This window comes from Cryptomeria japonica, chromosome 11 (assembly GCF_030272615.1).
Source record: "Cryptomeria japonica chromosome 11, Sugi_1.0, whole genome shotgun sequence".
Lineage (NCBI taxonomy): Eukaryota > Viridiplantae > Streptophyta > Pinopsida > Cupressales > Cupressaceae > Cryptomeria > Cryptomeria japonica.
The window spans coordinates 103,168,171-103,312,349 of NC_081415.1; the positions used below are offsets into that span (position 1 = coordinate 103,168,171).

The following is a 144,179-nucleotide window of genomic DNA, read 5'->3' on the forward strand; positions in this document are numbered from 1 at the left end:
CACTGGAAGACGTGGTAATCGAACCCATACAGGGACCATGTTTGGGAGCTCCTCCGAAGGGTTAAACCCCACATGCCAAGGTTTGATGAACAACCCCACCTGATTGTGAAAATATGGGCCTCCTTCAAAAACCCTATTTTAGTCCTCCATACAATTGAAAGTAACCATGAAATAATTGTTCGCGAGCAGCATAATCTCCATTTCCCCATCTGGTGCCCAAGACCTCTGCACCCAGTTTTCCAGGAACTATAGAGAGACCCTCATTCCCAGAAATTTGTAGTAGAGTGAGTGTTTTGAAAAGTACTCCACATCTTCTGCTATCATCTCTAGAGGAATGACCAGCTTCGGCCTTTCACTGCATCTCTCCAGGCACCCATTAATCTTCGTAAGGCGATAATTACCATTGCTTCCAGTCCTCAATTCTGAGGAAAAAAGGGTATTGGAAAATGTCTTCATATTCTGAGGTGGGGGTTTAAAGCCCACCGCTGCACAGAAGTCCATGGCTGGAGCCCCCTGAGAGGCCTCACCACCAAAACCCAACATCGTAACTCAAAAAGTTTTAAAGGGCCACGAAGGCCAACCAAAAACCCCAGCCTAGAGAAAACCTAGAGAAAGCACCGCCCCAAAAGATCCTCCCAAAAGAACCCCCAAACTAACCCCCCAAACCCCACAAGAGTCCCACCGGGAGCCCACTACCCATAGCCTACCGGAGCCCTTCCTCCCGCTCGGCCACCCCTTACTCCCGCACAGCCAATCTTCCCCCAACGGCCGACGCAGTAGCTCTTTCCCTCCAACCGCCCCCAGCCCGCTGCTCTCCCCCGACAACCTTCACTCCCCTCCCCTTCTGCACCTACAACTGAGTCCTCCCACGAGCTAGGGCTTCAAAACCCTAGCTTGGCCACTCGACACCGCTTGCACGCGTGCCATCTCCCGGTCCATCAATGAATTTTAGCAATCTATCTATTTTATCATATTAATAACACTTTATAATTATAATTTTTTCTTTTTTTATGGAGAGTAACCTTAGGCTACACCTCTTCAACTAAGAGCAAAGGACTGAGGGGCATCTGTTCTACTAAATTCTTTATAACTATTTTTCAATATAATTATAAATAAAATAATTTTCATATTATAATTCTACTCTTTTGGACAAAGCCTCCAACCTATTGCAAGGTCCATATCATTTTGTTCATGTCGTGGATTGCATTTCATTGATTTGAGGTGTAATTTCAGAGGCTCTCATTCATTGGGCCATTTTTTGTACATAGGTATATGCATTTGGTGGATTGATATAGTGATTTGGTTTGCTTTATAGGTGGTGTTATTTATTTCTACTACTCGAAGCCTATGTGTATATTCATAGGTACGAACATTATTAGTGGTGACCAATATCATATTCTTTGTTCCGATTTTATGTATATAAAGAGGTGACTTTATTGGTTACAACCGGTTTTAATTGATGGTGGAATTGTATTTATCGAATGCTAGTGACTTTCAATGCTGGGCTTATCATGCTCCTACCACCACCTCATGCTCCTAGCACCACCAAATGCTGGTGACTTTCATTGTTCAATCGTGACCTAAATTTTTGTTCAGGTAATGGTTTTGTTTTTTCTTAAGGAGAGATAAGTGGTTTGTAAGTATTGGATTATATTTTGTCTTTAAGGAATTATCATTCGTGTATGTGATTATTCATTATGGGAGATTACATATTCTCTCGCTTTCTATCTTATGGGGGGTCTTCATTTGAATATTGTGATGGATGTAGTTCTTTTGGGGTGTTGGTGTGAGACCTTCATACATCACTTTGTCTTTCACTTGTATATGATTTGCACAATTTCTTTTTGGAGAGGAGTTTTGTCCCATGAGGTTTTCTCATTTTCTCAGTTTGTAGATTATTTGCATGATTAATTGTACATGTGGATACCTAAAATGGTCTAGTTGTTGCGACCCATATATATTGCATCTTCACATCGGTCTTGTATCATTTGCATAATAATTTTTTCTTCCTAAATTACACTTTAAGGGGGAGTGTTGGTATGAATATGGACATATCCTAACTAGTTCTTGTAGATTATTTGCATGATTAATTGTACATGTGGATACCTAAAATGGTCTAGTTGTTGGGACCCATATATATTGCATCTTCACATCGGTCTTGTATCATTTGCATAATAATTTTTTCTTCCTAAATTACACTTTAAGGGGGAGTGTTGGTGTGAATATGGACATATCCTAACTAGTTCTTGTAGATTATTTGCATGATTAATTGTACATGTGGATACCTAAAATGGTCTAGTTTTTGGGACCCATATATATTGCATCTTCACATCGGTCTTGTATCATTTGCATAATAATTTTTTCTTCCTAAATTACACTTTAAGGGGGAGTGTTGGTGTGAATATGGACACACTAAGCTTGCACTTCTAGGCATGAAAGTGTTAAACACTCAGAGTTGACTCATATTTTCTAGACTTAATATGTTGCTTAAGGTGTGTGGTCACACTAAGAATATATTTCTAGACTTAAAAGTGTTAAACACTCAAACTTGACTAACATTCTCTAGGCTTATTATGTTGCTTAGTGTGTGTGCTTTAAGGCTGACCCTTGGTTAGCACCTATTCACACATGTTAAGTTTACTTAGGATAGCTTAGTTGTCACATGAAACAATCATTTAATATTGTTCATGTTATTTATCTTAGGTGTCATTATAGGTAGAGATGAGTTAGCATCATGTATTTCATTTTATCACGAGGTAGTTGTAACTACTTCCTCCTCACTTGCCTATATAAGTGAGTTCATTATAACATATATCAATTCATCTCAAAACATTTAATCTTCCAAGTGAATTTTTTATCTCTCTTTTTATGGAAGCTATTGCAATCATGATCCTGGGATGGGAGGTTGCAAACTCTAACATTAATTAATAGAACCTAATGATTTTAATATTAAAGAATATAATTCATTTTTTTAAATTTTTAATTAAATTACATGAGGTGCTTTAATAAATGCAGTGTACAAAAAGTTTATGGACATTTGTAAATACATAAATTTATGCTACATTCACAACTCACTAGTTTGTATGCTACATAAATTTATGGAAGCTATTGCAATCAAGATCCTGGGATGGGAGGTTGCAAACTCCAACATTAATTAATAGAACCTAATGATTTTAATATTAAAGAATATAATTCATTTTTTTAAATTTTTAATTAAATTACATGAGGTGCTTTAATAAATACAGTGTACAAAAAGTTTATGGACATTTGTAAGTACATAAATTTATGCTACATTCACAACTCACTAGTTTGTATGTGTATGATACTTATAATCTCTTCTACAATAAACTCGCATGGACAATCTTGAGCTCCAAACAACATTGTTAAATATTTTATTTTATTATTGCTAATTATATGCACACTAATGCAACATTAGGTATTCTTAATGTCTTTTCTTATTAGCACTTGTTGTTAGGCTAGTCTTATTGCAATCGGTTGCAATCTATTTTTGTTAACTCATTATTATTCAATTTCTTTTCCACCAATTAAAACTATGAATTTTCTCTTTTGATATATTTTTTTAATTTTAAAAAAAGTTAAGATGCATGAATTTTAAGTTTCCAAATTACAGAAATTATATTTCTCTAATCCAATTGGCTCAAAAAATTACATCTTATTACTGGATTTCACAGATCCACTGTCTAAATGAATTTTTTTAGGCAAATTTTTAAGTACATTAAAATAATATTTAATATATTTAAATTTTCTTTTCAAAATTATTTTGCAATGTATCCAATAAATAGATATTTAACAAATTATTTAGAATCTATAACTAAATCTTTTAAATTTTTATATAAATAAATAAACATATATAATATAAAAAAATACAAATTAATAGTATTGTTTTAGTTATCCATGGGCCTTGTCGGATCAATCTGGTTGTGCAACAGAGTTTTGATGTGAAATGGGTTGCCCCCCCATAGGGTTGGTATAAAGTGAATTTCGATGGAGCTTCTAAAGGTAACCTAGGAATATCGGGGACAGGGTTTGTAATCAAAGATTGGTTGGGTAATATTTTGGTGATGGGAGCAAAAAAATTATTGGTAGGAACCAGCAACGTGGCTGAGGGTACTGGTAGCCATGTTGGCGATTTAATGGGGAGTAAAATTAGGTATTCAAAATTTGCATTTAAAAGGAGACACTTTAATAATAATTAATGCAATTATTAAAGGGGAGGCTCATGCTTAGCACCTCAACAAATACATTTTCACCATTTTAAATGATTTTAAAATATTTAATAATTATTGCATCACCCATGTACGAAGAGAGAGGAATGAGCTGGCAGATGTCCTTTCAAAGTGGGCATTATCCTTTGATGATGAGGATGAAGTACTTGTTGAAGATTACAAAGATGCCAAGAATGATGATGTGGAAGGTGGAGAGTACATATCATTGGTAATGACAATTATACAGGGCCAAATGTAGAAAAGGGTGTATTTTGCATTATTTAAAGGTGGTAGGGTAGGATTTGGGATTGTTTCAAGGTTGTTGGTGGCAAGGTGTTTGTATGGATGAAGGCCACCTTCACACTCTACACTTCCAAGCAGCAACTAGCGTTTGTGGGGGATGTCTTTGCGAAAAGGTTGAAATGTATTTTCAAACATGGGGATGAGGCTTTTTTTGTAGAAAATAGAAACCCTTTTGGGTGACCATCTCTTGAGGACAATGCACAAATACAAAACCAATGTAGACATTGTCACAATGGTTTTGGCCTAGGGGCTCAAATTGGGAGAGAATAAAGATGTCATTTGTGTGGGTTCTGAGCCCGTGTGTGTAGAGGATTATTGGTTGTGTGTTCTAAATGAGACCTAGAAATGGTCATGTTAGGTGTGAGGTTTGATGTGGGTGAGGGCCTTGACATTAATGGGGTGCATGAGCTCCAAGAGTTGGTTCCCTTCATTTGGTGGTTGTTTGGTGTAAACGGATATGAAAGGCATTCAAAGGTTGTGATTGGGTGGGATTCTTTAAAAATGTACTTGAGGGAAAAGGAGATTTAGTCTTGAGGATTCAAAGAGAGGGGGTTTCCAACACAGGAAGAGAAGGAAAAAGGTAAAAGGAATGGTGTGGTTATGAGGAAGGCTCGAGGGTAGAGATTACTTTAGTGACAAATTTTTCACATCAGCGACTTGGCAAATGGCAAATATTTTGTACCGACTGGGGGTGGCCATGTCGCCAGAACATTATCGATTTCCATCAAATTCACAACCTGATTGCAATATATTTTATGTAATTAAATGTTTCTATGTGAGGATTTTGCCAATACAATATACAGTGGGCATGCGGTAAATTTAATTTTTTCGCCTACACTCTTTAAGGTTGCCTTAATAGACGACCATAATTCGCCTATAGGCATATGAAGATTTGTTGGCCAGGAAAACCCAATTCGTCCGATATTTTGTTGATGTATGTCTCCATTCACCCCAATTTTCGCCAGCTATATTATATTTGCCAATTATTTGGACGACCCATAATCGCCTCGAAAATTACATAAGTTGTGTTATAGTTAAGAGGGATTCGCCAAATATTTGTATACCATATAAAATTCCCATGGAATTCGCTATATAAGGATTGGTATAAATGCATTCAAAGATCAGATATATCCCTACACAATCTGGTGCGTTCTAGGCTCTGAATTTGGATCAATAGCGAAGTTTCAGACCAAGGAAAATCATTTTTTTTTACTGCATTGGCGACTGCTAGTGACCTAAAGGTGAGCGATCATATTTTTGAAGTGTTATAATATTATTCTGAATTTATCTATATCTGTTTGCATTGTTGAGTTCATTCTTATTCAGTGGGGACTCGTTAGTGCCAAGTTGTCAGTCGGGAGATTCAGACCTCAGACATCTAGATTGTAGGTCGTAGGGCTAATGAAACATATATTATACTTTATAGTCTATTATTACTTCTTCAAAAAATTGATATTTTTTTTGTGGCCTTAATTTCGTTGGAGATGTCGAACAAGAAGAAGAGTAGGAAACCTGAATGTGAGGAAGGCCATGAGAGGCCAACAAAAAGAAAAACCTTGTCTTCGTACTTTGTCTTTGGAAAAGATTGTGGTGAAAATGAGGAAGGTACATCATCACAAGTACAAGTACAAAATTCACAACCTACACTACATGGTGAAGACGATGGCAAACCTGATATCTCAGATTAGTATGATCTTGAAGAAGATTATCTAGTAGATACCCAAGTTAGCCAGAATGATACAATCGACTTGGGTGATAATGCCATAGATGATAATGTGCATAAGGGGAAAAGAAAAGCCAAATCAAAAAAAGTTCAGCCAAAATAAAAAAATTGGGAGTGGGATATGTCAGTGAGGAATTTTCAAATTAATTGGGCATCAAAGTATTTATCCATTGAACCAGTGGAGAATCCAATTGAAGGCGAGCCTCCAATAGAATGCAGGTGTAAGATTTCAATTGGAAACATAACAAGGAAATTAGGTTGCAGGTAAAATTTGACACCATAGAAAAGCATATGGGTAAAGTTTATGAAAAATAAATGATAGATGGAGTTGAAAAATACGTGATAAGATGGAAAACAAAGGAGGAATGTAAGCATGTGAGGAATGCCAGAGAATTTTATTTTCATGACAAAGTATGGATGAAGCCTGTTGAAGTTAAAGGTTCTATTGAAGCTAGTTTTGGAAAAGAAATGCAAATAGAACAATTGGGAAAAGTTGTTCGGTTAAGTGTTATTTTTATATTTTGAGCAGAGGGCATGCTATGATAGATTTCCCATCAATTAGTACTTTATTACACTTTTTGAAACTTCCTAACTATCCTAATAGTCACTGGTCAATAAACAGTGGATGAGAATGGGGCAATTTGTCTTGCTGAGGTTGTAAAAGAAGATGTAAAGGAAAAAATAAGAGAGTCAAACTTTATTGTATTTTCTTTAGAAGAAGTTACGGTAGTAGATAATACTTTGTGGGTATGCATGCATGTTTATATTGTACAGAATCATGCCCGCCAACCTCATCTACTATATACTGCTAAAATGAAGGATAGTGTGACAACGAATAATTTATTTCAACTAGTAAAGAGATATTTAATTGAACACAGAGGTATGGATGACATGACGATTACCCAAAAATTGGTGTGTGTTGGAGCAGATGGAGCTTCAGTAATGCAAGGTCACAGGAATGGTCTTTGTACAAAGATTGAAAATCATACATTACTACAATTCACTACATGGCTCAAAGAATGAGTCTAGCTTTTGGAATTGTGAGCAAGTATGCTTGAGTAAAATAAATAAAATTTTAATCAAAGAGCTCTACTCACACTTCTATCGAAGTCCCAAGCAATTTATGGAATTTCAACACTTTGCTAATGGAATAACTGATGGGAACAAGCTTCTCAAGGATAATGATACCGGATGGATCTCTTTGGATGGTTCAGCGCATCGAGTTTTTTCAGAATATTCATCCTTGATTGGACTATTTCACACAACTTGTGACGAATTAGAGCAACCAAAATTTCCTGACCTTCTTTGGAGGTTAAGTAATCTAGAGACACTCTTAACTTTAGCATCTCTTCTACCCATGCTAAAGGAAATGAGGAATATTATGAAGGCTACCCAAAAAAGAGCTATGTATATTGCAAAATATGATACACTATATAAGTTGACATGCATGGCCCTCGATAATCTTTATCGAAATCAACCAACACTATTTGATGAAAAAAAAATTAAATGGCAGACACTCATAGATTTGAACAATCCTAATAACTTTTTACAAATCAGTGCAAACAGGGAGGTATGTCCCAATGTACAAGGAGTTGAGATACCAATGCACTTCTATGCCATGGTCAACCCCGAGGAACCAGAAAAGTGCCCCAGGAAGCAACTAGCAAGAGTTACAAGGGAAGATTTTGACAAGATTGTTGAGTCTGTAACTACTTCTATGAATAAAATTGCCTATGATCTTTCCTCACAGATTAGAAGTATATTCCCTCATGACAACCTTCTCGAAGCCATGTCTATTGTGTTTCCTCAATATTGGAGCCTCAATAGTACAACTGATTTTCGAAGTAAGATACTGACTTTGATAAAACAATTTTGCATATCTAGAGAATTGAATGGAGTAAATATAAATGGGATATTAGACCAAACTCATCTTAGAGAGAAATCATCTCATTTTGCATACACTATGAGGGAGCAATATGGTAGAATGGAGAACCCCCACGAAAAGGGATCAGTAACAAGGCTTTGGGAAAATCTAGGTGAGAACTTAGTGTTGTGTGATTCAATACCAGAATATTTCAAGCTTGTTGATTTATGTCTTACCATGATATTGGGTTTGGTGGAAGATGAGAGAGTTTTTTAGTGCTTTGGGGTTCATAAAATCAAAACTAAGAAACAAACTAGACAAAAATTTGGAAAATTGCTTGAGGCTCTATACATCTAGGTATTATGTCCACACTTTTCCTTATGATAGGGCATTGAAAAATCTAGAGGTCCAAATGTGAAAGAAGAGGTTTGGGCAACACTTCAAAGCAAAGTTCCAGTGGGACTATTGACTCATGTACTGGACCTACTGGTAGCATTGAGATGCAGTTCAATGAAGGTATGCAGATTCAGAGTGAAGAAAACACAGACAAGAATCAAGAAAGCTCTGAATTTGTTGAGGGGGAATGGCAACTGTAAGAGATAAAGGTATTTATTAATCTTATTATTGTATCTCATCATTCATATTACAAAAACATATTATTATGGTTGATAACTTGAAGATATTTTATGAGTTTGTCAACTTTTTGCAATTAGAATTTAATATTGATTTGTAATTGTATTTTTCAACTTTCTGTTTCCATATTTAAAATAGCATAATAAAATACCATAATCTTTTTTATTGATACAGATATGTTTATTTAGACATGTTGAGAACTTAGATTTTCATTAATCCTTTCAAAATATAGCCATATGATACAATTCATTCAATACACCACTATATGTGATTCTCCATGCAAAAGTCAATGCAAAGTTTAAAAACCCTTTGCAAATGACCCCGAATTCCCTTTTATAGAAACAAGGGAGCAACAACAACTTCAGGTCGATTTGCAACATGTGAAGACTCAATATCAAAATCAATTACTAAGGCACTAAACAGTGAATATATCATTTCGACTACCATCAGTATCACAAACTCGACATAAATTTAAATGGCCATCACAGGACGGATTAGCAATTTAGCAATTTAACAACTGCTACATGTCTTATGTTCAAAATTAAATGTTAATTCAAGCCATGACAAATTATATATAGATAATAGCAGTGCCCAAAACCTAGAAATCAGAAATAGAGAAATGCAGAAATGTTAAAACTAGGGAGAATTTGAGAACACAAATTTACAAGCTAAAGGTTTGCACTATGAAAAATAGGTTGGATTAGCAATAGCAAGTGCTGGTTTTTTCCTATTCATAAAATAGAGTTATTTCAAGCGATGCCAAATTCCAAATAGAAAAAACATAAAACCTTTAAATTAAGAGTAAAAGAAGAAAACTATGGAATACATACTATGATTCTTGAGATTTATGTGTCATTTTTTGTAGGGTGCTCCACTCTAAGTCTAATGGAAGGTCAATATTATTTAAGCTATGGAAATTCAACTACAACTTCATCAACAATCCATATTTAGAAGAGTGACTTAACATCACTGTTTCACCCAATACTGCATTCAAAGTTGTAAATGGTTTGATGAATTACAGAAAGCTTTGGGGAGTTGTGTTCTTAGGAAGCAAGTCTAAATCAGACTTTATTTTTTCCTCCATGGTTTTTTTGTAAGCTTCTTTTCCAATGAATTTATCTTATGGGTCAACGGACTTTGGCAAACCAAGTTTAATTAAAGTAGTTGTCTTTTCTTGTAGCTTCAATATATTTTTGCCACCTTTATCCATAACTTCTGATGTTTCCCTTAGTTTCTGGCATTTTTCAAGGATAGATGATGTCTTAAATGTGGCATCAATGTTGTTGTTCATTCCCTTGGATGCCAAATAGCGGTCATTGGTATTGTAGACTACTTGCAAAATATGTTTTGCCATATCCTTTTTTGAATAAACATGTATGCTCTTCTCAATGTGCCCTTTGATTTTGCAATAAATTAATCTCGGACTTCCATTCAGTTCAACCATTCACACAACTTGTCACTCCTCTGCATTATTTGCCCCCAAATGTTTTCTTGTATATACTTCATTGTATTTTTCATATTATCTTTCAATCTATCCTCTAAAGTTTTAATTTTATCATTTGCATTGTGTAGGTCTTCTTTCATTTGTGCATATTTTTTTCTTTCTTCATCTACTTCCTCTTTCGAATGTTTTTCTTTTTCCTTCTCATGATCCAATAGGTCTTGTATTTTTTTTATTTCGACAACAATAGACTCGTAACTTTTGTATAGTTTTTGTAAACTTGCTCTTTCATCATCAAATTTTTTACTTCTTTTAGCCAGTTTTTCCCTCAGTTCCTTCAATTTTGCCTCCATCTTTTCCTTCTCTGCAATTTCTATTGCAAAGCTCGAATTTTTTTATCCTTTTCTACAAATCATTGCACTTGTTATCTGCTACTTTCCTCTTTAATTTTTTTTTGCCAAGTCCGCTTATAATTTTTCTATTTGTTTCTCCAGCTTATTGTTTCTCTCTCCACCTTTAGCAGTGAAGTGTATACCAATTCGTTAGTCCTTTTTCACACACTAATTTTCTCCACATTTTGTACTTTGGAAAAATCCATTTAGAGGGTGCTGACTTGAAATTTAGAGGGATCTATCTAACTGTGTGGTGGATTTTTATCTTTATTTGGTGGCATAACAACCATGAACTCCATCATCTCTTTGTGTGGGTCATATGTTGGAAATACTATGTTCCTTGTAGGTTGTTCCTCTAAAACTTCAGCCAGAGCAACCCTCTACAATGCTCTCTTTTTTTCTTTATTTGCATTTGTTGTGTGTTCAAATTTTTCACAATAATCACGAAATTGAAAATTTGGGCTTAATGAAGCAATTGAATGTTTGAAAGGTGAAATAGAAGAGGCTCCAATTCCACCTATGCCTATGGTTTTAACTAATGGATTATGAGTAGTGCCAATAACCATTCCTGATCTTGTCCCACTGTCACTTGTATGTGTAGTTTTTATAGTCTTTTGAGGGGTCTGTTATGAAGCTGCAAATAATAGTTTTGTAGCAGCAATGACACTTGATATAGGATTCTGAATATTATGAGTGTCTACCACTAGTGGCCTCTTGCGAGAGATATTTTGTTGTTGCACTTGTCCAACACCAAGACAACTAGTATCAGTAATAGTACCCATGCCAACCCCACCAATCGCAGTGGCACTTGATTCACCACCAATGGTAATACCATGATGTGGTGGTGGTTGTGGATTTTAACCTCTAACAAATGTACGTGGACTTGGAGGGTAATGAGTAGTACCTTTTCATGATGAATCTGACGAATCAAGTCCAATGACTAGTTTAACAAGAGCTTTTGATTTTGAATTTGATGGAAGTTGTACCTTAAGTGGAAACCAAATGCCTTCTCCTCTGAAACCTAGACAACCACCTTCAAAACCCATTTTTTCCACAAAGTTTGCCCCTTTTCTATATTTTTCTTTCATGGACTCATTGACTCCACCAAATATTGTAGGGACTGTAGTAGTTGTTGGAGTGGCCTCAACCTCATACTAATTTTCATCATCACTCCTGTCATATGTTATTGTGGGATGCTCCATATTCCACAATTTGCTAAACTCTTCATCCTCGTCGATGGACTCAAATTCTGCACTGGTCTTTGGCTCACCGAGATTCTTACTCATAGTCTAAAAATCATTTATTTTGGTTTGAGTCCAAAATCTGCCTTTACATTTTTGCAGAATTGTTTTGGGAATAGATTTGTTAGATGGATTAGCATATTTTTAATAGAAATTGTAGGACGTCCTATTTTGGATGCCCTGCTCTATTGTCCTATGTGTGTGAAATGCCATAATTTGTGATAACAATTCTTTTGTTGAAATGTTATTGTCAGCGGCAATTTTCTCCATCTCTTTTTTTACAAGTCATCCCAAAAGTCCATGTTTCTAAGCTTTTTATAGAAATGGTTTACTTTCATGTTGACATAATGTTGAAGAGTTCCCATTTTTCTTAAGTCTTGCTTGAACTAAACTGATTGGATCATACTACCAGAGACCCTCATCCCCAAAGCTAAAAACTGTCAAAAAAACATGTGCCACATTGAATGCTTTTCTCTCAAATGTGAACCCTCCACATGAGAAAGGCAAGGAAGGAAATATGCTCTTCTTTTGTTGACCATGAAAGTGCCTATTTGTGCTCTCCAATTGTTTTACTGTTGATCCATAGAACCTCAACATAGTGTATTCTTCCATGAAGAACCAATCAGCCAATTGTATTTGACTTCCGAGTTGAATGCAATCTCTACAAGACATAGGCAATCTAGGCATTGGAGTGCTTGTAATTTCATTATACATTGGTGCCAAAAAGAAGTCTACAAAATGGTTGTAGTTTTTCTATTATCATGCATCCTTATCTTAGGTGTCTATTCATATATTGGACACTTTGTTCTATTTTGAGTCTTCTCATCAATCTTATAGTTCACAATGTGAAGATTGTTGGTATTGAATATTGCACGATACTTGGATAGAAGAAGATAGCACAAGTAGGATGAGAACCTAAATTTCTTACATGAACCTTTTTTTATCATTAGTAATTATTTTTGCATGGATTGAACAACGTGCTCAACAAAATTATATCTTACTGGTTGACTTACACAATGGATATTAAACATCATTTCAAGAAGGATAGCACCCACTTCCTTATCATTTTCCAATCCCATGCAAAATGTCAGCAAGGAAATAGTATCTTGAACCCATGGAACAAATAATTTATAATCATAAGGAGGCTTATGATTTTGATCCAATGGAGTACCACACATTATTAGAGCTTTGATAAATGAATCTCTGTGACTTGGATCGAGACTCTCATAATTGTCTACCAACTTTCCTAGGTCAATGTGGACATTTGAGTTTTGTGCTTCAAACCCTAGGTTCAACAAACAAGAAAATTCTCCCTCGATTATGGATAGAATTTCCTCTTTTGTATTTTTATTAACAATTATTTTTTTATCTTCATCATAATTTTCGGCACAGACCATGACAAATTCAAGGCAAGGGAATACTTCAGGTAACACCATGCTTCCCAATCTAGCATCCCACAATGCAATTTTATTTATTCTTTGTTTTAGCATTGTGTTGAAAACAGTAAATTTTGCCCTGTTTGGATCTACCGCCTTATTAGACAATGCATATCTAATTTATATGATATGCTTTTTACTATGGATAGAAGGGTCATAAATATCATGGTATTCATCAGTGAAGCCTGGTGTTTTAACCAGTTCGGTTACCTGTATATTTTTTATTCACTTGGCTTTTTGTTGAACTACCGCTTTCCAGTTTCCCCATCATTGTTACTATTAATAATTTAAAATAATGCTAGATACAAGCTTGAAAATGCTAACCCTCAAATTGAACCATGAGATTAAAAAAAATAAAAATGCGAGATGCAAGTGTTCTAGATTTTACCCAAAATTTCTATTTCACTAGATTGGTGTAGACAAACTCTGTTGCATTCCTCAATCTAGTAGACATTTATGAACTCCCTGGATTTACTAGTTTGTCCATGAAATGAAATATGATTATGAGTCACTTATTTTGAAAACACTGAAAAGTTCAAAAGTAATACCTAAAGGGCAAAATTTCTAGAATCCTGTTGTACTTTTATAAACTATTATTAATATTTATTCGTCACCAAAGGATAAAACATTCATTGTTTTATTCTAAATTCTAAGGACAGTGGACACGTCACCAGAATCGAGTCACTTTTTCAGACTATTTTTGAAGTCTTTTTAATCATTTTCAACTTCTGCTAATAGAGCTTAATTATAGTTAATTAAATGTAAAATATTTAATTTTGAGTCAAGCTCTCAAAAATGTGATTACTTCCCACATTCAGGCCGAAATCCACCCTAAGTCATTGATCTGTGCTCATCCAACAGACGATGGTATCTGTTGTCACTTGTTGTGGGTCTTAGGAGTTTTGCCATTTTTTGACCACGTCACCAGACTCGAGTCACTTTCTCGGATTGTTTTTGAAGTATTTTTAATCCTTTTCAACTTCTGCCCAAAATAGAGCTTTTTTAGACTTAATTATACTTAATTAAATGTAAAACATTTAATTATGGGTGAAGTTCTCACAAATGTGAACACTACTTCCCACATTTGGGCCGAAATCCACCCTAAGTCGTTGATTTGTGCTCTCCAACAGACGACAGTATCTGTTGTCAGTTGTCATGGGTGCTAGGACTTTTGCCATTTTTTGGCCACGTCAACAGACACGAGTCACTTTTCGGGAATGGTTTTGAAGACTTTTTAATCATTTACAACTTGTGCCTGAAATAGAGCTTATTACAGATAATTAAGTATACAATTACAAATTTAGAATGTAACTATACTTAATTAAATTTTTATCATTTATGGAAGTCTTTTGTTAGAAGTTTGCAAAAAATGTTTATCGTTCTCACATTTGGCCGGAAATACACCTCATGTCGTTGATCTGTGCTCATCTAACGAATGATAGTATCCTTTGACAGTTGTCATGGGTCCCAATATACATAGGATTTCTATCACCCAAACGCCATGTCACTTGACACTTCATTGTCCCATAGGCCATAACCTTTCTTTCTAGTTGGTGTTCAATGACACGTGTTTTTGGTGAAAGTTTGCAAAAAAATTTAGAGATCCCACATTCGGCCCGAAATACACCTTAAGTCATTAATTCGTGCTCATCCAACGGATGATAGTATCCGTTGTTAGCTGTCGTCCATCCCATTATCAATAGGATTTGAATATGAATTAAATATATAATTTAAATATGTAAACTCAAAACTCACATGATATTTCATTTTTTTATCGATAATTTTTGTATTGTATTACTTGGAAATAAAATATTATAAATATGCATGTATAAGTGGTATAGTAAAACCACCAGAGTTCTGCCACTGCAAAAAACCCACCCAAGGGCCAAAACCACCATTCCCCCCAAAAAAGAAAACCCTACTACATGCAAAAACCCCAGAAGTTCCAATTCGACGTACCAAAATTTTTAACAGACATCCCCTCATACATACAAAGTTGGGGAGAAAATGGACATGGAACAAAAAGATACAAACAGACAATACCAAACACCACCTGCCATAGCAGGATTAACCTAGAAGCAACCTGTACTCTGGGTCATCATAAAATTCTGAGAGTCACTTCATTGCTTGGGTAGTCTTGGGTCTTGACCACAACTCTCGACCTACCTCTGCACATGCCACTTCATGAAGGAGTGTTAAAACCTCATCACACTGCATCAACCTTGTGAACATTTTGAAGGCCTTCCACCCACGCCAAGCAAGAGATCTACATCTTGCCTTTGAATCATCATCAACCCATCGAATGAGTGGTAGCCGCACCACCAGACCAGCCACCCCTACCTCAGGAACAATGCCCACCTTTGGGACCACACAAGAACACACACTATCCAGATTTAACAAGTAGTTTGAATCAATTACAACTCTCAGGGCATTTTTTACCTTGTCCACCTCATCCTCAAATTGGAAACCCTAAGCGACAATCAATGAATATGCCTCCATGTTTATCTTGTAGTGATGACCTACATGGACAACTTCCTCTCCCAACAACATTTTCACACTCTTGTACAACCGTTCATCCTTAAACAAGAACAAACCTTTCAACCTCATGTCTGTAAATCGTCCGAGAAATGGGACTAATTTCATATTAGTATGGAAGGAGAAATTAGCTTCCATGCTGCTTAAGAAACCCAAGACAATTCTGCAAGTGCAGATAGTATGATACCAAGACTTCCAATCCACCCAAGATTTAAACACCTCTCACTCAAATCTAATTTCTTACATCCAATGACGACGATTGTCAACATTAATCACAAACTCTGCCATCATTCCTCCGCATGTACTAGTTCAACCACATAATTCATCCACACAAGCTGGCGTTAAAGTCGCCTAAAGACTAAATGTTAACCATTCACTTTCAGTGATGTGCATACCATAAGGCAATATCATTGCATATCCATTGTCAATTCCCGTGGGTCCCATTATACATAGGATTTCTGCCACCCAAATGCCACGTCACCTAACACTTCATCGTCCCATGGGCCATAGCCTTTATTTTGTGTTAGTGTTCAATGACATGTATTTTCGATGTTCAATGTGTATGTACCTAGTTAGTTGGACTTTTTTTTATATTGAAATTATGCAGAAAAAATTACAACAAGTAGGTTGGACTTTTAATTCACTTGTTTTTTCGTGAGATAAACAGCTTTTTTTTATATATTTATAATCAATGATAATCAATGTACAAATAATTAATGAAACAAACTCGATTTTTTTATATATTAAATATAGAGGAAGAAACATTACATAAAAAAGATCATAGTATTATATTTATTTCCATTGTTTAACAAAATATTGAAACAATGTAGCTCATAGACAAAAAAAACGTATGAGCTAAGACATTGCGATCCTTATTGGATGCTATCACTTGTAGCCAATCCTTGACATTATGTTTTTCCAAATAATTCTTTGTCAAGCACTTCAAATATCTTTTAGAAAAGGTCATCTCAGAAGTGACATTGAGTTTGTTCTTTAACTTTAGAGAAGAAATTAGAATAGACCTACTATTTTTTATGGTGAAAATTAAATCTTATATCCACACAAATTAATAACTATTTAAGCTATTTCAAAACATAATGATTATGCTAAATATCCTTCCATGGCATGATGGCAACAACAAATAATAAAATGAAATAAAAACCATTTTTATATCCATAAGAGATAAATTGAAACAAACTGGAATTTGCAAAATTATCATTAATATATATGTTTCGCAAATTTACAATTTTTACATGTCGGAGTCCCTTAAAAACTTAAAGCCAAAATGAGTGAGGTTATGAGGAAATAGCCAAAACAACAAAACTACTAGGGGGTCGGGGCTAGGGCACAGGCAATGGACATATTCATGGTTTACCCTAAGAATCTTACCCTCCCCCTATGTAGAATTCTTCAGACATTATAAGTCGTGAGAATTCTCTGAGCCAACTCTAGTCTGGAAAGTCATCCAGGAGAAACCATTTCCGGAGAATGTCCCTACCAATCTGCACCCATTTCCTATGACGCTCCAATTGCTCCACATTCAGGTTCAAAAGAAATGGTTGCTTGGCCATTGTTTGTTCAGAGAGGAGAAGCTTGGTTAATTCATTCACCCAAGGGATCCCCACCCCTAATTCTACAAAGATGACAATAGTAACGTCATCTCCAAGGAAGTCTTCTTTAAACACCTTCCTTAACAACAACAACATATCCACCTTGTCTCCTTTGAGGTCCAGAAGAGATGCCAAGGACCAGGATGTAACGTCTGTGTTAACACGATATTTATTTTCATTACGTAGAAACTCTCTGCCCTACACCATCCTCACAACCTCATTAGAAATGCTTCTCAAGTGGATATGAGTGCCCATCTTGAGAAATCAGGATACTAAATTATACAGCCTGAGTCTATAGACCTAAACCAGAGGCAGAATTTAACTACCGTGAGCTCCAATGATTAATCTACCAAAGGCTAATTGAAGATGAAAGAAGCAAAGATCATCTATAAATAGCTGAAGCTCTTGATTGTAATAATTCCTTCTCTAACCATATTAATTCCTTTAAATTTTTTTAAATCTTTCGTATATCTTTGCAAATCTTTCCCATACTTGCACTAGTGTGCAAAATTGGAAACATGTATAAACCAGTACCAAATACCATATTGGAAGCCATGGGGGCAGAGTGGATTGTAGTTAGTGACAAGACATATATTAAATGACCAACATTATCAATCGTGACATTTGATACGTGTCTATTGAATCCAATTTCATTCCGAGCACTTTCTGGAGAACTACATTCTCTTTAGGAATTTGGGTCAAAATAAAACTTCAACCATTGATCTACGACCATCGAACGGTTTAAAACCATTGATGGATTTTAGGTACGAGTGACGTGTCAATGAGGTCGTGCTTATCAATACATCGTGTAGAGTCCGAACTCAATGTGATGTGCCTTGTCTATTAATGGCAGCGAATTCATGAAATCGCCAATAAAATATATTTTTCCATAAATAACGAAATATTAGCCAAACAAATTAAATAATTTTCAAATGGTGGATAAAAATCGCCAATACACTTAAATAATTTTTCCTTTCGAGAAAAAATTTCTACGCATACACTTATATATTTGTTCCTTTAAATGAAAAACATTCGCCTCCTACAATATATATTTCCCCCACAGAACAAGGTTATTCGCCAGAATTTTGTGGAATTTTTGTGTACCTTAGAAAAAATCGCGAATACAAATTAATTTTTTTCCAACTTTGAAAAAAACATTCGCCATCAATATGAAAATTCCCCCACCAACCCCCCCCCCCAAAATAAAAAATAAAAAATAAAAAATAACGCCTGATTCGCCAAGGTTTTACACTTTTGCCCAAGGGGTGCTTTCTTAAAGTTCTTCCTGCTCGATGGGGAAAAAAGAAGAAGCTGCAGGGAGGAGTAGAGGTGTCAGTGGCCGAGGAGTGTGGAGCAAGTGGTGGTGTGAGCCGCCTTGTGAGAGAAGGGTTGAAGCCCTTTTTCTAGTGTTTTATGTTTGTTGTCAATCTTTTTGGTAATGCAATATTTTGGACCAATTTTTTTGGTGTAGCTAGAAATTATACATATGGGTGTTTGTAAATGACATGCAAGCCCCGTGGAAGATATTGATGTAAATTCATCATAAGGGTAGTTTTTTAGAGTGTTTGTAGGTTTGGGCGGGTTTTGTTTTGGCATTGATGGGTTTTTTTTGTCCTCTCCTATCGCAATTTGGTTGGCATTCTTTTTTTTTTATACCAACTTTTAAAAATGGTTTAATTTCTATATGGGGGTTCATGTGATAAGCATAGTCGGATGCAAAAAGTAGTAAAGTATGGTCCGAGAGAGTGGATTTTTTTTAAGTCTTTTAAAAACTTCGGTTACAACTATGTATATTTCCTTTTATATATTAGTAAAACTAATATTTTTTACCAACCAAAAACAACTATTAGATTAGTTATCCTCATGCAATTTAATAATATAAAAGTTTGATAATAAGATAATGTTATTAATAATATAGTACTAATATTTATAATAAATTAATAAATAATAACATAATATATATATATATATATATATATATTATATTATAGTATAATTTTTTATTTAAATGTCATAGCTTTTAATATTTTATTTTCTCATTCCTTTTCTTTTTTTAAAGATTTTTAAATGTTCATATATGCCATGAAAATATATTAGGGTTTCTTGTGTTTTAGTTTCTCATATTTTCTTTTTGTTTGCATCAGTGTTCAATGCTTCTTGATGTATGTGATCCGGTTCCCTCTATGATTGGTTATTTATATTAGGGTTCATGTGTATGTATGAGAGAAAAAAAGGCTCACTTTTTTTTTTCATGTATTTGCAAAGCAAATGTCTAAGATACAAGCCCAACCTTTTAGATGGAATTAGAGGAAAAAATGTACATAGTATAAATTTTCATTTAATTTTATGTGCATTTTGAACAAAGAATTACTACACTAAGATATTAGCAAATGATGCAATCTTGTGTCAAGTATGTCTTATTCTATTAGCCTTCATCTCTCTTTGATTATACACGTTCCCAAATTCAAATCATAATTACCAATTTTTACACTTCCATGCATTCAACCTTTATTGCACCTCAAATGTGCGTGTTGTGAGTGTGTGTATATATAACAATATTTTAGTTATTATAATATTAAAATTATTAAGCCGAGAGGCTTCTACAATGGCAGCAAATTTATGCGTTAACATTTGGGGGTTTTCAGTAATTTTGATGGTCACTCGGGAGTTTTCAATTAATTTACATTGTTACTTATTAATATAAGATTATTATATTATATAATATATGATTAATATATTATATAATATAAGATTAATATACTATATAATGAAATGGTTATTGAGACGGTTTCACAGGATTGAGTGATTAAAAATTCCAGAAACCTATTGTTCCACTCTTCAAATTGAAATCTTGTGAATTTCAAAGAAGGGATCAATTACACAGCAAAAACAGGTATGTAACTTTGTTTTAATAAAATTTAGTTTTTGACTCTCAGTTTTCTCAGAAACTAACTCTGTTTTTTTATTGTTACTGGACTCTATTCGAATAACAGAGAGGGTCTCCTGGGTGGCTTAAACAACTTCAACATCCTTTTCAGATACAGGTATTTGATTTTTCCTCATGCTATACCTATCATTTTTTATCCTTTCTAAATTCTTCATTTTTTATCCTTTCTAAATTCTTTATATTTGATGTTTCTCCATTGCAATACTTCATAAATTATTTCATGTGGATGAATTGTTTGATTGTGTTACACATGATGAAGAGAAGAATACTAAATATTTGTAAACATCAAAACCACGAGAAACACATTCTATCTATTATAGAAACAATTAAAGTTGGTGACAATTCTAACATTTCAAAACTGGAAACATGAAGATAACTTTAACAAAATCTGCATATAAAGTGAATCTAACTAACTTGGCTGTAAATTTTTGTGGGGAAATTTAAGGCATGGGAATTAAATAAAAAAGCAATCAGACAATTTGCCCTTGCTGCTTCAAGTCACTATATTAGAAGTCAAGTTGCTCTTTAAGTTGAGCAGGTTTTGTTATTTTGTAATTTTACATTACTCATCCTCTAGCTGATTTTGGAATGGCACCCCTGACACCCTGGCACTCTGTCAGAAACACATATCAGTTATCACACAGAACTGAATCAAGACGATTCTACCATTGGAGATAGGTATTGAACATTTCTATTCAATATTAGAGTTAGCATTCAATTAGGTTTATAAATAAATCTATATTTTAATTGATGATTTATTTATAAAAAAATTAAAAAAAGAAAAAAGAGTCTGATTTTGGAATTTAAATTGATTTACAAGGGAAAGGGAAAATGGAATATAAATGTTACTTATATATTTTATGATCATAAACCTAATTGAACGCTAACTCTAATATTGAATAGAAATGTTACTTATATATTTTATGATAGTAGACCTAATTGAATCCTAACTCTAATATATTTTATTTAATGGAATACAAATGTTACTTATATATTTTATGATAATAAAATATATTCCATTTCTTTTAACCTTAACTATAACCCTAAAATTATGCCCTAACTATAGCTTGAATTGTCATATAACCATAATTTAACACTTATAGAAAGGAAATAAAAATGTTAATTAATCTATTCTATTGAATTTTTCATCTCACTTTTCTTCTGTCCACCATTTTATAAATGGAATATAAATGTTACTTATATATTTTATGATCATAAACCTAATTGAACGCTAACTCTAATATTGAATAGAAATGTTACTTATATATTTTATGATAGTAGACCTAATTGAACCCTAACTCTAATATATTTTATTTAATGGAATACAAATGTTACGTATATATTTTATGATAATAAAATATATTCCATTTCTTTTAACCTTAACTATAACCCTAAAATTATGCCCTAACTATATCTTGAATTGTCATATAACCATAATTTAACACTAATTATAGAAAGGAAATAAAAATGTTAATTAATCTATTCTATTGAATTTTTCATCTCACTTTTCTTCTGTCCACCATTTTATTTCCCTCTCAATTGTCACTGGTCTCTATCACTATAATAGTTAATTTTGAATGAGCATCTGCCATCCAATCTTTTGAAGGTTTATCTTGTGCTCAACCATTTGTTGATCAACACGAAATTGATGTATTGTCTGAGCAAGAGTGATTGGGCGTCTTGCAATTACCAGGGGGATTCTTTTGTATAGAAATGACATGGAAGAACGCTATTTAGCTATATTTCGATCTATTGGAGTTGAACTATATTTGATCAAGGGACTGGCACATATTCCTGAAAACTTATACAGGATATTTGTTGGAAGTTAAATTAATCCTCCTTCAACTTGCAAACTCTAAGATGCTTTACAAATGCTAATGAAACTCTCCTTTCTTTCTTTAGTTGTGTTTCCTCAAGATGAAGAAATAAATCTTTAAAATCGGCTTAAACTGTGGATTGGCAAAATTTAATTCTCAATCAAGCATGACTTTAATTGATCATATTAATTTTTGGATAACACGTGATGAAATTATTATTGCAATATAGTTTGACTAAAGTGTCTATGTATGACTGGGTAGCAAGGACTATGTGCTGCACTTTTCGCAATCTTATGTATTTCATCTTTAATCATTCTCTAGGATTTAAAACAAATCTTCTTCTGACTGGGTAGCAAGGTCTACTTGCTACAATTTTCCTAATCTTATGTATTTCACCTTTAATCATTCTCTAGGATTTAAAGCTTCTTTTTTCTAAATTTCATTTGGCATATGTGAAGGCGAAAACCAGATTGTTCACTAAATAGATAAAAATAATATAAATATAAAATTGTTTATTGTGTTTTATTTTTTCCCATCTTTTAAATTAGATTTCTAAAAGAAAAAAGTTACAGATCTTTTGCTAATAAATGTATGAGTCAATTTTATCTCTACCATGCCTTTCGAAAATGTTCTTGAATCTCTACAAGTGAGTCAATTTTATCTCTACCATTGCTTTGATTTAACTCTTCACAAACGACACCATGTAATCATAAAAAGGTTGAAAACAATTTATGAGAAATCAGCGAATCATAAACGGGTTGAAAGCAATTGAGTCTGTCTGTAACCGTAACTGGCACGACATATGGGACACTGCTGCTTTCTTTTTGTTGAGTGTATAATGATACACATGCTTGCATGCCAATGCTTTTACTTCCACACCTCTTTCAATTGAATCAAGGCAAATTGCACCCCTGACACCCTGGCACTCTGTCAGAAACACATATCAGTTATCACACAGAACTGAATCAAGATGATTCTACCATTGGAGATAGGTATTTATAAAAAACTTAAAAAAAGAAAAAAGAGTTTGATTTTGGAATTTAAATTGATTTACGAGGGAAAGGGAAAATGGAATATAAATGTTACTTATATATTTTATGATCATAAACCGCTAACTCTAATATTGAATAGAAATGTTACTTATATATTTTATGATAGTAGACCTAATTGAACCCTAACTCTAATATATTTTATTTAATGGAATACAAATGTTACTTATATATTTTATGATCATAAAATATATTCCATTTCTTTTAACCTTAACTATAACCCTAAAATTATGCCCTAACTATAGCTTGAATTGTCATATAACCATAATTTAACACTAATTATAGAAAGGAAATAAAAATGTTACTTATATATCTATAAACAATTTAGAAAGTTTATATTTAAACTTGATTTATGTATAAATTTTTTTGGTATTATTTTCTATTCCATTATATTCTAACTCTAATATTAAGGTTATAGTTGGTTATAGTTAGGTTTCAATTATGGTTATAGTTAGGTTTCAATTATGATCATATTCCATTTCTTTTAACCTTAACTATAACCCTAAAATTATGCCCTAACTATAACTTGAATCGTCATATAACTATAATTAAGAACTAACATGAAGTTAATTTTTTGTTTTGGATTTGAATAATGATGTATGCATAATATAATTAAGATTTTAACTTTAACAAAAATAATGCATGAACATATTGAGATTTTGGCAACCAAAAATAAATGTATTTAATGTAATCAACTCCAAGAATATATTGTTTCAAATCTTGCATTGTACAAACATTTTGTATTTTTTGACTGCAATAATTTTAGATGCAAATTCTCTAAACGGGCCAACAAGTCCCTCCAGTCCATTATTTTTGTATAGTTGTAGTCTGTTTCAATTAGGTTCGGTTTTACTTGACTTATGCTCTCTATGGTTGTCACCTCTTAGAATATTCTAAAGTGCCAACAAAAACAAATGTAATTAGGGTGTTTATCCATATACCGTGGATGTGATGAGATTCAAAATATAGATTTTAGCTTAAGAAATAGAACCATTTGAGCACGGAGATAGGAATCCTTTAACATCAATAGGGTTTCAATAGGGTTAGTGTTAGATATATAGAGCTATATATACACTTAGATGAGGTTATAATAATTTTTAAAACAATAATTTTTTTAGACAATGATATAGAGAACATGATTTATAAAATAATTGTTTTTGTAGCTATGAATCCAACAAATGTAAACTTTGATAGGGAAGAGGAAAGAAGGCAATATCGAAGAGCATATCAAAGGAAATATCAAAGACGACAGCGAGAACAAATGACAGATGCTCAAAGAGAGGATGAGAGAAGAAGACACAATGAAACTCAAAGACAAAGATATGCAAGATGAAGGTTAGAAACGATAGTACGAGAATTAGAATCTGTAGAAGGAGAACAAGGCAATATGAACAGAAATATTCATCGAAGAACATCTGAGGAAGTCTCTCATTCTGAAATGGGAGGAAGGAATCAATTTGATTTTGAATCAAGTGGGAGGTATAATCAACCGATAACAACATATATGGAATTGAATCTTCTAAATGAAAATTCAAGGACAGTGGAACATGTGCCTGAAACAGTTTATCATGCAAGTCAAATTAATGAACATTTAACCACACAAGCCAATGTAGAAAATATACAAAACATGAATTGTGTTCTTCACAATGATTTCAGAAGATTCCAGTTGCAGTTTCGAAATCAATTAGATAGCTTTAGAGTGTCGAACATGTGCTACATTTGTCAAGAATGTTATCTAGGAATGAAAGTATCACATAGCTTGGAAGGTCCAGTATGTAACAGATGTCGACAAGAAAGAGGGAATCATAGATTCTCGGCGTCAAATAATATGGACCCTGGACCACAACCAGAAGAACTTACAAATTTGACTCAAGTAGAAGAAATGTTGATTGCACGTGTCAGCCCCATACTACAAGTTACACATGCAACAAGCGGTCAATATAAATATAAAGGGCACATGATAAGTTTCCCCCAAAATGTAGAGCATGTGTCGAAAAAATTGCCACATTTGATAGAAAACTTACCAATCATCATTGTTCGAAGGAGGGATCAACATGGAACAAACTATAACTTTACAGTTAATAGGGATCGTGTGTAGAGGGCACTCAAATACAAAATAGAGCATGATAGATTTTACTTTGATGTTACAATTGATGAAAATGCTCTCAATCATCTATCAACAGATTTTGATGAGAATATTTTTAATAAATTGAAGACCGTGCATATGGAATTTGATTCAGATGCAAATGAGATCATATTTGTGGGTCCAATCATGGAGATAGATGATGGTAATATAATAGAGCATACAACATCAATGGCTTCAAGACCACCTAATACCCAGAGAGAAATGGAATTAATCCATGCATGGATTAATAACCCTAATTCAAATCCTACTGCACTGATAGATTGGTCGAGCATTGGTGCATCTCCAATAAATGAATACTGTGTAGGAGAAAAAGTGACACTTAAGCAAACATGCCCTAATCTCACTTTCAACCACACACTTGTGGAATACGAAAGAGCCTAGAGGTATCACACAATTGGCTACTTCTTTTTGTGAAAGAGAGAGCCACGGGCTACCTATTAGGATTTCTATTCCTTTGTTGTAATTGAAAGATAAAATGATGCAAGTTCAATCCCTAACCCCAAAGTGCAAGTATGAACTAATAACAAGATTGCAGAATTGAACTTAAATGATGGAAAGCTATAAACACAAGGACAAGAAAAGAATGCAAATGCATACCCGGAGTTAAAATCTGAGTGAAAATGTTTGGGACGGGGGTGCGGGCGCCACTGTCCTGATTCTGCCCCTGAAACTGCTCCGAAAACTGTTGTTTTGCACTCTGGAAAAGCTGTCAAAAATGCTGAAAATGTTGTCTATCAGGAGGACCAGGGCGCCCAACACCCCTGTCCCAGGGACCAGGGCGCCCAGCGCCCCTGTCCTGGCAGGACCAGGGCGCCCCACGCCCCTGTCCTGGTCTTTTGCTCTGAAATTTGGTGGGAAGGTCGGTCTCAGTCTGCTTTTCTCGGATTTGCAACCTGCGGCGTCGTCCGAGTCCCAAAACCTGCACTTATATCTGAAAAGGTGTTTGGGTGGCTATATAGGGTTTTGCCTTAGTCAAACCCCTGCTTCGGTGATTTCCACCCAACCCTCAAGGGAGGGGTACAAGCCAATCTTCAGTCGGTAATCTCCTATTGTTCTTCAATGTCTTCCAAGCCCTAAATGAATGAATGAAATTGATGAATGCTTGATAGATGGATGTTGAATGTTGTTGAAGTCTTCAAAGATCTGCTCTTTCGCTGCATATGAGGTCCTGGAAATCAAAAATCGGGTCCCTTCAAATGAAGAAAGAGAGCTCTTATGTAGGAAACCCTAGGTCGTAATTTCGACTTTTGGCCGACCTAGAGATTGAATATCCTGCCAATTTCTTGGGGTTAAGCTTTATTTTATGATTGGATCACGCTCCTAAAATTTCGAGAAAAATATCCAGGACCATGTGCACTCCGGGCGCCATGGTCCCGACAACTTTTCACCAAATTTTCAGGGCCGTCGGATATGATGATTTTAGAGAGAATCCCGAAGTTACAGGTGATTTCGAGATGTTTTGACCCCCGAAACCAAGCCCCCAAGTTCGAAATAGGACTTAATTAGGGTTTTTGATTAAATGATGTATTGGAGGAATAAAATGAAAAGGGCACACTTTAATGAAAGGGCCCAACTTTATGATGTGTAAGATGATGAAATAGAACCTTAGACCTAATTAATTTGATTAATTAAGTGCTAAAGGGGAAATGCAATGCAAAATACAAAATGCGCCAAGGCGGGTGCTAAACTAGGTGTGAAATTGTACCACCCTAGCAAGTGCGTACAATTTACGACGCTACATTTAGCCCCCACTTTAGCGGTCATATGAACACTACGTGCATATGCAAGCTAAAGTACAGAAAAGTAAACATTATTTGAAAAAGGATATATCCATAAGTCTGTCGAATGAAGCCCCCAGTGGTATCTGCAGTACACAGTTAGGAACCGCACCCTACAAAACACACGTTAGATCACAAAATCACCTAATGCTTACTAAGGAAGGTGATGAAAATTCGAGGGTAGCTATATGCCCCCCCCTGTTTCGGCTTGCTAATTTTAGTGAGTTGAAACAGGGTATCATGTTTACCACTTCGAATTGTTAAAGAATATTGATGACAAATGCTCACAAGAAGATTTGATATGAGATCAAAAAACTAATGGAGAATCATTTGGTAAGAAAGAGGACTAAATCTCAATTCCAACACAACAAAGGGTATGAGGATTTGAGAGTTCTCTAACACAAGATGAAGGATGTAAATGGAAACAAAATGCAAAGAGAAGAAAAGAAAGGAGAAAAGCATGAATACACACATTGGTGATCCATGAGAAGAATAGTGAGAGAGAAAACATGGACTTCTCGCCCCTAGATCTTGTCTAGGTGATCCATGGGAAAAGAACATGGAAAACTAGCCCCTAGAGTCTGTCTAGGTGATCCATGTAAGGGAGGAGAGTGAGAAAGTCTAGCCTTATGCCGCTAGTTCCACTCAACCTCATGCATATGTGTGTAAGTGAGGTTAGAAGCACCTCATAGGAGTCTATGCCCGAGTATGCTACAACCTGTATATGTATAGTACAAAAATGTGACATCTCGCTCTAAGAGTCTGTGCTCTGGTTCCGAGAATGACCCATTGCTCAAAAAGTGTAATGTTTATGTCATAAGCAAAGTAGAACAAGGATACCTACCTTCATCACAAAAGAAGATACCCCAAAAATGCAACAATGTCATAGATCCAAGCAAGAGAGTTTTACACTCTTTAAGCAAGGATAAGATAGTTGAAAAAGGGATATCTTGTAGTATGTGTAAAGGAGATCCTTAGAGGAGAAGAGATCTTTGTACAAAAGACACCTATCCCCGAGAGGAATTGTCTTAGACAAATATAACATCTTCTTAGAGTAAGACAAAGAAGAGAATAAGAATGCAATACTTCCTTCTTTTGCGAGGTGAAAGTGATTCTTAATGAAGGATGACGCTCCTTTTAACCCAATTGGGAGAGTGAATTCATTATAGATGTATCTTACCAAGTGCAAAAGAGGTTGTAGTCAAGGACTTACACCTCTTGTAAGAGAGAATCCTTTAACAAACAACAACAAATGCATACAAGGAATAACATCAAGTAATAAAGTTCACACCATCCACAAAATAGGAAAAAGTGGATCCTTAGATAAAAATAAGGAAAGATCATTGCCTCCCAAGGATAAGGACAATGAGAAGGACTTACACAATCTTCTAGGGAGAGATTTAGACATAAGAAAAATGTACTACATACTCACATGAGTTCGTGCAAGCAAGACATTAGTGTATGTAAAATGCTCCTCACAAGAAGTGGGTAGGATAAGAAAGAGGATACACATCTTCTCCCATATCTAGGAAAAGAGGATTCTAAAGAAAAGATGATCAATATTTCCACACTATTACCCCAGAGGGAAATTTTAACCATAAAAAGAAGAGATGTATGAAATCACTCTTGTCCCCATAGGAACAAGAGATAACATAGAAAATTAGGCTATTATGTTGCTTCAAAAATATGATTGCACTTGAAATTGTACCATCATGAATGACAATGAGCCCCCAGTAAATGAGCTACCAATGTCACATAATGATGAGTAACATAATAGCCATTAATGTTATTTAAAGATATGATAGAGAATATGACATGCTAAATGCTCAACTATAAGTGAGATCAAAAACATGTATAAAATGATAAAAATTGAAGACGAAAAGTCACAAGAAATCTTAGAAGAGGGATGAGTGTAATTTATTGGAGCCTTATCCCTGGAGGAAAGGACTTTATGATGAACAGGAGAAAAAGATTCATAAGCGGATTTAGAAATTTGAGGGGAGTCATAAAGAGATTTGTTCATCGCCAAGATTTCCTTATGAGGGGGATGAGAGTTGATAGAAGTAGAAGATGATTTAGTTGAAGTGAGATCATCATCACTACTAAATATAGCATTCACATAAAGAGATGGTCTTTTAGATGCTTTAGTGCGTTTGCAGGGATTATAGCCAAGTCCAAAGGCATAATTGTGAAAATTAGTCTCTAGAGGAACTTTTGTCCCTTGTTCATGAGCGCCACAACCATTTCCATGATACCCATGCTTAGCAAAAATGCGAAAACCACGACCATAATGATCAGCCATTTCAGGAAGAGAAGGTGGTTTTTCATAGGACAAAGAATCAAACTCTTCAGAATTAGAGATGTGAGGAGAAGAAGTTTGAGAAGAGGCCACAAAATTATTGTTCATAAGCTCAGGTAAGACTGATTGATCTCTAGTTTCTTCCTTCTTTTTAACTTTAAGCTCTCTAGGAGGAACCCTATATTCACCTACAAAGGTGGGATTAAAATCAAGAGATCCCCAATCGTCTTCCGCGAGAACCTTCTCAGGATCAAAAGCCTTTTCATGTGTAGACTCAAGTCGAGAAGGATCTTCTTCAGGAGCTTCAGACTCATCCAAAGAATTTTGATTATTAGAGGGTGATGATTCATCCATAGGTATCTTGTTTAAAGAGTCATCATTAGAAGAGGAAGATTTAGAAGAACTCCCTTTGGAAGTAGATGTTTGCAAACAAGCTTGAAGATTAGTATCACCTATCAAGGTATATGTCTTATTGTTATAAATAAATTTAACTTGTCTATGCAATGTAGAGGGGACAACTTGCATACTGTGAATCCAAGGTCTCCCTAATAACAAGTTGTATGATAGATTTCCCGACATAACATGGATAGGAGTAGGCAAAGTAACAGGTCCCACTGTGATGGGTAAGGTGATAATACCTAATGAAGACTTAGCCACATTATCAAAGCCTCGAATGGGACGAGAGTCTGGCTCAATAAGGGATGTATCCACATTCATCTTATGCAATAGATTAATGCTACACACATTAAGGCCAGAACCATTATCTACCAGTGTTCGTCTTATAGCAGTGTCTTTTATGATAACCACAATCATCAAGGGATCATATTGATGTTGAATTTCACTAGTAGGCAACTCATCTTGAGTAAACACAATTTGAGCTTTAGGATTCATCACAGAGTTAACCAAAGACACTATATTACTAGATGTATTAGCTGGAGGAACATTCAAATCCTTCAAGGCATCTTGTAACATTCCATGATGAGCGGAAGAAGTTTGGATCAAGTCCCAAAGGGATATCTTAGCAGGGGTAGTTTTAAGTTGTTCTATGAGATCATATTCCTTATTAAGCATTTGTGAAATACGCGGAGCTTGCGGAAGAATTGGTTGAGAAGGAGGAAGTGAAGTTGGGCTAACTGGAGGAGGATTAGGTTGCCTATTGTTTCTTGTGTTATAGGTATGAGCAACCGCATGATAACTCTCTCTAGTTAGTTGCTTAGCATACTCATAAGGGCTCTTAGAAGAATAACCTCCTTGCACAGTAATAATAGGTTTCTTAGGCCTGCAAAAAGAATCATTAGCATAACCACCTTGAACCACTAAGATAGGCTTATTTAAAGGTTGAGAATTTTGAGAAGGACAAGCACCTTGGACAGTGAAGAGAGGTTTGTTAGGTGTCTCATTCACATGTATCAAATTGATTGAGGATGGTTTAGAGGAATGAACAAAAGTGTTGGAAGAATTATTGATAGTCTTCTCTTGCACTAAAATCTTATCACGGATCGAATCAATTTTAGGAGAGAGACAAGGGGTACACATTGATGTTCTAGTAGGAAGAGTAATACTAGGAAAGGTCATATCATCCTCTATCATCAAAGGATCTACATCATTACTCTCTAAAGTCTCACTTTTGAGAGGGAGATCTTTGAAAGAGATGTTAACCATCTTGCTTTGAACTAGGGTTTCCTTATGAGTAGAACCAAGTTGAGGAGAGGGAGATGCTTTATTTTTAGAGGGAGAATAATTAAGATTCAAGGAAGGTGAGAAACAATCAAGGGAGTTTTCAATCTTGATTTCATCCCCTTTGGCTAGGGTTCTCTCATGGGATAGAGAATAATCTACACCTTCTTCTAATGGTTCATCCCAAATGGTGAAGTGGTTGAAAGGAATGTTTGAAGTATTGTCAATTTCGGGAGAGGAGATAACATTGTTTATTAATTCCTCATCCTTAGGAGGGAGAGCATCAATAGATGTGTTAAACTCATCCTCTTTCCTCAAAATATGTTCAATAAGATCTTTAGGGGAGAGAGAATTAAGGAAATTATTTATTATTTCATCTTCTTTCTCTAAGGGATGCTTATGGATAAGACAAACTTTAGGAGAAGGGTAAGCATTTATCATTAATTCATCATCTCTAGTAGAAATTTTGTTGGAAAAGGAAATGCCATCACTAGGAAATGTAGGGATAATGTCATCTTCTTGCACAAAAGGATCCTCATGAAGGGAGTGTTTTTTAGGAGGAACATGAACATATTTCTCCAAAGATTCATGCTTAGGAAGGAGATCTTTGAAAGAAGTGTTCATAACCTCTTGTTGCACTAACATGCCCCCATTGGAAGGACCAACTTTAGGAGAAAATGAGTCAATGTCCATCAATACCTTTTCACTTAGAGAGGCATCATGTAGGGAAGGTGAAGTAACATTAAGAAAGGTGTTTATGATATCATTCTCTTCCTCTAGGATAGCTAAATAGGAAGGGCACATTTTAGGAGAGTTGTCAAGATCACTCTTAAAGTCTTCATCCTTAGAGCATGGGAGAGTCTCAAAGGGATTGGTGAAAACTCTTTTAGGCACTAAAACGTTGTTATAGATGGGGGAAGATTCTTTAGGAGAAGGAAAAATTGAAACAAGGGAAGCTAACCCATTATCACATCTATGAAATGAATGCATCATGATAACAATCCTCCTCTTTCAAATGATAACACATGCAAAATAGAAGGAAATGTTTAATTTTAACCAATGAAAGAACTTAGAATGTAGATTTAGAAAATGAAATTTATGATTCAAATGAGTTCCTTAAGCAAAAGTGACACCAAAATGTGTAGGAGAAAAAGTGACACTTAAACAAACATGCCCTAATCTCACTTTCAACCACACACTTGTGGAATACGAAAGAGCATAGAGGTATCACACAATTGGCTACTTCTTTTTGTGAAAGAGAGAGCCATGGGCTACCTATTAGGATTTCTATTCCTTTGTTGTAATTGAAAGATAAAATGATGCAAGTTCAATCCCTAACCCCAAAGTGCAAGTATGAACTAATAACAAGATTGCAGAATTGAACTTAAATGATGGAAAGTTGTAAACACAAGGACAAGAAAAGAATGCAAATGCGTACCCGGAGTTAAAATCTGAGTGAAAATGTTCGGGATGGGGGCGCGGGCGCCACTGTCCTGATTCTGCCCCTGAAACTGCTCCGAAAACTGCTGTTTTGCACTCTGGAAAAGCTGTCAAAAATGCTGAAAATGTTGTCTATCAGGAGGACCAGGGCGCCCAGCACCCCTGTCCTGGCAGGACCAGGGCGCCCCATGCCCCTGTCCTGGTCTTTTGCTCTGAAATTTGGTGGGAAGGTCGGTCTCAATCTGCTTTTCCCGGATCTGCAACCTGCGGCGTCGTCCGAGTCCCGAAACCTGCACTTATATCTGAAAAGGTGTTTGGGCAGCTATATAGGGTTTTGCCTTAGTCAAACCCCCGCTTCGGTGATTTCCACCCAACCCTCAAGGGAGGGGTACAAGCCAATCTTCAGTCGGTAATCTCCTATTGTTCTTCAATGTCTTCCAAGCCCTAAATGAATGAATGAAATTGATGAATGCTTGATAGATGGATGTTGAATGTTGTTGAAGTCTTCAAAGATCTACTCTTTCGCTGCATATGAGGTCCTGGAAATCAAAAATCGGGTCCCTTCAAATGAAGAAAGAGAGCTCTTATGTAGGAAACCCTAGGTCGTAATTTCGACTTTTGGCCGACCTAGAGATTGAATATCCCGCCAATTTCTTGGGGTTAAGCTTTATTTTATGATTGGATCGCGCTCCTAAAATTTCGGGAAAAATGTCCGGGACCATGTGCACTCTGGGCGCCATGGTCCCGACAACTTTTCACCAAATTTTCAGGGCCGTCGGATATGATGATTTTAGAGAGAATCCCGAAGTTACAGGTGATTTCGAGATGTTTTGACCCCCGAAACCAAGCCCCCAAGTTCGAAATAGGACTTAATTAGGGTTTTTGATTAAATGATGTATTGGAGGAATAAAATGAAAAGGGCACACTTTAATGAAAGGGCCCAACTTTATGACGTGTAAGATGATGAAATAGAACCTTAGACCTAATTAATTTGATTAATTAAGTGCTAAAGGGGAAATGCAATGCAAAATACAAAATGCGCCAAGGCGGGTGCTAAACTAGGTGTGAAATTGTACCACCCTAGCAAGTGCGTACAATTTACGATGCTACAAATACATCACGTCAGGATTAATTGATATGGCATTTCCCACATTGTTTCCAGATGGCCGATGCGATTGGTTAGAACCAAGAATGAGGCGTGTCCACCTCCATGAGTTTGTGAAGCATTTGTTACGCTATAGAGATCATTGTTTTGGTCAGCATCCAAGATTCAGATATTTTATGATGAACATGATAATGAGACATCGTGCACAACATTCGTCTTCAGTATTTGTAAAAAGAAGCTTTAGAGACATGCCAATAACCATCAACGAGTTGCGTCAACATATGGAAAACATGCCTCGCTCAAATTTAGCTGATAAATTAATGTGATTTGGAACATCGTTAAGGGGTACAAGGTCATATTGGGCTAAATGTCACGCAGAATTGACAGATATGCTTCATCAGATTGGTTCTCCTACAATATTTTTCACATTGAGTGCAACAGATATGTATTGGCCTGATTTGCATGCACTAATGCCAGGAACGATGCCAACTACTCCACGAGAAGCACAAAATTGGCGAAGACAAAATGTTATTAACTACCCTCATATAGTGGCACATTACATGCATTTAAGGAATTCTATATTCAGAAAAGAAATTCTAGAAAAAGGGGTGAATGTCAAAGACTACTGGTCTAGATATGAGTGGCAACATAGGGGGTCCCCACATGTGCATGGGTTCGTATGGATAAATGGAGCGCCCAATATGGACACCATCGACTGGTCAAATGAAGAGGAACGAAAGAGTGCTGAACGCTTTTTTCATTCAATTGTTCATGCATGGAATCCTAGACAAGATCCACATCAACGAAATATACAGGCATGTTTATAATGTGTTGTACATATGTATCTAAATATTATATGTTCGAAACTACTCAATTTTCCTGTTTTTCAATTGTAGCCATTCATAAATTTTCAACAACATCCATGTCTCAAAAACACGAGACAACTTGCGGAGGTGGATATTGACCAAGACTATGAGGAAATATTGAATTGTGTAGAACGACACACTGTTTGCAAGGAAGGTGCTTGTCTACGAAAGAAAGGAGGAACGATGGTTTGCAAGTGATCATTTTAATGTGAAATGTTTTTAACACTAAAATCATTTTTTTGTATAAAAATATGTAAACTAATTATATATCTTATTCATGTTAAATATAGGTATAATGCTCCCTGGCCATTAAATCTAAGAGGATCCAAATTATATGAAGACATAGAAACGGGTGAAAGAAAATTTGAACTAGCTAGGAATGATGACAGGGTGAATACACATAATCGTCACATATTGCAGTTATGGAGAGAAAACATAGATTGGCAACATGTTCTTTCAAAACATGCAGTGATCAAATATATTGCAAAGTATGCTGCAAAAGCAGAGAAAAGCTCATAAACATACCGTCAAATGTTGATGCGTCTCTCTAACATGGAAGATCCTGATGATTTAGCTGCCCGAGCATATAGAAGGCTTCTAACTGAGACGGTGATAGAAAGGGACATCGGAGCACAAGAAACATGTCACATGCTATTAGAACTTCCATTGGTAGAAAGTAGTAGAAAGTTTGTTAACCTAAATGTCTCACATGAAGTGTTCAAGCTGGTGACTATAACCGATGAAGAAAGCAATGAAGAACAGACAAAGTCTTTCATAGCTGGATATAGAACAAGGCCATTGTGTATGGAAGGTGTATCCTTGATTGATGCAGCTAGATCATGGATATACAATCCTAAAAGAAGAAGAGAGAACAAATGGGAGCCAAGACAAAGAGCAGCAATTGTCAGAGTCTTTCCTAGGTTTGTTTACATTCCTGAACGTGGATCGAGCAAATGGATTGACTTTTGTTTATCAGAGTTGATGCTATACAAACCATTCCGTGATATAGAAAGAGATATCGGTAATGATGATGGGGCTATAATTGCAAAGTGGGAGTCATTCACTTATAATCCCTGGCATGTGGAACGAATAACAACTGAAGAAAATATTGAAAGTACAATTGATTCTGAAATTGATAATGATGAAACTATCCATGGAAATACCACAGAGCATGAATGGGAAATTATATCTAGATTGCATCGAGGACAGAATATACAATTTTCAGAAATAGATATGTTGGGTAGAAGAGACATTGATAGGCATACAGATTGGTCTGTCGATTACCAAGGTGAAGAGTACACGATGGGGGCAACCAATTTCATAATTAGCGATGCCTAATATATGATGATATACCCCAATGTATCAATTACACAACCCTTAGTAATAAACAACAAAAAGCACTTGACATAATTATGGCACACTACCAAAGGAATGAAATTGGAGTGTCGTTATTCATGATAATTCAAGGGACAACAAGGACAGGAAAGTCGTATCTGATTGGTGCCATTAGTCAGGCTTTTGAGAATGCAGCAATGTCGTCCCCTTCTCCCCTTCTATTACTTGCACCAACAGGGGTGGCCGCATTCAATAGAGGAACCTCTACGGTACATTCAAAGTTGAGAATTCCGATATGAGATTTTTCTCAACTAGAAGGAACAAGACTCTCAAGCTTTCAGGAGGAGATGGCACATGCCAAATACATTTTGATTGATGAAATGAGTTTCATTGGACAAAACATGCTGGAAAATATAGATTCACGACTCCGACAAGAATTCCCACAAAATGCACAAATAAGTTTTGGAGGTATTCTTTTTAATTGTTAGAATCCATGACAAAAAAATGGTTTCAACTATATGAATCATTTATAATAAATTATAAGATTATTACTGTAAGTTTATTAAATTAATTGTTGCTAATTGTTTTTCAGGTATATCTATTATTTTGGTAGGAGATTTGGGTCAATTGCCTCCAGTCAATGATAGACCAGCATATGATAGCAACAGACGAGCAAAGTTACTATGGGGGGAATTCAAGACTGTAGTAACTTTAGATAAGATATTTAGACAAGATGGTGAAAATTTCGAACAACAGAGATTTCATCAGCTACTGACGAATGTACGAGATGCAAACCCACAAATAGAAGATTGGAAGTTGTTGATGACAAGGATCCCTCCAAACATGGATGCTGCAAACAATCTTGACTTCAATAATAGGGTCCATTTGTTCTCTACAAATGACAACGTTCATAACCATAATAAGAAAATGTTACATTTGTTGAAGCAGCCTGTTGCACGTAGTGTTGCTACGAAAGTGGGGAGTGTTAATATAGTAGAAGATTGTTCAAGTGATGAACTTGAACTAGAATTATTGATCAGTAAGAATTCAAGGGTCATGCTCACTTCAAATCTTTGGATTCAAGCTGGTCTTGTAAATGGAGCACTAGGATATATTCGAAAGATTGTCTACAAACCTGGAAGTGCTCCACCTGAACCACCGTCTTATGTGATGGTTGAGTTTGATAACTATTCTGGATTACCTTTTGAAGATCATCATTTGAGTACAATTCCAGTAACACCTATTTAGAAAGGCAGAACGCTTCAACTACCATTGAGATTGGCATGGGCATTAACCATACATAAATCTCAAGGATTGACTCTTCCAAAGGCAACAATTGATATAGGACCTAGAGAAAGAACAGGGTTGACATTTGTGGCAATTTCTCATGTGAAATCTCTAGAATGTCTAAGAATAATGCCCCCATTCACATATGACCGTTATGAGAAAATGAAAAATGGTAGACAACTTGCTAAGCACAAAGCTGAAGAATATAGGCTCAAAGTTTTAGAAGAAACTTGATGTAACCCTTTCAAATTTATATCATTTGCCAAACATGCCTATGTATCCTTGTATCATTTTTTAGTTTCTTTGAACATAATCGAATTCCTAGATAATTGTTGTTATGCTTCATTTTGAGTTACTCTGTTAACTTACACTTTTCAAAATGTTTACTATCATTTATGGCATATTATATTTGATGTAGAAAATAAATAATACTTCATGATTAATGGTATTGTGAAAACTAATAAAGTTTATGTAACTAAGAATTATAATGATTTTTTATACTAAAGATAAAATGAATGTCTGAAAATATGTTGAAATGCTCCATTTTGAGTTACTTTGATAACGTCCATTTGTTGAATGTTCACTATCATTTGCATGTATTTTTCTAATTATTTTTACAAGAAAGTTTAAACCTTCCCATTTTAACATACTTTGAAACTAACAAAAATGTTTATGTGCGTTAGGAATATGTTTGATTATGCGTGTGCATCATGGGTGTCCAAATGGTTATCAAAGTATCATCCACACCTTCTAGTCAATGTCCTTCTTCGTATAGAAGAATTAAGCGCGCGCTATTGAATTAGAGATAAAATGGTCAAAAAAGTTACTCAGTGTGGAATGAGGATCAAAGGAATAAATTTTGACAATTATGCACAATTTTGTAACTTTCAATATGGATCTTATGTCAAAATAGGTTTAGATGTAGAGTTTCATAATCTAAAGATTGATATTATAGACTTCCGTGGTTGGTCGATAGATTTATACCATGAGGCACGAGATTTGTACTTAGCAGGGTGTATATGGAAGATCACCATTACACAGACTACAAAAATTGATAAACACACATTGATTGATCAACTCAGTATGAGATTCATGAGATTTTTGAAAGGTTCATCACGGATTAGTTATCACACGGGCCCACCTGAAGAATGGTTTCTTACTACTCTTAGGCTAGGATACTCCATAAGATTCATTGTGCATCAGGTTACACCATCATTCAGATTGTTACATGCAAGTTATGGAGTACCTACCTTGTACACTATGAAGTCTAATATAACCATTAGAGTTCGTACCATTCTTGATGATACTGAGGGTACAAATTTGATACCAGTGCATCCATGGTTGAGAGCTAGCTGAAAATACTATGTAAAAAATAATTGACAAAGTTGTCAAGCTATTGAGCAATGTAAATGCGATTATGTTTAATTTTTATAATATTTCATAAATCTTGTTTGACATTTACTACCATCGTAAATGTTTATATGGAATAATTTATTAGCATTGTGTTTGTTTCTAATGTTCAGTGTATTTTAAATATTTTTTTGTATTTACTTTGTATCCTGATCAAATATAAAATATAAAAAATATCTTTATCAAAAAAATTTGCAAACCTTGTCTCTAATTTTTTTCGTAATTATAATAATTTGGTGACATTTGAAAATATTGACCCAACTAAGTGTTATTCTAATAATTAAATTTGTTTCAAAGGACTTTCATCTGTTATCATTAATGTAATATTTTTAACTTTCAACAAATATTGCAAAATATGGATGCTTCACAAAGTGAGACAGAGATCATTGTGGAGAGTCCAAACGCCTCGGTGAACTCAAGTAACATTTTTGAATCTCCTCTAGACAAATATGCAAGAATTGTCTTAGAGAGTTGCACTAGAATCGTGAATGAGATTGAGAACACGAGCTTGACTATTGACCAAGTCGATGAATTAGATATAATGAAAGTGGAAGATGTTGCGAGGAGAGCGCGAGAGGCATCAGGAGTAGTAGCTGGACTCCTAGATATGCTCAAAGAAGTATATCAAGATCATTATACAAATAAAGGTCGCAATACTCTGCTCATAATTGAAGAATTTGTTACATCTTTACATCGTATCAACAACTTGTATACACCATAGTTACAAGTTATTTTGACTTTCAGTACTTCTTCATTTTACAAAATTATAACATATATTATGAAATGTTTATCAACTATGTTGAACATATATAAAAGAAATTACAAATTTTCAAGTTAGATGCTAGATATTAATGTTCTTTGACATAGAATTATGTTATCATGAATAGAAATCTATTTTTGATGATAATTATGGTTAGATGTTATATTAATGTATTTTGACTAAGAATTATGCTATCATGAATAAAAACTTTTTATACCTATCTTTTACTCATTAGTGACATTAAATATTAAAAAATAAATATTTCTTAAATGTCAATTGATGAATTTATGTCTTTATGAAACCATTCAATTTAAAACTTATATTAAAAAATATCATGTATATTGTTGTGACTCTATTGATTACATGTATATGATTCTCAATTATTTCTAGATGTACTATCAACTATTATTTCAAGGTAAATGTGGTTTGGTATTCGATTATGTTAAGGTTTATGATTAAAATTATTTTGGTGTTAATGTCTCAGATATGAATATTGCTTTGAACAAAACTATATGAGTGTTTGCATATCTATTCATAGCCACACTTTTTCAAAAAATTTACATGAGAAAATCATAAAGTATTTAATATCCAAATCTTCTTTAATCATTTGTATTGATGTCGTGACCACAGAATTGGACGAAAAACAATATGTTGAAACATAGGACAATTACAGTTGATCACAAGTTCGAACATACTGATCTTCTGAGAATACATAATGAAGAAAGAACCACCTATTTATCATCCAAAAGATCACTACAGGAGATAGGGTTAATCACTTGTCGACCACCAGCTCTCAGAAATTTTAATCATTTCTACAGAGACCCTTATGTCACAGAATTGGTAAATTGTGAACAATGCAATCAAATAGAAGTACAGTTTGTTCCAGGAGAAATTTGGTTTCATTCACCGCCAATGAGGCCTGAAATTGATTACCGAACTATAACGGAGCAAAATGGTCAACTCTGGTTAACAAAATTGCTTAGAGGACCGCAGACAAGTACTATTGGCATTCCAGATCTCCACTACCATGGACAGTTCTTTCGTCTACAATTTTCATCTCAATCAAGCAATATATGGAACCAGAAAATAATAGATAGATGGGGGCCACAAGGAGTTTACTTGACCATTCCATTTTATGAACGCATTCCTAAAATTGTTAGGGAACAGATTCCAACATGGACACAAACTATCTATGAATTCTATCTGAAAAAAAATGAAGATATGGGTACCTGGTATCTGCATCGACGTACCTTCGAGCACCTTTATTGGTTTGATATCATCAATCCTATAGGGCAAGATTTGATTCCAAGAACTACCATTCAACCTCTAAATGATTGTGACTTAAACTAGAATAAATTGACATAATTTACGCTAAAGAAGTTTCCTTAATTTATGTAAATAAATTTTGAGTTCTTATTCCCTTTTTTGAAATATTAAAAATTACTACCTGACTTAAATTATACTGATTGTTTTAAAATTGACGTAATTTGTGACATATAAGTTTCCTAATTTATGTAAATTTAAAAGGACAACAATATTGATTGTGAAAATATCATTTTCAATAATGTGTCGGTTTAAATATATAAAGTAATTCACAACTAAATTTCAAACATTTTTTTCCAGATTCTCATGAATATTTCATTCATATTCTAAGTAGAAATAATACAAAGGATATCCCTAACAAAAAAATAAAAATATAACACATGGCATAATGAGATAATGGTGTTAACAGTAATGGTTATAATTTATTAACACTAAAGACTTGGTAGACACATCTCAAAACAATATACCAAAATACAGATCAAATCCTATAATAAATCACAATGGACCTGCAATTTAAACAAAAATATTTATTATTGATTGGGATTGATTTAAAAACAATATGCATTTAAACCAAAAATAATTATTATTGAGTGGAATTGATTTGGTAAACACATCTCAAAACAATAAACAAAAATACAAATCAAATCCTACAATAAATCACATTGGACCCTCGTTTTAAACAAAAAAAATTATTATTGAGTGGAATTCATGTTATTGTCTTAAGAACAATATGCATTTGATACCATTAATAATCATTACTATTTGGATATATTTCTTAATGTCAATATGTGTTCGACAAGATCATTAGTATAGTTTATGCATAAACAAGTTAACAATTGCTTTAAAAATACTCAAAATCAAACTACCCCAGTATCAATCTCACAAACTAAAAAAATGCACATTCTATGTAATTTAAGAAAAAAATATCACATACCATCATATAATACCCTAGCTTCAAGCAAAATTCTAAAATAAACTACAAATTGACTCCAATATCATAAACCAATTTATTTTTATGATCAATAGAAAACCAAATTGAACCCTATTTGTTGTTGAAGTAGGCCTCCTATTCTAGACCAAATCTTACCCTAATCCTAATCTCAATATATGTACAATGAGATCATTACAACTTATTATCTTAAGAACAATATGTATTTGAAAATATTAATATTAATTAGAATTCAGATTATTATCTTATTCTCAATTTGCGTACGATGAGATCTTTAATGTAGCTAATGTATCAAAAATATAAGAAATAATGTAAGAGTTAATCCTTGATAAACATGTATGGTTAATGCCCATGCCAATCTCAATGGTAGTTGAAGCGTTTTGCCTTATTGGATAGGTATTACTAGAATTGTACTCGGATGATGATCTTAAAAAGGTAATACAGAACCAAGTGAAATCCAAAATATAGCACTGTACAAAAATACAACACAATAACTATACAACTATATAATTTAAAATTAAATTATGGCATGTCTTCCTAGTCACCTATAAAATTACCACAATATATAATATGAAATGATATATTTTAATCATCTAACTCAAAATCAAATCAAACCCTGCCACTAAACCAAACGAAAAAAATATAATTGACGCCATGATCAACCCTAACTTGAAACTAATTTAAATACTAAACTACAAATCAAATCCAAACTCGTAAGCGAATTATATATTGAATTGAACCCTAACCTTAAACCATTATAATTAAATGTTATAGTTAAATAATTAAATAATTAAATATTAATATGAATCAAATATAAATATTAATATTTGATATTTAGATACCTTTTAAAAATAACAAATTTTAAACAAAATTGTACTTGAAACCTAAATCTAATTAAATAATAAACCATAACCCTAAATCCTAAGCCTAACCACAATTTTAACATTAATTGTAACACTAAACATGATGTAATCCAAATCCTAACCATTAACCCAACCATTAAAATGATGTAAACCCTAACTATAATCCTAAACCTAATCCTTAACCCTAACCCTAACCACAATCATAACCCTAACCTTATGATATAAACTCTAATCATAGAGATAATCCTAACCATATACCTAATAAATTAAGCCTAACTAGAACCTTAACCCTTACAATGATGTAAATCTAAACCCTGACCATTAATCTAACCCTAACAATGATGTAAACCCTAACTATAATCCTAACTCTAACTTTAACCCTAGACATAATCCTCACCATAATGATAAATCCAAAGCCTAACCACAATCTTAACCCTATCCCTAATCCTAATCATGAAGTAAATCCAAACCCTAATCATTAACCTTACCCTAACAATGATGTAAACCTTAACTATAATCCTAACCCTAATCATAGCCCTATGATATAAACCATAACCCTACACATAATCTAACCATAACCCTAAATCCTAGCCTAATCACAATCTTAACCTAACTGTAACACTAAACATGATGTAAATCCAAACCCTAACCATTAACCTAACCTAAACAATGATGTAAACCCTAACTACAGCCATAAACATAACCCTAATAGCAAGACAAAATGAACCCTCTTACTTATTGAATTAGGCTTACTATTTTAAACTAAATCAAATCCTAACCTTAATAGTAAACCATAATGAACCCTGATCCTTATTTCCTTATTGAATTAGGCCTACTATTTTGATTCCACTCCTAATTATAATTATAAATCTAGAATTAAACCAAATGAAATCCTTATTGAATTATACAACAATATATATATATATATATATATATATATATATATATATATATATATATATATATATATATATATATATATATATATATATATATATATATATATATATATATATATATATATTAAAATTAATTTATGTCATGTCTTTCAATTCATGCTGCGACTGCTACTAGCTTATATATATTTAATAATATATATAGAATAAGCCGATAGGTATCCTTCTCGAGGCGCCTATTGCACTTTAATTTTGATAAATCAATAAAAAAATAGGCGCCTCTAGAAGGATACCTCTCGGCTTATTCTATATATATTATTAAATATATATAAGCTAGTTTATTTTAGTCATAATATTGCAATTGCAATGTATCTCATCATTTCTAATACAACCTCATTTCTTAAAATCAAATTACAATACATATAATTTTAACCTATAATGCATCTAATTCAAAGTTACAATTACGTTGACAATTTACAAATACATTGACAATTTTTATTTCTATTTCATATATACTTGTCTTATTACATTTATTACAATATTAAAATCAAGTCTACAACTTGGCACTTGTTTAATTCGACACCATAAATATGTGGGCTCAAGAAATGAAAAAATTAAATAATAAAGTTGATATTATAATTATCATATTAACTTTTTACCAAACAATCTTTTATTTAAAGTATACTCACAATAGTTTGAATATAAACAATACAAACCGACAAAAATATATTTATTAATTAAATATTATCTAATAGAATTATATACTTAAAGTATTTTTAAAATTTAAGAATAAATTTGATAGAAATTATTACAAAATCACAAATTTGATAGAAATAATATATTACAAAATTTAGTTAGTTTATTTTAATTTTCTTAAAGTTTTATTTATTACCAAATTAAACAAAATAAAATCATTTCAATTGACTCTACTATTAATATTTTAAAATCAATATAAATATTTAAAAAAATCTATTATTATAAATTTAACTATTTCAAATTATTACTTTTAATTATTATCTAATAAAATAAAATTGATTGATAAAATAATTTTCATATTTTAAAATATATATACCTATTTTAAATCTAGTGTTTTGTTAATTCATTTGTTACAGATAACAAATATTTATTTTAAAAAACTACTCAACTTAGGAATCAAGAGTCAAATTACAATTTTCATCAATTAAATAAAATTGATAAATTTTTTCAAATATTACATAAATATTTTGATCCATTTTCTATTTTTAAATTAATATAATTAATCAAAAATATTATACATCTATTCCATAATATTTTATTTAAATTGCACGCTTTAATGTACAATTGAATCAAATTTTAATTTTTTTTGGATCCATTGATTGTTTCTATATCTCAAGTTAACCCTGAAATCAATGAGAAATCAATGAAAAACAAAGCCAGAATCCAAACCAACTTTGCTACTTGTCCTGATCAAATTTCAATATAAAAGTCTTTAAAATTAATTTGTATCCACCTCACTCAATTTATTCCACACAACAAAAGTCAATGCACCCATTACAAAGTCCACAAATAGATGGCAAGAGCAAAGAGAAATCTGGCATCATTACTGAATTTTGAAGCACAAAACCCTTGTTATTATTATTATAAAAATGTGTCTCGTGCTTTCCCAGTGAAAAGTAGAGGGAGCCGTATATCAATTTATACTGATTAAATGCTACAATAAATAACAACTGGTGTCTAGAATTGCTGCCCGATTTGTTTTCGATTCAAATTCAATCAATTTTTGTAATTTCCTCAATTTCATTTAAATTTAATTTGGATAGCAAGCCATTTCTTGAAAATTCAGTTCACCACCTCCTTTCATGTTCATCGTCCCTCTGCAGCAGCATTCGCATCACAGATCTGAAACCGAGCTTCACTAGAGCATGCATTCGTTGTAGGTTACAGCTTACAGAACCTAATGCATTGATTTTCAAATTCCATTGAGAGATCATTTCACAGCAAGCGATTAGAATTCTGTCTACTAGCCGCCTTCTGATTCACGCGCTAATTCATAGCAATTCCCACATCACCGATTTACAACTAAGCCTAATACTAGAACACCCAAAATAGTCACATTAAACTCAGATCTGCAGCAATGGGGGCATTGCCCGAGTCATTTGACACCTCAAACTACATCAATGCCAATGAAAACAACAGTATTGCAAAGAAAAACAGCATTTATGCCAGTGGAAACAGCAAGGATACCAATGGAAATGGAAACCACATTGCTTTTGGTATACCCCACATGCAGCAGCTATTTGAGGAGCAAAGAAAGTACCTTAATTATTTCTTCTCTCATGTTGAGTATGCTGAAGTACAGGCCTTTGCACAAGTTCTCATGGATGCCAAGGGAGTCATATTTTTCACAGGGGTGGGCAAAAGCGGGTTTGTGGCACAGAAGATAACTCAGACATTTGTTTCGACAGGTACAAAAGCTGTGTTCCTGTCACCTACAGATGCACTCCATGGTGATATTGGAATTGTGGGTTCCAATGATGTGCTTGTTCTGTTTAGCAAGAGTGGTACTACAGAGGAGCTTCTGAGGCTTGTTCCATGTGCTAGAGCTAAAGGTGCATACTTAGTGGGAATTACAAACCTAAAAAATTCTCAGTTGGGTAATGCGTGTGATATGCATGTGCATCTACCATTGGAGAGGGAGCTCTGCCCATTTGATCTGGCGCCTGTTACTTCAACAGCCATACAGATGCTTTTTGGTGACACCGTCGCGATTTTCTTGATGCAAGCTAAGAATATGACAAGAGACCAGTATGCTCTCAATCATCCTGCCGGTCGGATCGGGAAGAGGCTAATCTTTAGGGTAAGATTTTTTGATCCATTTTCCTTTGTTTTTTATTTCTTTCTTTCTGTCTGTCTGTCTTTATCTAAAGCTTACTGGTCTAGTGGAGAGGAGGATGGAAACAAAAGATACGTACAATTCTGAAACTAATTAGAGTGATCACATAACTCATACCCCGATCTCTCTCAATTTGATATATTCATTCGAGCGTCGAAATATAAATATGAACAAGATTGATCTAAGCAGTACTGAAAATAACAATAAGAGCTACGAGCAGAGATACGAGTGTCTGTAATTCCATGCCCACATCTGGTGATTCTGTAAATTTCCACGATAATTTCCATGAATAAGTGTTTCTTTCTTTTCTGTCTTCACTGTTATGTCTGTGATACTTTCTTGTTCAGGAGCTTTTTGTTAATTTATTTTGAAAATACAGTGTCGAGAGTCTACTTCAGCACTTTTTATTTTGTTTGCCTTCCGGGTCCATTGCGCTGTTTTAATTTTCTTTTCTCCCTCTTGAATAAGCTGACTTCCTTGCCAAATAAACTCTGCTTGCTGCTGCCTATTATCCATACTCCAATTTTGTTTGTAATCATTACTTTTATCCTGCCTACTCTCACATCTCATGTTGGTTGCATTTTATTCTCTAGAGATCTTGATATATGACCCCCCCACCCCCCTCAAAAAAAGGAACATTGCTTCTAACTCCATCAGTCCTGATTCCTAACTAACAACAATAGTTAACTAGATGCCTGATTGAATACAACAAAGGAATGGAAACATTGCAGGATTGATAGGACAGCTCAGATGCTCCCGCATTAGATACTCCAGGTGTAAAAGAGTGAGCATCCTGCTCACAGAGGTTTTCTGAATTCTGACAATTGTCTCCCTTATTAACCAATCTTGAATCCAAGCTTTCCAATATAGAGCTGATTTTTCCTTTTCCAGATCATTCTCAACTTCATGCCCTTCATAGAATCACAGAGATCAGAGACATTGAAGATTGGGCTAATTCCTAATTCCCCTTGTATTTCTAATTCTTAGGCATTGCTGGAAACTTCCTTAGGAACCTACATGGTCCTTTGTTTTTACTTTTTTGCTTGTTATAAGTTCCCTGTGGAAATTTCTCTCCTTTCATTAGTCTTATCTTTGTATTTGAGATTATTTTGTTGCAGCTGTTGTTTTACTTGTTTGTTCCAACCAAGCATGTAATCAGCGAGGTCTTCTGCTTCAGCTCTTTCTTATTCAACTCAGGCTGTTCTTTCAACTTGGTTACACCCCGTGGGGTGTATGCATAGGCAATATGAAATGGTGCCTTTGCTATGGATCGACACATTGAATTATTGTATGCAAGCTCAGAGTGTGCCGGGACCAAGTCCCATTGACCTTGTTTGTTTCTATCCGAACATCTTAGTGTATTCCCAATGCTTTTGTTGACAGCATTTGTTTAGTGATCAGTTTGTGGATGATATACTGAGCCGAACTGCATTGTTATTCCTAATTTTTCCTCAATGCATGCCAAAAATGGCCTACAATCTTGGAATCTCTACCTGTTAAAGGGCTTCTTGGTAATCCAGGTAACTTATCTCCCTCTTTGAAGAACAAAAGTAGCTATATTGGTGTATGATTAGCCTTCTTGCATGCCGTAAACTGTACCTTTTTAAAAATGGGTGGTCCATGTAGTCTATCTGTTTCGTTGAAGAACAAATTAGCTATATTGGTGCATCATCAGCTTTCTTGCATGTTATAAACCGTACCATTTTAGAAAATATATCAACAACAGAAAAGATGGAATCGCCTCTATTGATTCTTGACAAATCCAATACAAAATCTATACTCATGTCCTCCCATGGCATCTCTGGGATAGGCAGTGGCTAACCTAAACTTGTATTGTAACTTCTTCCTTGGCTTGCTGGAAAATTTAACAATTTTGCACATACCTCTTCACTCTGCTCACCTTTGGCCAATAGTATTTCTCTCCAATTTGAGCTAATGGTTATCCATAGTTTGGAAACTTGAACTTGGAAGTTTTTTTTTTTGGTAGCTCAACATTTTGAAGTGGACTTGAAACTTGGTTGATAAAATTAAATTATCCATGATAAATAGAAAAGAATGAATTTAGAGAACGTACAAGTCATTTTGTTACCAATTCTTCATAATCCAATGATTATTGTTGTCACAAAAGTTTGCTCCCTTGTTGAGCTATCAACTCAACAACCTTGTGAAACATGGAAACAACCCCGAAGTGTGGGACCTTGCCCAAGGGGATTGAATCTCTGAAGAAGGCCAACTTCTTTCCTTATCCAGTTGCAGGTGTTGAACCAACCCAACACTTCAAATTCTACTCCTAAACCTACTCTAATAGATTGTAGGAGAAAAGAGGCAAGAAAATGCAGAAATTAAAGAGGTGATGCACCAAGATAAGTGATGTCTCTCTCCCTGCCCTTTATGACACCAAGAATCAATCAAAATACCCTAGAGACGCACAAACTTCAATTGCATGAATGACACCAAACACATGTATGGAGGTTAGGTTTTGTTGAATGTCAAAAGGGAAGAAGGTTTCCCATAAGTCGTACTCATAAACAAGTTAACACAACATATATGTGAGAGAAAGCCACAAAACACACACTTATCATGAAGGTAAGATAAACATACACAACATGCATAAGATGAAGAGAGGCAAGAATGACGATTTCAATTCATTCTTAGGCTAATGGCCAAACCTACAGTTGCAAAAATGCAAGAAAATATACAAATCTTCAAGAGACGTGAAGGAGCAGAAAGTAGCTCAAGCCAGCAGGGAGAGAACCCTTTACAATGAGGCTTAACAGCCTATTTATAGCAAACTGGCCGTAGTGAAGAAACCAACGGTCAAAGAGGGGAAACCTTGACTCTAGCATGTATAGGAGAATGTCAGTTTGAGAAGATGGGAAGTGGCGAGGTCTGATAGGAGTATGCGTCAAGAAACCAGGCCATACCCTGACAAGGCAATCCCAATAATAAAAGTACTTTTAGAAGGTAGATTGTCTGACAATCCAAGGTTGGACTATGCAGACTTGACATGAAACCCATCAAACAACGATAAATAGGCATGGCCTTGAGCTCCATTTGATGGTAACCTGCAAAATACAATAAATGAGCTCTCGTAGCTCCATGAATAAAATTAGACAAGTTGTAGGGGTTGGTGGAGCATTAAGATCCTTGAGTGTTGATCACACCATTTGGAAGTGTTGTTGGTCATTTGAGATCTGAAAATGTTGCTAAGGATGAGGAGTCGGGAACCTTGGAGTACGAAAGATTGAAGGAATTAAAGGGAGGCAAGAGAAGGATATTAGGTTTCGAGGTTTGGGGAGACGGGTTAACTCTTACCAAAAGGGTAAGGGATAGAGTGGTTCCCGAAATCCGACAAGGAAGGGAAATCTGGTTTTTGGGGTTAGCAGAAACGGTCCGACTCTTACCAAAAGGGTAAGGGTTAGATTGATTCCCCAAAGTCTGGAGTTCGACAAGGAAGGGAATTTTAGATTTCGAGGTTTGGTGAAACGGTTTGATTCATACCGAAAGGGTAATGGTTAGACTGGTTCACCAAATCTCGAAATCCGACAAGGGAATTTCAGATTTTGGGGTTTAGGGAAACGGTTAGACTCTTACCAAAAGGGTAAGGGTTAGACTGGTTCCCTGAATCTTGAAATTCGACAAGGGAATTCTGGATTTTGAGGTTTGGGAAAATGGTCCGACTCTTACCAAAAGGGTAAGGGTTAGATTGGTTCCCCGAATCTTGAAATCCGACGTCCTTTTAGGGAAGGAGAGTCCGATTGAGGTATTGCATCGAAGTCCACCTCATGACGAAAGAACCCTGACTGATCAATTGGGGCAGAATTGGTCCATAGAACATATCTCATCTCTAATTGATTCTCACTAATGGACTAAGGGTGTCATAAAATGACAACATGAATTCCAAATTTTGGGGTTCGGGGAAACGGTTTGATTCTTACCAAAAGGGTAAGTGTTAGATTGGTTCGCCAAATCTCAAAATCCGACAATGAAGGGAATTTCAAATTTCGGGGTTCATGAAAACAATCTGACTCTTACCAAAGAGTAAGGGTTAGATTACCAAAGAGTAAGGGTTAGATTGGTTCCCTCAATCCCAAAATTTGACAAGGGAATTCTGGATTTTGAGGTTTGGGGAAAAGGTGCGACTCTTGTAAAAAACGTAAAAGTTAGATTGGTTCCCAGAATCTCGAAATTTGACAAGGAAGGTGTTGTGACCATTTCACAACATCACCCCATCAAAATGGGGACCCCCTCTTTGCTTCAAGTACTAGAGTCCAAGCATGTCATCTCTTGCAAATTTGAGTGAATCGGGTAAATGTCATCATCAATCTGATTGATCAAAGCTTATGGTGGCAAAGCATTGAATTGAAGAGGTCAAGTTGAATAAGATTAAAATGAAGTTGATGGATGAATCCCTTGGATAAAATTTCACTAATTATACAAAGTTTCCATGTCATCTAGGAGGTCTAATCGCACTTCTTTAAGAGGCAGGTTGCGAGGGTGAAATTTGGTTAAGTACATGAAAATTTCCATTGCTCCCTCATTGGAGCGATGTGACTTCGATCGCTTCCTTATAGGAGCGATATCACTTCCTTTGCTCCTTCTTAGGAGCGATTTCCCTCCCCTTGCCTTCTAGGAAGTCTAAGGCACCCTTTGATCATGATATGCTGACTTTTGTCAAGCAATGAATTCAATTTTCGATTAGCAATCTCAAAATTTGGCTAAGTATGTGCAACTTCGCCCACTTCCTTTGCCAATGGAAGGGAGCGGCATGACTTCTCTTGCATACTTAAAAGTGATTTAGTGAACTCGAACGAATGGAGAACAAAGTCTTAAGCATTTATAATGTTTCACCTTGCATGGAACCTCACCTTTGCTCATTAAAAGGATCAAATTGATGGAATGATACTGTAGGTTTGAACCTTTGCTCACTTCCTTTGCCAATGGAAGGGAGCAAAGTGACTTCCTTTGCCATTGGAAGGGAGTGATACCACTTCCTTTGCCAATGGAAAGGAGCGAAATTGCTTCAAAGGTGCTCATTGAAGATAATTTGATGAAGTTTACTGTAGTTACCCTTGCTGGTTCTGACTTAAGTTTCCAGCTTTAGACAATTAGGAATTTTGTCAAACAGTTGTCGCGCAACCTCTATGTACGCTGATCTGAGTTTTCAGTCTGATTTGTTTGCTTAAAAGGGCATCGAATATGATCTGAAGGCTTGCAAAATAACTCTACAAAGACTAAGCAAAGAACAAGTGGCAAATGCAACTTCTTTTTGATCTTTCCAATGCATATATATGGTTTTCAAATGAGAAAGTGCACCTACAGCCAAGAGGCATTTTCACAAACACTTGGCATGCAAACTTAGAATGAAAAATAATTATTTCTAACTAGGGAGCATTTTGACAAACACTTGGCTTGCAAATTAAACTGTGACTACATAGCAAATTGCAGAACTGATTATACATATCATACCCAATTGCACATCATAACGACTAATTTGACTAGTTTGCAAATCTGCTGTAGCTGAAAGTGTACGGCCTGCCCTGGGAAGTGTGCCAGCACTGAATTTGGTTATCAAATGCCCTCTACCTGCTGCCTTTTTAACTCCTAGTATCCCTGCAATGCTTCTCTAATATTCTCAAAATTTATTGCAGCCTTTAGACCAAATTGCAGCTCCTGTAAGTTGTACGGCCTGCATTAATGGCTGGGAAATTATGGACCTGCTGTTGGCAATGATATGGCACTAGTAATGGCAGCTGCGAATGGTGATAAAACCCCTCTCAATTCAGACAAATTGATCTGCAGATGTAAACAATCATTTAGCACCAAAAATTCCTTCAATTCTTATCCAATTCGCTCAATTAGTGACTTCAAAATTAAGTCACTCCCAAAGGCAAATATCAGTGATTATTGCAGCACCTCAGATGCCGTAACTTTGAAGAATTTTCGCTCCTCAAAGTCTGAAGATGAAACCCTGGTTTCCTCTTCTCACAAACTTCAATTTTCAAAAAGCAATCACCAATAATAAAATAAGCTCTTCCTTCAATTAAACCTTTTATATCCTCTCATAGAGCTCAATTTCTCTCTTATTAGGCATTTATGATTATTAAATGTGCACAAAGTCATTTAATAATCACTTCGATATAAGAGCCTAATAAAATAATATAAATGGCCCCTTCATTAATGAAATCATGGCCCATAATAATAAAGTCACTTATAACTTTATTATTAACTTTTAATTATTAAAATATAACATAAAGTCATTTAATCATTAATAACTTCATTAATATTTAATACCTCGCCAAGCCGTCAGAAATGGAGGTCACCACTGTAATTCACCAAATGACTAACTACCCGGCTATAAATAGTAAGAGGGTCCATCCAGTAGATCTCTGACTTACTAATAATAGTATGTGTAGCAAAAAGAGTCCAAATGAAGCCGAACGAAAGCCAAACCTACAAAACTTTGACCACTGGAGAAGCTGCATCCCTCAAAGGACCCCCCTCTATTCAATCTTATTAGCCTATGAGGGTCAGTGATAGGCTAATCTACCAAGCTGACAGATGTCAACTAGAAGGGGACATCACAGTCTGCCCCTCCTGAAATTGCTTGTCCTCAAGCAATCTCAACTCCGAATGCTGTAAAATCTCCTCGCTCTCCCAAGTAGCATCCTCTACTGGCAAATCCTTCCATTTCACCAAGTACTTTGTGATAGTACGTCTCCTGAAATTCCTCTCCTTGAACTCAATGATAGCCTCAAGTACATGTATCAACTTCCCCTCATCATCCAAGGGTGGTGAAACTGTAGAAGGAACAAGATGGTGTCCTAACGCCTTTTTGAGACGTGACACGTGAAACACATTGTGTACTCTGCTATCTGCCAGTAAATCCAACTCATAAGACACCTCACCTACACGCCTGGTCACTCTGAAAGGACCATTATATCGTGGCTTGAGCTTCTCTGCTCCACTCTTCCTGAGAGTAGACTGCTGATATGGCTGCAACATCAAATACACCATGTCTCCTACCTCAAATGACCTCTCTGTCCTCTTCTGATTAGCATATTGCTTTTGCTGATTCTATGCCTTGGCTATATTCTCCTTAAGAGCCTTTACAATGTCTTGGCTCTCCTGTAGCATGTCTCCCGTACTAGGCACCCTATTGTCACTCAGCAATAAGTCAATGAAACAAGGAGGCTCATACCCGTACAATGCTGTAAATGGTGTCATTTGAATGGACATGTGGTGACTGATATTGTAACAATACTCACAGAGGTAAATCCACTTCACCCACGCCTTCTACTGCCTTGAAATGTAGTTCCTGAGGTATCCCTCCACCCATTTGTTAACTATCTCAGTCTGACCATCAGTCTGAGGGTGGTAACTAGTGCTCGGTGTAAGCTTGGTCCCACAAAGTCTGAAAAGATCCTGCCAAAAATGGCTCATGAATCAAGTATCCTTGACAATGGTCCGAGGCAAGCCATGTAATTTGAATACCTCCCTAAAGAACAACTCTGCTACTTGTATAGCTGAATAAGTGGTGGTGATCGGATAGAAGTGTGCATACTTCGTCAAACGATCTACAACCACAAATATGCAATCACGTCCCTGTGCCCTCGGCAATCCTGTGATGAAATCCATAGATAAACATTCCCACTTCTTGTCAGGTATTGGAAGTGGCTGAAGTAAACCGACAGGGTATGTATGCTCCTTTTTATTCTACTGACAAACAGGGCACTCTCTTACATATTGTAGAACATCCGCCTTGAGCCCTTTCCAAGTAAAGCGCTCACAAACCTGTCTGTAGGTTTTGAAAAACTTGGGATGTCCTGCCATCGGTTCATCATGAAAGAACCGCAGTACTCTACTCATCTCTGATCCTTGGATCAAGTACACTCTGCCCTTGTAAATGATCAAGTCATTTACAACAATATATCTGCTGTCCACTACTGATCCCTTTATCAAACTTGTGACCTAACTATCTTTGGCATACTCTGCCAATATAATATGCTGCCAATCCTCTGCTATCTGGACCATAGAACTCAGGTGAGGATGTCGTGACAAGGCATCTGCAACAGCATTCTGTGTGCCTTTGATATAAGTAATATCAAAGTTATAGGCCTGAAGTTTGCTGACCCACTTTTGTTGCCTGTCATTCAAGTCACGCTGCCCAAGGAAGTGCCTCAAACTATTGTGGTCAGTCTTGATGCAAAACTTGCTGCCCACTAGGTACTATCTAAACTTGGCCAATGCATGCATTATGGCCAACATTTCCTTATCATAAATGATGTAACTCCTTTCAGGTCCACGGAGTTTCCTGCTCTCATATGCAATAGGGTGCTTGTCCTGCATAAGCACCGCACCAATGCCCTCACCAGAGGCATCACACTGTAACTCAAATGACTTCGAAAATTCGGGTGTAGTAAGTACTGGACATGAAGTCATGAGCTCCTTGAACATATCAAAACACTCTTGGGCCTCAGGAGTCCACAAGAAGGCACCCTTCTTCATCAAATCTATCAAAGGTGCTGCATGGCGTGAATAACCGTTAACAAAACGGTGGTAAAGACCACATAGGCCCAAGAAACCACGCAACTGAGTAAGGTTCACAAGAGTAGGCCAATCTACAATAGCACGGATCTTCTCTGGATCCATCTGCACTCCCTTTGCATTGATAATATGGCCTAAGTACAATAACTCAGTCATCCCAAGGTCACATTTGGATTCCTTGGCATACAAGGACTCCCTATCCAGAATGCTCAAAACTGTATCTAAGTGATTGAGATGCTCCTCCCAAGTGCGACTGTAAACCAGTATATCATCAAAGAACACCAATATTGATTTCCTCAACTGATGTCAGAAGACTTTATTCATTGTGGACTGGAAAATAGCAGGTGCATTGGCTATCCCAAATGGCATAACCACAAACTCAAAATGTCCATAATGATAACGAAAAGCAGTCTTCTCAATATCCTGCTCATGGACACTAATCTGGTGATAGCCTGATCTCAAATCAATCTTTGAGAAATAACAGGCGCCATGTAACTCATCTATAAGCTCATCAATATGCGGAATGGGATATCTATTTTTTATCGTCCTCTTATTAAGGACATGTTGATGTGTTTTTCATGCACATGCGAACACAGAATAAAATACCAAGGTATCTTATCCTCTCTTGAACAAAGTTTCCCTGAATGCGGAAGATTTCGCCGAAGGATCAATCGAGGCAACTCCAAGGTTCTTGTATGTAAGTTCTCTACTTGTGGATAAGCTCTTGTGGTATGATGTGATTTGTTGGAATCACTAGGGGACTTACGTTTGATGACCTGAGCGTTTGATTTGCTGTAATCACAATTCCTATCTACTAACTGGGAGATAAAGAAATATCAAAAGATGAAAGGCTTAGAAAGTCTAATCTAGAATGTAAGAAGATGGATGAATGACTAGGTGGAGTCCTACTGGACTGGGTCTCACCATCAGATTGAACAACCCGATACCAACTCAGTGCGATCTTAAGGGATGCTTCAAATAGATTCAAATCATACTCCATCAAACACTGATCACCATTCAAGATAATGCATGAACAATAGATGTGTAATGACTTGAAATTAAGTTCATTCTATGCTAGTTGACCACGCAAGGCGCACTCACAGTCAGCAAGAGGCTAGTGGTTTGGACTAGGCGGATTCCACACAAGTGCATTCAACAATTTTCTCCATTTAATCTAATTATTTACCATCTAATACGAAAATTCAACAAGAGACCATGCATATTGCAAAGAAACGACACATTTCACCTTGATTTCAATGAAAATGGGGTTTATTTACAATCAAGGGCAACAATTTCTTGCCTTGTCCTCCTAATCTATTCTAATTGCTATTCTATTTGCTGTCTATTCACTAAATCTCTTTTGCTAACTCCTAACTATTAATCCCCTATTAACCTTTACAAATGAAGAGCCAGAGCTTTATATAGAGCGCTCTTTACAATTCAATGGCTCTGATTGATTTACAATCAATGGCTAGGATTACAAGATGGAAACCCTAATAAGGGTTTGTTACAACAAACTCCTTTAGCCAATGAGAAAATTACATTCACTGAGTGTGGACCAATAGGAAGCAGGGGTAGGTACATCGAAGTCTGTGCCGTCACCGATGAGTCAGGTACATTGAATCTGGACATGCTGAGGTGGAGCTATCCGACTGGAGGAAACAGTGATTGGGATGCCACCTTGTCTGCCGTTTGTGCCTTGGTTGATCTCTTTTCAGTCTCAATTTGATGATGTGATGAATGATGTACCTCTTTGACTCCCAAGTGCTTGATGAGGCCTCCTTACTGTCAAGTTTTCTTTCTTTGTCATCATGTGGTTCTTTTGTGTGGTGGAATGGAGTCTTTGAGTATAGCTTGGAAATCCTTGAACGCTTGAAATCTCTCAATGCTTTTCCCAAACACTTGAAGTCCTCCTCGATACATTTGAAGTGCCCTTGATGATAATGGGACTGGAATAGGTTGTCCTTGTCTTGGCCTAATCCTCTCCATCTGCAAAACCAACCAAAAGATGATTAAGTACACATGATATATTTATCCCAATATAGGATTTCTTACCTTAAACCATTAACAAGAAGGCATCAAGACTTAATTTGCTCAAGATCCTCCCCAAGGACAGGCCCTATAAGAATTTTCACTCTAGACCCTTTGGAAGGGTCAGGAGCGATTTTTGCTATTTTGCTCAATTGGACCACTTCCTTCAACATTTCACAATCCTAGACTTAACCTTCAAAGCTCCTCCCATCATGATCACACAATTAGCCCTTTGCCCAGCTCAAACAAGGTGAAAATAGGGGTTTCAAAGGATTTTGTCCTGGACCCTTTGGAAGGGTGAGTAGCGATTTTTATGATTGGGTCCAAATTCCATCATTTCCTTACTCCAAATTGCTTCCCAAGACAAGTATATACTAGTCTTCTCTCCACCAAGGCCTAGGAATCCATATCTTAGCCTCCATCATGAGCAAATGAGGTGATTTTGAGAATTTCGCTCTAGACCATTTGGAAGGGTCAGGAGCGAAATTCCTTTTTAGGCTTGTTTTCCCTCACTTAGCTCTATCCTTCCTACCTTTTTTTCCTTTGACTCTCACCTTTGGATTCCTCTCTCACAAATACAACACTTGTTTGACCCCAAAAAATGCTTGAAAGGAGAAATTCGCTCAAAATCATGGCCAGGGACATAACCTATTTAGAATTTCACTCTGGACCCTTTGGAAGTGTCAGGAGCAAAATTCATGCTCTAGCTTGGAATCTTCACTTCTATTAATCGCAATTCACTCAAATGCATGCTTAGGGACATCTTCAAGCTCAAATCACCTTGGTCAATGTTTTGTCTTAACACAAAATTGGAAGAAAGAGGAGATTTTGAGAATTTCGCTCTGGACCCTTTGGAAGGGTCAGTAGCGAAAATCAAGATTTAGGCTTGCTTCTTCATTTCTTCAACTCCAATCTACCTCAAAAGGCAAGAATACATCACTCTACCCTCAACCATGCCATAAGAGCCAAGGTTTTGACCTCACACAAAGGAAAAAAAGGTGCTTTTGAGGAATTTCGCTCTAGACCCTTTGGAAGGGTCAAGAGCGAAATTCATGTTTTGGACAAAATCCTTCATCTCCTTCACTTTCAATCATTTCCTAAGGCAAGAACATATCAATCTACCCCCGCTATGTCCAAGGAACAAGGATGTTTGCCTAAACAAGGAAGAAAATAGTGTCTATGGAGAATTTCGCTCTGGACCCTTTCGAATGGTCAGGAGCGAAATTCATGTTTTGGACAAAATCCTTCATCTCCTTCACTTTCAATCACTTCTTAAGGCAAGAACATATCAATCTACCCCCACTATGTCCAAGGAACAAGGATGTTTGCCTAAACAAGGAAGAAAATAGTGTCTATGGAGAATTTCGCTCAGGACCCTTTGGAAGGGCCAGGAGCAAAATTCTTGTTCTAGGTTGATTTTCATCACCTCATCGCTTCAAACTACTTTTCAAAGGCAAATATGCATCAAAGCCTTCCCAACATGCCTTAGAAGTCAACAAATTTGGTCATGTCAAGGAGCAAAATAGAGGTTATGGGAATTTCGCTCTGGACCCTTTGGAAGGGTTAGGAGCAAAATTCTTCCTTGAGCTCGTTTCACACCTCCTTTCTCCTTTCCTAGCCTTGGATATAACTTCTCAGGCCTCCTATCATCATCAAGTTCAAATTGGCATTTACTTCAAGATTTTGTGAAGAAATAGGGTCCTACAAGAATTTCGCTCTGGACCCTTTGGAAGGGTCAGGAGCGAAATTCACCTTTAGGCTCAAATCATGACTTCATTTCCCATATTTCCTTATCCAAACAAGTGTTTTGCTTTCACTAATGCCTGGGAATGAGTTAGTTCCTAGTTTGGGTCAAGGTGGAGTGTCTTATAGAGAAATTCGCTCTGGACCCTTTGGAAGGGTTAGGAGCGAAATTGGTGAATTAGGCTAAATTTTCTCATTTTGCTCATTCCAACTTGTTCACAAGGCAAAAATATAGGTCATTGCTCACTCAGTCAAGATGTAAAAGCAAGCTTTGAGGTCTAAATTAGGAGCAAAAGATGCTTCAAAGGAAATTCACCCAAATTCCTCATTACTTCCTTGATTCAGGCTAGTCATCACCTAGGAATCAGAGCAAAACTTGACCTAAGGAAGGTTTTCAAAGAGACCCTGACTTGGACCACCTACTAACTCTCTCTAGCCCAAGCAGAGCCTGCTATCTAAATAATCTCTCTGACAATCCTCAAAATGCAAAGGCTAATAGACAAGAACTCGAAAGACCTAGAAAACAAACCCTAGAAAGCAAAAAGCAGGGGGTCCCCATCTGCAATGGGGCGATGTGTGAATACGTCACAACAGGACCCTGTAATCAATACACATCCGCAATGTGCCATCCTTCTTCTTCTTCACCAAAACAACTGAAGAAGCAAAGGGGGACTTACTAGGCCGAATATGTCCCATAGCCAGAAGCTCCTGAATAGTCTTCTCTATTTCATCTTTCAGGCGCGTCGGATGTCTGTATGGAGTAATCATTACTGGCTTCGCACCCTACTCTAGCTCAATGATGTGCACAAAACCCCTATCTGGTGGCCTCCCTGGTGGTATGTCACTGAAAACCTTATTATGTTTGGTTCTCAGTATCTGAATGTCAGGGTGATATTCAACTTTCTGAGCATCCTGCTGCATAGGCATAATCATACACTCTGGTGCCCACTCATTCTAATTGTGGCGTGCAAGCCTCTCCATCCGCCTGAGTGTAATCATCCTAAAGTTGTTGTCCTTAATAGCTTTCAGCACATGTGTCTTTCCATCAACAGTGAAAGACATCTCCATCTCTTGCAAGTCAAGTGTAAACTTGCCTAGCTCATGCAACCACCTCATACCAAGGACCGAATCTGTATCTCCCATCTGAGCCACGTAGAAATCAGTTTTGAACTCGTAATTATTTACATGCAATGGGAGTTGTGTAATCTTCCTGTTACACTTTAAAGTGTAACCATCTGCCACCCTCACTCGGATGCCCTCCAACTCCTTTGTTTGGATTCCTCTCTTCTGAACTAATCTGGCATCAATGAAATTATGCGTGGCTCCAGTATCTAGCAGGGTAATAACTTTCTGACCAGCAAGTACTCCTCTCAATCTGAATGACCCCTCCTGTTGAATACTAGTGAGAAGTGCCTCCTTAAGGTGTTCATCACCTTCTGCATCCATCTTATCAAGTCTCTGTAGACCCTTTGTGTCATTTTCAGCCTCTAAATCATCATAAACAGCAGGCTGATCTTCTTGATCAGATTCTGAATCCTCATAATATGCCCACATTACTCGGTTTGCCTTGCCCTTAGGCCTCAAAGGATGGTCATGGTTTGCATCATATGGACCTTTTCAATAAAAACATAATTTCTTCTTCCTTAAATCGTCGTGTCTCACGATCTAAGGGGGCAGCTACTGACTTCCCTTTGAAATCATTTCTAAAGTTTGATTTTTTCTTTCCCCTTGCTGTAATTTTTATTATCTTAGAAGGATGTTGATCCTTTAGACCCAAATTTATTTTGTGTGGCTGTCATATCCATACTTTGTGCCTTTTTTATAGCAAGTAGAAGTGTTGGAGGATCAAATGCTTTGACCCAACCTCTCAAAGGCTCCATGAGTCCCTCTATAAACAAGACTACTAATCGTTGATTTGACATGTTATTCACCATGCATGATAACTTCAAGAACTCTAAAACATACACTTCCAAGTTCCCTGTTTGTTTCAGTTGTGCCAACTCACGGAAATAAGACTCTGGGTCTCTCTTATCAAACCTCTCCACCAACAAATCAGCAAACTCCTGATAAGTGGTAATCTCATCATGTTGGAGTGTGATGAGTCCATTATGCCACCATTCATGTGCAGTACTGTCCAAATGTAAGGTTGCAAACTTAATCGCATCCCTTTCAGTCATGGGTCTCAGTGTGAAGTATGTATCTAGTTTTTGGATCCAGGACCTAGTTGTAATTGCACCGCTGCCATCATAATAAGGTAGAGTGAGCTTGCTTGTGGCAAACTCAAGATCTCTATGTTGGAAATGAGGCCTCCTCTCCTTCCTGTTTCTCTTTACCTCCCGTTTTTGCCTCATGAACTGATCAAAACTCAGATTCCGCCTAACATTAGGTGGAAGAAGACTCCACTCATCATGTACAGTCATGACATTATCAATAAAGACAGGCTCTGCCTCAGCTCTAGCAACATCCTCAGGTTCCTCTGCCAAGAAAATAGGCCTTGAAGGCATGTCAACTGTGCGTGTAGCTGCCCTGTGAGGTCTAGGAATACTAGCTACACTCCTATTACCCTCTTGTTCTTGATTGGGTCTGTTTGGAGGATTCATGCGCTCCATCATGGTGGTGAGTGCCTGTAAAGCCTGAACAACCTGCTGCTGCCCCGTAGCCATAGTCCTAAAAAACTCTCTTGTCTCCTCCTCCTCAGCTCTCTGCCCTCTGGGTGGGCTGCCTGAATGCCTATCACCCATAGTGTCTGACTTCCTGTTAAAACTTTGTTCTCCTTCAAGGAGGGCTCTGCTGCGTGTGTAATATCTGTGTGAACCCACTTCCTGTGATTGCATGAAATTTCTAAACCCTTAGGATGGCAGGATTTAGCTCTGATACCAATGTAGTTACCCTTGCTAGTTTTGACTTAAGTTTCCAGCTTTAGACTCTTAGGAATTTTGTCAAACAGTTGTCGCGCAACCTCTATGTACGCTGATCTAAGTTTTCAGTCTGATTTGTTTGCTTAAAAGGGCATCGAATATGATTTGAAGGCTTGCAAAATAACTCTACAAAGACTAAGCAAAGAACAAGTGGCAAATGCAACTTCTTTTTGATCTTTCCAATGCACATATATGGTTTTCAAATGAGAAATGTGCACTTACAGCCAAGAGGCATTTTTACAAACACTTGGCGTGCAAACTTAGAATGAAAAATAATCATTTCTAACTAGGGAGCATTTTGACAAACACTTGGCTTGCAAATTAAACTGTGACTACATAGCAAATTGCAGAACTGATTATACATATCATACCCGATTGCACATCATAAAGACTAATTTGACTAGTTTGCAAATCTGCTGTAGATGAAAGTGTACGGCCTGCCTTTGGAAGTGTGCCAGCACTGAATTTGGTTATCAAATGCTCTCTAACTGCTGCGTTTTAACCCCTAGTATCCCTGCATTGCTTCTCTAATATTCTCAAAATTTATTGCAGCCTTTAGACCAAATCGCAGCTCCTGTAGGTTGTACGGCCTGCGTTAATGGCTGGGAAATTACGGACCTGCTGTTGGCAATGATACGGCACTAGCAATGGCAGTTGCGAGTGGTGTTAAAACCCCTCTCAATTCAGACAAATTGATCTGCAGATGTAAACAATAACTCAGCACCAAAAATTCCTTCAATTCTTATCCAATTCGCTCAATTAGTGACTTCAGAATTAAGTCACTCCCAAAGGCAAATATCAGTGATTATTGCAGCACCTCAGATGCCCTAACTTCGAAAATTTTTCACTCCTCAAAGTCTCAAGATGAAACCTTGGTTTCCTCTTCTCAGAAACTTCTCCAATTTTCAAAAAGCAATCATCAATAATAAAATAAGCTCTTCCTTCAATTAAACCTTTTATATCCTTTCATAGAGCTCGATTTCTCTCTTATTAGGCATTTATGATTATTAAATGACATTTAATATTAAATGTGCACAAAGTCATTTAATAATCACTTTGATATAAGAGCCTGATATAATAATATAAATGGCCCCTTCATTAATGAATTCATGACCCATAATAATAAAGTCACTTATATTTTATTATTAACTTTTAATTATTAAATTATAACATAGAGTCATTTAATCATTAATAACTTCATTAATATTTAATACCTCTCCAAGCCGTTAGAAATGGAGGCCACCACTGCAATTAACCAAATGACTAACTACCCGGCTATAAATAGTAAGAGGGTCCATCCCGCAGATATTTGACTTACTAAAAATAGTATGTGTAGCAAAAAGAGTCCAAATGAATCCAAACGAAAGACAAACCTACAAAACTCTGACCACTGGAGAAGCTGCATCCCTCAAAGGACCCTCTATTCAATCTTATTAGCCTACGAGGGTCAGTGATAGGCTAATCTACCAAGCTGACAGATGTCAACTAGAAGGGGACATCACATTTACACACATAAAGACCAAAACCTTAAGGCTCGAATTGATGAAAAGGGACGAATGAATGAAAAGGTTTCAAAGAGCAAGCTGGATGGCTACTTCACTCACTTCCTTTGCCAATGGAAGGGAGTGATTTTCCTATAACCACGCCCAACATCATAAGCAAACACACTTTGGCACCAAAATTTGATTTTAAAAAGAAAATGTGTTGAATGCCAAACAAGTCGGCCATCTAGGGAAACAATATCAAATTTTTTTAAGCCTTTGGAGGTCAGCCTATAACCTAAGGGACACATCTTTTCCTTGCGACAAATATAAATGCTAAGACAAATCACTCATTTGATCATAAACTCAAAATATTTTCCTCCTCCAAACAGCGAATTAAAGTGCAGAGCAGCGAATTCTAAGAGCAGAAGCAGTGATTATAATCAGTAAAAGGAGCCAATTTCATCAAAGCAACAGCGAATTTCACCGAGTGTAAGGCAAATTCATTCGTCACCTTCAACATCAGTGAAGTTCACAAGCATCATCAGACATATTTTTGGATTAGGAGCATCAAATCAAGGTCAGAATTGTCCAGAATAGAGGTAAGTATAATGTGCAGATTGATAAAAAGCCATTTGCAGGTTTGATTTATGCCGAGTTTTGATCATTTTATTGAAATTAGACGTTTCCATGTTATAAACTCAGAAGAAAGTGCAGATAAGCATACTGAAATAAGGAAATTAGTGATACTAAATCATTCATTTTCAGATTTGCTTAGGTTTTGCATAGATCTTAGTTAATGTTAAAGATACTAATTATCATTCCTAAATACTCATAGGCATTGGATCAATAGTTTGCATGCTCTTCACCATAACCCTAACTTAGACAACTCTCTTAGGTGAAGAATGGCAGTGCCAAAAACTAGTGGATCTAGCGCACGTCAGGCATTTATCAAGGAAGATCAAAAAGGCGAGGTGTTGGAGACTAAGATCACTTCCCGTTGGAGCAACGTAGGCGATACCAATCTTGGAAAATTTGATTTCAAGAGATTCCGAGGCTCATCATATACAAGCAAGGTCACAACAACAGCAAAGAAGATGATGGACAGTGGAATCTTCATGGCGGCTGGCTTCCCTCCCGTTGTCCGATGTTATGAATTGATGGTTGAATGTGCCAAGCACTGTCACCCGATGGAAGAGTGCTTGCCTACCTTTTAGAAGCAGCTATCAGTGAAGCCTTCCACCTACCTAAGCCCAAAGACATGATCTATAAAAGTACAGAAGGAGCTAAGGCAGTTTATGAGGATGATTCGGAAATATGTTTGGGAATCATCAACAAGTATTGGCCATTGAAGAGTAGACCTAGCAAGAGCAAGATGCTTGGCAGGCTACATAGAGTTGATTTCAAGGATGAATTCAGGGATTTCATTTCTCTACTCAATTGAGTCCTAGGTACACCTCAAACATTCTACTTTGAGAATTGGATGTTCTTCTTCATAGAGATAGTCACCCATGTCAAAGATATGATCAATTGGGCAAGACTTATCAGCAATAGCCTAGATGTACAACTGAGGAGGCTCATTTGCACTAGGACATTCTATATGAGCTCCTATGTCATATACTCTCTTTCTAGGAATTATGAGTATGTCGGATTGGTGTATGGAGGTGTAGTTGGAAGAGGACCTGGAGAAATAAGAGCTTGTGGGTCATATACACAGTTATACCTTCCGACTAGGCAATATTATAGAAGAGTCAATGATGCCTTCACCATGCATATCACGAGGACTTTACAAGGTTGAATTCATCAACGGTTGTCTCTAGAGGCACAAGCATTGATCAAGCAATTTGGTGCCTGGTTCATTCAATTCCCGAAGTTCACATACATAAGGATTCAAGGTTGCCTTTCCCCTCCTTACGTGTTGCCACGCTATCCGACAGATAGTGTAGTGCTACTTGAGGTGGTAAGGCAGTTGGCCGCATATGTCAAGGCACAAAGGCATAAACATGGGACCAGCATTGCTTTCCCAATTTCACTTGGAAATTAGATAGAAGTTTGCCCCTCTCTACTTGGAGCTGACAGTGCCGAAGAAGAATTATCTCTCTATTCACTCACATCATTTGCTCCTAGAGATAACTTTGATCCTTATGATAATATAAGGGGAGTTGCTGGAAAGAAATACAAGCATATATGGTAGTTGGAGGACTTTTGGATGAATGCTCAAAATGATTTTGAAGTGAAAAGGATGCATTCTAAGCTACCCCTTGACTTCAATTCAGAAGTGCAAAGTCCTTAGTGTGGTTGATCAAGCGCAAGATAGCGGCAAGTGTCTCCAACCCACTTACAAAAAGGAAGACAAGGAAATAAAGATAATTGGGTTGAGTTGGAAGTCATAGATTTGAAAGACTTATTGAAGCAAGTCTTAACCTATACATGCAAATGGGTTGATGTCCAGCATCAGAAGTTGAAAGAGCAAAATGTGCCATTGACATTTGACTTAGAAACAAAAGTGGATGATGAAGAAGATGCAAGCGCAAGTGGAAGCTCTTCTCAATCAACCCACTCAAAATGTTCCAAAAGAAAGGAAGATCACAAAGAAAGAGAATCATCAAGAAAAAGACATAAGTTAAATTTCGGTCATCCCTCTAGTACTTCTTCTAGGTGTGAAGAGGAAATGAATCCAAATGAAGGCCATGAGAACCAAGGACTTGATAAGGGTTTGAGTCATAAGGTGAATGAATCCATGGAATCCACAGTTCAGAATGACATAAGTGAAAGGCAAGATAAAGGAAAGGTAACACAAGATCAAGAAGATCCCACTCCTCATATTCAAGTAAGTGATGAAGATGAAGGAGAAGATAATGATGAGACAACTTCCCCTCCTAGAGATGAGCAATTGCCTGAGGAAACACAAGTGGGAGAAGGAAGATCATCTATCCCTACATGGCTTAGAGAGAGGTTTGCCAGAGAGGTGATAGCAATGGATGAAGAACTAGTGGGTGACTTGGATAGTCTCCTAGGTCAGACTCAAGGAATCACTAAGAAGAAGAAAGTAACAAAGATGTCCAAAGTGATAAGGGATGATACAGGTTCTCGAATGATACAAATTGCCACTCCAATGGTTGATAAATTTGAAGATGAAATTACAACAGAAGAATATGACATGGAAACTATTGATTTGGGTCCGCTTACCATTGAGCAAGCATTGGGTGATATGAATGTTTTAGTAAAGACAGTTCATGATATGCTTAGGATGGAAGTAGAAAAGAATAGGAAACTGGAGAGAGAAGTAAGTGCATGGAGAAATTACTTCCAACAATTCAAGGAATCGTCGAGGCAACAAAATCCATCAATTACACAACCACCATTGCTTCCTCCAAAATCAATGGATCATGCGGAGAAGATAAGGATTTCGGCACAGCTAATAGATGCATGGATAGACAAATCCTTCAAGATGGCAAACAGATTCATAAGAGACATGATGAAGACACTTGATAGAGTTATAAAGGTTCTTGGGACTTGGGAGAACTCAAGCTCTCATGGAAGGATTTGATACGTTTGTCCTCACTGGAGACATCACTATCCCAATCTTGCAAGAAATGAGGAATACATCTAGGCAAGTTTTGGTGAAGGAAGGGATAATGAAGGATGGGCCATCACTGAGCTTTCTACATTGGGGAAGCTTGCTTCGCATGAGGAAGGTCATTTTTGAAGATATTAGTAATGGGTGCAATCAAGTTGAAGAAACCATTCACTTCATTCATGATAAGATCGTGGAAGTAGCACAAATCATTCTTGAGAAGAAGATAGATCCCATAATGCATATAGACACCAACGAATTGGAGGAAGGAATAAAGGTCATCTTCTATGGAGTGGATGGGTTGATCACAAAGAAATAGTTAGATGATATACATGCACTCATGGTACTTGTTAGCAAGACAAGAGAACTCAAGCCTGTATGGGATACTACCATCGTTACAGCTTTCGAAGAAGTCTTCCATCTAGAAGAGCAATTGAAGAACTTACCAGCAGCTCCAACAACTGAGATTGAATGTATGATGACTAGGTTCATTGAATATGCCAGAAAGGAAAAGGAAAAAGGGAACAAAATTCTAGATGACAGCTTGATGTGATCCTACGTGGCAATTCATTTTCTTATTGGAGGATGCTTCCTCGTTATTTGTGCCAATTGATGTCACTTCCTCATAGGCTGATATTTTGATGATGTTTATCTAGATAGTTTTTTGAGTGAATCCAACCCTAATTAGGGTTTAGGTGGCTAAATCTTGGCCCTTGATCTTCATTCAATCTTGGCCATTCGTTGTATTTGGGAGTGCTATATAAACCCCACTCATTTCATTTGTACTCATTAGAGAGATATTAGAGATATAGAGAATATGAGAGATAAGAGAAGGACTTGAAGAATTGTTGCAATTGGATTAATAAAGACATTGAATTTGTGGTGTTTCTATTCAATCCTTGAAGCTTATCGCATGGTTATTCATCTTCTCAAATCAATCTTTGGAATTAGTTTAAGTATTTAAGTTGAATGGTAGTATGTTGTGTTGATTCATGGTGAAACTCCTAATCCATACCACTAGTAATTTGTTGATTGCAAATTAGCCTTATGTGGTCAACTGGAATCCTTGAAAGAACTTTAGTTCAATTGTTATTCCATCGTTGATATGCATTTGATTAATGGTGTCTATGTTTGGGAATTATCTGAAAATCACCTAATATCCTTAGAAGATCGCATTAGCCTTTGTGGAGATCTTTTCACATGTCTAAGCAAAGACTAATTTTGTTTCACCAAAGTCATCCTTCATTCTCGCATTCTTAGGCATAACTTAGTTTGTCTCAACCTTCATCTTTTGCACCTTTTTTTATCAAACCAGTAGAAGTAGTAGTAAATAGAAGAGCTTTATTGCATATCATCCGTAAGGCATTCCTTGAAGTCTAGACATTTGTCTATCCCTTAAGAAGTGGGTAAGGCCCCTTGGAGGAACAACAATCACAATGATCAACTGTGCTTATCTATAAGTCGTGACCCAACATTAGGAACCTTGGAGTCTTCGAATTGATCATAGAGTTTAGCATTTGGGAAGATTTTGGTCAAGAGAGGATAAGATACTTTTGGGTATTTTATTCTGTGTTTGATTGTGCCTAAAAAACACATCAAACAAGGGAATTCTAGATTTTGGGGTTTGAGGAAACGGTTTGATTCTCTTACCAAAAGTGTAAGGGTTAGAATGGTTCCCGAATCCCGAAATCCAACATCCTTTGAGGGAAGGAGAGTTGGTCATCGGACCCCGAGGTATTGAAGGCAAGATGCAAGGATGAAGGGGAAGGCCCAAAGTACGCCTCATGACGAAAGAACACTTGAGCATTTTCTTGATTCCCTGACTTGGAGCTTGGTCAACTGGGGTAGAATTGGTCCATAGAACATATCTCTGATCGGTTCTCACTGATGGACCAAGGGTATCATAATATGACAACAATTATATATGACCCTCAATGGCTCAAAATTTAAAAAATTTAAATATTGTATAATTGTACAAAAGTCAAGTGTGGTTTACAACTTTTTCATTCCCATCTAGGGACTAGTAATATCTAATCTTGAATTAGATGTTAAATCGGAATCATCCTTAAGAGGGAATTTTCATGTATGCTATCTTCCAATGCTTTTGTTGTTGCTTCTTTTCTCCCCAATTTAGTGTGCTATGACAGTTAACATTACATCTGCATCTTTGGTAATCCAATCTGTATGTGGAGTGATGTCATTCAAATCGATGGCATCATGAGACTCCTTTCTCTCCACTTTTTGGTTTGATTTCAAATGTCGTAGTGGATGAAGACAAGGTAATTAAGGTGCTCTTGGGTCAATTTGTTTCTCTTCTTGGTTTGGGTGGTCTCAAATAGGGTCCAGTCACACTCACCCAAAAGTGCTACAATGCTGGCATAAAACATGGATAGCTAGCCTTTGAAGATTTTGTGTTCAAGCTTCATAATTATCCTACCACAAATCTACAATTCAAACATTTATGAAATCATAACTATTACATAAAATTCTGAAGTACTAAGCTAAAATTGCATTAATCAAAGAAGTGTGATTAAATAACCCATTTGCCCTACTTTGAATGCAAAATAACCTTCCCTCAACATCTTTATATAACTCTAGGACCTTGACCTTTGGTAGGTGTCATCCTCTCTATGCATGTGGTAAGGACTGCCATGACCTTTTCATCAGCTTTAAAGAAATTAGACAAAAAATAAATTGGGGTTGTATTGGTTGGTGGAGGTTGTTTGCCCATCTACAATCAATAATGCACTCAATGATTTCATGTTTTTTCTTGTTCCCACCATAAAATAATGCTCTATTGCCTCATAGAGAAAACCCTTTGGCATTTTATTCCAATCAATGAAACACAAAACCTTGACCCAAGGTTCTGTCACCAAAAAATTAGAAAATTACAAAACAATAACAAAAAATAAAAGTAGTAAGTAAAATCTTCCCTCGAAAACTTAAGCTTGTTACTTCTAGTATATCCTCAACACTCAAATTGTTTAACACCTCATCAAACATCGTCCTCATGACCTCCCTTTATCTGCTGCCTTGGAATGAGTCTAACTGCACATTGCTCACAAACATTTCCTTGAGACAAGACTTAAACTCTTGCTCAAGAAAAAACAATGGGAATTTTCACAATGTGGGACCATGATTCATGAAATAACCTCCGGATTTTATAGAAGCCGACTCTTCTTCTATTTTGGGGATTTGGAAAGGGAGAAGGAATACCGAAATAAAAACAACTTAACTAATTCTAGGACGATGCACCGAGATTAAGTGTATTTCCTTTTATAAAAGCATGACATAGTTAACAACAACAATGGTATCCTTAGAAATATTTAAAAGAGCATATCACATGGTTTAAGAATTCTGATTAATATTTCAATGCTATGAATCATATAAGCTGAAAACTATAATAACAAAGAACAAATGCTCTCAAAAGATATGAGCATAGAATGCCACAGACTCTTAATTGTTGAAAGAAGAACAAAATACAAAAGGCTATGATGGCACAGAGTACAATATTAAGATCCTTTCACAAGAAGCACCCGCTAAGGCTTGATAGAATCAAAAGTTCTTACTTTTCTACAAATACTAACCCCTATTACATCAGATACATTCATATTTATTAGATGAGGAAACAGCCATTATGGTGGTGATCTTGGACTAAACAAAAACTTATTGGAGGCCCCTCCTCTATATACATGGGAGTTTGTTGAAACTCACAATTATTCCCTTTGATAGTGGCATGCATTGGGCAACAGTTGTGGAAAATATTCGACCAATGGCACTGCTTCAAAATGTTTTTAGGATCTCCTCCACTCCAAAGGAGCATATTGTTGACATGTGATTCACTATGCTCTTTCTTGTAGTGACGCCACTTGCTGATTCACTTTATACTTCGGACCAATGGCACAACTTCTTTATGTACTTGCATTGGTGAGTCTCCAAAACTTGCCGCTGAATGATGCATGGCTTCATATAAAGCAACCCCCTTAAAAGCCCTGCGACTCTTTACTTTTGCCAGGCTCGCGCCTTGATGCTGTGTATTTTAATGAACCAATAGCATTGTGCGGAAGACTGCTGACTATCAGTTGGATAGAGAATGTGCGCCAAGGTGACATGTGTCCCATCCTGCTCCAAAAAATAAAACACTTAGCTGAAATGGAAATATTGTTTCTATTGATGCCTGTTGTGACCATTTCACACATCGCCCCATTAGAATGGGGACCCCCTCTTTTTCGCTTGGTTTTGCCTGTTCCTCTCTCTGTTTTTTTTTAGGGTTTTGAGTGAGTGAGTTGTCTGGACTAGGGTTAAGCCTTAGGGGTTTCTTTTGGATATTTTCAAGCCAAGTCCAGTCGAATTTTGAAAGATTATTAAGCATCCTCCCGAAGATTGCAAATTTTGAAATAGGATGAGCCTGTCAAGAGGGTCAGTTGGATCTCAGCTTAGGTCTAGCCAGGGTTTTTTTGAGGGCAAATTTAAGCTATGCCTAAGTGTTAGTATTTTAATGAAGGAATTGTGCATTTTGTCTAGGTGAATTTTGACCAGGTTTTTTGGAGACTTGTTAATTGGTTCCCGACCTTGAAGATGACCTAACCCTGCATGATGAAGTGATCTGAAGATTTAAATTGTGGATATTTTAACTTGGAAAAGTGAAATCGCCCCTGTCCCTCTCCCAGGGACCAAGGTGAAAATGTTATTTAATGCATATTTGTCTCTGACTTGTTTAAATTGTTTTGTGCAGGGTCGCCAGGAGATATAATTGGACATAAATTGAAGATTTTGAAGACTCGAAAATGATGAAATTGAAGGATTAAGGCAAAATCGCTCCTGTCCTCCACTGAGGGACCAGGGCGAAATGATTTATTTTGGTCATTTTTGGCTTTGGTTCATCAAATTGAAGCGTTAAGGACACAATGAAGGAGGAAATAAACATGATAGAACATCCAGACTTAGTCAAAGGCAATGAAAGGTTGAACAATTTGTCCAACAAGACAAATTCGCTCCTGTCCCTCTCCAAGGGACCAGAGCGATTTTCTTCAAACACACCCTTTTTGGACCTTTCCTGGACTTGGGCTCTTATTCATGGCGTGTAAAAAGATGATATCTTCCCCAGCAAAGGAAATTTGAAGTGAAAAGTGAAGGGATTTGGCCTTGAGGACAAAAGGCGCTCCTGTCCCTCACTGAAGGACCGGAGCTTGAATTTCAATTTTGCATTTTCCTTGCAAGATTTAAGTGATTTTACGATTCGAAGACGCGAAGGTAAGTGTGCTTTGTCCGTTGAATATGACTTGAGTGGGCCATAGTGAAGAAAACCAACCTAAGTGACAAATTTACTCCTGTCCCTCTCCAAGGGACCAGGGCGATTTCCAAAGGAGGCTCATGTCCCTCAGCAAGGAACCAAGGCGATTTTCTAACAAGGCAAATATCTGGCGAAGAAAAAGCAAGTTTCATGTTTGAGATAAATAAAGGGGGGCGTAATCAATCCATTGAAGATAATTTTGAAAGTTAGCAAGGCATAAATAAGCTCATAATTGCCAAGGCGCTCCTGTCCCTCACCAAGGGACCAGGGCGAAAAGCATATTATCTAGCCTCCCCTTCTAAATTTGGACGAATCCAGACCAAGGCACAAGATTGGAATGATATTTAAAAGTGCTTCGAGGAAGAATGAATTTGCAAAGACCACGAAATTTGATGAAAATGGCTAGGGCGCTCTTGTCACTCACCAAGGGACTAGAGCGAAATCTTCAAATATGCCCAATAGCCTAACATTTTGGAATGCTACTTTCGCTTTCAAGACTCAAGATGGACTAAGGAATGATGTTTTATGCCTTGAACGTAATGAGATATTGATGTGGTTAAGAATTTGTGCAATAAACTAAAGAGCGCTCCTGTCCTTCACTGGAGGACCAAGGCGATTTTCATAAAACCAATCATTTCCTTCCAAAATCACGTCTAGGCAAGGTTGTGCAAAGTGAGAAATGTCTTTAGAAAGATGATGAACAAAGAATTGCCCCCAAGAATCAACGATCCTAGGCCCAATTGTAAAAATCGCTCCTGTCCTTCATTGGAGGACCAGGGCGAAAGTCTTTGGAAAGCACATTTTTGCATTGAAGAAACGAGTAGAACATGCACTGAAGGGACGAATGAAGATCGTTGTTTACCTCCAAACTTGAATTGGCAATTTGGAAAATGAAGACCAAGGACAAAAGGTGGATCGCTCCTGTCCCTCACCAAGGGACCAGGGCGAAAATGTTTTAAGGCAAGCTCCTTCCAAAGATTGGATAAATCAAACTCAAAGTTCCAAATGAAAATCCCATTTTGGACGTCCAGGAAGAAATTTTGAACGTGAAAGCAAGGAATACAAGGCCAAAGATGAAAAGGCGCTCCTGTCCCTCTCCCAGGGACCAGAGCGAGGTTATTAACAAATTGATATCTTTACCAGGCCTAGACGCCAATGTCCTCCAAACCACATTAAATGCCAAAATATTTTAAAAAATTAAATTGGTATTTAATAAAAGCGCATGGCATTTAATAATTAATTTTGAGCCTTAGAAAAATCGAAATTTTTAATTATAAAGGCATTCAAAATTAATTATTATTAAATTAAATTTAAAAATGGAGCGCTTTGAGGTATTATTTTAATATTTTGACAAGTCGGCCTTCATCTTTTATTATTATTTTTTGTTTATTTTGGCCTATTTTCTCCAAGTCGGCCTATGGGAAAATGAGGTGGTGAGCGCCCATATAAGAGAGGGGTGTTGAGCGATTTTAACCCATCATTCAATCATTCATTCAAGTGCGATTTGGAGGAACAAAAGGAGGAGTGCGAAACTTGATTCAAGAGGAGCGAATTTTATTGAAGGCTAGAGGTGGTGAAGTTGATAAAGGAAACACATTTTGAAGACTTCGACCCACATTTTTGCCTAGCGAATTTGCCTTATTTTGCATCGTTTTTTAGATTTAATTCTCAAGTGGAGGTATGGCGAGATTATCCTAGTCTCAATTTTGAAGTTTTGAATTGTGAGCTTCAAGTTTTGAAAAATTGCGTAGACATTTAGGAAATGATAATTCAAAGATTTATCATGAAGTTTCCTAATTTAAAATTTAAATCCTCTTCCTAGTCTATATTTCTACATTGCAAAATATATTACTCATTATGAAATGTTGTGTAGGTATCAAGATGGCGACCCCGAAGGCAGGGGCATCCACTAGTCGTCCAGCTCTCATGAAGGAAGATCAAAAGAATGAAGAATTGGAGACCAAGATCGTGTCAAAATGGAGCAATATTGGAGATACCAACTTGGGAAACTTCAGTGTGAAGAAGTTTCGAGAGGTCCCTTACATTGGAAAGCCATCACCTGTTGCAAAGAGAATAATTGAAAGTGGTATTATCAAGGCGGCCGGTTTCCCTCCAGCAGTCCAGTGTCGTGAGCTGATGATCGAGTGTGCTCGCCATTATGACCCACAATCAAGATCGATCGTGTCTAAGGAAGGGAACATTTTGGCTTACCTTTCAGAAGAGGCTATAAGTGAGGCTCTCCATTTTCCAGAGCATAGAGATATGATTTACAAAAGCTTAGAAGGAGCCAGGTCCATGTACGAAGATGATCCAGACACTTGCTTGAGCATCATCAATAAGAATTGGTTACTCAAAAGTCGTCCTCGCCTGAGCAAGATTCCAAACACACCACATAGGATCGACTTCCAGGAGGAGTACAGAGATTTGATAACTTTGCTCAACCGAGTTACAGGGGCTCCTCAAGCCTTCTATTTCGAGAAGTGGATGTTTAATTTCATCCAAGTGATAGTTCAAGGAAAATGAACAATTCATTGGGCTAGAATGATTAGCCATTGCTTGGACGTGCAGTTAAGAAGACTGAAGGCTACCAAGTCATTCCACATGAGTTCGTACATCATATATGCCTTGATCAGGAATTTTGAATATGCAGGACTACCTCATAGAGGAATGATCGGAAGAGGACCCGGGGAAGTCAGAGTTTGTGATTCTTACGTCCATTTGCATCATCCACCTGGAAGTAACTACAAGTTAGTCAATGACACCTTCACGATGAACATCACGAGGACATTGCAAGGTGGGATTCACAATCGGCTATCTCAAGACGCACAAGAGCTTGTAAAGAGGTATGGTGCTTGGTTCATCCAATTTCAGAAGTTTACATATATTAGAGTTCATGGGTGTCCTTCACCTCCCTACATGTTACCGAGATATCCGACAGACAGGATAGTGCTACTTGAGGTGACTAGGCAGTTGGCAGCTTATGCAAAGGCATTCAGACACAGGCATGGAAATGGAATTCCTGTACCTATCATACTAGGTAATTCAGTTGAGGTATGTCCTAATGCTCTAGCCATGGATGACACAGAGAAGGAATTGGCCTTGTATTCGTTTTCATTCTTTGCCTTGAGAGAGAATTTTGATCCTTATGGGTATATAGAAGAGACAGTTGGTAGAAAGTACAAGCATGAATCTCAGGTAGAGGACTTTTGGATGAATCTCTCAGATGATTTTGAAGTTAAAAGAAAGATGCATTCCAGATTGCCTTTAGATTTCATCAGGAGATGCAAAGTCTACAGAGTGGCCGATCAAGCTCAGGACAGTGGCAGACATCTACAATCATCTTATGACCGAGAAAACAAAACAATGAGGATAGATTGGAACGAGCCTGAGGTTTTGGATCTAGATGCTTTGATGGCTCCGGTTTTGTCTTGTACTCGCAGATGGGTTGATGTGCAACATCAAAAGTTGAGAGAACAGAACATATCTATGACTTTTACTTTGGAGGAAAGACTAGGGGAAGGAGGAGCAAGTGTAAGTGAAGGCAATCCTCATCCTAGAAGCACAAGCGAAGGCAACCTTCGAAGCGCAAGTGAAGGCAATCCTCATCCCAGAGGCTCGAAGAGGAAAGAGAGACCTGAGAAAAGGGAATCCTCCAAGAAGAAGCAAGAGGCCAATCGAGATCGCTCATCCGGCACATCTTCTCGACATGAAAAAGGGACAAGTCAAGTTGTAAGACAAGAGAAGAGGGCACTTGAAGTTGAGGAATCCATGGAATCAATGGTCCAAAATGATAAACACGAAGAAGGACAGGCGCCTCAACGTTCATCAAGTCAATCTCTCCAAGTCAATGAGCTACATGAAGACAAAAATAATGATGAAGTGACATCTCCTCTTCGAGAAGAAGAAACATTGCCTAAAGAGATACAAGTTAGAGAAACGAGATCAGCCATTCCAGATTGGCTAAAGGAGAGACTCACAAGGGTGATTGTGATCGAGGACGAAGATAATGTGATTGACTTGGAGAGTCTTGTAGGGAATTCTCAGGAAGTAATAGAGAAAAGGAAGGCCACTAAGATGTCCAAGATGATCAGAGATGAGACAGGATCCAGGAAATTGCAGATAGCTACACCGGCAGTGGACAAGTATGAAGGTGAGATCCTCGCAGAGGAGTACGATGTAGAAACATTCGAGCTTGGTCCACTCACCGCTGAGCAGGCACTGGATGAGGCAACTGATTCATTTGAGGCACTTAAAGACAAGCTTAAGGAAGAAATAGAGAAAAATAGAAAGCTTGAGCGAGAGGTCGGTGTTTGGAGAGGCTACTTTAGCCATCTCAATCAGCCTTTGGGACGTCAGGATCCAGCAGTATCTCCTGTGCAAGCACTTCCCCTTGAATCAGTTGGTGAGGCAGAGAGAGTCAAGAGCTTGGTCCAGCTTATGAGCTCTTGGATTGACAAATCCCATACAGTTGCCATTGAATTCGCAACAAGAATGATGCAGACCATCCACCGAGCTATCCAGGTTCTTGAGATCATCCACAACCTAATGATAACTGTAGCCGCCTTTGCCCATACTAGAGATGTTATCATTCCTGTTCTACAAGTGATCAGGCAAACATCAAGGAAGATCCTAGCACAAGAAAAGATAATAGATGGAGGATCTCATAATTTACTCCAGTGGTCAACTCTACTCCAGATGAAGGAAATTCTTTTCGAAGACATTAGTACCAAATGCAATCATGTTGAAGAGGTCATCCATCCGATTCAGGACAAGGTGTTCGAAGTGTTATGTACTATTCTTGGCAGGAGGATTGAAGTTGAGACAGATGTGGATCTTCAAGAGTTAGAAGAAAGAGTCAAGGTCATCTTTTGCAAAGATGAGAATGTTATCACAGATGAGCAACGGGATCAAATGTTTGCTACCATGCTCCTGATTGAGAAAATCAAAGAACTTGAACCTGGATGGGATGCGGCCCTTCTCAAGGCTTTCGATCAGGTCATCCACTTGGAGGAACGAATGAGGAATCTTCCCGAGATTCCTATTGCTGAGATTGAAGGAATCGTGTCTAGATTCATTGCATATGCTAAGAAAGAGCATTGGAAAGGGAATAAGATTCTAGAAGAAAGGTTGTTATAGATGATGTGGCACCTTAATTATCATTGGTCTATGTTTCCTAGATTTTTTGTGCCAATTAAATATTTGGCTATGCATTTAATATTGTTCAATAAAAAGGGGACTATTTGTAATAAACCCTAATTAGGGTTTAGGTGTCATAATCTTGGCCGTTGATCTTCTTTTGATCTGGGCCGTTCATTGTAATTGAGGATGCTATATATACCCTCATTCATTTTCATTTTGTCAATTAGAAAATAGGAGATTAGATGAGATATTAGATATTAGAGAAGAAAGTTATTTTGTAGCAAGATTGAGCATTGAAGAAAGAATTCCAAGCAATTGTTGTCTATTTTGGCTTTGAGATCAATAAAATATTGAAGTTATGGTGTTTTATTGCAATTCTTGTGGCTATCTTCATGGTTGTTTACTTTCTTGAATCATTCTCAGTCGAAGTAGTATTTAAATTTGAAGGACTAAGTGTTGAGCTTGATCTTTGGCGAGATTCACGTTCCAAACCACTAGCTTCTTACTGATTGTAAGGACGCCTTGTGTGGTCAACTGGAGATATTTGGATTGCTTAAATCTTCAATCATTATTGAACCATTGATATGTACCTTCATGGTAGTGTCTATGATTCTTGATGATTTGAAAATCAATAATCACCTTAGAAGATCGCATCAATCTCAGTAGAGTTGTAATTCCTTGGCAATACTGAAATTGGTTGAATCCTACCAAGTCTAGCCTACATTGAAGTCATTCTTAGGATTAGATTAGAATCTATCTCTTGCAAACCCTACCCTTTTGATCTTTTTGGAATTCATTAGTATTAGGAAATTTTGTTCTTGCAAATTCGGATACGTAAGGCCCCTTTATGAAACAACATTCACAACGACCACTGGTGCTTATCCACACGTAGAGACCCTACATCAAAGAACCTTGGAGTCATCCCGATTGATCCTTTTCGCGATATCTTCAGCATTCGGAGACTTTATTCAAGAGAGGATAAGGTACCTTTAGGTATTTCATTCTGTGTTTGATAGTGTACAAAATATACGTCAACAATGCCTCAAGTGCATTGATTCAAAATGTAGAGCTATTCTTTGCACTCTGCATAGTGAGAAAGTTTGTGGCAAATCATGTTAATCTTGGTCACACAAGCTCCATGTGTTTGGTGAACTCTCTCATCGAACTAAGCACCAAATATGGTTGTAGATAAATTTTATAATGTTTCTAGAGTTGCCAACTAGACTTGTGATCCATTCGATTTTCCAAATATCATTAAGCATTAAATCAAGGGAATGGTTAGCAATAGCATAATGGCTCCAAAACATGGTGGGATCTCTCCGAAATAAGTTTCCTTGTGGCTATATATGTAGCATTGTCTATGCCAATTTGGACAACGTTCTTCACTTTAACCTTTTGGATCTGTAATGTCCCCTTTTGTGATATACCTAATTTTGTCCAAAAAATAAGTATTCTTCACTAGATTACACAATAGTAATTGAATTTAGGAAAAGTAATCAATTAACATTGAACAAATGATAATGAAGTTTCCTATTGTAAACCTGCATACTATAGCTTCAACCATATTAGAAACTTGAGGGGAAAGTACCATAGAATGCCAGGAGACTACCCTCGACAATTAAGCCCAAGAGTGTCGAACAACCAACCAAGTCAATCTGACCCCTTGGCCCGCAGGCAACCAACTCAATGGGGGCCCACAAGCAACCATATCAATGGGTGTCTACTCAATTGAGGGGACCTGTACTCCTGCATCTCCCTATTATGTTTCCTTGCCAGTTTCTAATATGATTTCTTTATTAAGATCCATGGATTAGTTACTAATCCTAAATCCTTGATGGAATGGCAATGTAATTCAATAATAAATAATTTAAAGACTTCATAGGAGATTTCATAATAAACTATAGAGTTATCCCTATTGCATACAATTACTTGTAAAATGTAAATTGCCACCTTTCTGGATTCAATTCAGATCTCTTACCTGATCCTGTTTCCTCCCTCCAATCAGTGGTATGCCTTATATATCCTCAAGAGAGGACAGAGAGCTACCTCTTTTACCAAGAGTGCCATCCTTGAGAAACGATGTGTCCCTTCACCACTTCCCTTTTCCCTTGGCAAGGGTTGCATCTCTTCAAACTTAGCACTTGACTTAGCAAACCCTAGGTCGGCTTCTTAAAGGAATTATTTTGAATGTTGCTTTTAAGTCTCCTTAAACCTGTCGGCCCCTCAACCATAATTCCAATTAATTCTAGTCAGCCATTTCTACAATAGTCATAGCCTGAATTTAATAATTTCTAACTTAGCTTGGCATAAACTCAATAGATTATTTTATTATCTAGGGCTGCAATCCAGATCTTAGGCAGGGCATGACAGTCCGTACTTCCCAAGATTTCTTGTCCTCAAGCAATTTTAGGGTGGAATGATCATAGAGAGAGTGTTCCAGATGATTCCCAAACGGCTTGGTTTATGCAACTTATAACTTTTGTTTTATGAGAATATATTCAGCATTCACTTCCGCTGCGCCACTCTGATATTATTTCAGGTTGCAAATTTGAACTAGGATATATTTTGTCAATAACTCTCAACAACATAACCAAGAGTTGGAAATTGGCAAGGTCCATAAATCTTTAGGAAAGAAAATCAATCCTCAGAATCAATCACTTATGTTTGCAAAGAACTGAGTTGGTTGATCTATCATTTCAGAATATCATGGATATCTCTTCGAGTCAAATCAAGGGATGAGCTTTATATATTAAGATGAGGATTGAAGCATGGCACACATCTATGACCCCTTTATGCTGCCTGTAACTTGAGATGAAGAAGAACTTACTAATTTATTCTACATCAGGATTCTAGTAGAGGGTAAGAAAATTGATCCTTTGGAGGGGAGGGCTGCCCTTTGAGGTTGAAACTTAGTTCATTGTAGCAACAAGTGTGGCATGTTACCCTAATACCACGACCTTCTGGATTAATCGGTATAAATTATTGCTTTACAGAGGAGTTGTTGAGTTTCAGCATTACTCAGTTCCTGATAACGTTTCTATAGCAGTTTGAACTTTAAGTACTTGAAATGTTGACCTATATGTTCAAGTCAAATTAAAGGAATACAATGCATTAGTCCTCATACATCACACAAACACAATACTCACAAAGACTAGTTAAATCCAATGATTCCTACCTTCATTTCTCAAGGTTATATATTGTTATTGAGAATTGTGAGCCTGACTTCGGTTCTCAGTTACATTCCTAGGCTTAGAAACCAGTCTTAGTGCTTGAAAAAAAAATCAGAAATTGACCAGATTAGTATTAATATAAATCAACTTATTCATTCTCTTTACAAAATTGTTCTATCTTACAGGTCAAAAGGTATATTACTTCTATATCATCTGTTCTCAACATCTACTTCCCATATTTCTATTACGATTTCTTAACTGACAATCAATCAGGATAGAGAGAAGTAATTCACAAGGCTTCTCAGAATGTTTTACACCTAAACCAGGTAGATTGACTTAATTCTTTGTGTTTAGTCCAACTAATCTAGGACATGGGCCACATCTTTTATTTGAGGAGGTTCTATAACAGCAGATGCAACTTCATTTATTTATCAGCAGTTTCTTATTAGAAATAGTCGATTACTATTCCCAGGATCTGTTTTGTGTTAATGATGATTGGGTGTAGTCTAGTATTGAAAAATAATGTCTGATTTGTTGTCCATCCTGGTCATATCCTTTCAGAACTGTGCATGTTTCTTGGGAAGCTGAGTGATTTGTGTTTTAGTCTCAAAAATGAATATCACACAGTATTTGTTCGTATGCAACAAACTCTGGTATGGTGGGGCTATAAACTACAAATTTTACTTCATTTTGGTGAACTTTCAGACCACTGTAGTATCCTGACCTGCAGACTAGTAATATATATCTGGCAGCAAATCTTCTTGAAGCTCATATAACTGGCTAACTAATCTCCTAGGAACACATATCAAATCCTTGTCAAACTCACATAATGGTCAAACATTTATATGGTCCATCTATATATTGTCGGTGATGGAAGCTATATGAATGATGCATCTGTGAAATTGGCGATGAACAGCTACTCAAATTCTTAGTATGCTACAATTATCAGTAGTTAGACCAACGACAACAGCAGGGATAAAATAGTGGTAAATAGCTAAATCATCAATGAAGATGTGAGCTTCTTTCTCAGAGGTAAAAATACCTTACCATGATAGTAGTTTCAGTGCAAAGGGTTTTGTTAATTCTTAGTTTATTTCCAATTGTAGTGATAACAGTTGTAAGATCTTCAAGGTCAAGCAGAGAAGCTGTTTGATTTAAGATGCAATGCCATCACAGTCTAGTAACTAACCACCCAGCCCAAGCCATACTACTTGTATGACTTTAGTAAGCGGTACCAGTATTAGTCATACTGTTGAATACTATTGTTTAGATAGGTTTTTTTTTATTGCATTCTGTGTAAGGTCCTTGGTGTTGATGCAGAGAAGTGATTTACCCTTTATAACGATAGCAGGGGAGCAAATCTTGCCTAGTTGATCTCTGAGAGATCCATTATATCTCTAGCAGTTCTTATCATATATTATCAAGAATAGGAGAGGAAAGAGTTCTGAATTACAGTTACTCTCATTGACTTTGGTAAGTTTTCATAGGAATCTAGTGGTTCAAATGGGATAACCATAAATATATGAGTGTATTGTGAGGTCAAGCCATATCTTTTCCCTGCAGGCTGGCAGGTAATGTCACCTTCTGTGATATACCTAATTTTGCCCAAAAAATAACAAATCCAAAAATACAATATATTTGCAAGAGTATTCTTTCACTAGATTACACAATAGTGACTGTATTTAGGAAAAATAATCAACTAACATCAAACAAATGATCATGAAATTTCCTACTGTAAACCTGCACACTATAGTTCAACCATATTAGAAACTGAGGGGAAAGTACCATAGGATGCAGGGAGACTATCCTCCACAATTAAGCCCAAGAGCATCGAACAATCAACCAAGTCAATCCGACCCCTTGGCCCACAAGCAACCAACTCAATGGATGTCTACTCAATTGAGGGACCCATACTCCCGCATCTCCCTGCTATGTTTCCTTGCCAGTTTCTAATATGATTGCTTTATTAAGATCCACGGATTAATTACTGACCCTAAATCTTTGATGGAATGGCAATGTAATTCAATAATAAATAAATTAATGACTTCATAGGAGATTCCATAATTAACATGATCCAGTTTCCTCCCTTCCTTCCAACAGTGGTCTGTCATATATATCCTCAAGAGAGGACAGAGAGCCACCTCTTTTACCAAGAGTGCCATCCTTTAGAAACGATGTGTCTCTGCACCACTTCCCTTTTCCCTTGGCAAGAGTTGTGCCTCTTCAAACTGAGCACTTGACTTAGCAAACCCTAGGTCGGGCCCTTAAAGGAATTATTTGGAATGTTGCTCTTAAGTGTCCTTAAACCTGTCGGCCCCTCAACCATGATTCCATTTAATTCTAGTCAGCCATTCTACAATAGTCATAGCCTGAATTTAATAATTTTTAACTTAGGTCGGCATAAATGCAATAGATTATTTTATTGTTTAGGGCTGCAATCCAGATCTTAGGTGGGGCATGACAAGATCACCTCCTCCAACAGTCTATACATGTTCTCAGCATTCTTGACTTCATGTGGGGGATCTACAAACTTCAAAAACACCCATGTGCCACTTGAAGTTACTAGAAAATTAATTAGGGTTACATACCTGCCTTTGTCCATCCATTAGATAAAATGCTCCAACTCTGTTTCTTCCATACTCTTTTTTGATCTTTTACTATTAGCTGTATATTTTTTATGGCTTCCTCTAATAATGTGCCACTGAAATTATATGGAGTTGGTGTCTTAAATCCCGCACCAGCAACAGTTAGAGCTTTTGCCAGTTACCAATGCATCACAATATGGGCTGCTTGCCACATTTAAACTTATATTATTAAAATACCAAAAATTTGCAGCCACTGTGCATGTCTCATGGTCTCTCTCTCACTTCCAAGCAATATTTTCAAGCAAAGGTTCTACACTTGGAACATTGCTAGGAATGAAGAAGTTGGGTGGGGAATTTAAATAGCTTGAATTCTCCTCAGTGTGAGTGGAGGGATGCAGAACCCATGGGCCATGAAGAGAGATTGTCTATATGAATAAGGGGCTGCTGTGGAATTCATCACTGACTCAATTGCTTTCCTCTTCCTCTTCCTTTTAAGTTTTCACCCCCACAACTGAAAACTAGGGCATTAATTTCTTGCTGCACTTGTTTCTGTGCTTAAATACACAACTGGACATCTCAGCCATCAATTTAACCAAGGTATTTTTTCAGTTGATTGGTAGATCATTTCATATTAAACCGACAATGATTTCAGGTTACCATGGCTTTGATCACACTTGAATCCTTGATGTGTCATGTTTCTATGCAGAGTCCTCCTGCTGGTGCGCCTTGCATTGCATGTTGTAGATTTTAGACATTGGAAAAAAAATTCAACAACATGCTAGCAGGGTTTTTGATTATTTCAAATTTGAATTTTGAAATACAAAAAAAATAAAATAAAAAACAAAGCAAGTACTTGTCCAAATGCACATTTTCTGTCGGTCATAATAATTCATGTTGTTGAGATCCTAATTATGAAAGATGAAAGTCACAAAAATGAAAAAGTTGGGGGTTCTGACAAGAGTTTCTTCCTTTTTTTTGACAAACGCATTTCTTGCATGAAGTCATTGAGTCTGAGAGAGTCTTGGCTACAATTCGCCAAGTTACTCACCAGATGCTTGTGTTTTTTTGATATTTGGCTTCTGAGTTGCAGGGAAGTAACTTGTTTACAGAAACAACTGGTGAGTCTAGTAAGTTCTTGCCAAGTTTTATAACTATGCTATATGGTTTTATCCATACCAAAATGTCAAGCTAGTCTTCCACTATGCATTTCCTTGTTTAGATTCTTCCTCATGAATCCTGGAGGTACGCACAATTGTTGATTTCTGATGTGCAATCCATCTTGGATGAGATAATCCAACCATAGTATCCTATCAATATGCTCCAAGGATCCTTGCATTTTTTCCACGCTTCGCTAAAATTGGCATCATCTTGGTACATCCCTTTCATTGAGGCAAACCCAATGACTTGTAATTTCATTTTAATCAACTATTCATTTCATTTGCTCAATAGAAAGAACAACTTTAGATGAATTCACTCATTTAATGTGTCTTTGATTCAGCGCCCCTTGGGTGTCAATGAAATGTAGAGCACAATGATCAAATGTGTGGTACAAACTCCTTTGGCAACAAGAAATCCTTCCACTTCTTTAAAGCTTGTACAATACACTAAAATTCTTGGTCATACACCCAATATCTCCTTTGGTCATCGTTTAGTTTTTGCTGAATTAGGCAATTGGTTTGGCCTTTTGGCTCAAGATAGTTTTAATGGCAGTCCCATTGGCATTGCAATCAACCAAGATGGCTTTTTGGAAGTTAGGAAAGGCTAATACTGGCTTCTGGTTATCTACTTCTTCAATAATTCAAAGATTCTTTGGGCCATTGCAGTCCACTTGAACTCCTTTTTTTCTCTTTTCATGCACTTTTGTCTTCTGGATAAATTTTCTCTATAAGTTAGCAAGTCCATAGAAATCCTTGCTTTGAAAGTGCTCTTTAGGTTTGCAATTCCAACATGATCCTCACCTTTTTGGATCCATCTTTAAACTACTTTGAGATACTACAAATCTCAAGAAACTCAATCAAGCTTGAATAAAGCTGCACTTAAAGTTGATTGGTAGTTTTGTTTCTCCTTTAACCTTTCTGATACCTATCTTTGATGTATCATATGCTGCTCCTTTGCTTGGCTGAACACAAGAATGTCATCTAGGTAAAAAATGGTGAACTTGCTCAACTTTGGTTTCAACACCAGATTCATAAATTTTATGAACCTATTTGGAGCATTGCATATTCCTAATGACATTGCTAATTATTGTATATTTCTCTTCGGTTTTAAAAGAGGTTTCCTACTCATCCCTTTCCATTATACTTATTTGATGGTATTCACTCTTCAAATCCATCTTTGTGAAGTATTTAGTTCCACACAAGCAATTTATTAGATCATCCATCCTAGGAAATGGACCTATACTTGATTATGATTTTTTATTGCTTTTGAATTAGCACACATTCCCTGTTACTCTTTTTTTGGTGCAAGAAAAATGGAGAAATCACAATGGCATAAGCTCTCCTTTGTTAAAGCTTTGTTGGAACAACTCCTTTACTTGTCTATTCAACTTCCCATTCTCCATTGGGGTCAACATGTAAGCTGCCTTGTTTGGTAGATTTGTTTCTAGTATCTAATTCATATGATAACTGATACTTCTCATGGTTGGTAATCTTTGGGGTAGATATGCTAAATAATATCCTTGTATTCTTTGTGTATCTCAGCTTGCTGTTCCACCTTGTCCGGTTTACATTGTTTAGGAATGAAATGTGTAACATACTTGGTACTATTTGTGCAATCTTCAAGAATGCTTCTCCGAAACCAACCTCACACCATTGCTGCTGTTTTCATCTTCATTCTTTCCCCTTAATGGGTTTATTATACACTTCTTTCCATCTTTTTCAAAGGTCTAGTTTAGCTCTACCATCATACTGCCATGGTCTACCAAATAGTCTATGACAAGTATCTGTTGGCATAATATGACAGAAAACTTCATTTTTATAAGGTCTTATTTGGAAATTGGCCCAGCACTAGTCATTCACAACTAATTGATGATCCTTGTGCAGCTACAAGACTTTGTAGGTGTTTGGATGTGTTATACTCTTCAATGCTAGCCCATCATGTTATTAGAAACCAAATTATCAGTATTATTACCATCAACCACAATTTTGTAGCACTTACCATTGGAATTGTAAATTGTTGAGAAGATGCTCTACCCTTGTTCTGGTCCCCTTGTATTTTCAGGCTTCAACAAGACTCATCTGACTGTGAGACTCTCTCCATTATCAGGGTCCTCAGGTGGTTCAACCATTTTTCATTTACTTGAACAACATGAGCTTTGGCTTCTGTTCTTTCTTTGTCTTCATTTTTGTGCATGTGGACACTCAAAGACTTGCCCACATCTGAAGCATTCCCCACTAAATATCCATCCTTCTCCTCTACCAAAGGACCCCTTTCCTCTCATCAATATAGTCTGTTCTTCCCTGGATGACTTTAACTTTGAGGGTTTCTAGACTCCCCTCCTTGTCAATTTGAGCTGCTTCCTATCATAGCCTGATTTTTTCCTCTGGTAGGTCACCATTTTCTCTTGCATTTGCTTCTTGTCTTCTTGAAAGTTTCTCCTCAAAATTGAAAGCCTACTGATATGCTTGAACCACAGTGTGTAGCATGACAAGATTCAATTAATCCTGGAATTGATATTGTAGTCCATGGAAATGCCAAGCAGCTGCCCACTCCTCTCCTTGCATGTTTGTTTTAATTTGCTGATCCAGAAATTGTTTTTTGTGCTCTTGGTTGTACAGCTCCTTTTGTCTCAAATTTTGAAATTGTTGAAATACTTTTGCTTGTAGTTTGAGTATAGAAATTCATATTAAGATGCTTAACATTTTAGGCCTCTAATTTTATTTGTACTTGTTTTGTCTTCTTCCATATTGCTGGTAGTTTGAGGGTAGAAATCCATATTCAGATACATTCAGGCCACTATTTTACTTTTAGTTGCCTTGTCTTCTTCTAGTTTTGTGGTGATTATCCTATAATACCAAACTGGCTAGAGAGAGTAGCATTTCCAGGTATGAGCCATACTAAAATTGGGTATATATTCAAATTACCTTGTGCAAAATTGTGTGGAAACAACATAGAGCGTGCTTGTGTGATTCCAATGTTGAGGTGGCAATTCCAACCCAATTCTAGAACTATTCTGATGTCGAGAAGATCCTTGAAGGCATTCATTTTTCTTTTTGACTCACAAAAGCAACAATAAAGGTGTCGCAGCAAACATAGAGCACCTTCTACTTGGGCAATTCCAATGTTGGAATGCTTAACATATTATTATTAAAGTTAAAATGGATTGTGGCAGTATTTATTTTCCTATGGTGTAGTTGTTAGTTACCATAGTATCATATGATATAGTATAAATTATAGTTGAAAAACTCGGACTTGGCAATTACTTGCAAGTCCAAAATTTTAAAAGTAAAAACTCAACAAATTTATCAAACACTTGAAAATTCACAAATTTTTTAAAAACACACATATTACTTAATTTGTATAACATATTATTAGTTTCCATCATATAAATATCAAAATTAGATTTTAATATATACTAGAGACCACAAAACGATTTCAACCTGTGAATTTTCCAATATCAATAAAAGTTATAAATCATAAATTTCATCTATGACTAGAACTCAAATAGTCTGCTGCTGCTGTGGGTGTTGTGAAAGTGGATGGTTTAACTGAAATATCCTCAACAAGACCCACAACAGGTGCCTTATCCATAGTACTTGCAAAATTCGTAAAGTACTCACAAGAGTTACCACGGAATTTTTTTTAATTTTGAATCACAGAATCATATATATTAGATTGAATCTGTGAATTTACCAAAAAATACTTAACAGATGCTAACTGAAAATGAAATAAATTAGTGTAAAATCTGCTTTTTGATCATTGCGTGAAAATTCATTAAAGTTTTCAATCAGCATCTGTTAAGTATCTTTGCAAACTGCAAAGCATTGGAATTCATAAATGAGATGTTAATATAAAGTTTTGGTGGCTGTCAGCTAGATGGCTTTTTAAAAGATATATTGTAATTTGTAAACAACATTCTTAATGTATTTTTTATGACATCCCAAACACAGAATGATATAGTAAGCATTCTATCCTCTCTTGAACAAGGAAACCTTATATGCTAAATATTGTGATCAATTAAGACTACCCCAAGATTTCTTTAGTCAAGTCTTGAGAATGCAATTTGGATAGACTCAATGAAATGATGTGGTATACTGGTATCACAAAGGGACTCACGTCTATGAATTGTAGCTGGAACTCTTCAAAACTAACTTACTCAAACAAAGAAAAATCAAAAGGGAAAGGGAGAGAGAATCCAATCTAATTTAGACCTATGAACAATGATGAATGAATAGTGCTCAGATAGACAAACTCCTTAAACCAAGCTTTGCTTTGCAATGATAACAACTACACAAAACTGATGCGAACTCCAAAGGTAGTGAATGATTTTCATATCATAAACATTCATTTAAATACCCAATACTGGTGCAATTCAAACGAATATCCATAATCGAACTTAGCAACAATAATTAGGCTCAGACTAACTTTACACTGTAGCTCACAATCAACAAGTCACGAAAAGTATGAGCCAAGGAATTCATCACATATCATCGAATTTCTCCATCAAGATCAATGAACTTTAACTAACTGAGAAGTAACAAGAAACCATGCAAGATACAGAACACAACAGGGCGATCCACCATATCTTCAATGAAACTTATGCATTGATGTCCACATAGTCTTGGCAACAATCTCTAGCTTCCTCCTCCTATTCTACTGTAAATCTATTACTTTGTTATTAACCCTTACAAATGAAGATGCAAAATCTTCTATAGACATCCCGATTACAATTCAAGGGCCAAGATTGATTTACAATCTATGGCCAAGATTTAGACAATGAAACCCTAATTAGGGTTAGTTACAACTTGAACTAACATCGCTTACATTTAATATTTTGACCAATGAGATCATTACAACATTTTGAACACAGGTCCTCTTGAATGTGGACCAATGAGAGATAAGGTTAGGTACACTATATAATATTTGACGTAGTGGCACATGTCACTTGCTCCTTCCTTAAATGAAATAGGTTCAATGCATATAGACTTGTTGACTTAGCATCACTTGATTGATCAATGATGATCGGGCACCACCTCAGCTTGCACATATCCCTAACAATATCTCTTGATACTGAATATCATTCAATTGCTTGATGTGATCGTTCAATGTAATGTCCCCTACTAGGAGTAAAGCCTGTTTCCCATAATTAAACCATATGTCACCACACTTATCATGCCTTTAATCCCATTATTGAAACTAGAGAACAATTAATTATTCATAATACAATCAATAAATAATATTTATAGGCCCCATCCCGACTTCTTCCTAACCTTAACAGACAACGGGGATTTACTGTCATAGGGCGCTTGGAAACTAGTCTACAAGTAGGCTTCCTCAAGGTTTCAGGACTCTGTCCACACCCCATCTTGGGCTTACCTATCTCGTGATGATTTACTCCACCTCTTCATACAAAACCAACCTATCCTCTCATAGGCAATAGCGAATGATTTAAGTCTAGGCCATTAATATAATAGTCATTCATGTACTATGAATGTATATGAAATTAAGTATGACTGTCATACATATTGCAGTCTATATTAATATTACTATTAAATTCTGCATAAGAACATTATCAGGCTTCATATATTAATCATACATATTAAGTACATCCCCATGCATATGACCAAGAACAAGGATGTTATTGCCTGTAACTTAATAACAGTTCTGATCTGATTGATGGTGATGTCACTGGATGATTTTGATTCCTTTCCTTTATATCTCTCAATCTGAGGGAGAGTTCACACCTCTTCATCATGTATACCCTTTGGCAAGAGGCACACCGTTTCACCATTAGCACCGTTTGAAAGAGTGCAACTCTTCATTGTTTCTGCCCTTTGAAAGGGACACAACCTTTCACAATCAGATCTGCACTTCTTATTTAAATCAGATCTGTGCTTCTGATTTCCCAATTATCCCCCCATTAAATGAGTTCTCTTCTCCGTTTTATACCTCATATTTGGGGGAGTCACAACTTATCGTTTCATGCCTTTTTGACCATTCATTAACTTTAATCAAATTTTAATTATATTTAATTGTATTCTTGTATATTTTAATTTAATTTTTATTTTTATTTTTGTTCTTTTGTATTTTAATTTTATTATTATTATTATTTATCATTAAATCATATATCAAAGTGGGCAAATTACATTCAAATTTCATCATCTTGATGATCAAGTTTCTCACTTTGCTTAACTCTTCTGAAACTATCATTCATTTTTGCATTTCATTCTCATGTTTGGGAATCCACCTTGTGATGTCCTTCTCCATGCATTTCCATTCTCAACTCTGGAATCTTTCTTCTTGTGATGCTTTCATTTTGTATTGCAATCCTTGTCCTTGGAATTTTTCACCTTGAATGTTATTGACCTTGATTCTTTGATGTAAAACTTCGCATATTGCAATTTTTCCTTTCATGTTATAATGACTTTCTTCCTTCATGCTGATGAAGTAGTATTCTTCTTGTTTTGCCTTGAATGAACCCTTGATGCTATCCAATCTTACAGCTGACTCTTCATTCCTCCTTGAAGTGTTTCTCTTCTTGTTTCCTCAACTGACTTGGGATTCTTTTTCTTCAATACCCTTCACCTTTTCTTCTTTCATCCAATGCATCATTCCCAGCATGACTTGATCCATGATTCCTCCTCATTGCATTGTTGATTTCTTCCACTCACCTCTTCATCCTCCATCATCTTTTCATTCCTTGCATGACTTGGACTTTGACTTGATCTTCTTGTTGTCTCCTCCATGTTACATCTTGGATGTTGATCTTCTTCATATTGTTGTTGAAACATCCCTTCATCCTCATCATGCAATCACACACTGCATCAAACCTGAAAAGAAAACACGGCCTAAATTATGATTTGTAGATGAAACATTAAGTTGATCATGACAAAAACTGAGAGTTGAAACTCTTGCATTGAAATGATTGTGAAACAACATGAACAAACCCCTTTTTACAAACTGGAAATGATAATTAGATCTGAAAATTCTTGATTAATGGTTAAATCTTCTCAAGACTGGGTGTATTCTGCTTTGTACTCCCCTTCCAAGAGCTATCTTCTTGCGATTTTGTCATCCATACCTGCTCCTTTGTGAATGCCTGATTGGGTTTTGAACTCCTTGCTGGGAATTGTCTCAAATATCCTTTCTTGCTGCTGTAGGTCGAAATTCACAGGTCTGCTCTGCTTCTTAAATCAGATCAAATTGTTTTTGAATGAATAAGAAATGATTGCTCATCATCTTGCATTTATATGAAACTTATCAAGTCCAATGAGGGTTGGCCTTGGTTGTTTTTTGGTTTAATTTTACTTTGATTTAAACTTTATTTCAACCCTCATGAGGCTCTTTGAAAGTCAGTCCTAGGATGCACACACGCTTGGATAAATTTCCTTGTCACATGCCATGCATACTGAATACTCCAGCTGACCTCCCTCTTAATTGAATCAAACACAACTCCACAATTTCGTGGATTTTCCTTGATCAAGTAAAAAATTGAATTCTTTCTAAATTTCGTGGATTTCGACAATGCTTGGGAAAATTTGTATTTCATTACATTTTTCGTGGATTTCTCTTGCTCGTGGGAAATTTCGTGGATTTCGACAATGCTTGGGAAAATTTGTATTTCATTACATTTTTCGTGGATTTCTCTTGCTCGTGGGAAATTTTGCTCTTCCTTACTTTTTTTTGGATTTTTACAAGGCAAGGAAACATTCATCTCCAAGTCTTCTTTTCATGGAATTTACAATGCTTGGAAAATGTATGAGTTGGAGAGAAAATCGTGGATTTAAGCATCTTAAGGAAAATTTTGCTTATTTACCCTTTTTCATGGATTTTAGCTGTGATACCGGTTCTCCCCTTTTTTGGCTGGGTCCTGGTCCTGGTCCGTGCCCTGTCCTGGTCCTGGTCTGGCAGGACCCACAGGGAACCCAGCCGCCTGGGCAGGACCCGGGTGGGACCCAGGGCGAACCCAGGAGGACCCGGGTGAACCCAAGCTCGTGGGTTCCCAAAAACGGGGCCCACGGGTTAGCAAGCATTTAAAAACAATAAAAAAACAATATTTTTAATCTTCTAAATACATCTAAACCCTAATTCGCCCCTCTATGATGCATTTCATGCATCAAAACATGCATTCAACCTATTCTACTTGCATTTTTGAAGATTTTTTCTCTACAATCAGGGTTCTTAGTTTTTGTATTTTTCTTCGAAGGTGACGACTACGAAGGTGTGAGACACGCATCAAAGGCATAGGAATCACTGGAGAAGAAGGATTTAGCCATTAAAGGTAAGTGAATCTGAATTTTTTTCAAGTTTTCAAGAATTTTTCCAAGTTTTTTTCAAATTTTCAAATTTTTTTAAAAAGTTTTTTAAAGTTTTTTTAATTTTTTTTAAAGAAGTCTTGTATATTTTTTTACACTTTGTATGCATAGTATGGGGTTATAATACCAAAATTTTAATAATTTTTTTCAATAATGTTGTGCATTCTCTTTTCATTTTAGGTGCACTATTCATATAATCATACATAATGGCTGGAACTGGAAGTGCAAGTGCAAGCTCTAGTTTAGTTGCAAATGTCCGAAATGAAAATACCCCCTTTAAAATTGATCAAGATTCACCACTTTGGCATTATACAACAATGATCAAGCCAGTGTCTGGTGGTGGGGGTTTTGTTTGGCAATGCAACCATTGTGGCACTGAGTATACCAGCTCATACTATCGAGTGAAAGGCCACCTTTGTTTCATCCCTGGGCGTGGAATAAAATTTTGTAAGGGATCAGATGGCAAGGGGCTGCCAAAAGCTCTAGTTTTGGGATATATTAGAGAACAAGAGGAAGCTGATAGGAGAAGTAGCAAAGCAAAGACTGATCATCCTCTTGTCCATCAAAGCTCAATGTCTAAGAGGCCTTCTAGTAGCATTGGCTCCACAAGACCAGCTGGTTCACATCCTTTCATGCAAAACCCACCAGTTGATGCAGTAGAGAATCGGAATGTTGTGGCTTCACGGAAAAGAGGCCCATTGGATTTTGCCTTCAAAAATGAACTGAGAGAGATTGCAGATTCCAAAATTGCACGTTGCCTTTATGGCAATGGGCTTCCTTTCAACCTTGTTAGATCACCTTACTTTCGGGACATGGTGCATACTCTTTGCAATACACCTTCTGATTATGTTTGTCCAGGGTATGAAAAGGTGAGAACCACCTTATTGGCAAAGGAGAAAGCATCCATAGAGTTACAGTTGAAGGTCATCAAAGATACATGGCAGGAAACAGGTGTGACCATTGTTTTTGATGGATGGAAAGATTGTAAAAATAGGCCATTGATCAATGTTATAGCAGTGTGTCCTAAAGGGGCAATGTTTTTGAAAGCAGTGGATTGTGAGGGGCAAGTGAAAGATGCAAGTTTCATTGCCAATATCTTGATAGAATGCATTGACATGGTGGGGCCTCAAAATGTTGTCCAAGTTGTAACTGACAATGCTAAAAATTGTAGGGCAGCAGGGACTATAGTGGAGGCTACATATGGTCACATCTTTTGGACACCATGCGCAGTACACTCACTCAATTTAATCATGCAAAAGCTTGGCACACAAATTGATTGGGTGAAAAAACTATATGCGGAGGGCGAGGAGATTCAAATGTTTGTGACTAATCATCATATGTCACAAGCCATTTTCAGGACCTTCTCCAAGTTGGAGTTGTTGAAGGTAATTTATAATTACTAATTTTAAATTTCATTTTTTAATTTTTTAGTTTTAAATTTGTATTTTTTATAGACTTGCATTTGATATATGTTGTGTATTTTGTTATGTCATGTTAGGTTGCTGAAACACGATTTGCATCTCACACGCTCGTCTTAAGACGACTTCTGAAGGTGCGAGACGCCTTGAGTTCTATGGTCATCAACAGCTTGTGGAGTGTATGTAAGCAGTCCCACACAGAAAGAGCTCTAAAAGTAAGAGCATTGATCCTTAGTGAGAAATGGTGGGATGATGTGGAATATGTTTTGAATTTCACTAAGCCCATCATGAGCATGATCAGGTATGCTGATACTGATCGCCCATGTTTGGGCGAGATTTATGATGGCATGGATTGCATGGTGGAAAAAATAAAAGAAGTAATAAATAGAAAAGAAAATGACCCAACGGAAACATTTTTCAAAGTTGTGCAGAAAATTGTTGTTGACCGTTGGAACAAGATGACCACCCCCTTACATCTCTTAGCATTTGCTTTGACGCCAAAATTTTATAGTGCAGAGATGCTTGCAACACCAAGGAGGGTGCCACCATATAGAGATGCAGAGGTTGCTTCTGGCTATAGGGCTGCCTTTAAAAAGATATATCAAGATGAGGAGACAAGAAATATTGTCATGAGGGAGTTTGGCCAATTTGTATCTGCAAAAAATCATGATGTTGTAGCTCTTAATGCTAGATATGGGATGGATGCTGATGAGTGGTGGTATGTACATGGTCAAGGCTCCATTTACTTGCAGCCTCTTGCAATTAAACTTAACTCCCAAGTATGTATCTTTTTATTTTTTATTTTTATAGTTTTCCAATTCCATTTGATGCTATCATTTTTTTATTTTATAATTTTAATTTGTAAATTTCTAATTATGTTTTAACTTTTAACAGGTTGCAAGTTCTTCTTCAGCTGAGCGGAATTGGAGTACATACTCCTTCATCCACTCAGTCAAACGTAATCGTTTGGGTGCAAAGAAAGCTGAGGATTTGGTCTACGTACACTCCAACCTTCGTTTGTTGTCACATAAGGACCCTGAATATAGTGAGGGTGTAACAAGGAATTGGGATCTAGCCCCTGAGTGTGCTGATTTAGATGCTACAGTTGCACAACTTTGCCAAGTCTCTATAGACGAGGCGGTTATGGAATTTGAGAGAGACATAGCTAGTGGGAGTGGCATTCCATTTGATATTGGTTCAATTGATGCTGAATTTGAACCACTTGATGACCGTGGACTTGGGTTGGATGCTTCAGATGAAGATGAATATGGAATTTAAATCCCATAGATGGCTTGTAATTTGAATGTATAACTTTATACTTTATTGTGTCATGACATTTTCACATTTTGAAACTTGAAACTTGAATATTATCTTTTTTGCAAATTATGAATATGATATTACATTTATGATTTATGATATATCAATATCAGAATATTTATTGGCATTGGCAATTATGGATTTATGATTTATTAATTTATGATTTATCTGTTATCATCTATGTATCATTGTATGGGAAAGTTACATTGTATGTTTGATGTTTCATATTTGTATGTTTGAACTGTGAACATATATAATTTTGATGTTTGAAGTTTGAACATATATATATATATATATATATATATATTAAAAAAAATTAAAATATATATATATATGTACGGATGAACCCGTACCCGTACCCAAATTTTTTTTTTTTTGCCGAATCCGCGAACCCGTACCCGAATCCGAACCCGAATCCGAACCGGAACCGGTAACTTAGGATTTTAGCATGTTAAGGAAAAATGCAAGGACATAAAAAATTTCATGGATTTTTAGTGAATGAGGAAAAATCCATGTGCTTAAACAAAAATCATAGATTTTTAGTGAATGAGGAAAAATCCATGTGCTTAAACAAAAATCATGGATTTTCCACTGTCATGTAAAAATCTCCATTTCCTCACTTGGTCGTGGATTTTAGAGGCTTCATGGATAAATTCACTTCTTCAAGAAACTCGTGGATTTTGGTCACGTTGCTTAGCATTAGTGGTCTTCACATTTGCCACCTTTTCACATAAAATTGGGTCTTTTATCTCCTCGTCATTAGGGGTTTTGAACTTTGATCCACCAACAATGGCATCTATTAGATTTTGCCAATAAAGAGACCTAAAATAAAGAAAAGAAAAGTAAAAAATTTAGAATTTAAATTCAAAAAACCTTTAAATTTTAAAGAGACAAAGAAATCATAAAATCACTTTACAACAAAAATAAAAATATATTTACTGGGTCACATGAAATAGAATGGAACAATAGAATCAAAAGTCTTTGTTGTACTCCTTGCCATGTGAGGCTTGCTTTTATTTTGATTGTACTCTCAAGTCTCAAGGGGTGATTGGGAAATTGGGGTAGTGTGAGTTACAATATATGAATCTAAATTGGATTTGCAAACTAAGTCAGAGAATGGAAGGATGGAAGAAGTAGAAGTCTCCTTGAACTTGGCCTACGGATGTCATCTTGTCTTGTTGCCTATTTTTAAGGTCTTTTTTCTCTTCAAAGGACTCCATTTCAGTTTTTGACCTCATGCATAATGTCAAGAAGACTTTCCAACTTGGATTCTTTCTAATTGGGGTTGACATTATAATAATTTATAAATTTCAAATATATTGCAATAACAAATAAACATAAAATTAATTAACATTTAGTGTTAGGATTAAAAAAGACAAACATTTAAGGTTTGTAGATGAGAAAAAAAAAAAAAAGTCCATTATGGAACAAGAAAAAAAAGAGGGTAAAAATTTGTTTCTCATTCTGAAAATTTAAAATGGAAAAGAATGCCAAATGTAGAAAGCATACTGAATGAAATATTGCATATAATTTTTGGTATTTGTCATGTCATTGGTATCTTTATCCTTCAAGGATGATGTCAATAGATGAGAGGCTGGTACATGTTCTTAGAGGCACGCATGGAAATAGGTTTATCAAGAAAGAAAGAAAGGCTGTTGGACCATAAGTCCTACCAGCTCACTATCAAAATCAATCCTAGTAAATTGGCATTTTTTATTTGATCACTTACATTGATAGGAACTGAGGAAAATGAAAAGATTATGTATTGCATTGACAAAGTCACCATAATTTATCTAATTTTTATGTCAAATTCCTTCTTCGTAATCCATGGTATTGCAAAAGATAGATTCAGTGCATATATGTGGCAAATTTTGTCAATACGCCAGATTAAATGAATGCCCTAGAAAAGCAAATATTTTCCTGTGAATTTTATATGATTTATTAAATATCAAGAGTTTTTAATATATTTTTCCAAAAATTAATGGTCATCAGTTTATTTGTTCATACAAATTTATTTTTGAAAGTTATTATTAATATTGATTTCCAGTTGTTGACACACACATAGAAATGCCTTTTTGAATTCCTACGGATTGCTCCTGATGCCTTCTTCGACTAGGGTTTCTGCTACTGCCTCTTCACAACTTAATGATGTTGGGACTAAGATTGGCAAGATGAATGGTAGTTTCAGGCATGGTGACTTTGTGTTCTGCTTGATGGGATTAATACTTAGGGAAACATCAAACAGATTTCTTCTTGCATTTTGCCTATGCCCTTCGCGAGTGGTGATTATGGCAAAAATTTGATCAATAACGATGCGATCGATTCAGGAAGGCAGGCCATAGCTGTTGTGTGCTCTCAGAATGGCTCAGGATTCGCCACAAGCTTTATGACTATGAACCCTAGGGCGTTCTCATAGGCAGCAACTAGGGCTGGCTCCAAAAGAGATTTGGATCCGACTTTTGGGGTCAATAAGTGGAGCGAAAGACCCTATCAGAGGTTGAATGGGAGGAATCCTAGGGCGAGCTGGGAGGGGAATTGGAAAACCCAGAAAATGGACCGGATGCATTAGACAACACCTCTGTATTTGCAGTTTGCTAAAACCCCTCTAAAAGTTGATTTTGGGGAGGTTATTTTGCATGAGTTGGATGAAAATGTTGCTTTCTTTGCAAAGCATGGCCTGATTGGGAGATTTCAGGGCTTGTGGCGAAGTCTGGTAGAGCTTCATAAGTAGATTTCTAACACCTAGTGCCCCAATTTGGTGGGCGATGTGCAGATTTACCCTTGTGGGCGAGAGTTTTTCATTGTGATCTTTGATAATTTGAGGGATCGTTTCACTATTCTTTGTGATTACTAATGGGATTGTGAAGAGCACTTACTAATGTTGAAATTGTGGCACCTTGCATTTGACCCGATTACTAAATCCTTCACTACAATTCCGATTTGGGTCAAGCTACCGAACTGTTGGTGTCTATTTTATCATCTACCAAACATTAGAATAGGATACCCGAAGGTATTCTATCCTCTCTTGAAAAATCACTACTGATTCCAAGGTCTATATGTGCGAACAAGCGACTTTAGTGAAATAGCTTCTTGGGTAGTGTATGCTGAAAATCTCAAGGGGGACTTACGTTAACAAATGTCTATGAACTGCTGGACTTAGATGGATTTAGCAATTTTAGGCTCTTTCTTTTTTTTAGATTTTTTGGGCTTAGATTTTCAAAAAGGAGAAAAGAGATAGGGTTCAGGAAGGCTAATCTAATCCTACGAACTCTGGAGACGGTATTGATTGGGTGCTCTCGAGAAACCAAACCTTGCTTCGCCACACTAGGGACAACTACACAAAGCCGGTGCAATCTTCGATGGATTGTGCTTATGATTAAGATGTTGGGATGCACAGAGGATGGGCTTAGACTAACTTTGCACGGTAAAATGGAAATCATCCATTTACCAAAAGTATGAGCGGAGATACACCATCAATTGACACTTATCAAATCCTTCATTCAAATTAACGACAATGAAAACAAATCTAAATTAACTTTAACTAAGTGTTGAGGAAATTGAAACCATGCAAATCATTCAAACAACAGGGATTACAAAGCCTTAAGAGAAAACGCACATGCAATATATTATCTGGAAATGACCTTACGCAACAATACATCAAAAACCTCACACTCTCCAAATGAGAGGAGGTAGCCTTATATAGTTTTTCAAAAATAAATGAACGGTTGAGATCAAACAGTGATCAAGGGCCCAGATTGAAAGCTACAAACCCCAATTAGGGTTTCCCAAAACTAACTACCCTCGACCAATGAGAAAATTACATTTGGGACACTTGTCCTTCTTGCTAAATATGAACCATCAATGAAAATAGAAGGTTGTTGCATTGTGAAGTGTGCCCTTCTAGAAGCTTCTGGATAAGTCAGGTTCATTGAACCTGGACATGTTGACTTGGAACGATTTGATCGGTTGGAAGATGACGAGGTGCCACCTCAACGTGTTGGATGTCTTCCTTGAATTCTCCAATTTGTGTCAAGAAACTGTCTAAGTATGGAAATTTGATTCCTTCTTGTCACCATTTGATTTTGCTTGGGAGCTTGTCTTTTTCTAATTTCTTCAGGAGATGAAATCCTTCAAGAAGTTGGAAATTTATTTAACTTTTCCATATTTTCACCAAGTCTAAGGACTTTTCTCTCTTGATGCCATGAGATTCTTTCAAGTGCCTCAAATTTGGAGAAGAAATCTCTTTGCGAAGTATTTCTCATACTTGGCCAAATTTTGGCCCTCTCTATGCTTGGACGAACCTTGCTCATGGTCCCGTCTTCAATTCTAAATTTGGCTTGAAACTCCATTTGTGTTTTCTGTGACGATCCTGCCTTCAGCTGCCAATTTATGTTGCGCGGGAGGAGGGTAAAAGCTCTAGATAACCCCTTGCAAATATGAAATGATGGGATCAAGTTGTTCAGGCATTCGCTGTGATCATGCCCTCCCTCTCAATACCCTGACATTTGGAGAAGAATTTCTCCATGCCTTCATCATAATTTAGGAAATTGGAATTTTCTCATACTTAGCCAAATTTTGGCTATCTCCATGCTCGGATGAACTTTGCTCGTGAACTTGTCCTCAATCCTCTGTTTGGCTTGAAATTCCAGCTGCGATCTCTATGATGATCCTGCTTCTATTTCCTCCCGCGACCTGTGAAACCAAAGGAAAATAAGTTAGAAATCTATCTTGGATTAAAGAAAATCGAGGTTGGGAACGGCTAAGTGTTTGGAGATTTTATTTCATTTTCATACTTAGCCACAAAAAGGGTTTTTTGTATATAAATTCTTCAATCCTAAGGATGACTGTGATCACAATCCAACACCAAGTGTTATAACTTCAAAAACTCTCTTTTACTTGGTCAATAAAATGATTTTCCTTCACTAAGAATTCGAATAAATCCACTAAAATCATTTTCAATGACTCTGAAAAAAACTCAGAAAATGCACAAATCTGCATTGTAAATTCAACTTCACCTTCGAATAGATTGAAATAAGGCTGGAAGTTTCTCAGAAAACTCAGAAAGAATTAACAATTCTTCCTTATACCAGCTGGCTTCACTCCAAAATTTGTAAAACCTTAGTCAAGAAGCTCACCAACTGCAAGCAATATCAAGATTTTCTCCAGATGAACTCCAATCTGCAAACACTTCACTATGCTCTCCTTCAAATGATGCATTTGTAAATGAAGTTGAATTCCCAATTAGAAACACGCAAAATCATCCAACTCATGTTTCTAAATCTAACTCAAATCTTTGAGAAAGTGTTGTCATCTTCTTTAGTTCGAAAATCCTTTACTTATGCAAGTTTCTAAATTGTTTTTAGTTTATTAATTCGAACTAGGCTCATAAAATAGTATCTTCCAAAAAGTTTCTAATCTTGAACTCAGTATGAAAATCCTTTTCTTTCCAATTTTAATTTTGAGTTTCCATTTTGACTTTTCAACTCAATGATCTTTGAAAATCTCTTTTTCCAGCTTTCTAATTTGATTAGGAGTTTGATTTTTGGGAAGATTTGATGACATCACTCACATTCTTGTTGACTTTATTTGACTTCCAAGAGTAGGGCGGAGTTTTGAATGTTCAACTTCATGCTTGGGCGGAGTTTTATGACTTCTTTCATCATGTTTGTTTGCTTGCCTTAAACTTCATTCATCCCATTCATAGGGCAGACTTTTGGAGGCTCTCTCCTTGGGCGGACTTTAGACACCTCACAACATCTTGCATGTCCAAGTGTAGGGTGGACTTCTACTTGGCACCAAGTATCACTTCATACTTAGCTAAATTTCTGTCATCACTTCTCTTTCATATTGCATCATATTAACCTCTCCATTTACTGACTTCCAATCTTCATGTTGCCATCATTGATGTCTCTTACATAGGGCGGAGGTTTTAGGTTCTTTGACACTACACTTGGAAGTGTTTACTAGGTAGGGCAGACTTTCTAGCTCATGGAAGGCGGACTTTCTTTCTTGTTCACTTCACATGCCTTCCTCCTAGGGCGGACTTTGAAGCACCTCCATCATCTTGCTTGGGCGGAGTTTAGGAAGGACATGGCTATCTTCATCAAACATGGCGGACTTTTGAAACCGTCTCCAAGGGCGGACTTTTGGTCTATCACCAAGGATGGCGGACTTTGGAAGGCATCAAGGAGGGCGGACTTCTATGACATCTCCACCATAGGGCAGAGTCTGAAGGCATGACTACCAAGGCGGACTTTAGATACCTTCTCAAGGCATGGCGGAGTTTGAAGAGACAACCTCTAAGGCGGAGTTTTGGGAGGCCTTAAGAGGCTTACACACCATCATGAGCAGGCTTTTGACATCCCTCTACATGGCGGACTTTAGGCACTCTCCATCATAGTGCGGAGTTTTGGAAGGATACCAAGGCAGCTTGCACACCATCATGGGCGGACTTTTCACTACCTTCTCAAGGCATAGGGCGGAGTTTGGAAGGTGTCCTCCTTGGGCGGACTTTTGGAAGCTCACCATGCATCATCACCTTGGGTGGAGTTTGGAGACTCTTCATCAAGAGGGCGGACTTTTGGAAGGCCTCAAGAGGGCGGACTATATATGAAATATAACATTTAAGTTATATTTCATATATATTGTTAGGATGTTTGAGAGTGGTTTCGGACCTCTAGGAGTTATAATGCAAAATCTAGTTTTTGGAGGATTCTTCAATTTTCCAGATAGTCAAATTTCAGGATCAGGATGACATTCCAGATAGCCAAATTTCAAGACATTTGAGGATGACATTTCAGACTTAGATGATTTTTCAAGCTGATTATCCTTTGAATGTGCCATGACCCCCTAAAATATACGAACTTAGCTTTTTGGGTCAAACTTGAAAATTTTGGATCGCGGTCGAAGCAGGTCAGTGGTATCAGTGCAAACCCTAGGTCCCCATTTCGAAAAAGCAAAAAATAGACATCCCTAAAAAATAGGCAAAACTTTCTAAAAATAGCCATACCAAGGATTGGGCTAAAAATGCCAAAAACAAAACTTCCTAAAAAATAGGAAAAAGCAAAAAAACAAACTTTCTAAAAATAGAAAGTTGTCCAAATTCATCCAAATCAATTGCTATCTTCGTCCTTTGGTCTTTCTAGGCACTTTGGTGGTGTCCGAACTCTGGTATCACTTGGCTTGCAAAAACTAGCTATCAATCTCTAGGACTTGAACCATTCAAAACTGAGCAAGGCTTGGCAAAACTGAAGCGGAAGGCCACGGGACACTAACAAAAACCCTAGAAAGCAGGAAAAGAGAGGGTCCCTATTTGCAATGGGGCGATGTGTGAAAAAGGTCACAACATGAACCTTCCTTTATAGTTTTGGTTTGATTCTTGTTTTGAAGCTATTGGCAACTCGTTGGAAAAAAATTTGGGGGTTGATGAGGGATCCTCAAATTATTCACGCAAAATATGCTCGCATTTTGGTGGAGATCAATGGCATTAAAGATCTTTCTACTGAAATATCACTCAACACCAAAAATGGTTGCTAGACTCAAATTTTAGACTTTGAAGGTATTTCCTTCGGTTGTTGGAGATGCTTAAATACTGAGCATGTTGCTGCCCAATGTGACAAATGAAGAATTGACAACCAAGCTACTTGGTGGAGAGAAGTCTCCTCACACCATTATTTGGTGGAAAAGGCTGAGTTGGATATGGATGTGGAAACCATAGATGTGGATTCCAATGCTTCCACTAGGGATGAGAGGCATACATCTCCACCCAAAAAAGCACAGTCCCCATCAAGGATGAATGTTGATTCTTCTCATAAGGGAAGTGACAGTGGCAAAACAACCGAGGTCCCAATTAAGGGGTTGATTAAGTAGGTTGGGAGCTCAAGAAATAAGGGGTTGACCAAGCAGGTTGAGAGCCCAAGAATTTTGTCTCCGAGTGATGGGGATGGAGCACTAGGGATGCTAGATGGGCCCTTCTATAAGCTAGATGAGGGAAATGGTGTTGGGACACTAGGAGATATTTGGACAATGGTTCAAAGAAAGAGAGAAAAAGGATATCAAATTCAATATGCAACTACGCTCACACACTTGAGTTGGAGTGACTTCCTAGTTATGCATTTTTTTGGTAGCTTGGGCTTTCCTTTTGCTTATTTGGAGCTTGTTAATGGGTGTCCAGTTTTCTCTTTATGAGGAGATGTAATAACTTTTACTTTATAATTAATTTAATGGGTGCAGCCCCTATGCTACTATTTACCTACCAAAATAAAATAAAATATTGATTTCCAGTTGTCAAACTAATTCTAGTTTTACTAATTTCATTTTTTTGTGAGACCATCTTAATCAAAATGTTTTATATTCCAAACAAATATATATGATCCAATAGCTAGCTTACTTAGCCTGGAGATTTGAAAGCTTCTCTTACTCTGATCCATGATTTTTTGCTAAATATACAACATTATTGACATATTGACATAGTTAATTTAGAATCAAAGCATTATGTACATAAATGGCATGATGAAGTGGGTTAACTTTTTCCTAGTTGTTGGAATGATGATTTCAATCAATAGTCATAACTTAGTACACTGTGAAATTGTTTCATTTATAAATACAATACAACTCTCTAGTGCCAAAGCAAAATATCCCGAACAAAGGCTTCCATATCTTGGAGAGTTCAAGTTTGCTCCAAATCCATTTTGTATTTGTCACAATGTTCTTAAAATTGTTATTCATTTAAATTTACAAAGTGTAACATATTAGCAAATTTTGGAAAATATATGCTTCAATAAAGGGCAATAGAGATATTGTCATCTAGATCTTCAAGAGCCTAAGAAATTTGAACCGGGGCTTGTATATGGTCAGTCTATGCTTTGTGTAATGCCTTGCCAAGGAACCCTGAGGATAAGAGCAAATCATACATGGATCACATGGAAATTTAATTTTTTAAAGTAATTAAGTGTGAACATACATAACATATACACGAACAATGCTCCAACCTCAAAATTAGGTCAAATCATAGCCTACTGACTACGTACAAGCGGAAGACTAAACACACAAAACTTCAAATGGTAAAAGGGGAAGGTCTCCCAAACCCTAGGACAAGGTCTAAGAGGTGTTTAGGATCATCATGACCATCCCCAAAGTTGCCAAGCTTGATATGTCAAACAAGACAAGCTACTAAATCCTAGGTGTCATGGATGGGCTTCGATGAAATCCTAATTGCAAACGGATGCCCCTGACACCATCCAAACTCACCCCAAAACTACTCAAGATCCCTTTGAGGGTTCTTAGTTCCCTGATGTCGCTACCTTTGCAATGCTTCGAATACAGACTCAAACGGGTAGGACACTTGCACATTTGAGGACACTAGAGCTAGATTGCACAAGTGTCCTTGACTCACTCATGCATCCCTGGGATGTGTTGGCATCCTCCAAATTGATGAATTCACATTGACGTCCTTGATGTTAATGCATTAGTAGCTTCTGCAAGATAAGATTTTCCTAACTCGTTAATCTCTTCCATTCTATTTTGGTTTACTCATCTATGCTATTAGATTATCTGATTTATGCTTTCCGAACTGAATATGTTTATCAAACTGTAACTTGATCTTGATTATGATATTGATATTGGATAAAGATGGATTAGATCGACGACCTGCTTAACATAGTTAAGCGTCGATCTAAATGCTATTAGTTATCGGGCATGTTTGCTTTGACACCGATTCATTATCGGGTTTGTTTATATCGATCTGTTATCATTTGCTTTGACACCGATTCATTATCGGGTGTGTTTATATCGATCTGTTATCATTTACAATGGCACTGATTAAGTTATCATAAACACCGAGTGAATCGGTAGACAGTCACAACCAAGTGACATCTTGGTTGGACATGTCTGAAAGACATGTCCGATCAAGGTGCCACTTGATCATGACTGTTTTACTATATATACATCATTCAAAAGAAAAGGAATGACATTGAAATTGATACATGTTCATCCTCCTTACCTGCAGAAAAGAAAGACGATAATATTATTGTCATAGTAATAATACCAAAATCTTAAATACACCATCTAGCATATAACTTGTTCATTAAATTGGAAATTGCAATAACATTTACATTGTATCAGAGCCACGTTGATCGAACTTGAGGCTATTCAATTTTGTGAATAATTTAAGAACAAGGTTATATACTACATCACATTTCTCCAATGGCCAGCGCTATCAAATTCGAAGACAGACTCGGAGGTGGCGATGATTTTTCAGCCTGGAAGTTCAGAATCCAGATGATCTTAAAAGAGAACAAAGTAGATTCATTTGTTCTAACTAAAAATGACCAGCCTGAAAATGAACTTGACAAAACAACATGGATTGAGGGAAATGAAAAGGCCATAAAAATAATAGTTGATGGGGTGAGAAACAACATAATGCCCATCATAAGAAAACATCAGACAACCTATAAAATGTTCAAAGCACTTGAAAGCACATTTGAGATATCAAATGCAAGTCGAACTCTGGCATTAAAATGAGAAATAAATCATATCACCATGAACAAGGGGGAGACAATCAATGCCTACTTTATGCGGATATCAATTCTAAGAGACAAACTAGCAACTCTGGATTACGAGATACAAAGCAAAGAGTTAACACTCATTGCTCTAGATGGGTTGCCTAGTGGATGGAGTACATTCGTCCAAGGCATCAGTGCAAGGTCCAAGTATCCTAAGTTTGAAAGATTAAGGGACGATTGTCTCCAAGAAGAATCAAGATTGAACAAGATGGGAATAAAACAAAAGAACATAGACGAAGACCTTCAAGTTCTAAATACTAACACAAATAAGACAACCAAGAAGAAGCAATTTAGGAAGAGGAAGGGTCATCAAGGCAAGAACACTTCAAAGAGAGATCTATCACATATTCAAGGCTATAGGTGCGATAAGTTTGGACACTTTGTTGCAAAATGTCCAGAGAGAGCCAAACAAGCCACATTTGCCAGAACAAGAAAATCTAAAAGAGAAGATGACTCCTAGAACTATGTCCTCTACTTAGCACTTACAAGCCATGCATCAAATAAATCTAACTCCTCGGTGATCGACAGTGGCTCATCCAGACACATTATAGGGTTTAGAGAAGTGCTAGACTCCATGAGAGAGGATAATGATGAGGAAGTAACCATCGGAGATGATTCCTAACATCCAGTTAGAGGAATTGGTTCCTGCACCATCAAACTGAAGACAGGTATATCATTGCAACTCGAAGGAGTACTATATGTCCCCGGCATCAAGAGAAATCTAGTCTCCATATCAGCCCTAGAAGATAACGGATATAGAGTAACCTTCATGGAGAACAAGGTGTTGGCTTGGCCAAGAAATTCTTCCATCAAGAAAGCTAAAGTCATTGGTCAAAGACAAGGCTATTTGTATGAGCTGTGCACAGAGCCCAACCTAGCCCTAATTCATGAAGCAACAAATGCAAATGAGGTCTGGCATAGAAGACTACGCCACCTGAATTATAGAGCTTTATCATCTATGGGAAACCTTGTCACAGGTTTACCTAAGTTGCAGCAATATCATTCAGAGGCATGCAAGAGATGTGCCCTAGGTAAAAATATCAAGGGTGCCTTCCATAATAGTACTAGGAAGACAAGCAAAGTTTTAGAGTTAGTTCATTCTGATGTATGTGGACCAATGTCCGTTCCCTCTCTAGGAGGATGTTTGTATTAAGTAATATTTTTTGATGACTACTCTAGGAAAACTTGGATCTACTTTCTGAAGTGTAAAGAATCAGAAGAGATCCTTAGTAGGTTTAAAGAGTTCAAATCACTGACGGAGAACCACTCAGGAAATAAAATTAAAATCCTAAGGACCGATAATGGGGGGGAATACACATCAGAATTATTTAAAGATTTTTGTAAAAACTTAGGGATTAAGAGGGAGCTAACAATACCTTATAATCCTCAACAAAATGGGGTAGCTGAGAGGAAAAATAGGACAATTGTAGAAGTTGCCAAAGTCATGATTCTTGATCAGAATCTAAATATCAATCTTTGGGCAAAAGCAACTAACACTGCTGTGTATATACAAAATAGGTGTTCTCCCTCACATCTTGAAGATAAAACTCCTGAAGAAGTATTTACCAAACTAAAGCTAGATATCAGCCACCTTAGGATATTTGGGTGTCCTGTCTATATACATGTACCTAAAGAGAAAAGACTAAAACTAGAACCTTCTGGAAAAAGAGGAATACTTGTAGGATATAGTGAAACATCCAAGGCCTATAGAATATATACATGGTCAGAGAAATATTGAACTTAGTAGGGATGTAATCTTTGAAGAAGATTTAGCTTTCAAAAGAGCCCTAAGTACAATAAAGCCTAAAAACTATATCCCCACTCCTAACATAGAAGAAGATCCTACTCCTGAGCTTTAGAGGGAGAATCTTGAGGAAACTATAGGTGAAATTCCAATCCTACCTAGAGAAAACCTCAAGAAAAGACCTCTATGGGCCACCAAGACTGTAGCAAAAGCTCAGAAGTTTGCTGCTCCTTTAGGAACCTTCAGGGAAAGCAAAAGACCTAATAAATTCACTAGCTATGTTGCTCTTATGAATGATCTCTCTAAAGATGAACCAAACAATGTATCAGATGCACTTAAACATCAAGTATGGAAGGATGCCATGTTTGAAGAGTATCAGTCCATTATGAAGAATGATGTTTGGGAGATCGTTCCTAGGCCTACTAAGAAATCAGTTGTTTCATCAAAATGGCTGTTTAAAATCAAACATGCTGCAAATGGCAGTATTGAAAAGCACAAGGCTAGATTTGTAGCTAGAGGGTTCTCTCAAAGGGAAGGAATAGACTATGAAGAAACCTTTGCACCTGTGGCCAGATATACCTCAGTAAGAACAGTACTAGCCATTGCAGCAGCAAAGAGGTGGAAGGTGCACCAGATGGATGTTAAAACAACATTTCTTAATGGTGAGATCTCAGAAGATGTCTACCTAGAGCAACCTGAAGGATTTGAAATTCAGGGTGCAGAGTCTCATGTGTGCAGACTCAAGAAAGCTCTCTATGGGCTTAAACAGGCTCCCAGGGCTTGGTATGAAAGAATTGACACCTATCTCTCTAAACTAGGCTTCTCTAAAAATGATGCAGATCCAAATCTCTACTACAAACAAAATAAAGGTGATATGTTAATATTGATTCTATATGTTGATGACTTACTAATCACAGGAGAAGATCACCTCATAAATCAATGTAAGAAAGATTTATCTAAAGAATTTGATATGAAGGACTTGGGACTCCTTCATTACTTCCTAGGTTTGGAAATATGGCAAAATTCTGAAAATATTATACTAAACTAGGGAAAGTATACCTTGGACATTTTAAAGAGATTCGAAATGCATAACTGCAGACCTATGACCTCTCCCATGGAAACAAATTTACATAAACTTAAGGAAGCATCAACAGAGTCACAATCCACTGACCCTACTCTCTATAGACAGATGATTGGGTCTCATGTATCTAGTGAATACAAGGCCAGATATCTGTTATGCAGTCAATGCCTTAAGTCAGTTTATGTGTGAGCCTAAAGAAACCCACTTGATTGTAGTGAAACACATTATGAGATACTTACAAGGTACTCTAAACCTTGGTTTCAAATATGAGAAAGTCGATCTAGATCTACACGGATTTACAGACTCAGATTGGGCTGGGAGTGCGACTGACAGGAAAAGCACTTCAGAGTGCTGCTTTAGTTTAGGATCAGCTATGATTTCTTGGATTAGCAGAAAACAGTCTTCTGTAGCACAGAGTTCCACCGAGGCCGAGTACATTGCAGCTTCCATGGCTGCTTGAGAGGCAGTATGGCTTAGGAAGTTGCTTGTGGGACTATTTGGTGAACCCATGAAACCCATTGTCATTCACTGTGACAACCAGAGCTACATAAAGCTTTCTATAAATCCAGTATTTCATGACAGTTCTAAGCATATTGAGATTCCATACCATTATGTACGAGACATGGTAGACAAAAATGTGATCAAATTGGAATATGTTAGTACAGGAGATCAGACTGCAGATATTTTGACCAAACCATTTTCCAGAGTGAAGGTTGATCACTTCAGAAAAGGTTTAGGTATGATAGAAAGGTAATCTGCTTTGTAAATAAGATGTTTAATGTGTAAACTTCTTTTGTCATGTTGAGACATTCTGGGTTTCACCCCCTGTGTTCATATCTAAGAGGTGACAATCTCTTAGATTATGAACACTTGTATGTAGACATCATAAGGTGACGATCTTATGATTCTCTAAACCAGTTATCATGTTGGATCTCTGGTATGTCATGGATGTGTTATGATGGTGTTGTGATAAAACATTTGTATAAAATGTTTGTGCACATATCACAACCTGGATAAGATGAGAATCTAACCATCCTCATATGTTTATCCTTAGTATTGCGTGTTTAGGCAATACTGATATCACGTGTTTAGGTGATATCTTGTCATAATGAAATGATGAATCTTTTATATCACATGGTTAGGTGATACTCTATGTCACATGCTTAAGAGTGATGTTTTATATTTGTATATTATGTCCTGATGATACTTCATATCATATGTATAGATGATATATATTCTTGGAGACTGACATTATGGAAAAAGAAATGTGATGCAGGTTACTTTATCTATCTTCCAAAGCTAAGAGGGAGTGTTAATGCATTAGTAGCTTCTGCAAGATAAGATTTTCCTAACTCGTTAATCTCCTCCTTTCTATTTTGGTTTACTCATCTATGCTATTAGATTATTTGATTTATGCTTTCCGAACTGAATATGTTTATCAGATTGTAACTTTGATCTTGATTATGATATTGATATTGGATAAAGATGGATTAGATCGACGACCTCCTTAACATAGTTAAGTGTCGATCTAAATGCTATTAGTTATCGGGCTTGTTTGCTTTGACACCGATTCATTATTGGGTTTGTTTATATCGATCTGTTATCATTTGCTTTGACACCGATTCATTATCGGGTGTGTTTATATCGATCTGTTATCATTTACAATGGCACCGATTAAGTTATCATAAACACCGAGTGAATCGGTAGACAGTCACGTCCAAGTGACATCTTTGTCGGACATGTCTAAAAGACATGTCCGATCAAGGTGCCACTTGATCGTGACTGCTTTACTATATATACATCATTCGAAAGAAAAGGAATGACATTGAAATCGATACATGTTCATCCTCCTTACTTGCAGAAAAGAAAGACGATAATATTATTGTCATAGTAATAATACCAAAATCTTAAATACACCATCTAGCATATAACTTGTTCATTAAATTGGAAATTGCAATAACATTTACACTTGAGACATGCATTCATCCAAAACTAGTGAGCTTCTCGGATGAGCTGTATGAAGCCCCAAACACCCTAAACCCCTTGGTGAAGTTGAAATGTGCTTACGATCCCAAAATTGGGAATAAATGAACGGTGCGAAAATAGGTCAAGTTGAGTGACACTGGGTCATCGAAGGGCTCCTACAAGACAAGGCAGAGTCTGAATGGACTCATTTTACCACTACTCAACCCACAACACCCACAACTAGTACAATATGACACAAAACAACCCAACACAACTAGAATCCACAATTGGACTCCATGAAACACTCTCCGGGTGGTTCCGGTTAAGCTCAAATTGGATCTAAAGGGCTCAATCCACTAAGTCATGATCAATGCTTTATGATCACAATAGGAGATAAAGAACATATCTAAGTTCATTTTAAAGCACCAAATGAAGTGTTCCTATTATAACATCTTAATATAGCATCAATTGAGAAGCATACATAGTCATGATTGGTGGTTGGTGTCAACACTGGTGTGATGTCCTTGATATATAATTAAATAATAAAATTAAAAATACTTTATTGTGTGGCCCCAAATTTAATAATAAATCTTTCAGGCCCTTTATTTAATTAGTCAAGTTTTATTTTGGTCATGTCGGCCCGTTTGTAACCTTTCGAGAAATTTCCCAGAGCCCATATTTATGGCCGAGTCTGTCATTGTTGTAGGTATGTGAGAATTTGGTATTTTCTTTGTATGTGCGAATTCTAGTTGGAGTTCCGTTGTCAGCCATTTCGGAGGTGGAAGATCGTCCCTACTTGGCATCCACAGTTTCGGTGGGAGTAACTCCTCACCTTACTCTTCTCTACCCTCAGTCCAAGATTATTATAATCTGAAGTGCTATCATTACTGAGTCTGAATTTCTACTTGCATGTCTAGTGTTCATTCCGTGCCAAATTGTGTTAATCTAATTATATGGTCTATCTGGCACTACACATTATAAAATATTTGTGGAGTTGAACGCGGCCGAAGGAAAGTAGTTTCGGTGTCCAAATCCATTGCATGGATGGAGGGGCTGTACATATCGTACGGCTTGGCATTGTTGGTATTATGGATATGTTGCATTAGTTTTGTCATTGATGTCAACACTTATCCACACTTATCCTTCTGGAGATCTTTGGTTATGTTCACCGGCAAGTTCAGTGACTTATGCACAGTCATCGGTATTTGGTTCACTGGCACTGAGGATGACTTGTTATCATCTGGAGATCACTTGGTTATGTCGAAGACATGGTTTGGACACTTGGCTTTGGAGATTTGGTTATTGGTCTAACCGGGTTGACATATTTGCTGTTATCGGCAAATCGGTCTAGGTTATGGACCAGCATGCGTTATCTATTCCAGATCAGCACGACACGTTATGGAGTTGGTTTAATCAATTAATATAGTTGTTGAGCCGACATGATGCATCACATCTTGACTTGTTGTAATTGATTTTATTGTATTATTCTTAGTAAGCCGACCTACACATTTGGTCTTAGGTTTTGGTATATATGTAAGATCTCAATTGTGAGATTAATATGGAGGTGGTATGTAATAAGGTATTATAAGGTTATGCAAATATAAGTAGAGCTACTCACGCAGACATCATTTGAAGATTCAAGAAAGGTTTGAAGAAGACAATCAGAGCTTAACCGGTACTGAATCCAGCATTGGAGATGCTACTTTGAGCAGTACATTATCATTGGATTTAATCATCCAATTGTAGTCAGTGTGACTCCTATTTTGTGATTGAGCAGTGAGCTCTAGGCAGCTGGCCTTTCTGCATGTGCAGACCCCATTTGTAAACACATACTATCTGCAGTAGTATCATTTGATTGTGGGTAAGGTTTCTCACCGTGGTTTTTCCCCTTACAGGGTTTCCACGTACAAATCTTTGTGTTATGTGTTGTGTATGTTGTTTCTCTTTCTGTTTCATGCATTAAGTTTCACCGGTATCAATATTACTGTTAATCTGCTTACCGGCATCAAGTTTGGTTTACCAGTATTAAGCATTAAGTTTGGTTAAGTTGTATTTGGGTTGAAATTATTAGACAACTGATTCAACCCCCCCCCCCCCCCCCCCCCCTCAGTTGCCTTCGGGTCCTAATAGGCACCAACCTCACCATACGATGTTGTATATACCGTACAGCTTGGTACCAACCTCACCATACGGCTTGGCACCAACCTCACTGTACGGTTGGCACAAACACCACTGTACGCCCTTTTGTGGTCTTCATATTTTGCCGAGGGGGTTTTGTGAGCTGAATGGTTCAGGTACATTACAGTGGGTATTAGAGCCAAAATCTTGCCAGCCTGTGGAATGCTTGGGATGCCTACATAAATGGAAGAAAGGGATAATGAAATTGCTGCCAAAAAAACTTCAAGTGGTATAACAAATATCAAAAGAGGAAGAATTCTCTGACATTTCAAGATTATCTAGTTTTGATAGGAAAATGTATACATGTGCATGAGGAGGTTATCAGAATCTTTGATGAATACTCAAGCGAACCTGAGGAGATTAAGGCTACCGAATCCTTTGATAGGTACTATGTAAGGAAAAGAAAAGAGGAGTTGGATCCTGAATTAGGAACTCAATTAGAATAAATGAAAGATGAAGACAAGTTCACATGTTCACCCAAGCGACAGGTGGATATGGACAAGCCAGAGACAACAATTGTCCCTTCAAGTGGAGAACACTTAAACTTTCATGACAATTGCAAGGATGAAGATGTTTGCATGAATTTTGTCAAGCCAACAGTGGTTGATCAGCTTCATGGAGATGCGAACTCTAGCAATGATCCCTTACAAGAGCAATCTCTACAGTTGGTTGGATATGAAATTTAACCCTTTGGTTGGGCATGAGGCGTGCATGATTGTCATCTCTCCTTTTGAGTTCCATCTCTACATGGTCAGGCAAGCCTCTTTGGACAATTCACAATGCTCCATGTGCGGGCATGCCTTCTTAAGACACCCATGGCCTTGTGATAGCGCTCATGGCATGCTTGAGGAATCCATATTATCTTATTGATGTTTACCCCAATTTTATTATTATGTCATCACTTATTAACACAACCCCCAATTGTGATTGCCAAGTGTACCACTTACGGGCTGGGGACATGAATGGGAGCCACTCCCTAGATTCACTCTAGGACCTAATCCTAGGCTCATGCCAAAATAAAATGCCAACATTTTAATGCACATCATATAGTCACATTTACAATGCCAATTTCACATAGAACAATGGCAATACTCAATTGGCCATATTGCCAAGAGAACAGATCCAAATTGATCCAATAACAAAAATTAAATATATAATAGTATGACTCCACATTATAATTTCACTTTTTCAACATCAAATTCTCACTTTTATAAAATATCCAGTTTGGCTAAAAACCAGTCATGGAGGCCATCCACCATTGATGGACCTCCAAAAAGCTTTAATTTTCAAACATGGCAAAACGAAAATCTGGGAAAACCCATTGATCTAGGACTACACAACACCCCAAAGATGCAATAAAATTCACATTTCATCCATTCGTAAAAAAATGGTTAGAGTTCACCCATTTCAATCAAAATTTTCAAAATTCAAACAATACAATTCAAATACTTGTTAAAAAACCAAATTGAAATATTGGGAGTGTTCTAAATCATGCCATGACTCATTCCAAACAAGATTTAAACATTTAGATTGAGAAACAAAGAAGGAATTCAAGATTCATACCTTCAAATAGAAGAAATCTTCAAAATTAAAAGGAAGACCAAAGACATGGAGAGAAGTCATGAAAACCGGACAGCCCAAGGAATGCACCTACACAAATCTTTTGGATTTCTACCAACAAAATTCTTCTTAACCAATATTCCAATCTCAACAATCCAAAATGGCCATATAGGATTTAAGAGCAAAATGTAGGAAAATAAAACTAATAGGGTTTAAGAGCAAAATGTAGGAAAATAAAACTAAGTGTAGGAATAAAACTCCAATCACCAATTATATTTCACTTTTTGGAGTAAATTTATAAAAATAATAAAATTAAATTAAAATTATAAAATCCATTAAACTCCCAAAAGACCCCAAATGACAAATCATTTAAATTTCATTAAATTAAATATACTTATAAGGTATAGTTCACATTTAAATATTAAATTACCACTATAAAGGTAAAATATCATTAAAAGTCATATTATAATGTCGATAATTAGTAACTAAATGACTGCATATACAATCTTTATTGGTCATTTATAATGTTGCATAAGGGTAACCGAATATTACCAGAATGGTAACCAGAGGTATAATCATACGAATTAAGGAGAAATTGTCCAAATTAGGAACAATGGCTAGGGCTGAGTGACATATTTGACTATTGTGCTATCTCCTGTAACCACTGTTGGGGATATGGGCATGCTCAGAACTGTGGAGCTAGGTGGAGTCGATGCCCGGAACCTGCATCAACCAAAACATACAAACACGTATCCATACATATACTGATATACATATAATATAATATAACTGAAAGCATAATTAATCACTCCCCAATTAGGGTCACATAATAATCATGGTTAGAAACATCATATCTCACTGAATCAACATTACATCAACAAAGCATCATTAAGTAACCACATCATAATAAGTATAACCAAAATATCCTCACAATATTATCTAGACATCATCATATAACATAATGTCACATCATCGTAGAGTCATTAAGCATATATGATCATCACTAAAACTACAACCTACTATCCACATCAGCAGTGATATGAAATGAACAAAAGAATATAACTATAAGAAGGATGTACCTCATGGGTGCCAATACAAAAGAATGATATACATAGAGTCATAGTATAACATATAAAGAGTCGATCTTGGATCAAAATAAGAAAATGACAGAATGCAAACATGGGAGGCATTACACTTTGTTCTATTTTAGAGATCTGGCCTTCAAAAAGTTGACAGTTGGAGAAAGCAGGAGGGGACGAGCGGCCTGGCTATGAACATGGAGGAGGGGGTATTTGATCTACTAGGGATTCTATGACCAACAATTGGCTAGAAGACAGAAGCATGTCAGCTCATTATCCAGAACTTTCTTGGTCAGCCAAGTGGAATAAGGAAAGAAGGTTAAGATCTTTCATACTTTTTGTAAGCTATTAATGATGTGAAATCTTATGAAGTGACTGCAAATCCTTCAGTATTTCTTCTTAAACTGGGACTAAATGTTGCATTTAGATATTTCTGTATTGGACTGAACAAATAAATCATAAGTATTGAGCAATCAGACAGATTATTTAATATTGGGATTTGGGAATGCAATTCTGCCGAACAATCTTGCAATTATTTGCTCATGTGAAGGGAGACATAAGTTTTTTAAATTATGTTCCTAATGTTCTCTTTCCTGAATGCTTGAGGCCAGACTCTTACTTATTTAAGGTCAAACTAACTATCAGGGCCTAATTCTATCGATTGTATCATGTTGCAGGTGCAGGATGTAATGAAGAGGCAAGATGAGTTACCTTTATGTAAGGAAAATGATCTAATAATGGATCAACTTGTAGAACTGACTAGTAAAGGATGTGGATGCCTTCTTGTTGTTGATGATGAGGATCACCTTCTTGGAACTTTCACGGATGGTGATTTGCGTCGAACCCTCAAATCTGTGAGGGAAGGAGTCTTCAAGATCACTGTGGGACAGATGTGTAACAGGTATGTACAGTATTTTATTTTCAATTTCTTGATTGATTTGTGATTATCTGACACTTAAATTGAAATTTCTGTTTGTGGTTTGTTTCTTTTCAGAAACCCTAGATCTATTGGACCTAATGCTATGGCAGTGGAGGCCATGCAAAAGATGGAGTCTCCACCTTCACCTGTACAATTTTTGCCTGTTGTGGATCATAACAATGTTGTTATAGGTATTGTCACCTTGCATGGGTTGGTCTCAGCAGGTTTATAAGTTTACCTTGTAGAAACAGTGCAGTAGCATAATTTCATGATGGCCATTGTTTTATTCTTTACCAACTACAAATTCTCCATTAGAAGACTCAATATAAAATTTTGTTTTATACTACTTATATTTTCTCCATTGTATGATATAATAAAAGCATTTTTCGTGGGATTTTATAACTGCAAATATCCAAAATGTTCTCATTAACACTTGTAGAGAAAATTTTGGATTGCCTTATCCATTGGACACCGAGGCAATTAATTCATTAGCCCTGGTCATATCTAATTTTTTATGTCAATGATATTGTAATAATGCAGTGTTCCATGGAAACACGTTTCCCCCCTCAGGCCCAAGCCCCCCCCCGTCCCCGAAACTTTTTCCCTTTGTCCCCCTGTCCCTGAAGCCCATCCCCGCGTCCCCTTGTCTCCCCGTCCCCAATGGCCGTGGAACAATGTAATAATGATACCTATATCTTCCTTTTCCAATCAGTGTTTACTGTTTTGGGTCATGATCTAAAATTCTTAATGCAATGTATGAAATTTAAAAAAATAAAATTAATATTTCATGAATCTGATTTCAATCCTTGAGCAAGTGGTATACTTGGGATTGGGAATACATTGAAATTCTGGAAGAACTGTGATCAATAAAGAGATTACTGGAATCCCAAACCTCCAAGTTGTGTTGATGTATGTGTGTGAAACTGAACATTGTAAATCAAGATGAAAAATATTTTAAGAAATGATGAATGCATTCTCTTTTAGGGCTTTTACCTAGTCTCTTAATCCATGTTCTTCACAGAAGAGGTGCACTTCAGCAGCAATGTAATTAAGCAGATCCAGAGCAGCAACACAACAATTTCTGAGTTTGACTCAGTAACTATGCAGTTGAATTGGGATAAAACGTCATAATTTGATACATTGTAAAAAGTACCTCCTTGTCATTGGATGAGCTGAAGGGGCTTTGCAGTAATGGTTCATAAGGCACAACACTTGGATGAGCTGAAGGGGCTTTGCAGTAATGGTTCATAAGGCACAACACTTACTAAATATTTTGCAAATGTAGCAGCAAGTTAAGTAGATTTGATCTTGGGGGAAACTCCATGGTTAACTGCACTTTAGTTGTAGTACTGGGATGGGTGACCTCTTGGAAGTCTTGACGCTTCACTTGTGTGAGCATCACCTAGATGCAATAAGTGCTAAGTAAATCATTCATGCCCACAAGAGATGTGTTTGTGTGAAACACTACTCATGAATTGAGTTGACTCAAACAATACAGTTGAATTGTGATAAAACATCATAACCTTTGTTCTGTGTGTGGGTAAGACATCAACATGGAAAGAAATACATTGATGAAGAGAATAGTACCCACTTATGTAGGAGAGGATGCATGCATGTGTGTAGGCACATGATTTATCTTCTTCTAGAATTAGAATATTTTGTTTGCATGGGCAGGGGATGCTTTCCAAGATGGGATGTTGGAAGGATAAGTTTCCATTATGTTGATCTGTTGATTATAGGGATTGGGTTAAGGAGGATAACTACTTGTTTTCTTTGGATGCATGTTTTTTCTTCAGAAGTAGAAGATTTAGATTAGCACCCAATTTAGAATTAGAATGTTCTAGCCTTTCTTCATGAGAAAGATAGGTGTGACTGTTTCATTAATTTCAATTTTGAGCTCGTGCAGTATATTAATTTTCAGGTTTAATGTGAAAACAGCTGTAGGTTTGAGAGTTCAATACTATGTATTCTTGTTCATGTTATTAGCTGTACACGTTCGTAGAGAGTATTGTTTTGATTGAGTTTTTTGTGGTTTAAGCTATTTAGTTTTAGGATTAAATGATTTGAGTGCAAAATCTGCTTCTAGGGTCTGAAAATTTAACATGGTATCAGACTAGAGGATATTAGATCTTCCAAGGTGTCTATGCTTGGAAAGGATGTTGCTTGTGAGATGGAGCTGTTGGAGGGTTTTAGCGTGGAAATACTTGGGATTCAATGATGAAGTTGACATGTTCTTGTGAGAGGTACAAGTTCCTATGGTAAGGTGTTGGGTGTGAAGCCCGGGATCTCAGTGATTGGAAAGTTGATTTTAACTTGAGATAGATGGCTGATTTATTTTAGTGTGTGATGCTAAGAGTCTTTAGTGATTGAATAAATTTGGACATATGTGATGTAGAAGGGTGGGATGTCCCCATGTGCTCTATTGATTGGAGTATTAATTTGTACTTGTGATAGGTTGTTGATCTGAGTTATTCACAATTGATTTGTTTGGATTTAGTGTGTTCTAGGCATTACAGATATGACTAGTCTTTGTAGGCATGGAAAATTGATGAATGCATCTATCTCGGATTGTGCCAAGTCAAGCCTCCATATGATAGGTGACTTGGATCTTACTAAAAGTTTTCAATCTGTAAGAAATAATTAAATTGTTTTTTGAAACAAAAATCTGTGAAAGAAACACAATTTGATATATTTTCTTGAAATTTGTATGAGCTATGTTGCAGAGGATCTAACTCTACTTCCACTAAAAATATACTTGAGACCCCTATAGAAGAAATTCCCTTTGGGATATCCACCAATTTTTTTTTAAGGAATCTTATAGGGAAGATTCTCTTGGGAACTAAAATGCTATTATTTTAATGCTAAAGATGTTAGCATTGGTAGGTACATTTTGGTAATAAGTGAATATATTATGGAAGGAAAGGTAAGTGAAAAAGGAACAAAATGGATAACTAAGATAATGGAATACAACATTGACATTAAGCCCCCAAAGCTGGTAAAAGGGCATTGTGTCAGCAAATAATCAATGAGAAAAGGCCAGATCAGCCTAACCTTGTGGAGAATAAAAAATGTCACGATGATTGAAGAAGAATATCTAGAGACATGGATTGAGGAAAGAATATGGTTTGTGAAAGTAAGGGAATATGAGTGATATCCAGAAATGTCCTATTACAAGAGAAGAACATACATGTTGCAAGGAGTTTCTTTTGCTATATAGGTAGCTTTTTGTTCAAAAGAAAGCTTTAATGGAGTTTTGTTGAGATGCATATTAGGGAGTGCTACTAGGAGATTGTTGCATGAATTCCATTAGGGGACACCAAGAGGACATTCTTGATGCTAGCCTTTATCTTTGGGCTAGATAAAGACGAGGTGTATGGCTTTCAATTGGGAGATTTGCATAAGCTCATGACCATAATCCACAATCAGGTCTTCCTATTTGATTTTGCAGAGACCATCACCAATTCCATACATTACTAGCTCACCAGTTCTAGAACACAATCTTCATTCTGCACGCATCTCATCCTTTATCAAAATTTACCATTCTTTCAACAATTCATGCATTTGGCATTATTTGAGGGTCAATTCAGCACCAAAAGGTCATTCTTGTGAATGCCAAGACTAATGTTCTCTCACAAACTTCAATCTATTACAGGTTTGTCCTTGTATTAATAAAAAACAACATAATTTGTAAACAATTGTAAATTTTCCAAGAGGCAGTCTACATGAAAGCAATCACCTGTGTAAACAAAAATCCTTTCAAGAAGAATTTGACAGTCTAATGCTTGTTTGAAGAATCTCTAGCCACTTGGCACCATGACCTCACCTGCAATGCCTAAATCTGCCGTGCAAAATGGAGAGAAGCATTTTAAATATGAATTAAATGGAGTTTGGGCCAAAAATAGTCATGGAAAGATTTGCATGGCTAACAACTTCCTGTGCCATAACTCCGATTTTAGAGAAGTGTTAAGAAGGTGAAAGTTGGGGGGACGCGTAGAGCATATATATATGCATATGCTTCCACATTTTTGCCTTGCAATTAGAAGACACAGCAAAAAACGAGTTGCAGATTCAAGCATGATGAATATGACAGCTCCTTTGGCACTGTAGAAGTGGGAAACATTTGATAAGTGTGTTTAATAACATTTTTCTTATTGTGTATGGCATGAAGAAGTATATTGCTGTACATTGGAGGTGGGGGATTTTAATTTTTATCAATTACACTTTAAAAATGGAATGAAATAATTTTATGCTAATTCTCAATTTTCAGTGTTTGGCTTTGGCATTTTTAAGAAAGTGTTTCATCATGCAGAGTACTGTCTGCAAGACTGCAGCGGCAAATACGAGGCAGCCCTTGCCCCCATTGGTAGACCATTCCTTAAAATTGAGAGTGTGATCCAAAACGTTGATGCAAATAAACTCACACAATCTAATCCAGAAGCTATAAAAGAACTATTATGGATTGTGGAAAACTAATATCTTTAATTGAGACCATTCCTTGTTTATGGGACTCCCACGCTTCTGTGATTCAATTTCATTTCTTATGTTTTTGCTCAAATTTTAAAGTTGCTGAATACATTTAAATAAGGCTAAGAAGAATGCAAGCTTAGGATGTGTGCTTAAACGTGGATTTTTAATTAGTTTTCCCAACATGCATTTGAGATAGGGCATCTGTAATTGCACATCTACCATGGCCGGGTTTTATGGTACCATTTATTTTATCATGTTGATTTATGTTTAGATTTCACAGCTTGCTTTTGTAGCACACTGTTAACCATTGCGGTTGTATGGTTAAGCCTCATTTGGTCTTGTTGATGTGTCTTTTGTACACGACCAAACACAGAATAAAATATCTAAAGGTACCTTATCCTCTCTTGAATAAAGTTTCCCGATTGCTGAAGATCTCGCCGAAGGATCAGTCGGAGTAACTCCAAGGTTCTGATATGTAGGTTCTCTACGTGTGGATAAGCTCTTTGCAGTATGATGTGATTTTGTTGGAATCACAAGGGGACTTACATTCGATGACCTGAATGTTTGATTCGCATGGAATCACAAGTCCTATTTACTAACAGGAAGATAAAGAAATGGCAAAAGATACAAGGTTCAGGAAGTCTACTCTGAGACCTAGAATGTGAGAAGATGGATGAAAGACTAGGTGGAGTCCTACTGGGCTGGGTCTCACCATCAGGTTGAACAATTCAACACCAACTTAGTGTGATCTTTTAAGGGATGTTTCAAATATGTCCAAATCGTACACCGTCAGATACTAATAACCATTCAAGATAATGCGTGAACAATAGAGGTGTTATGACTCGGGATTAAGCTTGTTCTATGCCAGTTGACCACGCAAGGCGCTCTTACAGTCAGCAAAAGGCTAGTGGTTTGGACTAGGTGGATTCCATGCGAGTGCATTCAATAACTTCTTTCATTCAATTTAATTATCTGTCATCTAAAATGAAGATTCAACAAGAGACCATGCATATTGCAAAGAAACAACACACTTCACCATAACTTCAATGAAAATGGAGTTTATTTATAATCAATGGCAACAATTTCTTGCCTTGTCCTCCTAATCTACTCTAATTGCTATTCTATCAGCTAACTATTCACTATTTCTAACTATTCACCCCCTATTAACTATTAACCAACTATTAACCTTTACAAATGAGGAGCCAAGACTTTATATAGGGAGCCCTTTACAAACAGACGACTCTGATTGATTTAGAATCAATGGCTAGGATTACTAGATAGAAACCCTAATTAGTGTTTGTTACAACAAACTTCCTTAGCCAATTAGAAAATTACATTCCAAGGGTGAGGACCAATAGGAAGCAGGGGTAGGTACATCGGAGTTTGTGCCGCCTTCGGTAAATTAGGTACATTGAATCTAGTCATGTTGAGGTGGACCAATCCTACTGGAGGAATGATGACTAAGTTGCCACCTTGTCTAGTACTTGCTCTTTCCTCTTTTAATATTCAATTTGATGATGCTGAAAAGTTAACTTTGATTAACTCTTTTGAAACTATCTGCTTCTTCAACGTACCCTTGCATTGACCTTGGTTGATCCCCCTCTGTCTTTAATGTGATGAATGATGTACTTCCTTTGCTTGACCAGGCTTCCTTATTGTCAAGTCTTTCTTCTCCAGTAGCATATCTTGCCCTGAAGTGCTGGCAAAGCCTTTCTTTGTCATCTTGTGGTAGAATGACGTCTTAAGGCTAACTTGAACTCCTTGAACACCCCTAGTCTCCCAATGCTTCACAACACCTTGAGTCCTCCCTATGTGCATTTGGAACGTCCTTGATGATGATGGACTAGAAGAGGTCGTCCTTGTCCTGGCCTGGTCTTCTTTCATCTGCAAAACAAACCATAAGATGATTAAGGACACATAATAAATTCATTCTAACATAGCATTTTCTACCTTAAATCATTAACAAGAAGACATCAAAATGAAGTTTGCTCAAGATTCTCCCCAAGGACAGGCCCTATAAGAATTTCCCTCTAGACCCTTTGGAAGGGTCAGGAGCAAAATTTGCATTTTAGGACAAATTTCATCATGTCTCTACTCCAAAATGCCTTCCAAAGCAAGCATACGTTATCCTTCTTTTCACAAAAGCCTAGGAATCCACAACTTGACCTTCATCATGAGCAAATTAGGTGAAATTGAGAATTCAAGTTTTAGGCTTGATATTTCATTTCCTTTACTTCAATACATCTTGCAAGGCAAAATAACATCATTCCATCCTCAACCACACCCTAGGAATCAAAGTCTTGGCTTCATACAAGGAGAAAATAGTTGATTTGGAGAATTTCGCTCTGGACCCTTTGGAAGGGTCAGGAGCGAATTTCTCTCTTTGCTTGTTTTCCCTCACTCAACTCCATTTCTTTCACTTTGTTATTACTTGATTCTCCATTTGAATCCTTCTCTCAACTTGACAATACTTACTTGGCCTAAAAAATGGCCAATAAGGAGAATTTCGCCAAAAACAATGGCTAGGGACAGGACCTATTTAGGATTTCGCCCTGGACCCTCTAGAAGGGTCAGGGGCGAAATCCTTGTCCAAGCTTAGAATCTTCATTTTTGGAGGCAACAATCCATTCAAGGGCAATCCTAGGGGCATCCCTCAGCTTGGTCTAGGCTTAGTTTGGCATAAAAAATGAAAGGAAAAGGTAGTTTTAAGGAATTTCGCTCTGGACCCTTTGGAAGGGTCAGGAGTGAAATTCATATTTTGAGCTTATTCTTCCATTCCTCTCACTTCCATCCACCTTCAAAGGCAAGGTCACGCCACTTCACACCCATCCAAGCCATAAAAACCAAGGATTTGACTTGCTTTGAAGGGAAAATAGGTGATTTTAGGAATTTCGCTCCGGATCCTTTGGAAGGGTCAGGAGCGAAATTCATGATTTGGCTCAATTCCTTCAAATTTGATAATCACTAGCAAGTCAAAGTCATGCCTAAAGACATCTCCCATCTTAATTTACCCTAGCCCATACTTGACTTGGCATAATATTGAGAGAAAGGAGTGGTTTTGTGAAATTTCGCCCTGGACCCTCTGGAAGGGTCAGGAGCGAAATTTGAACTCTAGGTTTGACTCTTCATCTTTTCGACTCCAATCCTCTTTGCAAGGAAAGAATACACCACTCTTCGCCCAAGGAACAAGGTTTGGGGCCTAAACATGGAAGCAAAAGAGGTTTATCAAGAATTGTGCTCTGGTCCCTTTGGAAGGGTCAGGAGCGAAATTCTTTCTCTAGGCAAAATCTTCATCTTTCAATGTGTCCAACTACCTCTCAAGGCAAGAAAATACCAATCCACCCTCCAACATGCCAACGCCTAGCCAAAACAAGGAAGAAAATAAGAGCTATAAGGATTTTCGCTCTGGACCCTTTGGAAGGGTCAGGAGCGAAATTCTTGTCTTGGTCAAAAATCCTTCACTTCTTCACATTCTATCACTTGGAAAGGCAAAGACACATCATTTCCCTTCCAAATACGCCCAAGGAACAAGGTTGGTAGTCTAAACAAGGAAGCAAATGAGGCTTATGAAGAATTTCGCTCTGGACCCTTTGGAAGGGTCAGGAGCAAAATTCACAATTTTGGACAGGATCCTCACTTTTCAACATTTTCAATCACTCCCTAAAGCAAGAACATATCAACCTACCCCCACCATGCCCAAAGAACAAGACTTTTAGTGCAAACAATGAAGAAAAAAGGGGTCTTCTAAGAATTTCGCTCTCGACCCTTTGGAAGGGTCGGGAGCGAAATTCATATTCTTGATTGATTTCTCACCTCTTTCATCCAATCCATTTTCAAAATTGATCAAACTCAGCCTCCTTTCGCCATAATCAAGTCCACTTGCCATCCACTTGGCTCAAAAATCTTCATTTTCAATGCCTTAGGCCAAAATTGAGGGTCAAATGAGGATTTCGCTCTGGACCCTTTGGAAGGGTCAGGAGCAAAATTCTCATTTTGAGCTAATTTCTTACTTCCTTTCTCCTTTTCATGCCTTGGACACATTTTGTTAGGCTTCCTTCCATCATGACCATGCAAATTTGCTCTTTAAGTTGACACATAGCTCAAGATTTTGTGAAAAATAGGGTTTTATATGAATTTTGCTTTGGACCCTTTGGAAGGGTCTGGAGCAAAATTCCTATTTGGGCTCAAATCCTGACTTCATTTTCACATTTCTTCACTCCAAATGAGTGTTTTGCCTTCACAAATGCCTAGGAATGAGCTAGTTCATGACTTTGGCAATGTAGAGTGTCTTACAAAGGGATTCGCTCTAGACCCTTTGGAAGGGTCAGGAGCGAAATTCCTATTCTAGGCTTGATTCACTTTGGAATTGACTTGACTTTGGCCTCGACTCATGCTTAGATCCATTTCCTTCAATATCCTTGCAAATTTGCTCAACCATTCAATGACTTAGGCGAAGAATTTAGGTCCTTTGGGAAATTTCACTTTGGACCCTTTGGAAGGTTCAGGAGTGAAATTTGACATTTTAGCCTCTCCGTCAAGATTCATTTATGGAATATAACTTAAAGTATAAGTGATATTTCCTTATATCTTTCTTCTTTCTTATACTTTAAGTTATATTCCATATATACTATCAGGATGTTTGAGAGTGGTTTCGGACCTCCAAGAGTTATAATGCAAAATCTAGTTTTTGGAGGATTCTTCAACTTTCTAGACTTAGTTAAATTTCAGGATCAGGATGACATTCCAGACAGCGCCAAATTTCAGGACATTTGAACATCAGGATGACATTCCAGACTTCATCACTCACCAATTTGACTTAACTCAGACCTTCAAGGATGATATTTACTCACCAAGCCTCATTGACCTCCTCAAACAAGACACAATTAGCAACAAGAGTAAAACTTTGTCCTAAGGAAGACTTTCAAAGAAACCCTAATTTTGGGGCCCTGTGGACTCAACTTGGCTCAAGCAAAGCCTGCTATCTTAGTGATCCCGCTGGCAACACTCAGCATGCAAAGGCTAATAGACAAAACCCTAAAAGAGCTAGAAAAACAAACCCCAGAAAGCAAAAAGTAGGGGTCCCCATTTGCAATGGGGTGATGTGTGAATATGTCACAACATGTCTGTATGATGACAATGGGCATTTGGCCTTTCAGTAAATTTCATACACATTGTTGTGTTCAAGGCGAACATGGTGAAATGGAAATGGATTATTTTTATGTTTGCAAGGTTCAGTTAAAAGCAAGGATCCAGCTGAAACATCTTGGTAGTAATACTGCTGATAAATTTGGAACCAGAGATAATTGTTTTAAATTGGGATGTGTGGGGCTTATTCATCTTGTTTGGGTTTGTTGGATTGTTCTGCTTTTTCCCTTCTGAAATTTGGTTATATAAAATGGTCATAATTCAATTAATCTAATTTTTAAAACGGAAAGTTAATATTTGGGATCACAGTTTTTTACCTAGAAATTTGCAATTTTTAAGGCAGCGATCTTTAGTTTACATAAATGAAAAACACCTATTTCAATTCTCAACCGCTAATTTTTTTTTTTTGTTGTAAATTTACTGCATATAATCCCATACATTGCAGCTTGTCCTCTGTAAATGCAGACCCAAAATCTGCATCCTGTTTTTCTTTAGAACAAGGTGTGGCCAGGTGTGAAATTCTATACTTAAGCCCATTATTATGTGAATTATGAACGGTATAGATATTCTTGCTGATGAGGGCTTAAAAGGTATGAAATACCTAACCAGCAAATGACATGGTAAAATGAAGTATTCAAGAGCCAAGTATGTTTTGAACTGTGAAATTAGGGGATCGATTGAAGTAGCTGTCTATACACTACATAAGATATTTCAGCCCATATGGTTCTCCAATAAGTAAAGCTCCCATCCTCTTAGACTTTAGCTAGATTAAAGTAGCTGCCAATATGTTGTACTAGGAATTTTGATTTTAAGCACCAAAATGGCAGGTTGTTTGTATCAACATCTGTGGTGGTCCTCTTCTACACCTTAAAACACTGTTGCAAAAGTCTCCACTCAGTGAGAATTGAGATCATCTTTCAAATCAAGTTAATAACAATGAACTAGGTAGTTGCCATGATAATAAGATTGATGGCAACTTTTGGTTTGGTTTATATTTGGAAAAACAACCATTTCAAAATGAATTAAGAGTTTTTATTATAAATAAAACTTTAAAAGTATATATAATATATTCAAGATAAAGTCTGGAATATTATAAATATATAAAATAATATCAGTTAATAAATATAATGGAGAGATGAGTTAATTTGATACCCACTTCATGTTTGAAGATAATTATTGTACAAATTAGTTTTATTACACATAGTTGAATGACACAATTTTGACTATTAGTTGTTGAAGGTTCAATAATTGAAAAAATGTTTGATAGTATTAAAACTTCAATTCTTATAAGAAATCAATTATTCATTATAGTATTCAATTAATAGAAATTGCCTTGAAAATAGAAAGGATAAATTAGAGTTCTTTCCTATTTTAAATTGAAAATAAGCATTGAAAAAATGGGGGGAGAGAAAAATGACACATGGCTCTACAAATTATTTTCCCTCTTTCTTATTTGCCTTTTGATTTTTCTTCAAATTTTATGTGCAAAACTTATTATTAATAATTTCATTTAAAAATACTATTTAAGATAATTTGCTTAAAAAATTAGCAACAAATTCAATAATCATGAGACCACCAGCCCTAAAAAACATTGAGTAGTGGCCACTAACTGAAATAAGTCAAGCAGCTGCATAGGACCTACATAATATGTTATCTTTAATTTTAGATATTTTGAAAAAATAAATGTTTATCCATTTATGACAATTGTTTTTTCTTTAAAAGAAAATAAATTTTCATTGATATTTATTGTACTGTTCAATTAATAGAATTTGCTTTTAAAATAGATTATTAATTGATTTTGTTGAACTTCAAGAGTATATTGTCGAATTTAATTGAGACGTGCATAGAGATATATTTTAGATATTTAAAAAAAAAAAATCTTTAATTCAGTTTTAAATTTTATATTTGATGACTACCTTTAATAACTTTCTATAGAGTAAACTATTTTTCCTTTTCATTGAGTACACATTAGTTAGTTATTTATTGTACTTTTTCAATTAATAGAAATTGCCTTCAAAATAGATTATTAATTGATTTTGTTGATCTTTAAAATTATACTATCTAATTTAATTAGGACATTCATAGAGATATTATCTTTAATTTTAGATATTTTGGACAAATAATTATTTAATTCAATTTTATATTTTATATTTGAAGGCTATCTTTAATAAACCATTTAAAAAAAAAAGAAAAGAAAATTTCATTGAGTAGTCACTACTTAGTTATTCATTAAGTTTTCAATTAATAAAAATTGCCTTTAAAGAAAGATTATTAATTGATTTTATTGATCTTTGAAATTATACTATTTAATTAATCGGGACATGAATAGACATATTATCTTTAATTTTAGATATTTTGAGAGAAACATATCTTTAATTCAAATTAATTTTTATGTTTGATGGTTAGCTTTAATAACTTCCTATAAGGGAAACCCTAATCTAATCGATTAAGGTTAGGCCTCAATTTGGGTTAAGGTTAGGATTAGGATTAGGATACGAGTTTGAGTTAAATTACGGTTAATGATAAGGCTAATTAAGATTTAAATAGGGGTAGTAGTGTTAGGTAGGGTTAAGGTTAAGGTTAGATCAAGATTACGGCTCCCAATATAATATAGTATGGGGTTAGGGTTAGGGTTAGGGTTAGTATTAGGATTATAGTTAAAGTCACTTTTAATGTTAAGGATTAGGGTTAGAGTTGGTGTTATTGTTAAATTAGAGTTATGATGTAATTATGGTAATGGTTCAATTAGGATTAATGTTATAGTTCAATAAGAGTTAGGATGTAATTAGGGTTCGAGTGTAATTAGAGTTAGGGTTAATTACAGTAATGGTGTGTTCAATTAGGTTATGATTAGGATTAGAGTTTAACTAGGGTTAGGATTAAGATAAAGGTTAGGTTTTAAGGCTAGGGTTAGTATTAGAGTTGATAATATTAGGGTCATATTCAAGGTTAGAATTAGAATGCATTTAGAGTTAAAATTAGAATTAGGTATAGTGCGAAGGTTATATTTACAATTACGGTTATGATCGTAATTACAATGTTATCCCCAACTATAACCCTAACTCCAACCCTAATCAATTTAATGCCTTGGGTTAGGATTATAGTTTGATTTGAATTAGGGTTAGGGTTAAGGTTAGTGAAGGGTTTAATTAGGGGTATAACTCAATTAAGGTTAGGGTTAGGGTTGAATTAGGGTTAGGATTTTGTGATAAATCTTGAGGTCAAGGTCAAAGTCAGGGCTTGGTTAGGATTTAATTAGGATTAGGGTTGCAATTCAATTAAGGTTAGGGTTAGGATTCTAGGATAAAGCTTGGATTTGGGTTAAGGTTAGGGTTAGGGTTACTGTCAAGGTTAATTTAGGGTTAGGGTTAGTGTTGCTTTTATTAATATTGCTACCCACAAAATTTAATTAATGCCTTACAATATTAGGTTAAGGATAGGATTTAATTAAGATAAAATTAGGGTTAGGGTCAGGGTTAAATTTATGGAATAAAGCTTGAGGTCAAGGTTACAATTAGCATTTAGGTTTCACTAGGGTTCAAGTTTAGTTGGGGTTAGTAATAATGTTATAGTTTAATTAAGATTAAATTTAGAAATAGGATTTCCATTAGAGTTAGGCTTAGGGTTCAAGATCAATTAGATGTAGGTTAAAGTTAAATTAGGATTATGGTTAGTGTTTAAATAAATTTATAATAATATTAGGATTAAATTATATTTAGGGTTCATTTAAATTTAGGTTTAAATAGGGTTACGATTAGAGTTAGTATTCAATTATGATTAAACTTTAATTAGGGTTAAGGTTAGAGTTGGGATTTAATTAATGTTAAAGTTAGTGTTCCAAATAGTATTATGAAGAGTTATAATAATGTTTGGGGTTACAATTAGAAATAGAGATAGGTTATTAATAGGGTGAAATTAGGGTTAAGTTTCAATAAGGGTCAAGGGTAGGGTTGGGGTTTAACCAGAATTAGTGTTAGTATTAAGGATAGGTTAAATTATCAAATTTCAACCCTATTGTTAATCATAATTCTATCTCTAATTGTAACACTCACCTTATCCCTATACCTAACCCTAACCCGAATTCATTAATGTCCATACCCTAATTATATCTCTATCCATAACCCTAACCATAATTATATCTCTAACTCTGACCCTAATCTTAGTGTTGATTATATAGCTTCAGTTGGAATCCAATAAGGCCAACAATGCAGATCAAATGTGTAAGTGGCCTATCGGCCTTACACATTTGATTATATCAATCAATCTGCATTCACCCTTAATATTATTATTAAATCCGATTATATATTATCGGGGTTTCTATGATTAAATTTGTCTTAATTGAAACTTATGATTATTGGGTATGTTATTTATCGGGTTGATTAGTATCATTATCGGGTTTGTGTTAGTGATCAGTATTAATCATTATTATCGGGTTTGTATGAATCGGTTTGTATAACCGATCGTGATTATAGAAAGACGTCTTCAATGAAGGGTCACGATCTCTAGAAGGATGTCATTCGAATTCAATATATTATTAAACATCTCTCCCTCACTTGGTGATGGGCGAATAACACACAAGCATCTGTGAATATATAGATCGTGGGTGTAGACGTATAAAAATGACCATTTTATGTTCATTTCTCTATTTAATTAAATCCAATTTAATTAAATCACCCTCATTCCTCTATTTAAATTAAGTAAATTACTCAATTTATTTAAATTAAATTCACTAGGCCTTTTTTGACATTTAATGAATAATTCATTTTATTCAATTAAATCCCTTCTATCCACTTTTAATTAAATTCAAATTTAATTAAATAGTTTATCCTAAATTGAATAAATCTAATTTATTTGATTTCCCCAAATTACAACCAAATTGAATTAAATTCATTTTATTCAATTAAATCCTATTACCCCTCCATCCACTTGCAAAATCCTACATCTCCCACTTGCTTCTTAAACCCTATTCCTAACCCCTTCTAGACTCTTCTAATCACTTCTAAATTAACCTAACCCATCTTCTAAACTTTGTCACATCCCTAAGCAAGGGGAAGTCACTTCTCAAACCCTCAAAGTCTTTGAAAACCCTTAAAGGCTTCAACCACTTAACTTTGAAAGTCTCCCAAACCATTAATGATTAACTCAACCTTCTAGCATGATTAAAGAATTTCCCTAAACTCAACCTCCATGTAACACAAGGGTCTCATCAAGCATTTATTGCTTTGACCATGGTTATCCTTAATCCTTTGCACAAGAGTTTATCCTTTGGGTAAAAGCTTTATCCAATGGGTAATCCTAACTTAACCATAACCCTTACCCCCTAAGATAACCATGAAGTCTTCTCAAGCATTTAATGCTTCCTACCTCTTTTCTCAACCCAGTCTTATGTTGACAATTGTCACCATTTCATTAGTGCAAATTGTGAACATGGATTCCCAACTTTCAAACTCAACCCTTGATTACCTCTTTCAATCCTAGCCACCCATTGCCCTATTTTTGCAATAAATAGAGCTCTCATTCGTCCATTTTAAGAATCCAAGTCTTTAGCATCACACTTATACTAAAATCCATCCAAGCTTTAATATATCATTTATGCTCATCATTTAGCCTCTCTTTTCAATAGGAATTAATCTAAATATGCATGTTTAGAGTATTTTGTTTATCATCTAGCTTAATCATAGACTAATATAGCGTGCTAGGATAGTCTTGTTACTAATCTTGTCATCTTATAACTAGTTTATTGCATTTATAGGATCATGTATAACTTAGGATGCATTTCATCATAAAATCAACCAAAGCATCTCTCATTCTTGCATTTGTCATCCCTAAACCACTTTGCTCAGTGATCTGAGAGTAGAGAAATTGGTTTGAGGGACCTTGTGAGATAGAGAACCATGGAACCAACCTTGGGAAGCTAAGCCATACTTCATGACTCCATAGCTTGCACCAAGAAGCCCTGTGGGTGTGTGAGCATGGCTCCTTAGGCTTCATTTTTCACATTTTAAGTTATATCGACCCGCTTTTCCCGCATACATTTCTGGCGCCCACCGTGGGGCCCGACCCCATATATCAAATCGGTTTTTGAATTTAACCACTTTTGTAGGTCCGCAGGAAACAAGAATCAGCGCGTGGGAAACATTCCCTAGCGCATTCGGTTAACAATCTAGCGCATCTCGATTTCTGTTCAGCATGTGGGGTTCATCATCTAGTGCATGACGTCCTTAGCTTAACGCATCGTCCTCACTAACATTTTCCTGTAGGTCTCGACGCGGGAGGAAAACAGAGTAGCGCATCCAAAAAACAGAGTAGCGCATCAGAAATACATAACAGCGCATTAGAGAAATAGAGTAGCGCATCACAATCATCTTGTAGCACATGCAGTCTATTTTGTAGCGCATCACAGACAAAAAACAAAGAGCTAATTTGTAATAAAAATTAAAATTTAGACTTGTAGAAGTCCACGGAATTCACCTTTTTGCTAACTAATTGACTGGTTTTCTGCAGGTTACTAACATTTGATTGTAGGTTTTGAATCTATTTAAGCTAGAATTAAAGTAGTTTAAATTTTTACTAACTTTTCTAAGTTAGGCAAAATTCGAATTTCTTTCTTTTCTTGTTTAAATAAAACTAAACTCACTTTTATTTTGGGCAAGTAAAATGAACAACAATCAAAAATTTTCTTGCTTTTCTAGGAGAAAATTTCTCAATTTGGGCTCTAAAAAGAACAATACAAATTTTCATTTTTGCAAAGGGCTTAAAAAAATTTTCACCATCCTTTGGTGCATAAAAGGATCCATCTTTAAATTTGGGCAAAATAAAGAATCATACCAAGTCACAAAAGTCAGTTACAATCAAAGAGGGAAGTCATTCCCCTTTTGCCTATTTTCTTTTGTTGACCAAATCGAAGTTTTGCTTTGTTGAACAGGTTCTTTTCCTAGATTAGATAATCATTGATTTGAGGAAATAAAATAAACACCATGTTTTTATGGAGCAACATCTCCATATAGATCTTAGAAAATCACTGAATTGACAAGATAAAAAGAACAACTTGATTGCTTTGTCTCGAAAGTAGAAGGTATATGCTCTCCCCTTAACTGGGTGATAAAAAATCAGAGTACTCTTATGCTTTTAGTATTTCAAGTAAATAAAACCCTTTAGCAGGCCTAGCCTTCCCGAGGGGTTGAAATCAACTTTTAAAGCCATTTATGGCCGGTGTGAAGGGAACAACCTAAGTGGGAAATGACTTTGACGCCAAGTGTTCCAACCCACTATAATCAAAAGTGGAAAGTGACGAAAGTCCTTTTCAACGGTTGCGCGCAACGATTAGCCTTCCCCCAGTATCCTCGAGATACGTAAAGCCTTTGTTCTAAAGGTTGGGAAGCCTCCCGAAGGAGTTTATCACTGACGGTCGAACAGGAAGCCTGATTACGAACCTTAGAAATAGAAACCTTGAGCCGAGTCAATAACCAGACATTTGTAATATCATAGTGCAAGGGTGGGGAAGAATCCGCCCTCAAGATCGCTCACCATATATCTCCCAAGATAACTACTCAATTGTGAAGCAATTCACTTTGAGTTAATTTCTAGTAAAAGACAAAAAAATGGGCGCCCTCTAGGGGGTGACTGGCTGTTTGAGTTGACGAAGTATCGAGACTAGTGGGCTATGGTATTACTTATGACCCTTGAATAAAGAGTCTTTTTGGAAGTGCATTCATTGTAACCAAACTTGTTAAAACATTGGGGATTTGAAAACATCCTCGCAGAATATACACTTACTGTTTAGATTAGGTAAAAATGGTTATGTATTTTGTGTTGTGTTTGCATTTGTTACTTCAGAAAATCATCCATCAAACATTGAAAACCTAAGGCAAAACACCAAAATCACAGAAAACAGTCAAAATAGGGTAGTCTAGCGCGTAAGAGCAACTTCTTAGCGCTTGTGATACATCTTTTAGCGCATCAAACTTTCACTTTAGTACGTCCAGTTTTAACAGTAGGCTTTACCAAAATTTAGAAACAGCGTTATAAAGTTAGCGTGTCCGAAAAACAATCTAGCGCATCAAAGCATCAGCTTAGCGCGTAGGAGTCAATCTTTAGCGCATCAGGTTTATCAGTTAGCGCATGGAAGGCCCATCCTAGCATGTGATCTTTTAAGCAAAAACAGAAAACAAATTTTAACAGTCTCAACCAGTTAGCGCGTAACCGGGGGTAGCCTAGTGTGTGGGGTCTTTTCCCTAGCACATCAAGAAATTTCTATAGCGCATTTGGTCTCTGTTTTAGCGTGTGATCAAACCTAGAAAAACAGTGGAAATTTTTGAAAATTTAGAAAACATTTTTTAGAGCATCCTTTCATCAGCTTCATCTTCATCAAACCAGAGTATAAAAAACAAAGCGTTAAAAACTATTTCTTGAGCAAATTTCATGTCAAAACAAAAGTTGTCCAGAAGCCAAAACTGATCGCACGATAAACATATCTATCCTATCAAAATTGAGAAACATCATCGCAACTAACGAATAGGTCCTTTATTATCTCATGGATTATATCTCAAAAACACTTATTCAAAATCTCAGGTTGTCAAATCAAGTTTCCATATCGGGAGACTTTATCCATATCATTTGACACACTTTGTCGTGAGGGGGCATCTAAACCTTCACTTTGATAAAGTAAAACTTGAGTTTTCAAAACAAGGTCAAATAAATCCAAAACAATTCAAAGGAAACCATTAAATCACTTATGCATGACTAATCCCCATATTCCGAGAAGAAAGAATATTTATCGTAACACCACATTGAAGAAACAACAACCAAGTTTTTCCAAATTTGTCAAAAGAAATAAATTTTTATACATCAATCGTCAACTCTTCAAATCTCATCGAACATTCCTTCATCATGTCAAACTTTATATCCATAACAAATCCAACGAATTTGACAAAGAGCCTTTGAAGACTAGGGCATATTGTCAAAAATCCGCATTCAGTCAAATCATAAACCATGGAGGAAAGATTAATCCGACATTCTTTCTCGACGAGTGCATCACTTACAACACACCCTGATTTGAACCACCAAACCTGGAGCAACATATCGAAGATGATTTTGTCCCCTTTGTCACAGAAAGCTTCTACTAAAATGCCTATCACTCGCTCTCAACAAAGCAAACAAAACGAGGCACAAGCAGAATCTAGTATGAATCAGAGGTTATCAAATCCTTTTGAAGGTCCACATCTAGAGGATGCTGAAATTTCTGAAGAACTTCTTTAGGAATGCCAAGAAAGTGCTTCATTCCAAAAACTTGTGGAAAGACTCGTGGAAAATGACAAGGAAAAATACTTGCTCATGCTCACAAGCAAAGGGGTTAAACTCCTTGAAGAATTTGACACAGACATGTTTGGAACGAGATCTCAACATTACGAATATCAAGAACGACAACGAGAAGGGGAAGCACGCGACCCTGAACAAGATATTCTTGAACAAAACATACAGAAACAACATACACCAGGGCAAAACATCTCTGAGCAACACATCCCCGAGAAAAACATACCGTTCCATACACCATTTCAACCTAGGATTAATGCAAGGGAAGAACTCTTCCCTGGGCAAAACAATGCGCCTTTGGTTGCCCTTACTCAACAAATGCAAATGTTACAAAGACAAATGCAAGATATGCAACAAGGGACAACAGTACGGTACTCATTAAATGAAATTTGTCCTTATCCCTTTGACAGAAGATTGCACATGATCCCTTTTCCTCCAAACTCCGATGTTCCTAAATTTGACAAGTACGATGGGAAAAGCGATCCTCGTGATCATGTTAGAGAATTCTGTACCATGAGCCTTGAATTTGCTCATGACGACACCTATCTAATAAGGTTATTCCCAAGAAGTTTGGGAGGACAAACAATGGAATGGTTATCCAAAATCACACCTCCTGTCAGATCATTTGATGAACTAGTCAACAAATTCATCACTCAATATTCCTATAACATTCAACATGCTATAACCATGCTAGACGTCTGTAACACCAAACAAAAAAACAATGAAATGTTCATGGTATTCCTTCAACGTTGGTGACATATGGTTTCACGATATCCTCGAGATATTCCTAAAAAAGAGAAAATGGAAATTTTCATCGACAACTTGAATGGTGAGATGAGTTACAGGCTCAAACTCCAATGCATACCGTCTTTTGCTAAACTGATTGAAAACGACATTCAAGTAGAAGAAACATGTGTCAAGAAAGGAATGCTCAAATTCTTCAAAGAAGGCACAGGTTCATCAAACTACAATAACCAAAACAACAACAACTTAGACAAATCTAGATTCTGGACTCGAAACAAAAACAATGGAAACAAAGGAGGCAATGAATCACATGATCCAAAATCTAAACAGCCAGTGCTCGCATTATCAAGAAATCCTCAAGCTACAAAGAATCCTAAAGGTGCTAACCCAGACACTAACACATATGCACCAAATACCAATCAAGGTCAACCCAACACAAACAACACCAACGATACTCAAAACAAAACCACAAATCGAGGACCTAATAACAATTCATGAGACGACACCAACAATTTCCAAAAACGTGTCTTCACACCATTGGGACAATCACTAGAGTCAGCATTCAGAGAACTCCTGGCAAACAAGATTATCTCTTTGCCTGCAATCAGCAACTATGAACCACAAATCAAACCACCTTGGTGGAATGACTCACACTTTTGTGATTTTCATCGCAACAAAGGTCATCGAATGAACGATTGCATGAGATTGAAAAACATTGTTCAAGACATGATTGATAGAGGTGATTTAACGATGGATGGTCTCAAAACAAATGGTGACCATGGAGCCTTTAAAAATCCTCTTCCAAACTACAACAAAGATGGAGCTTCAACCTCCAACGATACACGTGGAGCTCGTATCAATCACATCTACAATAACACCATCAATCACATATTAGCTGAAGATAATCATGTAAACGTCATTACAATCCGAGACCAACATAATCATGAATCTGTCAATGTAACAACCAGAGCTCAGAAATATGTCTTGAAGGGCCACACAACAACAACAAACACTACACCAAAAATCCAATATGATTTAGTTAGCCAACTACGCAAAACTCCTGCTCAAATATCTATACTAGAATTGTTGAAACTATCACCAAAACACAAAGACATATTGGAACAAGCACTGTTGGAAACCAATGTACCTCAAGATCTGGATGCTGACAAATTCCAAGCCATAGTCGCTCATATGATGGGCCTCATAATCTCACCTTCTCAGAGCATGATAATACTTCCTTAAGTCATCCACATAATACTCCTCTCCATATTGAAGTTATCGTCTATAAACACCAAGTAAAAAGAGTATTGATAGATGGAGGAGCTAGACTTAATATATGTACTTTAAAACTTATCCGTGCATTAGGCTTCTCAGAGGAGTCTATTGATCCACACACAAAAATTACTATAAAGGCATATGATGATGAGGAAAGATCCTCTAAAGGGACAGTATTGTTACCAATTCAAGTTGGCCCCATACAAAGAGATACTATATGCCAGGTCTTAGACATAGACCTCACATACAATATTTTATTAGGTCAACCCTGGATACATGAGATGCAAGCAATACCTTCTACGTATCACTAGTGTGTCAAATTTCTCTATAACGGACAAGAGGTCTCTATATCTACTGATCACAATCCATTTCAACATTGTAATGCAATGGGGACAACCCAGGACAATTTGATTCCCCATAATAGGGAAAAACAAAAATCCTCAACATCAAATCTACAAAAGGCAAAGTTTGAATCATTACCTGGAGATTTCAAGCAGAAAATGCAAATCAGAGAACAAGGCATGGTAGAATACTCTTTGGAACCCATGTGTTTGGCCAACTTACCAATATCACCCAGATCTCATGGATTACCTACAACATCAACACATCAGGTAACCCAACCCATCACCAAATTTGATGATACCTTCATCCAACTTGACACTCTAGCACATGAATTAGAGGAAAAGGACATCCTTAGCTGGTTATACCAAGATGAGGAAGAAGACAATAGAGCAGCTGCTCTGGACATAGTCCTACCAACGCACCTATATGGAAAGGGCTACTTAATCATGCAACAAATGGGTTATAATGGTAAAGGACCTATTGGAAAACGCAAAGAAGGAGTCACTGAACCAATAGACATTCCTTCATAGCTCAGTAGAGACAAAATAGGATTGGGCTGTAAACTCACTTTCCTACTAAGAAAGATACCACACATAACTCCAAAACCTCAATGGAAAGCAAAGAAGAAGTACAAAGAAGAATCTTGGCAAGAAGCACTATTTGAGTCAGCAGAAACAATCCGCAAGGACCGTGAACGTAAAGAATAGAAGCAACATCAGGAGAAACTCCTCAATTACAAGAAGACCATATCTACAGCAGTAGCTCATATTCAAGCACCAATATCTAAAAAAGAAGAACTACCTCCTCATATCATTATTCCTCCCCAAGGAGGAATAGTATATGAGCAAATACAAAAGGTAGAAGCAAGATCCGACACAAAATCAGTGAAAACTATCAAACTGGTATCAATTATCAAAGATCTATTTTCAATCATACAACATACCTGTTTACAACACTGAAAAGATTTGGGATAATAACTCTGAGACTGATTCCAATGAATATGAATGGGGTAGCTGCTCAAATGCTACTGGAGATACCACTGACAATACTAGTTCCATATCCCTTTCTCAAGAAGAGCATAACTCATAAGTTAGACTACCTGAATTTGGACCACAAAATATCTATGACGCTAAGGAAAGCGAGCAAAAATATTATGAACAAGTCTATACGGAAGATGATACCATCGAAGACCTCAACGGAATCCTGAACTTCTTTAGCACCCGAACCAATCATGATGAAACCTCTGTCTTGACACTTACAGTAGCAGAACTTGATCCACCAAACGATTCCTTACCACTTATCTTTCCCGACCTCATTGATTGGAATGAACCTGAAATACATGATATACCATTTTTCCCAGACGATGAATCTATTATCCACTACCTATGTACCATTAACCCGAAAACAAGCTCTACTAGTAAACATGATAACAATATCTACAACCGAGGGAGTGCCAAGTCTCTCAGTCGCAAAAATAAACCAAACAAAAGATCCAATGCTGAAAACCAGTCAATGGCAGCTCTAGATCACAAAAAGTAAAAATAAAGGACGCATCTGAGGGTGAAAACCTTTTTTAGGCACCTAAAGATGGGAGAATTGACACTCTTCCTGAACATTTTCATGAGCGATCACCCATATTGATTGAGCCCACTCAATCAATCAACATTGGTACTACAGAAGTAGCCAAAAGCATACACCTGGCAGAATCTCTGACAGAGGAGGAAAGATTAGTATTTATCATCTTTTTTAAAGAAGAGCAAATTAACTTTGTTTGGTCATACGCAGATATGCCCGGAATTGATCCACACTTAATCATGCATCACTTGTCCATCTCTCCAGGAGTTAAGGCAGTCAAGCAAAAAATACGAAAGATAAATCCACAAGTGGCACTCATGGTCAAGGCTGAACTGAAGAAACTATTAGATGTCGGATTCATTCGACCCATCGACTATGAAAAATGGATTTTCAACATAGTACCAATATCAAAACTAGACGGTAGTATCAGAATCTGCATTGATTTCAGAGATGTCAACAAAGCCTGTCCAAAGGACAACTTTCCTTTGCCCAGTATCGACATAATTGTAGACCTCATAGCGGGCCATGCAATGCTCTCACTAATGGACGGTTTTTCAAGCTATAATCAAATAAAAATAGCCCCAGAGGATCAAGATAAAACATTGTTTACCTATCCTTGGGGAACGTACTGTTGCAATGTTATGCCTTTTGGCTTAAAGAATGCAGGAGCTACTTATCAATGAGCAATGACAACAATCTTTCATCACATGATGCATACCTTCATGGAAGACTATGTGGATGATTTACTAGCTAAATTCTTCACCAGAGCAGAACATCTAAACATCTTAGAAAAGATCTTTGATCGATTGGAAAAATTCCAAGTCAGACTCAACTCTAAGAAGTGTGTCTTTGGGGTTACATCAGACAAGTTACTAGGCTACATAGTCTCAGCTAAAGGTATTGAAGTGGATTCAGCAAAGGTACAAACCATTATGGAGATGCCACCACCAAAGAACATCAGCCAACTCAGATCTCTACAAGGATGACTTCAATCAATCAGGCGATTCATCGCTGAACTCGCAGATAAAAGCCTACCATTCAATCATTTGCTACATAAGAATATGCCATTCAGATGGGAAGCTAAATGTGCTGAATCCTTCTATCAAATCAAGCAATATCTGATGAACCCATTAGTTCTAGTACCACCAATAGCAGGGAAGCCACTTATTCTCTACATTTCAAAAATAGATGTATCAATGGGGGTACTATTGGCACAAGAAGATCAATAAGGAAAGGAACGAGCAATATACTACATTAGAAGGACATTGAATGACTATGAGCTCAATTACACATTTATTGAGAAAGCCTGTTTGGCTGTAGTCTTCGCCTCCCAAAAGTTTTGACATTACATGCTAGCTCACACAATCAAGCTAGTTGCAAAAATGATCCTCTCAAATATTTACTCAGCAAGGAAGCTCTTATAGGACGATTGGCTAAATGGGTCATGATTCTCAGTGAATTTGATATCCAATACATAGAACGAAGAGCTATCAAAGGACAAGCAATTGCAAATCAACTAGCTCAAGCACCGCTGCCAGGAAAACAAACTATGGAGATTGAATTTCCGAATAGAGACGTTCTTTCTATTTCTACCAAGTAATGGACCCTATACTTTGACGGATCCTACACACAACATGGTTCAGGTGTTGGCATTCTATTCATCACTCCTGAAGGACATACTATACCAAGATCATATAGACTTATGTTCCCATGCACAAATAATGTGGCTGAATATGAGGCATTGGTTATAGGCATCAAAATGGCCATAGAATGGAAAATCACGGAGTTAAAGGTCTATGGAGATTCACAACTAGTCGTCAATCAAATCAACAACGACTATCAGACAAAAGATGACAAACTACTACCCTACAAATGAATGGTGGATGACTTCAAATAGTATTTTGTACACATCACCTTCGAGCAAATACCAAGATTGTACAACAAAGCAACCGATGCAATGGCTACTATCGCTTCATTACTACAGATTCTAGAGCAACAGAGTCATTATGAGTTTCTGGTAAAGCAACTGTTCTCCCCAGCCTATGACCACTCTGAATCCCATGTTGTCTATACCTTGACTGGTTCGGATTCCCCTTTGTATGGACCAATATATGATTATCTAAAGAACAATATTCTACCCATTGACCAATCCCGAAACCAAAAGTGTAATTTTATCCGACAAGCCGCCCGCTATACCTTTACTGTTGATACTTTGTACCGTCGAGGTCTAGATGGTACTCGTCTTCGTTGCCTTGACCGTAATGAATCTGATTCCGCTTTACACGAGCTTCACGAAGGTATCTATGGCACACATTCAAGCGGTACAACTCTTGCTAAAAAGATTCTAAGAATGGGATATTACTAGCCAACAATGGAAAAAGATTCTTATCATTTTGCAAAAAAGTGTCCTAAATGCCAAATTCATGGCAATCTGATACATGCACCAGCATAGGAACTGCATCCATTTACAACATCCTGACCCTTTTGTCAGTGGGGACTCGACTTGGTCGACAAAATTCATCCTTCATCTTCACATGGACACAAGTTCATTATAACTGCAACATAATACTTTACCAATTGGATAGAAGCAGTCCCCATGACCACAGTAACTGGAAAACAAATTGCCTCTTTTATCCTAAACTATCTGATCTACAGATATGGTATTCCAAGCTCCATCATCATTGATAATGGACGACCATTCAAAAACCAAGATGTCCAAGAACTATGTGAACAATTCAAAATACAACATTGGTTCTCTACACCATACTACCCCCAAGGGAATGGTCAGGCAGAAGCATCCAACAAGACAATACTGAAAATCCTAAAGAAAACAGTGAATGATGCAGGCAAAGATTGGCATGTACAACTCAATCCAACACTTTGGGCATACAGAACTAGCATCTGCACACCTACAAGAGCAACACCTTTCTCATTGGTCTATGGATCAGAAGCTATTTTACCCCTAGAGGTAGAAATTCCATCTCTCAGAGTCTCTCTAAAAGGCTTAATCCCAGATGAAGAGTATCGAGTCAACCGACTACAAGAATTGGAACTCTTAGATGAAAGATGTCAACATGCTTACACTCATCTCAAAGCATATCAGCAACGCATGTGTAGAAGCTACAATCACAAGGTCATTCCCCAAAATTTCAAAGTTGGTGACCTGGTCCTCAAAGAAAATCCTAGAAATTAGCAAGATCGAGAAAAGAAAGGAAAATTTGAACCCAACTGGTTAGGTCCCTATGTCATCATATCAGTCTATGGATCGGGTGCTTATCAGCTAACAACTTTAGAAGGAGATGTGCTCAACGAACCAACTAATAACATTCATATGAAGAAATACTACACTTGAGTAGTCTAATGCATGGAAAAAGTAAAAAAAATAAAAATAAATTAAAAAAATCAAGAAAAAGCAAATAAAAAGGTACAATAAAAGCAATTGGTGAAAACCTGGTAACAGGCACTATTGTGAAAGGACAACTCCTCTATCTATATCCATATCCTTATCTCTGTAGTAAAACACTATTGACCATCGCTCGACACTTAGAAAATATCTATTCAAGACATACTTAGTGTAGTCACTATCCTGATTTATCCATCTATCCTTTCACCACACTTTACCATGGCTTGGTAATCACTGTACATACCCGCATCGAGAGGTACACTTAGCTAGAGACAATAAGCATCAAAACTTACAAGCACATTCAAATCGTCAAGACTATTTGCAAAACTCATAGCATCATGTCCAAAGCAAAAAACTTACATGAAACCCAAATCAAAACATCGATCGATAACAGATTCACAAGAGAAATACGATGGATGATTTTCTAAAGTACCAACTGTTGCATTTTGCATAAAGTCTTGACTATTTTTGCATTTAACTTTTTGAATTATTGGATTCTCTAACTTTTCTCAACAATGCTTCCAAGCTAGAGAACATCGAGAAACTCCAATATTTTCTTAGTCTTCTGTCTGTGAGGCGATCATTTGTACTGTGTAGATACTTGTCTCGAGATGTGATTCAACGAATATCACTGAAGACATGAATCCACTTTACGCATACAAATGGTTTAATCTTGTCTATTTATACGCAATCCGCACTTTGGTCGTCTTGGTTCAATTATACCTTGACGCTTGTGCTATCTTGCAAAATCAAACATCATGTAAATTTTTCTCAGGTCATCATGGTTCAATTATACCATTATGCTTGTATAAATTTTCAACATATCCAAAAATCAATCCATGCTCAATGATGATACATATATCCAAAGCAAATAACATGTGGTTATATCAGATGACAAATGCAGAATGAGGGTGCTCCAAAAACAATTAGTTGCATATCATTTTACAATTCGTTGCATATCAAATCAAACATCTCATTTTTAAGATACATCTCACATCTCATAAACATCATACATTTACACCATTGCATTTCATCGTAACATCTATCTAAGCATTGCATTATCATAAAATAAACACAAGCATATAGAAAATGCATCCATAACACATCACATGATCAAAGAAAATGGTGTCATATATATATATATATATATATATATATAATGATCAATGTACAATAACAGTCATGTCTATGCCCCGTACAACCAAAAAAAATAATAAAAAATGCAAACGGAGACATCGCCTCTCAAGTATGACTATCTCCTGAGGGAGACGGTCTCGCCATATAAGTCCCAGCCCCTGGATCTCCAGGTGGATCATGTCTATGTGGCCCCGTCATGCCTCTGCTCTCTGACCGCGATCCAGTCTCTAGAGATCGACTCAATCTCGACTACGTAAAACTCTGCACTCAGCACTCCCTAGGCACCACAGCCTCATAATGTCGATGGTAGTACTCCGCCTCCTGGGCTCTCAAAGCCAGCTCTCTCAAGGTGTCCCTCATCGGACCACCTGCTGCAGCTCTCTCCACACTCGCTGCGAGCTCTTTCGCTCGACCTCACCGCTCTATCTCGATGTCGCGCTCGGTGGTCGGCTGTGTAATCTGACGTTGATGCACTAATAGCTGTGCCTATAGCTGTTGCACTGTTACCTATAGGGTCCTAATCTGGGCGTCCTCCACATGAGTCTGAATTCGGACACGTAGGGGTACCTGTAAAGGGCTACCCCCTATCCCTCTACCTTTCCTCGGTCCTGGTGGAGGTAACACATCAGTCCTCCTCCTCTGGGATGGCCATCTCACCTCATCAGTCCCTTCAACTGCTGCTATCACCTCTCCTACCATCCCCTCACCCCCTGCTCCAATAACCAAACCTCCTCTACCTCTATCCATCATAGCTTGTCGAACTGCTCTCTCCACCC

The 144,179-nt window shown here is 36.6% G+C and overlaps 3 protein-coding genes across 3 annotated transcripts; all 3 read left to right on the top strand.

Moving 5' to 3' along the window:
- Positions 1–36,210: 36,210 nt before the first annotated feature.
- LOC131041349 (ATP-dependent DNA helicase PIF1-like) lies at positions 36,211–37,111 on the top strand. Its single transcript, XM_057974391.2, has 2 exons — positions 36,211–36,331; positions 36,456–37,111. Exons 1-2 carry the CDS (start codon positions 36,211–36,213, stop codon positions 37,109–37,111), a joined length of 777 nt encoding a protein of 258 aa, XP_057830374.2.
- A 7,769-nt stretch (positions 37,112–44,880) lies between these two features.
- LOC131041310 (probable arabinose 5-phosphate isomerase) lies at positions 44,881–116,364 on the top strand. Its single transcript, XM_059214008.1, has 3 exons — positions 44,881–46,187; positions 115,762–115,985; positions 116,079–116,364. The coding sequence occupies exons 1-3, from the start codon at positions 45,465–45,467 to the stop codon at positions 116,233–116,235; spliced, it is 1,104 nt and encodes a 367-aa protein (XP_059069991.1). The 5' UTR covers positions 44,881–45,464; the 3' UTR covers positions 116,236–116,364.
- On the top strand, positions 93,850–94,923 carry LOC131036324 (uncharacterized). The gene is made up of 2 exons (XM_057968173.2): positions 93,850–94,377; positions 94,493–94,923. The coding sequence occupies exons 1-2, from the start codon at positions 93,886–93,888 to the stop codon at positions 94,874–94,876; spliced, it is 876 nt and encodes a 291-aa protein (XP_057824156.2). The 5' UTR covers positions 93,850–93,885; the 3' UTR covers positions 94,877–94,923.
- Positions 116,365–144,179: the final 27,815 nt, after the last annotated feature.

Coding starts and splice junctions, on each gene's coding strand:
- LOC131041349 (XM_057974391.2), top strand. CDS start 36,211: ATGGCACATGCCAAATACATTTTGATTGATGAAATGAGTTTCATTGGA. Junction 36,332..36,455: donor TGCACAAATAAGTTTTGGAG/GTATTCTTTTTA, acceptor ATTGTTTTTCAG/GTATATCTATTATTTTGGTA.
- LOC131041310 (XM_059214008.1), top strand. CDS start 45,465: ATGGGGGCATTGCCCGAGTCATTTGACACCTCAAACTACATCAATGCC. Junction 46,188..115,761: donor GGAAGAGGCTAATCTTTAGG/GTAAGATTTTTT, acceptor ATCATGTTGCAG/GTGCAGGATGTAATGAAGAG. Junction 115,986..116,078: donor GTGGGACAGATGTGTAACAG/GTATGTACAGTA, acceptor GTTTCTTTTCAG/AAACCCTAGATCTATTGGAC.
- LOC131036324 (XM_057968173.2), top strand. CDS start 93,886: ATGAGCATGATCAGGTATGCTGATACTGATCGCCCATGTTTGGGCGAG. Junction 94,378..94,492: donor CAATTAAACTTAACTCCCAA/GTATGTATCTTT, acceptor AACTTTTAACAG/GTTGCAAGTTCTTCTTCAGC.